This window comes from Pongo pygmaeus, chromosome X, assembly GCF_028885625.2.
Source record: "Pongo pygmaeus isolate AG05252 chromosome X, NHGRI_mPonPyg2-v2.0_pri, whole genome shotgun sequence".
Taxonomy (NCBI): Eukaryota; Metazoa; Chordata; class Mammalia; order Primates; family Hominidae; genus Pongo; species Pongo pygmaeus.
This window is the reverse complement of record NC_072396.2, coordinates 24,367,770-24,505,605: the sequence shown is the minus strand read 5'-3', so window position 1 is coordinate 24,505,605 and position 137,836 is coordinate 24,367,770. Positions and strand designations below refer to the sequence as shown.

The following is a 137,836-nucleotide window of genomic DNA, read 5'->3' as shown; positions in this document are numbered from 1 at the left end:
GAGCAAGACTCCGTCTCAAAAAAAAAAAAAAAAAAAAGATTTGACTGCTGTGCTAGATTTTGGACTTGTATGGAGCCCATCGCCCCTTTGTTTTGGCCAATTTCTCCCATTTGGAATGGCTGTATTTACCCAATGCCTGTACCCCCATTGTATCCAGGAAGTAATTAACTTGCTTTTGATTTTAAAGGCTCATAGGCGGGAGGGACTTGCCTTGTCTCAGATGAAACTTTGGGACTGTGGCCTTTTGAGTTAATGCTGAAATGAGTTAAGACTTTGGGAGACTGTTGGAAAGGCATGATTGGTTTTGAAATGTGAGGACATGAGATTTGGGAGGGGCCAGGGGTAGAATTATGTGGTTTGGCTATTTCCCCACTCAAATCTCATCTTGAATTGTAGCTCCCATAATTCCCACATGTTGTGGGAGGGACCTGGTGGGAGATAATTGAATCATGGGGGCAGTTTCCCTCATACTGTTCTCGTGGTAGTGAGTAAGTCTCACAAATCTGATAATTTGTTTGCTTATTTTTGAGACGGAGTCTCAGTCTGTCGCCAGCCTGGAGTGCAGTGGTGCAATCTCGGCTCACTGCAACCTCCGCCTCTCAGGTTCAAGTGATTCTGCTTCAGCCTCCTGTAGATCTGATGATTTTATAAGAGGTTTCCCCTTTCGCTTGGTTCTCATTCTCTCTCATCTCGTAAGACGTGCCTTTCGCCTTCCACCATGATTGTGAGGCCTCCCCAGCCATGTAGAACTTTGAGTCCATTAAACCTCTTTTTCTTTATAAATTACCCAGTCTTGGATGTGCCTCCATCAGCAGCATGAGAACAGACTAATACATCCAGCAATATGGGGACTGTTCTAGTAACTTATATCCGTATTCAATTATTCAAAAACATTTGGTAGAGGTCTATCTTATGGCCGACTCTGTTCATTGCAGGTCTATTATCCTTTCCTTCTCTCTCTTTTTTTTTTTTTTTTGAGACGGAGTTCACTCTTGTTGCCCAGGCTAGAGTGCAATGGCACGATCTCGGCTCACCGCAACTTCCGCCTCCCGGGTTCAAGAGCTTCTCCTGCCTCAGCCTCCCGAGTAGCTGGGATTACAGGCATGCACCACCATGCCCGGCTAATTTTGTATTTTTAGTAGAGACGGGGTTTCTCCATGTTGGTCAGGCTGGTCTCGAACTCCCGACCTCAGGTGATCTGCCTGCCTCGGCCTCCCAAAGTGCTGGGATTACAGGCGTGAGCCACCGCGCCCGGCCCCTTTCTTCTTCTATGCTAATAGCACCCAGATATTGCTCAGGGCAGCAATGTTCACTGCTCCAGGCACAAAATTAGGACAATCCTGATCCCACTTTCCCAGCTTCTCTTACAGCTAGGAGTGGCCATGTGGTCCAGTTCTAGTTATTGAGATGTATAGAGAAGTCTACTGGGAGCTTTTGAGAAGGATTTTTGCTTTCCTAATAAAAGGGACAGATGTTGTTGATGCCAACAATCATCTACTGCACACTTTATGTTAAATGAGAAAAGTTAAGTATTTGTTAGGAAGGGGGGTCAGTTGTATTTTCTGTTGTTTGGAGCCAAAAGTGTCCCTAACCATGGTGGATTCTGTGCGTGCTGCCCAGGTCTCCCTTCAAGGCTGCCAGATACTTGGAGTGCCGTGGGCTGTTTTCCTCTGTGAGCTACCTCTAGGAATTGCACTCAGCTGTAGTCCGCTGCCTTGCCCAACGTAACCCCGAATCCCTTCCCGGGAGCATCCCAGCAGGAGTATAAAGGCCCAGCCTTCTTTCTTCAATTCCAGACAACTCTGCAGGGCCCTCCCAGCTCCAGAGCTGGAGCCCTTGTGGCTACTGCACCGATTTTCTAACTTCCCCTCTGCCTAATCCTGCTTTATTCCCTTCCCCGGTAGGTGTTGACCTCAAGAGCACACGCTAATAAATTTTGTGTACACAAATCTCTGTCTCAGAGTCTGTTTCCTGGGCAACCCCACCCACAACAGCAGTGACATGTTTATTAATGTAAAAAGATGTTCAAAATATATTGCTAAAGGACACAACAATAGGTTATAAAGTAGTATGCATGGTGTTTTCTTAGTATACAGATTATATATCTGCACAGAAAAAATTTCTGAAAAAGAATGCACTAATACCTTAACAGCAGGACTTCTGTTTCCAACAAATTGTTGGACTAGATGTTCAGAGAAACTCCTTCTGGTTCAGAACATTAAATACCAAAAAAAAAAGTTTTTTTGTTTTGTTTTGTTTTGTTTCGTTCTTGAGACAGAGTCTCACTCTGTTGCCTAGGCTGGAGCACAGTGGCGTAATCTTGGCTCACTGCAACCTCCAGTTCTGGGGTTCAAGTGATTCTCCGGCCTTACCCTCCTGAGTAGCTGGGATTACAGGCACGCACCATCACACCTGGCTAATTTTTATATTTTTAGTAGAGACGAGGTTTCACCATGTTGGCCAGGCTGGTCTCAAACTCCTGACCTCAAGTGATCCATCTGCTTCGGCCAACCGAAGTGCTGGGATTACAGGCATGAGCCACTGCGCCCAGACAGAAAAAGTTTTAGTATTTTAATATGTAGGGTAGTGGCAAGAAACTATGGACATTCCTGGGAGGCCAGAAATGATAGGAAAGCACAAATCCTTGAGAGATGCAGACCATATTTACTCTGGAGCTATCTGCTGGTTCCTATGGTTCTAGCCCCAGGTTTTAATGAGTCATTTCTATGGGGGACAGGAGATAAAGCCTAGAGTCCAAGCACTGTACGAGGTCAGACTGGAGATCCTTGCAGGAAGGCAGGAGAGCCAAAGAGCAACACCCTCAAGAAGTTCAACTGGGGCCGGGCACGGTGGCTCACGCCTGTAATCCCAGCATTTTGGGAGGGCAAGGCGGGCGGATCACTTGAGATCTGGAGTCCAAGACCAGCCTGGCTAATGTGAGGAAATCCCGTCTCTGCTAAAAATACAAAAATTAGGCCAGCTACTTGGCAGGCTGAGGCAAGAGAGTGGCTTGAAGCTGGGAGGCGGAGGTTGCAGTGAGCCAAGCTCACGCCACTGCACTCCAGCCTGGGCGACAGAGCTAGACTCTGTCTCAAAAAAAAAAAAAAAGAAGTTCAACTCGAAAGAGCCCATCCTGCTGATGGAGTGGTGGAAGTCAACTCCCTGAGAATAGCCAAGCACAAGCAAACTCACACCAGCATCGGACAGACCTCAACCTGAATTTCTGTGGCCCCAAATAAACACTATGCCAAGCATAGGGTTCAAAGTGGTCCTTGGTAGAGAAAACCACCAGAAGAAAACCAACAAATTCTTTGGAGGAATGCACTTTACAGACTTAAAAGAATTGCTGTAAAGTTACAAATTCAGGATTAAAAAAAAAATCACTAAACCCACGGGGAAACAAGCCATCATTAGTAAGAATAAGCCAAAATATCAATTTCAGAAAAAAGCACACACAAAAACCTATAGTGAGACTTTCAGATATAGAGTATAAAATAATATTTATAGTGTATAAAGAATTAAAGGGGCCGGGTGCAGTAACTCACGCCTGTAATCTCAGAACTTTGGGAGTCCAAGGTAGGTGGATCACAGGAGGCCAGGAGTTCGAGACCAGCTTGGCCAACATGGTAAAACCCTGTCTCTATTAAAAAGTACAAAAAAATTAGCTGGGCGTGGTGGCACATGCCTGTCATCCCAGCTACTTAGGAGGCTGAGGCAGGAGAATCGCTTGAGCCTGGGAGGCAGAGGTTGCAGTGAGACGAGAGTGCATCACTGCACTGCAGACTGGGTGACACAGCAAGACTCTGTCCCTAAAAAAAAAAAAAATTTAAATTAGAAATTCAAAAGATGTTATAAACAGCAGATAGAACTGAAGAGAAAATAAGAGAATTAGAAGATAGATGTAAATAAATTATCAATATAGGACAAAAAAGACAGAATTATAAAAAATATTAATTAGGGGTTAAGAGAAATGGAGCATAGTGTGAGAAGGTCCAATATATGTACCAACTAGAGTTCCAGAAGGAAGGAAGAAAGATAATAGAGGACAAGGTAATATTAAAAAGATAATGTTTCAGAAATTATGGGCCAGGCATGGTGGCTCACACCTGTAATCCCAGCACTTTGGGAGGCCAAGGCAGGAAGCGTCCAGGAGCTCAAGACTAGCTGGGCAACATGGCAAAACCCTGTCTCTACAAAAATAGAAAAATTAGCAGGGCATGGTGGCACCTACCTGTAGTCCCAGCTACTCCAGAGGCTGAGGTGGGAGGATCACCTCAGCCCAGGGAGGTTGAGGCTGCAATGAGCTATGATTGTGCTACTGCACTCCAACCTGGGTGACAGACTGAGACCCTGTCTCAAAAAAAAAAAGAAATTGTGAAAGACACCCATTTTCAGATGCAGAAACCCAAGAAATTCCAAGCAGGATAATTAAAAATAAATTTACACTTAGACACATAGTAATAAAATGTCAGAATATCAAAGACAAGAAGACATTCCAATAATGGTAGCTGGAAGACAATGAAATAGGTCCTTTGAAGTGGCGAGAGAAATAACTGTCAACCTGGAATTTTACACCCAGCAAATAAACTTTTATGAATGAGGGTATAATAAAGATATTTTCAACCATAAACAGACATCATTAAAATAACTTTTAAAGAATATATCCAGGCCAGGCATGTTGGCTCACGCCTGTAATCCCAGAACTTTGGGAGGCCAAGGCAGGTGGATCACCTGATGTCAGGAGTTCGAGACCAGCCTGACCAACATGGCGAAACCCCGTCTCTACTAAAACTACAAAAAATTAGCCAGACATGGTGGCATGCACCTGTAATCCCAGCTACTTGGGAGGCTGAGACAGGAGAATCGCCTGAACCTGGGAGGCAGAGGTTGCAGTGAGCTGAGATCACACCATTGCACTCTAACCCGGGCAACAAGAGCAAAACTCTGTATCGAAAACAAAAACAACAACAACAACAACAAAAAACAACGCCAGGCCTGGTGGCTCAAGCCTGTAATCCCAGCACTTTGGGAGGCCGAGGTGGGCAGATCACCTGAGGTTGGGAGTTCGAGACCAGCCTGACCAACATGGAGAAACCCCATCTCTACTAAAAATATAAAATTAACCAGGCATGGTGGTGCATGCCTGTAATCCCAGCTACTCGGGAGGCTGAGGCAGGAGAATCGTTTGAACCTGGGAGACAGAGGTTGCGGTGAGCTGAGATCATGCCATTGCACTCCAGCCTGGGCAACAACAGCAAAACTCCGACTCAAAAATAAAAAAAAGAAAGAAAGAATATATCCCAGAAGGATAAACATGATTCTAAGTGGAACCTTTGGGATGAAAGAATAGTGATCATTGCCAAGCATGGCGGCTCACGCCCGTAATCCTAAGACTTTGGGAGGCCAAGGCAGGCAGATCTCCTGAGGTAAGGAGTTCAAGACCAGCCTGGCCAACATGGCAAAACCCCGTCTCTACTAAAAATACAAAAATTAGCCAGCCGTGGTGGCAGGTGCTTGTAATCCTAGCCACTCAGGAGGCTGAGGCAGGAGAATCACTTGAATCTGGGAGGCAGAGGTCGCAGTGAGCTGAGATCACGCCACTGCACTCCAGCCTGGGTGACAGTGAGACTCCATCTCAAAAAAAAAAAAAAAAAAAAAAAAAAAGTGATCAATATTCAACATTGTATTGGAAGTCCTAGCCAGTAAAATAGGCAAGAAAATGAAACAAAGGGCATACAAATCAGAAAAGAAGAAACAAAACCATTTCTAGTAACAACCAGTCTATGTAGAAAAACCCAAAGAGTCTACAAAAAAAGCTACTCAAACCAGTAAGTGGGCTAATCAAGGTCACAGGATATAAAGCCAATACACAAATCAATTGTATTTTTGTATACTCGCAATAAACAATTAGAAATTGAAATTTTAAAGCAGTGCCATTTACAGTAGCACCAGAAATATGAAATCTTTAGGCATAATTCCTATAAAATATGTGCAAGGTGTGTGCACAGAAAACTACAAAACATCAATGAAAAAATCAAAGAAGACCTAAATAAATGATATATTGTGCTCCTAAAGTGGAAGACTCACTGTTAAGATGTCTGCGGCAGGCAGCCTTTAAAATGGTCCCCAGTGATCCCTGCCTTCTGATATTCATGCCCTTGTGTAATCCTCTCCCCATAAGGGTGGGCTGGACCTAGTCACGCGCTTGTAACGAACGGAATAGGCAAAAATGATGAAATGTCACTTCCTCGATTAGGTTGCAAAGAGTCTATGGCTTTTGCCTTGAGCACTCTTTCACTCTCTTGTTCTGAGGAAAGCTAGCTGCCATGTAGTGAGGTGCCTTACAGAGAGGCCCACAAGTCAAGGAAATGAGGGAGGCCTCCAGCCAATAGTCAGCAAGGAACTGAATCTTGCCAACAACCACATGAGTGAGTTTGGAAGCAGAATCTCCCCCAGTTGAGCCTTCATCTCAGCCCTGGCTGACAACTTGATTGCTTGCAACCTTGTGAGAAACCTTGAGACACAGGCACTGAGCTAAGCTGCACCCAGATTCCTGACGCACAGGATCTGTGAGATAATAAATATTTGATGTTGTAGGCTGCTAAATTTTGGGCTAATTGGTAATGCAGTGAGAGATAATACAATGTTGATTCATCCCAAATTGATTAATAGATTCAATGCAACCCTAACCAAAATCCCAGAAAGATTTTTTTGTAGAAATTGTCAAGCTGGCTTTAAAATTTACATGATAAAGCAAAGGAACTAGAATAGTCAAAACAATTTTGAAAAAGAAGAGCAAAGGTAGATAACTCACAGTACCTGATTTCAAGATGTACTATAAAACTAGAGTAATTAAGACAGTGTGGTATTGGCAAAAGGACAGAACCATAGATCTGGAACAGAGTCCAGACATAGACCCACACATATATGGTCAATTGATTTTTTGGCAAGAATGCAAAGGCAATTTTTTTTTTTTGAGACAGAGTTTCTTGCTGCCCAGGCTGGAGTGCAGTGGCGCAATCTTGGCTCACCGCAACCTCCGCCTCCTGGGTTCAAGTGATTCTCCTGCCTCAGCTTCCCGAGTAGCTGGAATTACAGGCATGTGCTACCATGCTCGGCTAATTTTGTATTTTTAGTAGAGATGGGGTTTCTCTATGTTGGTCGGGCTGGTCTCAAACCCCCAACCTCAGGTGATCCGCCTGCCTCTGCCTCCCAAAGTGCTGGGATTACAGGCGTGAGCCACCGTGCCAGGCCCAATAAGGCAATTTTTAAAAAGATAATCTCTTCAACAAATGTTGCTGGAGCCACTGAACATCACAGGCAAGCCAAAGGACCTTCTTGCATACCTCACATCATGTACAAAACTGAACTAAAAATGGATTATGAACCTAAATATAAAATTTAAAACAATAAAACTTTTAGAAGAAGACACAGAAGAAAATCTTTTTGATTTGGTTAGACAAAGACTTCTTATTTCTGACACTGAAAGGACAATTTGTAAAAAACTGATAAGTTGGACTTCACCAAAACTAAGAACTGCTGCTTTTTGAAAGAACATTATTAAGAAAAAGAAGAAAAAAAAAACACATTGCGAGAAAAGTATTTGCAAAACATATCTCTGATAAAGGAATTGTAAGCAGAATACATATAGAATTCTCAAAAGTCATTAATAACACAACTCAGCCAAAAAAATGTGCAAAATATTTAATGACACTTCACCAAATAAAATATACAAATGGGAAATAAGCGTATGAAAAGATGCTTATCATCCTTAGTCATTAAGGAAATGAATATTAAACCGCAGCGAGATACTACTTCATATCTACTAGAATGGCTAAAATATAAAAGATTGACAATATCAAGAGAAATGAAAGTCTACATCCACACAAAGACTGCTCATAAATGCTCAAAATAGTTTTATTTGCAATAGTCAAAAACTGGAAATAATCCAAATGTCCATTGACAGGTGAATGGATAAACAAATTGTGGTATATTGAAACAACGGAATGCAACCTAGATGAACTTTTGATACACGCAACGATATAGATGGGTCTCAAAATAATTATATTGAATGAAAGAAGCCAGGCCCCCCTGTCAAAAAAGCATATGCTAGTTGATTCCACTTATATAGAACTCTCGAAAATGCAAACTATACTGACAGAAAGATGAGTGGTCACTTGGAGATGGGGGCTGGGAAAGACAGAAGGGAGGGACTAAAGAGGCATGAGAAAACGTATGGGGATCATTATCTTGATTGTGGTGATGGTTTCATACGTGAAAACTTATCAAATTGTCCTCATGCAATATGCGTAATATACTGTATGTCAATTCTACCTTAATAAAGCAGTTAACTTTTAAAAAGTATTTTATAATTTTCACATTGCATTGAGAATATTTTTCCCTGGCACAATTTTCCAAGGAAGATGATATCCATAGTCGCGCTTGACTAGGCACTCACAATTTATCAATTATCAGAAACAGAAAAACAGGGATTAAAGGATTAAATTTTTTTTCTCTTTGAAAATTATTATTCTTTTTACTTGCATAATTCAGCTTCTTCAATCAATACACTTCAACATTTGGCTGCAATGTGGAGTGTTTTAGTAAAGGCAGGAAGGAAATAAATGAAAGATAAGAAAACATTACATTTAAAATAACTACCATACTGCTTTCTTCATTATCATTGTTGATCTCTTATCTCAGTCTGACCAAAATACTATTAAATATTGTTAATTTCGCTAGTGTGGAACTTCAAGTCTGGAGCCAAATGATAGAAAAAATGGAGTTCTGTCAGAAAAGAAATGTGACTCTGTAATTTAGCCCCTGATCCAGCTACTTTTTTTTTTTTTTTTGAGACGGAGTCTTGCTCTGTTGCCCAGGCTGGAGTGCAGTGGTGTGATCTCGGCTCACTGCAACCTCCGCCCCTGTGTTCAAGCAATTCTTCTGCCTCAGCCTCCCGAGTAGCTGGGACTACAGGCGCGTGCCACCACGCCCGCCTAATTTTTTGTAGTTTTAGTAGAGACAGGGTTTCACTGTGTTATCCAGGATGGTCTTGATCTCCTGAACTCGTCATCCGCCCGCCTCAGCCTCCCATAGTGCTGGGATTTCAGGCGTATTTCAGGCGTGAGCCACCGTGCCTGGCCTTTTTTTTTTTTTTTTTTTTGAGACCAAGGCTCACTCTGTGTCGCCCTAGGCTGGAATGCAGTGGCACAATCTCAGCTCACTGCAACCTCTGCCTCCCGGGTTCAAGCGACTCTCCTGTTTCAGCCTCCAGAGTAGCTGGGATTACAGGCTCCTGCCATCACAGTCGGCTAATTTTTGTATTTTTAGTAGAGACGGGGTTTCATCATGTTGGCCAGGCTGGTCTCGAACTCCTGAGCTCAAGTCATCCGCCCGCCCCGGCCTCCCAAAGTGCTGGAATTACAGGCGTGAGTCACCACGCCCTGCCCTGATCCAGCTATTTTTCATGTGTAAAGGCAAACATTTTCAGACATTTCGGGAGTCATGTCCCTTTCTAAAAAGATAATTGGAAGCAGTAATATAATGCCGTAAGAAATAATCAGAATGAAGCTCTAGATATGAGAAACATTGGTAAGCAATGAATCCAACAAAAGCAATAAATATACATACCGTTTAATATGATTGTGATAAAAAGCAATTTTGGAAAAAAAGTAAGATATAAAAATTAAAACTCGCGGGCACAGTGGCTCACACCTGTAATCCTAGGACTTTGGGAGGCCGAGGTGGGCAGATCACGAAGTCAGGAGATCGAGACCATCCTGGCTAACACGGTGAAACCCCGTCTCTACTAAAATATATGAAAAATTAGCCAGGCGTGGTGGCGGGCGCCTGTAGTCCCAGCTACTTGGGAGGCTGAGGCAGGAGAATGGTGTGAACTCGGGAGGCGGAGCTTGCAGTGAGCCGAGATCACGCCACTGCACTCCAGCCTGGGCGATAGAGCGAGACTCCGTCTCAAACAAACAAACAAAAAAAGTAAAACCCAGATATTTCAACAACATATTTGATATATGGGTAGGGTTAAAGTGTGTTAAATTTCTTGATGGGCATTGGGGGGGTGGATGTAGATAATTTTTACTTCTCATGATTAATTTAAATAGTAAATAGTTTCAAATATGGAATTAAAATTAGAAATTAAATTAAGGAAAATAACAGTAGAATAAAAATAATATACAAGTCTTACAAATCCTAGAGGAAAAATAGAGATCAATGAAAACTGAATAATCCTAGCAAAAGTCAGAAAAGGAAAAAAGTGAAACACTTTTTTCACTTTTAGGGGCCAGGTACAGTGGCTCACGCCTGTAATCCCAGCACTTTGGGAGGCCGAGGCAGGAGGATAGCTTGAGCTCATGAGTTCAAGACAAGCCTGGGCAACATAGCAAGACCTCGGCTTTACAAAAAATCAAAAAAACTAGCTGGGCATGGTGGTGTTACTTTGGAGGCTGAGGTGGGAGGATCACTGGAGCCCGGGAGATCAGGGCTTCAGTGAGCTGTGATTGCGCCACTGCACTCCAGCCTGGGCAACAGAACAAGACCCTGTCTCAAAAAACAACCCCTGCCCATCACCCGCAAAAAAAAAGAACACACAGGAAGCAGCAAGCACAAAATAATATAAATAAGACCAAAAGTAAGTTGTCACAGTAAGCATAATAGGTTAAATTTCTTCTTTAAAAGACAAAAGACTCTCATATTGACGAAATAAAAACACAGCTATATGCTGTTTATCAAAGACACAAATGACAAGCAAATGTTAAAAATAAAATTTGGGGCTGGGCACGGTGGCTCAGGCCTGTAATCCCAGCACTTTGGAAAGCCGAGGCAGGTGGATCCCCTGAGGTCAGGAGTTTGAGACCAGGCTGGCCAACATGGTGAAACTCCGTCTCTACTAAAAATACAAAAATTAGCCAGGTATGGTGGCGGGAGCCTGTAATCCTAGGTACTTGGGAGGCTGAGGCAGGAGAATCGCTTGAACCTGGGAGGCAGAGGTTGCAGTGAGCCGAGATCGCACCACTGCACTCCAGCCTGGGCGACGGAGCGAGACTCCATCTAAAAAAAAAAAAATTGGGCAAAGCTATACCAAACAAATTCTGATGAAAAGGAAAGAGTTGTGGAAATTTTAATAATAGGCAAAGCAGAATTCATGGCAGCAAACATTTGATAAGACAAAGATGGATATTTTATAATTATATAATACATAGTTGATGAACCTTTTTGTACCCCCAATAGTGGCAAAATACAGACAGAAGAGCAGGTAGAAACACAAAGAACAGTAGAAAAGGCAGAAAAGGTTGTGCCCTGTGAGAGTATTTCCACCCCAATAGGAAGAACAAACTATTCTCCTTTAAGCTTCAAGAATACTGTTTTATAATGATGTGTAATTCACATTTTAACTCACACTAATGTGCTTACTGTCCTAGGACATTGTATTTTAAACAACACCATTTCTAATTGTGAGTTAAGTATATTTTTCTCTAATTAGAGAGCTTTTCCCACGTTAGTGAGTTGGGGAAAGGCTCACTGGGCAAGAATACAGTTTGTCCTGTAAGTACACCTGCTTCAGTCTTATTAGTGTGCCAAGCGAGGCGAGATCAAAAAGGATAGCAAAGTACGTGGGCCAGGCCTCTTTTTCTCCCCATCCCACTCCCATTCCTTTGCAGGAATGATAATGAGGCACTGTGATGTGGTGAAAAAAACCAGTAGACTAGAAGTAACTATTCTAGCCCCAGGCAGGCCTTAATAGTTTTATCGCCCTTGGGCACCTCTTATCAGTCTATATACTTTTATCACCTGCAAAGTGACAGCAGCCAAGAATCTAAAACCAATACCTATCGTGCCTTTTCCCTCTCCTGTTATGATCACATAAACTCAGAATTTTTAAAAAATTACTTTGAGGCCCGGTGCAGTGGCTCACGCCTGTAATCCTAGTACTTTGGGAGGCTGAGGCAGGCGGATTGCCTGAGCTCAGGAGTTTGAGACCAGCCTGGGCAACACGGCGAAACCCTACTAAAATACAAAATACAAAATATAAAATACAAAAAATTAGCCAGGCGTGGTGGCTACCAGGTCCCAGCTACTCGGGAAGCTGAGGCAGGAGAAGTGCTTGAACCTGGGAGGTGGAGGTTGCAGTGAGCCGAGATCATGCCACTGCACTCCAGCTTGGGCGAGACTCTTTCTCCAAAAAAAAAAAAAATTTACTTTGAAATAACTATAGACTTAAAGGAAGTTGCAAAAATAGTCCAAAGTGCCCCATGTGCCCTTCCCTGAGTTTCCCCCAGTGGTGAGATCTTATATAGCCGTAAGTATATCAAAACCAGGAAACTGATATTGGTAAATTACTGTTAACTATACTACAGACATTCAGTCTTCACCATTCTTAACCTTCTCATAATACAAGTTGGGAAATATTCCCTCCTCTTCAATTTTCTGGAATAGTTTCTGTAGAATTGGTGCTAAAACTCATAGAATTTTAAAACTGAAAGACACCCTCGAAATCACCCAGTACTGACTGGAACCTTGATTTGATTATAAAGACAACAGAGACCCCATTTTTTCTCTCCAGGTAGCCAAAATCAATGGTAGATTTCTATACCTTGGAGGATTAAAAAAGGAATAAAATGACTATTCTTAACACAGTGTACAAAGAAGACAGTCTGTTCAGAAATAGCTGAAAAGCCATTTCCTAACAAAGTTGACATTTTCTGTCTTCACTGCACTATAACAACAAGAAACGACAAATGAATTCAAATGTTGAGGAAAGAATGAACCAGAAACAGGGTCTTCTGGTTTTCCCCAGAGGCCTATCCTGAGGCAAGCATTCCACTGTAAGTACAATAATTATTTAGAAGGTGCAAAACCAAAACAAACCAAAAAGAAACTGCCACAGTAGAATGGGGAAGTTACCGGGGAAGTAAGAAAGGCAAGGCAGCCAATAAAGGATGTATTACTAAGTCAGTTACCGCTGTGGGTTCCTGGAACTTACTGGTGCTGGGGACATTCTGAGAACCAGTACAAAACACACACATACACCTCGGTTATTCCACCCAGGGCAGAAAGAGCTGAGATATTTATACATCAACTTCTCTCACGCATTGAGCGAGAGCAACCAGAGGGGCATTCATTCCCTGGCACTTCTGGCCTGCTTGCATAAGCACCAGTGGCAGTGGGCTCCAGCAACAGGAGAATGCCCTAAACAAAGAAGTCCGTGAGCTGGTAAGTTAGAAGTGAAGCTGTGTGCTCGGAAGTGGTAACGGTGAGAGGATAAAGGCAGCCCACCTACACACAGCATGTGTCACAGCAGGGTAGAACTACCTTAACACATGAGAGAAATTATCTTCCGAAGGAGGATTTGTACGATTTTAGGAGGAAAATGTGAATGTTGTGATTTATTTCAAGATTACTTAAATTATAGAATATTTCTGGGGGTGTATTTGTCAAAAATATTCCTTTGAGGTTGTGCCTTCAGAAATAATCTGTGAAGACAAAAGGAGAGTGGCAAGGTACAGTCTTTGCATAGAGTATTTCTATTCACTTTAAATTCATGCAAACTTAAATATCATCATTTTATTCTGTTTACTTTAGCATGTTAAAAGAATTACATTAATTTATTTGTGCTAAATGAGAAGGTACCCTCAACGAGAAAAAAAGGTAACGGGTTGCATGCTGAGAATAACCTATGGATTAATATCTAAAGTTTCTCAAGAGATGATGTAATAATAAAATCCCTGGGACAGATAGTATAATGGCTTTAGTCATAGATTTCCAGAAATGCCAATCCAACGTCTTTTAACACTGGAGGTTTTTTATTCATAGAAATCTGTAATAATTATTGATCCAAAATATGCTTAGGTTGTATTTGATTCTTTCTTAATAGCCTATGATGGAACTGTATAATTTTTGGTATTTATTTTTTTCACTCTGGTCCATAACCACCATATCTTGATATTTTTCCCTTTTAGAAGTTTCTCATAGCTCCGCAAATGTTGGAGAATTTTGAAGAATATAATTTGACAGGTTAATTTGAATGCTAAAGATTGTCATAATTTAATATTACCAGGGAGAAATGAATATTCACTTTTCCAAAAATATAGAAGGAAATGACTTACTCTTGGAGAACCTTAAAAAATAATATGCATGAATATTTTAAACTTAATGTGATTTCTATGAATCATAGCCAATAAAATACTGTAAATTTATAGATTAGGGTTGAAATTTTTGGACTTTGGACGATCTTCACTCTTTCACATCTTCCTGGTCCAGAAATCTGAGCAACTCACCTTACTTACAAAGATTTAATAGTAGAGGTGAAGTAAGTTTTCATGTTTCTAAAACTTCATTAATTGTATAAATAGTATATACATTCACCAGTACATTATGAAAATAAGCTACAAAACAATTGTAACTTAAGCCACACTTAAAATAATTTAGCCAAATACTGTTTATGAAAAGGAAGCCTTGATGTTTGCTTTCAAGCAAATCAACATTTCTTTAAGTTGTAAATATTATTCTACAAATAATTAGCATTGGTTAGGGAGACTGTGTTATTGGTCCACCATAGGAAAAAGTGATAGAGAGTATCAGGTTATAGAATCTTATTATTCTGTGTCCTTTTCATTTTATTTTATTTTATTTTTTTTTTGAGAAAGAGTCTCACTCTTGTCACCCAGGCTGGAGTGCAGTGGCACGATCTTGGCTTACTGCAACTTCTGCTTCCTGGGTTCAACCAATTTTCCTGCCTCAGCCTCCCAAGTAGCTGGGATTACAGGCACCTGCCACCATGCCTGGCTAATTTTTTTTTTTTTTTTTTTTTTTTTTGTATTTTTAGTAGAGACAGGGTTTCACCATGTCGGCCAGGCTGGTCTCGAACCCCTGACCTCAGGTGATCCGTCCGCCTCGGCCTCCCAAAGTGTTGGGATTACAGGCTTGAGACACTGCACCCAGCCTTCTGTGTCCTTTTTAAACTTAAGGTTCTGTTAATTTAGAAATATGTAGTAAAATTTATTCCTCTTCTTTTTAAAAATCCTTGATTGCTGAATTCCTGCAAATTGTTCCTACAAAATTTGTAATCATTGTCAGTGGTGCTTGGTCAATGCACCATTGTTAAAACCAGCCTTGAAAAATAGACAACCTTTTCTATACTAGTGGTTATGTAGTTAATAATTTCTTCAGAAAGGCACTGCTACACTATTTCTATGCTATTATGAGGAGTCCCTTTGTCAGTTAATATGTATTTCACCCACACATTTTTTGAGCTATCTCCTGAGTTGATGACCAAGCTAATAGCATAGAGTAAACCATAACAATTTGTCCCCCAAGAAGATCCTGTCAAGTTGCCTAAAATGATAAATGTCCTTAATAATTACTTCATATTTTTATCCTATTCAGGCATGTAGTAGATATTCAACATATATTTGCTGAATTGGTATTTTTGTTGTTGTCACTGTTTTTAATAATAAAGAATTAGTCTCTTAAGGCCAGGCACGGTGGCTGACGCCTATTATCCCAATACCTTGGGAGGCTGAGGTGGCCCGATCGCTTGAGCTCAGGAGTTCAAGACCAGCCTGGGCAACATGGTGAAACCCTGCCTCTACAAAAAATAGAAACATTAGCAGGGCATGGTGGCACAGCCTGTAGTTCCAGCTACTCGGGAGGCTGAGGTGGGAGGATTGCTTGAGCCTGAGAGGTGGAGGTTGCAGTGAGCCGAGATCATGCCACTGCACTCCAGCCTGAGCGACAGAGTGAGAACTTGTCTCAAAAAAAAAAAAAGGAAGAAGAAGAAGAAAAAGAATGATCCTCTAGATCCAATTTACAGGAAATACAGAGGACAGAGTTACATGTTAGCTACACCAAGGAATTCAATCAGCAAAGTCTAGATCATGGGAAATGTTACAGAATAATGATCCAGTTTAATTAACAAATTGTAATGGGGGAGGAAAAAAGAGATGGATAGGGAACTTACAGATTAAAAAGAAATAAAAACCATACAAAAAAAGAGGCAAAATTAAACTACAGTGTGTTTGGGTGCATGCTTAGGTGAGGAAACTGTAAAAGAATGAGGTGATTACCATAAAAGCCAGGAGAATGGTTACTCTTAAGAGACGAGGTGCGGGGCCAGGTAGAGGGTTTCTGGGGTGGTCAGGTATGATTCTTTCTTCTGACGTGGATGGTAGTTACAAAGGTGTCTTGCCTTACAATAACGCATTCAACTGTAAAATCATTTTATATGATTTTCTATAGATGTGTTATACTTTCAAAAGTTTAATACACAACAAGAAATATATACATATATATGTTTTCAAATTACCAACATGACGTCACAACAGTTGGCAAGAGATGTCTAGTAGCACATCACTCTACAGCATTTCCACCATGTGAGCCGGGCGCAGTGGCTCACACCTGTAATCCCAGCACTTTGGGAGGCCGAGGCAGGAAGATCACAAGGTCAGGAGTTCGAGACCAGCCTGGCTGATATAGTGAAACTCCGTCTCTGCTAAAAATACAAAAATTAGCCGGGCGTGGTGGTGGGTGCCTGTAGTCCTAGCTATTCAGGAGGCTGAGGCAGGAGAATTGCTTGAACCCGAGAGGGGGAGGTTGCAGTGAGCCGAGATCACGCCATTGCACTCCAGCCTGGGCAACAAGAGCGAAAGTCCATCTCAAAAAAAAAAATAGAATCAAGAACTCAGATCATAGAATGTAAAATGTAGAATCATTAGAATGATTCTCCTTAAATAATAATTAAAATAATTAGAAGCAATACTTTTTGAGTAGTTTTACCTGTGATTTTAATATAGCTTACCTAAGTAAACTATACAATTACAAGTTTATACAATTCATTTTTTTTTTTCTTTTTCAGACAGTGTCTGGCTCTGTCGTTCAAGCTGGAGTGCAGTGGCACGATCTCAGCTTACTGCAGCCTCTGCCTCCCAGGCTCAAGCAATCCTCCCACTTCAGCCTCCCAAGTAGCTGGGACTACAGGCATGTGCCACCATGCCCAGCTAATTTTTAAAAAATTTTTTGTAGAGATGGGGTTTTGCCATGTTGCCCAGGCTGGTCTCAAACTCCTGTGCTCAAGTGATCCACCTGTCTCAGCCTCCCAAAGCACTGGGATTACAGGCATGAGCCACTGTGCCTGACTACAATTTAATTTTTAATAATGGCTATACTTACCAACCAGCTCACAAAATTCCTGAAAATTTAACAATGAGCATTAAAAATTTAACAACAGCAAGCTAAGTATGAGCCACTTTAGCACACTCTTGTATTCATCCTAACAATTCCCCGACTTTCTTGTGTTTTTTAAATTTAGTTTTTAAAATCAAATGCATACTTGCAGTTTTAAAAATCAAATAGTTCTCCATTTTCTGATCCTCAGAGGCAACAGTTTCAAATATTTTATCTGATTCTTTTGGTATTGACTTCCATCTCTCAAAATTAGATACTTCTTGATTTTTCAGTTTTGGACATGGCTATAGACTGAATGATTGTGTTCCCACCCCCACCCCAATTCATATGTTGAAATTCTAACCTCCAGTGTGATGGTAGAGATGGGGCCTTTGGAAAGTGATTTAGGTCACTAGGGTAGCGCTCTCATGAATGGGATTAGTGCCTTCATAAGAGACCCCAGAGAGCTCACTTGCCCTTTTCTGTCATGGGAAAAGACAGCCACCTATGAGCCAGGAAGCAAGCCCTCACCAGACTCTGAATCTGCCAGTGCCTTGATTTTGGACTTCTCAGCCTCCAGAACTGTGAGAAGTTTCTGTTGTTTATAAACTGCCCTGTTTATGGTAGTCTGTTATAGCAGCCTAAACAGACTAAGACAGACATCATTTACTGACTTTCCATTATGAGACGTAAGGATTAAATTCTCTCTCATTCCCTACTCAGCTACACACATACACATTTCCTATCCCTCCAGGTTTCACATATGGTTATATTCTAATTTTAGTTAGATCAGTAAAGGAAAATGCTATTTACTGTTCAAATGTGTAATATACTATGATTATTCTTCCTTTCCAACTTTTTGGTTTTTTCCTGAAGCTAATAACTGTTCTGGGTTTTTTTTTTTTTTTTCTCATTTTTTCCCATTTGTTTGGTTTCCTAAGTCCATATCCTCAGACTTTCTCTCACTTGGGTAAATCTTTCATATTCAAACATACCAGGTTTAGGAGTTCATCTACCTAAAAAGTCTCTTCTGGAACCATCTGGTCTGCTCCAATCTGGATTTGTTTCTCTAAGTCTGCTCAATGGCTGCTGTTTGGAGACTTTCTCATCAGGGATTCCCTTTACCTCTCTTACGTTGCATCCCATTTCTTGGATCCCATATTCACCTTCTTTCCTTGCTTATACTTTTGTATTGGTGAAACAACATCCTCTAAAGTGTTTTTTTTTTTTTTTTTTTTTGAGACGGAGTCTCGCTCTGTTGCCCAGGCTGGAGTGCAGTGGCTGGATCTCGGTTCGCTGCATGCTCTGCCTCCCAGGCTCACGCCATTCTCCTGCCTCAGCCTCCCGAGTAGCTGGGACTACAGGCGCCCGCTACTACACCCATAGAATTTTTTGTATTTTTAGTGGAGACGGGGTTTCACTGTGTTAGCCAGGATGGTCTTGATCTCCTGACCTCGTGATCCACCCGCCTCCGCCTCCCAAAGTGCTGGGATTACAGGCGTGAGCCACCGCGCCCGGCCTTAAAGTTTCTTGAGAAATGCATATGGGAGGTAAAAATTCCTGTAATCTTGAATGTCTGAAAATGTCCTTATTCTTCCCTCAAACTCATTTGAGAGTTTGCCTGGTTTTAGAATTCTAGGTAGGAAATTATTTTCCTCAGAATTATAAAGACATTGATTGCTTCAGTGTTGCTGTTGAGAAGTCTGATCTTGATTCTATATGTAAAATCAGTTTCTCCTCTCTGGAAATTTATGGGACCATTTATTTGTCTTTGTCCCCAGTATTTAAAAATATTACAATGAAACCCTGTGGTTTTGATTTACTCCTGGAAAAGTTTGTTAACTTTATTTTATATATTTTTTTGAGACGGGGTCTTGCTCTGTTGCCCAGGCTGGAGTGCAGTGGTGCAATCTCAGCTCACTGCAACCTCCGCCTCCTGAGCTTAAGCAATCCTCCCACCTCAGCCTCCTGAGTTGCTGGGACCACAGGTGTGTGCCACCACATCTGGCTAACTTTCATAATTAAAAATTAAATATAAAATTAAATTAAACATGGTTTTGCCATGTTGCCCAGGCTGGTCTCAAACCTGGGCTCAAGTGATCCACCTGCGTCAGCCTCCCAAAGTGCTGGGATGACAAGTATGAGTCACCGTGCCCGGCCTTGACTTCCTTAACTTTAAATTCAAACCTTTGAGGCTTTAAAATCCAAAACGATTAGAATTTTCATACACACACATACATGTAACCATGCTGTTCTCTTTTCTTTTCTTTTCTTTCTTTTTTTTTTTGATATGGAGTTTCGCTGGTTGACCAGGCTGGAGTGCAATGGCGTGATCTCAGCTCACCGCAACCACCACCTCCCGGGTTCGAGCGATTCTCCTGCCCCAGCCTCCCGAGTAGCTGGGATTACAGGCATGCACCACCATGCCCAGCTAATTTTGTATTTCTAGTAGAGGCGGGGTTTCTCCATGTTTGTCAGGCTGGCCTCGAACTCCCAACCTCAGGTGATCCACCCGCCTTGGCCTTCCAAAGTGCTGGGATTACAAGTGTGAGCCACCGCGCCCAGCCAACCATGCTGTTCTTATTTCATGAATGCAGTATCTTTTCTTATATCTTATTAGTGATCTCTTGTGTTTTTTTTTTGAGGTTTCTATATTTGGATCATTTATTTCCTTCAAGTTTTCTCCTCTGTTTGCTCCTCTGTCTTTCATGCTACAAGCTTTCCTCAGATGTCCAGTGATGGGTGGTTGTCTGTGCTTATTTATTTCTTATTATTTTATTTATTTTTTTGAGATGGAGTCTCATTCTGTCGCCCAGGCTGGAGTGCAGTGGCATGATCTCAGCTCACTGCAACCTCCATCTCCCGGGTTCAAGTGATTCTTGTGCCTCAGCCTCCTGAGTAGCTGGGACTACAGGCGTGTGCCACCACACCTGGCTAATTTTTTGAATTTTTAGTAGAGACGGGGTTTCACCATATTGGCCAGGTTGGTCTTGAACTCCTGACCTCAGGTGATCCACCCACCTCGGCCTCCCAAAGTGCTGGGATTACTGGTGTGAGACACCATGCCTGGCCATCTGTGCTTATTTATGAGTGGGGCGCCAAAAAAACAAGATTGGAGGCTCTGTGTAGTTGGGTGGAACTAGGGGGCTATACACTTCTCTGCCTAGTTGGGCCATTAGTTGTAAGACTCCCTTCATACCAGTATTTTGAAGTCTTTTCCCTTGTTGGCCAGACTCTCCAGAGAAGTCTCTTCTAAATTTCATGGAGGGTATAACCCTAATGGCTAGCATTTTGAGTGCCTGGTGGGAGAAGAAGGCAGGAGTCTCAACATTCAATATGTCAACTTTTGCTTAACCCCTGTTCTCAGGACAGTACCTTGGCCCCTAGCTGTCCCTTATGTTTTCCAGTTCAGAGAACTTTTGTTTTGCTCTCTCCAGACAAAAAAAAAAGTCTCCGGTTTTGGTCTGAGTGAAGGAGAAGCAGTTGCCTGACTGCAAGTGCCTGACTCCTAGGTATTTGCAGTAACAAAATACTCCAAAGTGGATGACTTAACACAATAGAAATTCATTGTCCCACAGTTCTGGAGGCTAGAAGTCCAAGATCAAGGTGTCTGCAGGGCCATGCTCCCCCTGAAACCTGCAGAGGAGACTCTTTCCCTGCCTCTGTGTAGTTTATGGTGGTTTGCTGGCAATCTTTGACATCCCTTGGCTTGCAGCTGCATGACTCCAGTCTCTTCATCATTACATGGTGTTCTACCCATTGGTCTTTGTTTTTACATGGCTGTCTTCTTATAAGGACAACAGTCATATTGGATTAGGGGCCCAACGTATTCTAGTATGACCTCATCTTAATGAATTACATCTGCAACAACCCTATCTCCAAATAAGGTCACATTCTAAAGTACTGGGGGTTAGGACTTCAACATATTTTTTCAGAAGAGGGTTGGGGGGATGAGAGGTGGCGGGGTAGTCACAATTCAACCCATAACAGTGGGGAAGGGATTTGGTGCTGTAACTGCTTCTTAAACAGATTTTCAACCAACTCCTTCTACTTCACCCCTCACTTCCAAAGGTTACCTGCTGTCGCCAATTCCTGAGTCTTCTAGGGGGTTCCCCCTGTGTAAACTGATTTGCTTCTTAGCTTTTTTTCAACACCAGTTTAAAACTCAGTTTTCTCAGATCTGCTATTCAACCAGCACTCATTTGTAAGCTTTCTAACTGACAAAATGTTGCTACTGTTTTCTCTGATTTCTCTTTATCATCAAGGTTTAGGCTCTAAAAAAAAATCTCATTACTGTTATTGAAGTGGGGTTTGAAGGGGGAAAGAGACTTCGATGCTCAAGCCAGCATTTTTAGCCAGAAGTTCTCCTACATGTATCTTCCTTCTCTCTCTCTCAAATGGCACTTTCTTTCTTAATTCTCTCACATTTCAAACCACAACAAAACGTTTAAGGAAAAAATGTTCTCTAATCTCTATATATGTAAATAATGGAGGGATTGAGGGAGAGATGACGATAGGGAGAGAGAGAACCAAATTTGGCAGATTCAAAGCCCATACTCTATCATAGCACTCTGCCTCCATGAAGTATAAACAAACATCAATATCATACCACTCAAAGAGCAAACGGCTGAAAAGCAATATGACAATGCATATAAACAGCTATAAAAATGTTTAAAATCTCTGATGTAAGTAGTGCCACTCTCAAGATTTTAGCCTTAGCCGGGCACGGTGGCTCACGCCTGTAATCCCAGCACTTTGGGAGGCTGAGGCGGGCGGATCACGAGGTCAGGAGATGGAAACCATCCTGGCTAACATGGTGAAATCCCGTCTCTACTAAAAATACAAAAAAATTAGCCGGGCGTGGTGGCGGGCGCCTGTAGTCCCAGCTACTCGGGAAGCTGAGGCAGGAGAATGGCGTGAACCCGGGAGGCGGAGCTTGCAGTGAGCCGAGATCGCGCCACTGCACTCCAGACTGGGCGAGAGCGAGACTCCGTCTCAAAAAAAAAAAAAAGATTTTAGCCTAAGGCTATAATTCAACATAATGAAGTGACAACAAGGACTCTGGCTTATGAGAAATCAGTAGACCAAATATCCTGAAAAAAAACCAACCCATTGTAAAAACCATAGAAATTCTAGATAAAATGCAAAAACACCTTTTAAAAGGCATAACTGAGCTTGTAAGAAGGAAAAATCCTCAGGAGTGAAAAATAAAGAGAAAGCTACACACTAGCATGGTAAATGCTGAAGCCCTGAGCATGTGTGTCAACACCAGGGACCTAAAGTTTGTTTTTTTTTCTTTTAATGCAGTTTCTCTCCTGTTGCCCAGGCTGGAGTGCAATGGCACAATCTCGGCTCACTGCAAACTCTGCCTCCTGGGTTCAAGCGATTCTCCTGCCTCAGGCTCCTGAGTAGCTGGGATTACAGGTGCTCGCCACCACGCCTGGCTAATTTTTGTATTTTAGTAGAGACGGGGTTTCACCATGTTGGTCAGGCTGGTCTCAAACTCCTGACCTCAGGTGACCCACCCGCCTCAGCTTCCCAAAGTGCTGGGATTACAGGCATGAGCCACAACTGTGCCCGGCCGAGTTTTGGATTTTAATGACCTCAGGTGTGTAGAAGACAAGCTCTTGTGCTCAGGGAAGGTAGGGGGTTGAAAATGAGACCTCTACGTAAAGTCAGACCCTCAAAGGACAGTAAGGTAAAAAGCAATGGAAATAGAGAAAGAACATGGGAGGGTCAATCTTCTTCAGTATAACTGAGAAACACAAAATACAAAGAGAACATCTACAAAGTTGTCAGAGAAAAAAAAGAGATTATTTAAAAGGAATAACAATTAGACTGGAGGCAGCAGCCAGAAGACAGTGGAACAAGACTTTGCATTGCTAAGAGAAAACCATAGCCAATGTAGAATTTGATACCTACCTAAATTACATATTTAAGAATAGGGGCAAAATGAGGACATTTTCAGAAAATCAAAAACTGAAAGAGTAATTATTACCAAAAGATGCTCCTTAAAGGAGCTTTTAAGAATATACATCAGGATAAAGAAAAATGATCTCAGAAGGAAAGTCTGAGATTAACAATAATAATATCTAAGTTGGAAGTTAAAAACAAGATAGTGCTAAAATATTAGATATAGCAATAACCTGTAAGACAAAAGGATGGTGATTAGCATTCTTAGTTTGGGAAGAGAGTGGAGCTATTGATTAACTTTAGATTTTAAGTACACGTGCCAAAATTTACACATAATCACTAAGAATAAAAACAGAGTCGGCCAGGCGTGATGGCTCATGCCTGTAATCCTAGCACTTTGGGAGGCTGAGGCAGGAGGATCGCTTGAGGCCAGGAGTTGGAGACCAGCCTGGCCAACATGGTGAAACCCTGCCTCTACTAAAAATATTTTAAAAAATTAGCTGTGCATGGTGGCGCATGCCTGTGATCCCAGCTACTCCGGAGGCTAGGAAGGAGAATTGCTCGAACCCAGGAGGCGGAGGTTGCAGTGAGCTGAGATCGAGCCACTACACTCCAGCCTGGGTGACAAAGCGAGACTCCGTCTCAGAAACAACAACAACAAACCCAGAGTGTACAACTTCCAAAATAGTAGGGGGAAAAATGTAGAATTGAAATCTGAAAGAAAACAGGAACGGCAGGGGAAAGACAAAATGCAGGAGAGATAGCACAAAATAAAATGGTAAAAATAATTCCAAATATGTTAGCAATTAATTAAAATTGCAATAAAGTGTAAATGAATTAAACTCACCAGTTAAAGATGTCCTGGGATTGAATTAAAACAAAAACAATCTAGATATTTGCAGTATCCTAGAGAAAACCTAAAACACAAAGACAGTGTATTTGACATTATATCAGAATGATTAATGTTATCTGTTGTAGCAAATAACTCCTAAGATTATTGGGACTTAACACAACAAAGTTTATTTCTTGCTCACGTCACAGTTCATCAAGTCAGGCTGCTGCTCTGGCTGTCTCTCCTTCAGTGACTTAGGAATCCAGAATCCTTCAATCCTGCTTCTACCACCATGGAGTTCTTTGCCTCCAGCCACAGGAACGAGAGGGAGGAGAGAGGGAGAATAGAAGACCACGTTTATTTTAGGGGCCAAGGCTAGAAGTGGTATACATCACTTCTGCTCACATTCCTCTAGCCAGAAGTCAGTTCACAGGGTCTCAACATAGCTGCAAAAAATGTTGGGAAATGTGTTCTCAGGAAGAGAAAATGAAGTCAGTGAGCATCTAGCCAGTCTCTGACACATGAAAAGGTTGAACATTTTAAAAGATGGAAAGGGATATGCCAGGCAGACACTAACCAGAAGAACGCTAGAGTAGCTCTGTTCACATGAGACAAAATAGTCTTCCAGCCGGGCGCGGTGGCTCACACATGTAATTCCAGCACTCTGGGAGGCTGAGGCAGGTGGATCACCTGAGGTCAGGAGTTCGAGACCAGCCTGGCCAAAATGGTGAAACCCTGCCTCTACTAAAAATATTTTTTAAAATTAGCTGGGCATGGTGGCGCATGCCTGTGATCCCAGCTACTCGGGAGGCTAGCAAGGAGAATCGCTCGAACCCAGGAGGCGGAGGTTGCGGTGAGCTGAGATTGAGCCACTGCACTCCAGCCTGGGTGACAGAGCAAGATTCCATCTCAAAAAAAAAAAAAAAAAAAGTCTTCCGAGCAAAATGCATTATTAGGAATAAAGGGACCAGGAGTGGTGGCTCATGCCTATAATTCCAGCACTTTGGGAAGCTGAGGTGGGAGGATCACTTGAGCCACCTCGTCCAGCCGGATGCACATTTTTTCTTAAGAGTACAAGAAACATTTACGAAAATGGACAATGTACTTGGCTATAAAGCAAGTCTCAACAAGTTTCCCAGAATCAGTATCATACAAATCATACTCTCCGATTATAGTGCAATTAGGCTAAAAATAAATAACAGAAAAATAACCAAAAGAAGACTGTGTATTAAAATGTTCATTCTAATGTTAATTACCTATAGTAGTAAAATATTAGAAACAACTGAAATATCCAATGATATGAGTATGGCTAGATAAATTATGCTTTATCAATTCAATGGGCTATTGTATACCTATTAAACTATTTTTAAGTGGATCATGTTTAAGATATAAGCGAAAAGTGACCGGGCATGGTGTCTCACGTCTGTAATCCCAGCACTTTGGGAGGCCAAGGCAGGTGATCACCTGAGGTCGGGAGTTCGAGATCAGCCTGACCAACATGGAGAAACCCTGTCTCTACTAAAAATACAAAATTAGCCAGGCGGGTGGCGCATGCCTGTAATCCCAGCTGCTCAGGAGGCTGAGGCAAGAGAATCGCTTGAACTCAGTAGGCGGAGGTTGCGGTGAGCTGAGATCGCACCATTGCACTCCAGCCTGGGCAACAAGAGCATAGCTCCGTCTCAAAAAAAAAAAAAGATATAAGTGAAAAGTTTTAATCTATATGTTAGCTATTATTACAACTATGTGAAAAATATGTGTGCATTTAGACAGATTAGAAAGGTATAAGCAAATGAAAACAGTTGTTATATTATGGTGATGGGATTATGTGTAATTCTACTTTTAAAAGGATTTTCTGTGATGTCGTTATATTATTTAATGTGAGTTAAAAGAATCGATAGAAGACATGATCTCTGGGAGCAGAAGCTAGTTGCGCCTTAATATCCACTACCATTTCTTTTATGACAACAGAATTTTAGTTGGGTACATAAATGCCCCAAACAAAAATACATTTCCCAGCCTCTCCTGGAGCTAGGTGTTACGATGAGACAAAGTTATAGCTAATGAAATATGAGAAATGGGAATCCTGAAACATAAAGAGTATGTCCTTCCTTTGTCTTTTCCCTCCATCTTGCTACCTAAAATCTTCCTTTGTTATTACACACACTTATAGAGTCTGATATGCATTTGATCAGATGAGAGACTACATCCCAAATTAATGAATGAAAACATGTGTGACTCATGAGGACAAATAGCTGTTTTTCCATTCAACCAGTGTCCAGTACAAGCTCTGAAAACAAGGGGCTTATCATTCCATTTTTGAATATCAAATGACAACGCATTAATATCAAAGAGTGAACATTTATGTTAAATATATTCCAGTGAGAATCATACACATTTACTCCAATATTCTTTATCATGTAAGAGAATATTTTAGCAGAGAATGAGATCCTTTTATAGGCTGCCATGCCTGAATTAGATCAGCAATCAACCTACACATTTTAAAAGTCAAGTAAAATTAAAAATTGGATCTTTAAAGTTCAATAAATTATTGCACTTTAATTATCGTAGCCTCTCTGTAAAGTTTGATATAATCCAACAGCCTGGATCACAAAAGAAATCAATAATTTATACTCTATTAGGAATAAAAATTTATCAATTGAAAATGAAATTGATAAATATTACTCCAAATAGACTTCATACTTGGAAAATATCCAAAGTAGATTAAAGCAGATGCAACATTCTGTCTCAGGTGCTTCCAATGCTCAATAGTGATTAGTTGTGCCATGTCATGCCTCCTGTAGCAATAAATCCATTATTACTTTTATTATCATTCAGAATAGGTCATTCACAAGCTGTTCTGTAAAAATGAATTTCAACTTTAAAAAAGACACTAGAAGCTGACTCAAAAGGAGGCTTTCATTCTGTGAATTCTAATATTTATGCTAAGTATGGCCTGTTCAGATATTTGTTTAAATGAAGGAAAATCAAAATCGAATAAAAGTCCCAGGGACTAATCTCTTGAACAAAACTGTATACTGCTAGTTCAAGGGCATCTAATAGAAATAATTTGTTTAGATTAAAATTCTGTCAGTAAAAGAATTTGTTCCTATGGCAATTCAAAAAGGCTTAAAATATGTCACACATTTAGTTAAGAGAGCATACTCAGGACTTATTCTATGTTATTTTCCTTTATTACACATACTCATCATTTATAAACAGACAAGCAGATTGTTAAACAACTTTGGTTTTCTGTCAATTAACTGTTCATTATCATGATGGAGAATCACTAGCTGCCAAGTTTTGATACCAGGAAAATGAGTCCTTTTTTCCTTTTCCAGCTGATACTCTGACATAGATTCCTTAGTTTTCACAATGTCAAAAGATGGAGTGGAGATGATAGTTATCCTTTGTACCTGATGGGCCCGTTTTTGGTTCCTAGGCAGAATTATCAATAACAGTAGGAAGTGTTATATATTTGGTTTTTACTACTTTATATTTTAATATTTGACTATATTTATCCTTATCTCAAAATATTTACAGCAATTATTTAAATTACAAAGTAATACATGACTGTTGTAAATTCCTATGATGTAAAAGTATACTGAGGCAGACTTTATATAGCATAGTTCTTAAGTTTAGATAGAAATGACTTCCATTTTGAAAAAACCACCATCAGAGATATGCTGAATCAACAGTGTCAGCATACAGAGAAAATAATTTTTTTTGCCAACCCATGCTGATATGGAGCCAAAACAGCTGGTTTTTATCAGAATTGCCACCAATATTAAGAATTTTTTTAAAAATGTTACCAAGATGAAATTCACTTTATACTATCCATGATAAATGTGTCAAATGTGTTTCAGCCTTGAACTTTAGATTAGGAAAATTTCATTTACGTAAGTACAGCTACTTTACAGACAGTTTGAATATTGTCCAAAACAATGAATTCAGTACAAGTTAAACTTACAGTCACCTCAGAAGTATTTTTTTCTTTAGCCAAATAAACTTTTCTCATTTTTTCAACTTTCATTTGAGCTTGCTTGGATCGACGACCCAGAAATTTAACTTGATTTTGCTGTTTGTAGGGCCGATATAGAGGTTGGACAGTTAAGTATGGACCCCTAGAAAATGTTTGTATTAAAAACAGAAAAATCACACAGAATAAAATATAAATGCAAAGCAAGTTCCAAATTTCATTAAAGCTTTCTCTAGCAAATATATCATAGACCTCAGCAACATTGGAGCAGCATTTCATGTAAGCTTTTAGGTTAAAGTTATCATTTCTGCTTGAGTTTACATAGCATGGTTCTTTATCTGGCACTTATGAAGGTGTACAGGTGATGATATTGACAGCAAAGATGATAAAAATTATAAAACCTGTTATCAATTTAAAATTAGCTTTCCTAGAAAATACTGTGTAGTAGCCATTTGAATCTTATTTTTTTACACCATATACTAACACAAAAAAGTATTACATTTCGTCCAGGCGCAGTGGCTCACGCCCGTAATCCCAGCACTTTGGGAGGCCGAGGCAAGCGGATCACCTGAGGTCAGGAGTTCGAGACCAGCCTGGCCAACATGGTGAAACCCTGTCTCTACTAAAAAAAAAAAAAATACAAAAATTAGCTGGGTGTGGTGGCGGGTGCCTGTAATCCCAGCTACTTGGGAGGCTGAGGCAGGAGAATTGCTTGAACCCAGGAGGCAGAGTTTGCAGTGAGCCAAGATTGTGCCACTGCACTCCAGCCTGGGCGACAGAGCGAGACTCCAGCTCAAAAAAAAAAAAAAAAAAGTATTACATTTCATAATGGTTGGAAAAACAAGCTGTTTTTATCAGTGCTGGGATCAGATGCTATGTCCGTAATCCTCTTGTCCTTACCATTATAAGGCACATAGACTCAACTTTCAATGCCAGCATCTGCATCACTCAGTTTGAAAACTTTCTTTGAAAAGAAAAGTCTGCCGGCGCGGTGGCTCACATCTGTAATCCGAGCACTTTGGGAGGCCAAGGCGGGTGGATCACCTGAGGTCCGGAGTTCGAGACCAGCCTGACCAGCATGGAGAAACTCTGTCTCTACTAAAAATACAAAATCAGCCAGGCGTGGTGGCACATGCCTGTAATCCCAGCTACTCAGGAAGGCTGAGGCAGGAGAATCGCTTGAACCAGGGAGGCAGAGGTTGCAGGGAGCCGAGATTGTGCCATTGTACTCCAGCCTGGGTGACAAGAGCAAAACTCGGTCTCAAGAAAGAAAAAAAAAAAAAGAAAAGAAAAGCCCATGTGCAGGGGAGGTCAAAAGTGCCCGAGAATTAATATGTCCCTTCCTAAGCAACCCTTAACCAATGACTGATGGGTGTTGATGTATCAATACTGTAATTCCCTTGCCCTCTGTGGGATAATTCTGAGTTGCATGTTCTACATTGGCTCTGACATTCCCAGGGGAGATTAAGCTCCAGTTACCCACAGTGGTAACTTGCTTGCTAACACACACTGTTTTGGCTGCCTTCCACTTTTCTACCCTCTCCCTTCAGTTGTTCCTGGGATCACCTCCCAAATCTCTGTCTCAGGGTTTGCTTCTGGGAGATGCTAAACTACAACTGAAAGATGGCTTTATGAAAGTATTTTTTCTCTTCAATTGATTAATAATTTGGCTACTTATTTAGCTCTTAAATTACTTATTCTTGGATACTCAGTAGGATAAATCCAAATAGCAGGGAGATCAGGATTATATATGGTGGCAGAGAAAATTACATCATTTATTTGACCTTGGTGGTAATAGGGTTAAATTCTATATTCAGTGCTCATATGGATGAGTTAGAGAAAATCTATTTCATGACAGACTGTGCCCTAAACCAGGCCATCTGTCTGGCAAATGTATAGCCTTGATCATAAAATATATGGGTTAAATTATGTTATTGGGTCAGAATCACTCATCTCTACTCCTGAAAAAAAATCCCCAGCGTGTTTGCTTGACAGTGGGTCATCAGTGTCTTCTTCATGTACAAAGGGAGTATTTTTCATTTCAATTATAAGAGTGTGAAAATAGATTACCAGTAGGTCCTCTTACATATTATTATCTCTATCTTCTTTTAAGAAAGCAGCTTAATTTGTAAATAAGATGGGCTAAGTGAGGCTTAGTAATGGAAAGAGAAAACGAATATAATTGGAATGGTTATATTCTGTCCATGTTGTTTCAGATCATAATACATCTATTTTGCTACAACATCCATTTCTACAATGTGAACTGGCTCACATGCTATTGGTAAAAAGGGGAATGACGTCACTCTAATTTATATGCAATTTATCTTAGGCAAGGGGAGCCAGAGTAGCAAGAATAGAATTATAACCTTCAGCAAAAAAGGAAAAAGCCCTCAGTTCTGTGCTGCATGGGCAAGGGGAGCCCTTTTGGCTGTATTCATGAAAACAAAAATGAGCACCTGCATCAAGTGCTGTCTTCCCAGAGAGGCACACCCCACCCCCAACTCACTCTCGCTGCCCTCCAGCCTACTCCTCCCCTGCCCCCACTCCGGCCTTGGATGGCTCCTGGTTCTCGGCAGATCGCACTGCCTCTCATGTCCACTTAAAAGGCAGCCATGTGGCCAGGCATGGTGGCTCACACTTGTAATCCCAGCACTTTGGGAGGCTGAGGTGGGCAGGTCACAAGGTCAGGAGTTTGAGACCAGCCTGGCCAATATGGTGAAACTCAGTCTCTACTAAAAATACAAAAATTAGCCGGGCACGGTGGCAGGCACCTGTAGTCCCAGCTACTCAGGAGGCTGAGGCAGGAGAATCGCTTGAACCCGGGAGGCGGAGGTTGCAGTGAGCCTAGATTGCGCCATTGCACTCCAGCCTGGGCAACAGAGTGAGACTCCGTCTCAAAAAAAAAAAAAAAAAAAAAAGGCAACCACGCTGGCCTGGGGTCCCACTTCCATGTGCACTGTCTCCATGCCCACTAACTGCTCTAATGAAAGAGTTGCGAGCATCTCCACTCTATGGTTGTTCTTTTTTTATATTTTCTGTGGCAGCCTCCAGCTACACTGAGCTGCCTGTCTGGTGGTACAAGTTAACTCCCCAAGTAGCAATTGTCCTTTTTGTTAGTGCTCTGTTTACAAAATTGCATACGTTTTGAGCAATCTGCCCCAACCCTATTTTTCCCATATATCCTATTATCTTTAGTGAGCTATCTGGCAGAATGTGAACATTTTCAGATATGCCCCTAGTATTGTAACCCCAGTGAAGAATCTGTTTTACCTAATTTCAGAAACAATCCGTAGCTGGTGCTTATGGATCTCTTGCGTTACTGGTCTCTGTAACAGAAACTTCATTTCATTTCGTAGACGGTTTGAGATCACTCCAGACTCTGAATAATGAACTATGTCATACATTAGCATTGTCCTGGGAATATTTTCAAGATTTAATTTGCGCCAGCTGTTATTTCTGCCGCCAGAAAATGCAGGGGCCTCATCGAAAAAACTGCGATACTGTAGGGAAAAAACAAGAATGATTAAGTTGGCCAGGTGCGGTGGCTCATACCTATAATCCCAGAACTTTGGGAGGCTGAGGTGGGTGGATCACCTGAGGTCAGGAGTTCGTAGACCAGCCTGACCAACATGGTGAAAACCCATCTCTACTAAAAATACAAAAATCAGCCAGGCGTGGTGGCGTGTGCCTGTGGTTCCAGCTACTCGGGAGGCTCAGGCAGGAGAATTGCTTGAACCCGGGAGGCGGAGGTTGCTGTGAGCCAAGATCTCGCCACTGCACTCCAGCCTGGGTGACAGAGTGACTCCATCTCAAAAAAAAAAAAAAAAAGAAAAGAAAAGAAAAAGAGAAAAAAACAATTAAGACTGATTAGTTGGCCAGGTGTGGCTCACACCTGTAAGCCCAGCACTTTGGGAGCCTGAGGCAGGTGGGTCACTTGAGGTTGGGAGTTCGAGACCAGCCTGGCCAACATGGTGAAACCTGATAGCATTAGAAGATATACCTAATGTAAATGACAAGTTAATGGGTGCAGCACACCAACATGGCACATGTATACATATGTAACAAACCTGCACGTTGTGCACATGTACCCTAGAACTTAAAGTATAATAATAAAAAAAATACAAAAATTAGCTGGGCGTGGTGGTGCACACCTGTAGTCCCAGCTACTTGGGAGGCTGAGGCAGGAGGATCACCTGAGCCCAAGAGGCAGAGGTTGCAGTGAGCCGAGACTGCACACCACTGCACTCCAGCCGGGGCGACAGAGTGAGACTCTGTCTCAAAAAAAAAATTGATTGGTTGTGGGCGCTCTAAAATGTTTTTAGACACATTTCTCATGGTTCCACTCAAATGTCACTTCATCCAAAAGGCATTCTTTGACCCCACCTCTGAATTTTATTGGGATCTCTCTTCTATGACTCATTACTGACTACTCAATGTTTTAGTTATCTCTGTATGACTTAGCTCCCTTATTGGAAGGCAGGAGCTATGCTACACATTATCATGCACACAGTATCATACTCACTAAATATTTATTTAATGCATCAACATTTTTATGGCAAATATAACTCAGATAAGTTAAACTCAGATGGGCCTAAAAATTAATGATAATAGCTATGTGTTCTGCATACCTGGTAGAGCTTGTTCATGACATGCTTGGGTTGAGAGGACTTTTTTTTTTTTTGAGACAGAGTCTCGTTCTGTCACCCAGGCTGGAGGACAGTGACATGATCATGGCTAGCAGCCTCAACCTCCCGGGCTCCAGTAATCCTCCTGAGTAGCTGGGACTACAGGTACATGCCACCATGTCTGGCTAATTTTTTTTTTTTTTTTTTTGAGATGGAGTTTCACTCCTGTTGCCCAGGCTGCAGTGCAGTGACACGATCTCAGCTCACTGCAACCTCTGCCTCCCGGGTTCAAGTGATTCTCCTGCCTCAGCTTCCCGAGTAGCTGGGATTACAGGTGCATGCCACCGTGCCTGGCTAATTTTTTTTGTATTTTTAGTAGAGATGGGGTTTCACCATGTTGGCCAAGCTGGTCTCGAACTCCTGACCTCAGGTAATCCACTCACCTCGGCCTCCCAAAGTGCTGAGATTACAGGCGTGAGCCATCACGCCTGGCCAATTTTTTAATTTTTGTAGAGATAGGGTCTCACTATGTTGCCCAGGCTGTTGAGAGTACTTTTGCACAAACCTTTTTGGAAATATGAGTTCATCTCTAGTATGAAGTAGAGATTTTCACTATTTTCATTTGGAGTATTTGTAGAAATCCCACTTTTCTTTTTTTCCAATTTAAAATGATATTAAATTAGGAATTAAAAATACAAATATATATCATCAATTTAACATTATAATTGTGCATTTAAGAGCCAGGGATAGGGCAGGAGGAACTACGGTGCTAGGAAACAGAATAACAAGAAGGCCTTTAGGGTATATTACACAGTCACATTCATGCTTTCAAACACACACACACAGATACACATACACATACACTCTCAACACACACCCTCACACTCACATATACACATACACACTCACACACATACACACACACAGGCAATCCTACCTTTGCACCATTCATCTTTTTTTTTTTTCCTTTTTCTGGAGAATGGGGTCTCACTATGTTGCCCAGGCAGGTCTCAAACTCCTGGGCTCAAGCAATCCTCTGGCCTCTGCCTCACCAAGTGTTGGGATTACAGACATGAGCCACTGCACCCGGCCTTTTCTGACTTTTTTTTTTGAGATGGAGTCTTGCTTTATCGCCCAGGCTGGAGTGCAGTGGCGCAATCTCGGCTCACTGCAACCTCCACCTCCTGGGCTCAAGCAATTCTCCTGCCTCAGCCTCCCAAGTAGCTGGGATTATAGGCGTGTGCCACCAGGCCCGGCTAATTTTTGTATTTTTAGTAGAGACAGGGTTTCATCATGTTGGCCAGGATGGTCTCGAACTTCTGACCTCAAGTGATCCACCCACCTCGGCCTCCCAAAGTGCTGGGATTACAGGCATGAGCCACCACGCCCGGCCTCCTGTTGCTAGCTCTTCAGCTCAAAGATCACAATATAAATGACAGATGATCATCATGATTAGTGACAAATCATGTCATACCTTCCAAAGTCAATCAGTGACTGGTCACTGTGAATCCGTTATTCATTTCACACACAAACAGCAAAGTATATAGTTGTGTTGCATTTTTGTCTCCCAATGATAAACCCATGTGACATTTTACAAAAATGGAAAATCAAAAGAGGGAATTGGCCGTCAAAGAAACAAAAAGTGGTACCACTTGAAGTGAAATTGGAATCAATCGTACATGGAGTTCTAGAAGAAACAGGTGACTGTGGGAATGCTGACACTGCCATCATTCAAGACGTTGCAGATCTACAGCTAGAGGAACTTGGTGAGGATGAACTTATCAACATAAATGAGGAAAGTGGCTGTGATAAAAAGATGAAGCTTTCCCAGTGGAAGTGATGCTGGCCAAAAAAAACTTCATACTGAAGGAACTCTGAGATATTTTGCAACATTTAAAGTGCAAAGAATAAAATGTTGGCAGCTGATCCAAATTTTAAAAGGAATATGACAATACATCAAGACATAGAAAAGATGCTTATAAGTTATACTAGAAGAAGAAGAAGACAAGCACTGTTTAAAGTACTCTTGGTAAATTATGTTTTCACAGCTTTATTGAGGTTCACATACCATACAATTCACCATTTAAAGTGTACAATTCAATAGTTTCCAGTATATTCACAGTTGGTAAGATATTTTATGAAGAAACAAAACACTTTGTCTATGTTTCTAATGTTTTAAATTATAGTGTACTAAAAGTGTCCTAAATGTGTTGGGTTTTTTTCTTTCATTTTCCTATGTATTTATAACAGACAGCAAAAGAGTTTTTAATGTTTTGACAAAGAAGCTTGTTTTGTTTTGTTTTCAGAGATGGGGTCTCACTATGTTGCCCGGGCTACCCTCAAACTCCTGGGCTTAAGTGATCCTCTTGCCTCAGCCTCCCGAGTAGCTGGGACTACAGACAAAAAGTTTGAAAAGTCACAGGACAATCACAATTTTCCCCACAGATTATTAAGTTTGCTTTGCATGGTTTCAATTTGCTGGTCATTTTTATGGTCCTGCACTGCCATGCAAAGTAAGGCTGTGTATTTTTTTTCCTGAGTGAAGTAGTAAAATGGGTAAATATCATAGATCTGTCAATCATCTGCTCTGCCACTTATCAGATCTGTCTGTGACCTCAGGCAAGTTTTTTTGAGGCTTGTTAAACTTCATTTTTCTCATTTGTAAAAAAGGTCACATAATTTACAAACTTGAAGATGAAAGAAGATAACACGCATGTAAAGAGCTAAAGACAGTGCCACACCCGTATAAGGACTCAAACGTCAACAATGATCTTATCTCTCTCTTCCAATATGTCTATCTGGGGACTCCTCTCTATGACATTAATCCTTGACGTGTTCACAATCTGAAAGTATGTGGTCTTTGTCCTTAGCAAAGATAGTTAGCATTTCCTGGTTCACTTCCCTAAACTCACAGGCTAAGTCTCTAAAAGAAAGAAAACATAATTGGGAGTCTCTAAGGCACTGCATTAATTTCATGTTTCACACTGAAGCAAATGAGTGAATAGTTAAGGCTGTATACAGACATACCTCAGAGATATTGTGGGTCCAGTTGCAGACCACGGTAATAAAGTGAATATCACAAATAGGGTCATGCTAATTTTTTGGTTTCCCAGTGCATATAAAAGTTATGTTTACATTATACTGTAGTTTGTTAAGTGTGCAACAGCATTGTTTCAAAAAAAATGTACATACTTTAATTTAAAAATACTTTGTTATGGCTGGGCACAATGGCTCATGCCTGTAATGCCAGAACTTATGGAGGAAGAGCTGACAGGATCACTTGTGCCCAGAAGTTCGAGACCAGCCTGGGAAACATAGCAAGACCCCATCTCCACAAAAAGAAAAAAAATACTTTATTGCTAAAAAAAATGTTAATGATCATCTGAGCCTTCAGTGAGTCCTATTCTTTTTGCTGGTGGAGAGTCTTGCCTTGATGTGGATGGCTGCTGACTGATCAGGGTACTGGTTGCTGAAGGCTGGGGTGGCTGTGGATTTTTTTTTTTTTTTTTTTTGAGACAGGGTCTCACTCTGTTGCCCAGGCTGGAGTGCAATCATGGCTAAAGCAATCCTCCCACCTCAGCCTCCTGAGTAGCTGGGACCATAGGGGCATACCACCACACCTGGCTAATTTTGGTGGGGGGGTAATTTTTGTAGAGACAGGGTCTCCCTATATTGCCCAGGCTGGTCTCAAACTCCATCTTCAAGAGATCCTCCCATCTCAGCCTCCCAAAGTACTGGGATTACAGCCATGAGCCACCGTGCCCAGCTCATGAATGTTCTCAATAGCATCTAGAATGGTGAATCGTTTCTGGATTTTTAAAATTTACTTTACCCAGATCCATCAGGGGAATCATTGTCTATGGCAGCTATAGCCTTATGAAACATATTTCTTTTTTTTTTTTTTGAGACAGAGTCTTGCCCTGTCGCCCAGGCTGGAGTGCAGCGGCGCAATCTTGGCTCACTGCAAGCTCCGCCTCCTGGGTTCATGCCATTCTCCTGCCTCAGCCTCCCAAGTAGCTGGGAGTACAGGCGCCCACCACCACGCCCGGCTAATTTTTGTATTTTTTAGTAGAGACAGGGTTTCACAGTGTTAGCCAGGATGGTCTCGATCTCCTGACCTTGTGATCCACCCGCCTCGGCCTCCCAAAGTGCTGGGATTACAGGCCTGAGCCACTCCGCCTGGGCAGATTTAGCATAATTCTTAAGGGCTCTAAAATTTTCAGAATGGTAAATGAGAACTGGCTTTAAGTTAAAGTTACTAGCTGCATTAGACCCTAACAAGAGACTCAGCCTGTCCTTTGAAGCCAGGCATTGACTTCTCCTCTCTAGCTGTGAAAGCCCTAGAGGGCATCTTCTAACAGTATAAGGCCGTTTTGTCTACATTGAAAATCTGTTGTTTAGTGCAGCCACCTTCAACAATTATCTTAGTGAGATCTTCTGGATAACTTGCTGCAGCTTCTCCATCAGCACTTGCTGCTTCACCTTGCACTTTTATGTTATAAAGACGGCTTCTTTCCCTAAACTTCACGAACCAACCTCTGCTAGCTTCCAAAGTTTCTTCTGCAGCTTCCTCACCTCTCTGATCCTTCATAGAATTGAAGAGAGTTAAGGCCTTGCTCTGGATTAGGCTTTGGTTTAAGGGAATATTGTGGCTGGTTTTTCTTTTTTTTCTTTTTTTCCTTTTTTTTTTTTGAGACGGAGTCTCACTCTGTTGCCCAGACTGGAGTGCAGTGGCACAATCTCGGCTCACTGCAAGCTCCGCCTCCTGGGTTCACGCCATTCTCCCACCTCAGCCTCCCTAGTAGCTGAGACTATAGGTGCCCGCCACCATGCCCGGCTAATTTTTTGTATTTTTAGTAGAGATGGGGTTTCACCATGTTAGCCAGGATGGTCTCGATCTCCTGACCTCGTGATCCGCCCACCTCGGCCTCCCAAAGTGCTGGGATTACAGGCGTGAGTGGCTGGTTTAATTTTCTATCCAGACCACTAACACTTTCTCCATATCAGCAATAAGGCTATTTTGCTTTCTTATCATTTGTGTGTTCGCTGGAGTAGCTCTTTTAATTTCCTTCAAAAATTTTTCCTTTGCATTCACAACACGTTTAACTCTTTGGTGCAAAGGTCTAGCTTTTGGCCTATCTCAGCTTTTGACATGCCTTCCTCACTAAGCTTCGTCATTTCTAGCTTTTGATTTAAAGTGAGAGGCGCATGATTCTTTCACTCAAACACTTAGAGGCCACTATAGGATTATTAATTGGCCTAATTTCAATATTGTTGTGTCTCAGAAAATAGAGAGACCAGAGGGGAACGAGAGAGATAATGGAATGGCTGGTTGGTGGAGCAGTCAGAACACATACATTTATTGGTTAAGTTTGCCATCTTATATGGGCTCAGTTTGTGGTGCTCCAAAACAATTACAATAGTAACATCAAAGATCACTGATCACAGTTCACCATAACAGATATAATAATAATGAAAAGATTTGAAATATTGCAAGAATGACCAAAACGTGACACAGAGACACAAAGCAAGCACATGCTATTGGAAAAATGGCACTGATAGATTTGCTTGATGCAGGTTTGCCACAAACCTTCCATTTGTGAAAACACAACATCGGCCAGGCGTGGTGGCTCATGCTTGTAATCCCAGTACTTTGGGAGGCCGAGATGGGCAGATCACCTAAGGTCAGGAGTTTGAGACCAGCCTGGCCAATATGGTGAAACCCCGTCTCTACTAAAAATACAAAAAAATTAGCTGGGCGCGGTGGCGCATGCCTGTAATCCCAGCTACTCGGGAGGCTGAGGCAGGAGAATTGCTTGAACCCAAAAGGCAGAGGTTGCAGTGAGCTGGGATTGCACCATTGCACTCCAGCCTGGGCGACAAGAGCGAAACTCTGTCTCAAAAAAAAAAAGTATGTAACTCAATGGTTTTTAGTATATTCACAATGTTGTACAACTATCACCACTGCCTATGAATATTTCAGAATATTTCCATCACCCCAAAAGAACCCCCAAATTCCTTAGCTATCACCCTCCCTACATACAAAAAGCTATATATCACGATTTCCTTTATATGAAATATCCGGATTAGGCAAATCCATAGAGACAGAATGCAGACTGGTGGTTTATGGGGCTGGAATGATGCAGGAATGGAGAGTGACTGCTTACTGGATGCAGGGTTTCCTTTCGGGGTAATGAAAAGGTTCTGGAACTAGATGGTGGTGATGCTTGCACAACCCTGTGAATGTACTTAATGCCCCTGAATTGTACACTTTAAAATGGTCAATTTTATGATGAGAACACATGGACACATAGAGGGGAACAACACACACTGGGGCTTACCAGAGGGTGGAAGGTGGGAGGAGGGACAGGATCAGGAAACATAACTAATGGGCACTAGGCCTAATACTTGGGTGACAAAATAATCTGAACAACAAACCCCCCTGACACGAGTTTACCTATATACAACAACAAACCTCCACATGTACCCCTGAACTTAAAATAAAAGTTAAATTAAAAAAAATTTTTAAAAGGAAGTTCTAGTGCTTGGGTATCTGAAAATAAGTTTCATTCTATAGAATACATTTGAAAAATAAAATAAAATATAATAAAATAGTAAATTTTATATTGTGTTATATTTTACCATAATAAAAAAGTATGATTCTATCTTCTTAGATGACAGAGTTAGGAAGACTTGCTTGGTTTGTTTGTTTTTCTAAATCTAAATTCCTTACTTGTACATAATCTTGCATGGTGACAACATCCATTATATCAGTTACTTTGGACTTCGGGAAAATACGTTCATCTTCCATAATGATACGGTGAAATTTCCTTTCCCCCATTAGTTTGCAAGCATCAACCACTGCCTGTAAAGAGAATAGAAAACAGACTTTAAAAATAGTAGAACAGCATTAATTATCAGCACGCCCTTTACATATTTCTTCTGACAAATACATCAAATATTGTTCCTTTCTTCTAGCAGCTTGCTATTCAATAGAAAGGCTGCATTTGCAAAGAGATTATATAGGGATTATTAAACCACTTAAAATTTCCATAGCCTTATCTACATAGCTTTTTTTTTTTTTTTTGAAACGGAGTCTTGCTCTGTCACCTAGGCTGGAGAACAGTGGCACCATCTCGGCTCACTGCAACCTCCACCTCCCGTGTTCAAGCGATTCTCCTGCCTCAGCCTCCTGAGTAGCTGGGACTACAGGCGCATGCCACCACACCTGGCTAATTTTTTGTATTTTTAGTAGAGACCAGGTTTCGCCGTGTTAGCCAGGATGGTCTCGATCTACTGATCTTGTGATCCGCTCACCTCGGCCTCCCAAATTGCTGGGATTATAGGCGTGAGCCACCGCGCCAGACCATCTACATAGTTTTTAAATGCAGCTAGAGGAATTGCTGAGTCCAGAATCCTCAGAGAACATAGTTTTAAAACAACTGGGTTTTCCCCTTAAAAGACTTTTAATTCTTTTATTTTAAAAAGCAAAACAAACCTGTAATATCATTTGTGCGGTCAATGCAGAGAAAACTTATCTGGTGATTCAATGAGTTACCGTTGGAACTGCAATGAAATGTGTCACTGGTACCACCTCTCTTTTATGTGTTAATACACTGCCGGTAAGTGGAAACGTGTATGTTTCAGACTGTTTAAGCCTCCCTCCCTTCAGACTTCATTCTCAGCAGCTAAAAAGTGGCAAATAGAGGGGTTTTCTTTTCTCTCCCAAATGTCAACATTTTATGCTCAAGGAAAGCACCTGAGAGGTCAGAGACAGAAGAATCACAGAATATATGGAAGCTCAAATCCTGTTGGGCCCTACTTATACCATACCCTTCCACATATAAGTATCCTGTGCTAAGAGCTATACATAGACTGTGAGTAGAGACTTAAGTACTCTGCACCCCCCCAATAGTATGTGCTGACTCTTCTAACACATATTTATGTTACAGATCTGTACTTCTGGCCACAAAGGGTATGTTTACATGAAGGGAAGGACAGCACAAAAGAAAATTCAGGGCGGGCGCGGTGGCTCACGCCTGTAATTCCAGCACTTTGGGAGGCTGAGGCAGGTGGATCACCTGAGGTCAGGAGTTCGAGACCAGCCTGGCCAACATGGTGAAACCCCGTCTCTACTAAAAATACAAAAATTAGCCAGGCGTGGTGGCAGGTGCCTGTAATCTCAGCTACTCGGGAGGCTGAGGCAGGAGAATCGCTTGAACCCGGGAGGCGGAGGTTGCAGTGAGCCGAGATCGTGCCACTGTACTCCAGCCTAGGGGACACAGCAAGACTCCGTCTCAAAAAAAGAAAAGAAAAGAAAAGAAAATTCAAACACTTCTTGATTCCAGATAAATTTCTTTTTTCCTTTGTATGTCAGAATGCAGTATTTGTGAAAGTATGGGAACTCTGTGTTATAATGTTGATACAAGGCCTAAAAGAGTGGTTGAGGCCAGGCACGGTGGTTCACACCTGTAATCGCAGCACTTTGGAAGGCCGAGGCTGGCGGATCACCTGAGGTCAGGAGTTCGAGATCAGCCTGGCAAACATGGCAAAACCCTTTTTCTACTAAAAATACAAAAATTAGCCTAGCATGGTGGCATGTGCCTGTAAACCCAGCTACTCGGGAGGCTGAGGCAGGAGAATCGCTTGAACCTGAGAGGTGGAGGTTGCAGTGAGCTGAGATCATGCCACTGCACTCTGCACTCCAGTCTGGGTGACAGAGTGAGATCTGTCTCAAAAAAAAAAAAAAAGAAAAGAAAGAGTGGTTGAGACAGGATCAAAACTGAGAATCACTGTTCTTTTTTCTTAACACACAACAGCAAGCTATAATGCATTTTCTATTCCAATTCTCACTTTTCTTATTCAGACTATTCCTTTATTTATTTTTTTAAATTCCAAAGCTTAGAATATCACAGACACATGTAGAAAATGAAAAAGGAAGAAAACATTCAAGTGGCTGAATGGTTGAAGTTTTATTCCTAACGTATAGAACTGAAGAGACAAACAGTTTAGTGAAAATGTGATATGGAGCTTTCCTTTAGGTAGATCATTTTTGCTTTATATTTCATTAATTTCTTTTTTTTTTTCAGCATGCTATTTTATTGATGTAACAACATTTTCAATAAAGTTGGTAAATTATCACTATATTACTGTCTTATAGCAACATAGTAAGAGCTCTAGAGATCATATAAGTATAAAATGTGAATTTAAAAAAACAATGAATATGTAGGATTTTTATTAGGGCAAGCATTTCCATAACCATAAATATTTCTTTTTTTTTATTATTACACTTTAAGTTTTAGGGTACATGTGCACAACGTGCAGGTTAGTTACATATGTATACATGTGCCATGTTGGTGTGCTGCACCCATCAACTCATCATTTAACATTAGGTATATCTCCTAATGCTATCCCTCCCCCCTCCCCCAACCCCACAACAAATTTCTTTATATATTACACAACTAAAGAAAAGATAGGCCGGGTGTAGTAGCTCACACCTGTAATCCCAGCACTCTGGGAGGCCAAAGTGGGTGGATCACCCAAGGTCAGGGGTTTGATTCCAGCCTGGCCAACATGGTGAAACCCCGTCTCTACTAAAAAATACAAAAATTAGCTAGGCAGGATGGTGAGCACCTGTAATCCCAGCTACTTGGGAGGCTGAGGCAGGAGAATCGCTTGAACCCGGGAGGTGGAGGTTGAACTGAGCCGAGATTGTGCCACTGCACTCCGGCCTGGGGACAGAGTGAGACTCCATCTCATAAATAAATAAATAAATAAATAAATAAATAAATAAATAAAATAAAGATAGTATTGGCAAATCTCTCCATTATGTTTTCTTGCAATTAATTTCCAACATTTTATGGTTCTAATTAACCAGCCCCACAGTGACACTAAAGGTAAAAACAAGTAATTGTACACTGAACAGGTATGAAGACCATATAATTTCTGCTTCAGGAATTTCTATAGGCATAACTATAATTTACTTTAGCTCAAGTTACTAAAAAAGGGTTTTTAAAATTTTTATTATTATTTTTTGAGACGGAGTCTTGCTCTGTCACCCAGGCTGGAGTGCAGTGGTGCCATTTCGGCAGACTGCAACCTCCGCCTTCTGGGTTCGAGCGATTCTCCTGCCTCAGCCTCCTGAGTAGCTGGGACTACAGGCGTGCACCACCATGCCCAGCTAATTTTTGTTTTCAGTAGAGACGGGGTTTCACCATGTTGGCCAGGCTGGTCTCGAACTCCTGACCTTCTGTTCCACCTGCCTTGGCCTCCCAAAGTGTTGGGGTTACGCCCAGCTAATTTTTGTATTTTCAGTAGAGACGGGGTTTCACCATGTTGGCCAGGCTGGTCTCGAACTCCTGACCTTCTGTTCCGCCCACCTTGGCCTCCCAAAGTGTTGGGATTACAGGCATGAGCCACAGTACAAAAGGTATTTATTTAGGGTTTTTTTTTTCTGAGACAGTCTCCCTCTATCACCCAGGCTGGAGTGCAGTGGTGCCATCTTGACTCACTGCAACTTCTGCCTCCCGGGTTCAAGCAATTCTCCTGCCTCAGCCTCCTGAGTAGCTGGGACTACAGGTGCGTGCCACCATGCCTGGCTAACTTTTTTTTTGTATTTTTAGTAGAGACAGTTTCGCCATTTTGGCCACGCTGGTCCTGAAATGATCTCAAGTGATCCGCCCACCTTAGCCTCCCAAAAAAGGTATTTATTGACAGGTCCTCCCTACACTGCCCTACTCAGCCACCACCACCGATCTCTCCAAGACCCAGTTTCCTTATGTGTGCAGTGCCTCAGCTGTGTGCCTCATCTGTGTCTGGCCCATTCTGGTCCCTCAGCCAAAGAAAAACATGCCTGGCAGCATAGGGCAAGCTCTCTGCCCACCTGTGAGAGGGGTTTGAGAAATGTTTGCTGTCCAATGGCCAAGATGTTCTTTCTCAGACATCTGCAGTGTATGGCCAAAGTCAAGAAAGTCCTTCTCCATAGGAAGCAATGGGAAAGAAGAGCCTAGAGCCAGGAGAAAAGCAAGGGCAAAAACTAGGCAAAGATTCCAGGATACCAGCCAATCAGGGTAGGATTCAAGAGGCAGGTTCTGTTCTTAGTGGGTGACTCAAAGTGTCAAAGCGGGCCATCTCTAAATCTGGCACTTATCCTGATACTCAGCATCTCTGTGGCCAGAAGCCCCCATAGCTCTGCAGCTATTTGCTGGCCTAGATCCACACTTGGGCTTGTAAAGCTACTGTAGTATCTCAAGACATTTTCCCGTTTCTACTGGGAACTGTCACTCATGGAAGAGGTAATAACTGGTATCCACACATTGGAACAGTTTCTTGGTTTGGAACAATTCAATTACATACGGGCTCAGAATAAACAAAACCAACATAACTGCATGGTTGTTTTAACCTCAAAATGTACATAGTACAGTGGAAACACAGAGAAGTGTTCAAGTCTCAGTTATGCTCCTGGCAAGTCTTTCCAACTTCTAGCTTCCTAATAGGGAAAATGGGAATAATGTGTCCCTAACCAGAGTTATTGCAGGGCCATCTAAGAGAATGTGTATGCTGCTGTTTAGCATAGTTCCTAACTCTCAGGAGTGGTTAAGAACTGGGACTTTGGAGGCAGGCTACTAGGTCTTGATCTCAGTTCCTTCATTTTCTAGGTGTGAGACCTTAGGCAAGTTAGTCTTTTTTGTTTGTTTGTTTTTGTTTTTGTTTTTGCTTTTTTTGAGACAGACTCTCACTCTGCCACTCAGGCTGGAGTGCAGTGGTGCAATCTCGGCTCACTGCAACCTCCGCCTCCTGGGTTCAAGCGATCCTCCTGCCTTAGCCTCCCAAGTAGCTGGGATTACAGGCACATGCCACTGCACTTGGCTAATTTTTGTATTTTTAGTAGAGATGGGTTTCACCATGTTGGCCAGGCTGGTCTCGAACTCCTGACCTCAAGTGATCCACCTGCCTTGGCCTCCCAAAGTGTTAGGATTACAAGCGTCAGCCACAGCACCCGGCCCTCAGTCTTTTTTAAAATGAGGATAATAACAGAAAATACACTGTAGTGTTTATGATAATTAAATATAGTCATGTGCATAAAATGTTTAAGATCATATTTGATATAAAGTGCTCAGTAGGCTCAGCACTTTGGGAGGCAGAAGTGGGCAGATCGCTTGAGGCCAGGAGTTCGAGATCAGCCTGGCCAACATAGCAAAACCTCCTCTCTACTAAAAAAAATACAAAAATTAGCCAGGCGTGGTGGCACACGTCTGTAATCCCAGCTACTCAGCTGGCTGAGACATGAGAATTGCTTGAGCCTGGGAGGGGGAGGTTGCAGTGAGCCGAGATTGCAAGATGGTGCCACTGCACTCCAGCTTTGGCAACAGATTAAGACCTTGTCTAAAAAACAACAACAACAACAACAAAAAAGCAAAAAAACCCACAAAAAACAAAAACAAACAAACAAAAAACACAAAGAGACAAAGAGCAACAGAGTTGAGTAAGCTTAGAGTGAGAAATATTCCATATTTACAAGTTTTCTATCAACCACGAATCCAAGTGTTACCAGAGTTTGTTTTGAAGCTGAACTAAAGGGAAAAAGGAACCTTAAACTGTTCTCTTCAAGTTGGGTGTGTTCTGATCATTTAAAACCCATTATGATGTTTAGTGAAAAATTCAAGGTCAATAGTATGACCACATTTTTATAATAAGAACAAAATTTAAAAATCTCTATGTGTATATTTTCACGGGAAACATGAAGGATACACAGCAAACCATTAACAATGACTACCCCAGGAGAGTGAAAGTTGTAGCACAGAAGATAAAGGCACGGAGGCATATTTTTCTATCTGTGGGCTAATTTAAACAAAAATTTGTTATTATACAGCATTATGATGAGTTTTAATGCATAAGCAGTGATTTCCAATCACTGCCTCTAAGGTTCTCATTTGCTCAAGCCTGTGTACAGCAAGGGGGTGGCAGGAGTAGACCCAGGAGGATTTCAGTTCTTGAAAAAGCCTCATTATATAATCCTAGGAAAGAAACAATTGATGATATTTTATAGGGGTAACTACAAGCTTATTCTATACATAAATGTGGCATAAATTTATCCTTCAAATAGGATAAACACATACTTCCACATTTGAAGTCGATCTATATAAATATTAATGTTCTCGAAACACCATATTCCATAATGAAAACATGTAGCTCATTTTCTAGTTTTTTTTTTTTTTTTTTTTTTTTTTTGGAGGGAGTTTTGCTCTTGTTGCCCAGGCTGGAGTGCAATGATGCGATCTCGGCTCACTGCAACCTCTGCCTCCCAGGTTCAAGCGATTCTCTTGCCTCAGCCTCCCAAGTAGCTGGGATTACAGGCGCCCACCACCACACCCGGCTAATTTTGTATTTTAGGTAGAGACGGGGTTTCACCATGTTGGCCAGGCTGGTCTCGAACTCCTGACCTCAGGTTATTCTCCCGCCTCGGCCTCCCAAAGTGCTGGGATTACAGGCATGAGCCACCGCGCCTGGCCTCATTTGATAATTTTCTGAAATAAAGTTAAATTTTCTCTGATACTACCTGAGAACATGGAGAAAAGTGGTCCCTTTTCCTTTTCTAAAACTCTTCAGTCAATGCCGCACATGCAGGATCTGATCAGAAACTGCCAGGCTGTGTGGTCTTCTCTCCTGCATACATGCTAGAACTCATGATTTAAGATGGGCCACAGTTTTTGTGTACAACATTTCCAGAAGGGGGATCTTGCCAGGGTTACAGAAAAATAACCTTTGATGTGTGGTTTATAAATGGCTAAATATGAGAATGTCCATCTTTTTAAAACTTAAATATAGTCATGTATAAGGGTCCAAGGAGTAAAACCTGTACTGTAGAGCCTTGCTATTAAAAGTGTGGTTTATATCACAAGCCTGTCCGGATTCGCCACCTGCTGACTGTAGAGCCCTTGGGCCTTGAGTAAATGGTAGCCAGGCAGTGGTCACTGTGGGCCTTGGGAGAGACTCAGTGCTATGCTTGCTTCAGGTCCGACCCAGTGCAGTCCCAGTGGTGGTGGTGGCCACAAGGGTGCTTGTTTTACCCCTCCCCCAGCTCCAGGCTGCTCAGTACAGAAAGAGAGAGATTCCATTTATTGGGGAAAAAGTAGGGAAAGAGAACAAAAGTCTCTGTCTGGTAATCCAGGGAATTCTTCCGGATTCTAGCCAAGAACAACAAGGCAGTACCTCTACAAGTCTGCAAGAGCCACAGTGTTACTGGGCTTGGGGTGCCCCCTAATGCAGATATGGCTGCAGTGACCAAAGATTTAGATCACAACACCTGAGTCCCTTTGAATACTTGGAAAGCCTTTTCACGAAGGACAGGTTACAAACAAGCCCAGACTGTAAAGACTACAATAAATACTACAATACCTAACTCTTCAACGCCCAGACATTGGCAAACGTCCATAAGCATCAAGACCATTCGGGAAAACATGACCTCACCAAAGAAACTAAATAAGGCACCAGTGATCAATCCTAGAGAGACAGAGGTATGTAACTTTTCAGACAGAGAATTCAAAATAGCTGTTTTTGTGTTCATGTTCTGATGTAAAAAAACAAAAAACAAACAAACAAAATAGCTGTTTTGAGAAAGCTCAACAAAATTCAAGATAACACAGAGAAGGAATTCAGAAACCTATCAGATAAATTTAACAAAGAGACTGAAATAATTAAAAATAATCGAGCAGAAATTCTGGAGCTGAAAAATGCAGTGGACACACTGAAGAATGCATCAGAGTCTCCTAACAGAGGAACTGATCATGCAGAAGAATTAGTGAACCTGAAGATAGGCTATTTGAAAATACACAATTAGAGCAGACAAAAGAAAAAAAAATAAAAAAGAATGACTCATGCCTACAAGATCTAGAAAATAGCCTCAAAAGGGTGAATCTAAGAATTATTGGCCCTAAAAAGGAGGTAGAGAGATAGATCAGTGTAGAAAGTTTATTCAAAGGGATAATAGCAGAGAACTCCCCAAATTCAGAGAAAGATATCAATATCCAAGTAAAGAAGGTTACAGAACACCAAGCAGATTTAACCCAAAGACTACCTCAAGGCATTTAATAATCAAACTCCCAAAGGTCAAGGATAAAGAAAGAATCCTAAAATCAGCAAGAGAAAAGAAACAAACAACATACAAAGGAGTTCCAATACGTCTGGCAGCAGACTTCTCATTGGAAGCCTTACAGGCTGAGAGAGTGATGTAACATATTTAAAGTGCTGAAGGAAAAATAAAAACTTTTATCCTAGAATAGTATATGCAGTGAAAATATCCTTCAAAGATGAAGGAGAAATAAAGACTTTCTCAGACAAAAGCTTAGGAATTTTGTCAATAACAGACTTGTCCTACAAGAAATGCTAAAGGGAATTCTTCAATCTGAAAGAAAAGGTCATTAATAAACAACAAGAAATCTGAAAGTACAAAATTCACTGGTAATAGTAAGTACACAGAAAAACAGAGTATTATAACATTGCAATTGTGGTGTGTAAACTACTCATATCTTGAATAGAAAGACTAGAAGATGAACTGATCAAAAATAATAACATTAACTTTTCAAGACATAGACAATACAATAAGATATTAATAGAAACAACAAAAAGTTAAAAAGTGGGGAGATGAAGTTAAAGTGCAGAGTTTTTATTTGGTTTCTCTTTGCTTGTTTGTTATTTTTTTTGTCTGTTGATGCAATCTGTGTTAATCTGTCACCAGTTTAAAATAATGGGTTATAAGATATTGTTTGCAAGCCTCATGGTAACCTCAAATCCCAAAACATACAACAGATACACAAAAAATAAAAAGCAAGAAATTAAAACATACCACCAGAGAAAATCACCTTCACTAAAAGGAAGGCAGGAAGGAAGGAAAGAAGAGAAGACCACAAAACAACCAGAACAAATAAAAAAATGGCAAAACTAAGTCTGTACTTCTCAGTAATAACATTCATGTAAATGGACTAAACTCTCCAATCAAAAGATATAGAGTGGCTGAATGAATTTAAAAAAAAGTGTAGTTTTGAGGTCAGGAGATTGAGACCATCCTGGCTAACACGGTGAAACCCCATCTCTACTAAAAATACAAAAAAAATTAGCCGAGCGTGGTGGCGGGAGCCTGTAGTCCCAGCTACTCGGGAGGCTGAGGCAGGAGAATGGTGTGAACCTGGGAGGTGGAGCTTGCAGTGAGCCAAGATCGTGCCACTGCACTCCAGCCTGGGCGACAGAGCGAGACTCCGTCTCAAAAAAATAAAATAAAGTAAAATAAAATAAAATAAAATAAAATAAAAAAGTGTGGTTTATGGACCAGCAGCAGCAGCAGCATTTTAACAAGATTCCCAGGTGATTCCTATACTGTAGACACAGTTTGTGGTGAATATTCATGAAACTTAAAAGTATGATGAGAGTGCCAGGCGTGGTGGCTCACGCCTATAATCCCAGCACTTTGGGATGCCGAGGCGGGCAAATCACCTGAGGTCAGGAGTTCAAGACCAGCCTGGCCAACATGGTGAAACCCCGTCTCTACTAAAAATACAAAAATTGGCCAGGTATGGTGGCTCATGCCTGTAATCCCAGCTACCTGGGAGGCTGAGGCAGGAGAATCACTTGAACCTGGGAGGCAGAGGTTGTGGTGAGCTGAGATCGCACCAGTGCACTCCAGCCTGGGCAACAAGAGCGAAACTCTGTCTCAAAATAAATAAAGAAATAAATAAGTATGATGAGAATTCATGTGAAAAAAGGATAAATATTTTGAAAGTTCATTTTCTTTCTTTTTTTTTTTTTTTTTGAGATAGAGTCTCACTCTGTTGCCCAGGCTGGGGTGCAGTGGTGCGATCTCAGCTCTTCGCAACCTCTGCCTCCAGGGTTCAAGCAATTCTCCTGCCTCAGCCTCCTGAGTATCTGGGATTACAGGCATGCACCACTACGCTTGGCTAATTTTTGTATTTTTAGTAGAGACGGGGTTTCACCATGTTGACCAGGCTGGTCTTGAACTCCTGACCTCAGGTGATTCGCCCGCCTTGGCCTCTCAAAGTGCTGGGATTACAGGCATGAGCCACCGTGCCCGGCTGAAAGTTCATTTTCAATAGCATAGTCCAGACCATTTTTTTTCTAAATGTGCTACCAGAATCAAAGAAACAATAACATTCCATTAAAACAAATAAAATGGCATTAAATTAAATGTTCTGCATAATTTAAGAGCCCTGACCAATTTTAGTCCTTTTTTTTTTTGACACAGTCTCACTGTGTCGCCCAGGCTGGAGTGCAGTGGTACGATCTTGGCTCACTGCAGCCTCTACCTCCTGGGTTCAAGTGATTCTCCTGCCTCAACCTCCCGAGTAGCTGGGATTACAGGCATGTGCCACCATACCTGGCTAATTTTTGTATCTTTAGTAGAGACGGGGTTTCACCATGTTGGCCAGGCTGGTCTCAAACTCTTGACCTCAGGTGATCTGCCCGCCTCGGCCTCCCAAAGTGCTGGCATTACAGGCATGAGTCACTGCGCCTGGCCTAGTCTATTATTAACAAATCAAAATTTTAATACAAAAAAATGGATGGATATTTTCTAGAGCCTTAATTAAGTAATTCACTCCAAATGTTTTTTTTTTTTTTAGCTAGTAAGTGGAGACACTTTGAAACATGGTGCTTAAAAAAAAACACACTACCTACCTGGTGGGCTGTTTCATGGTGAAATAACTTATTCTGTACAATTTGAATGCAATTCAGATACTACAAAGATGTTAAGAAGCTAAGTTAACATAAAATGTACATCATGAAACGTCACCTTACTTGACGGCATTAATACATTTTTTCCACTAAAATACTTGTAACCATGGCCATCAGTATGAAGAAAAATTTTAAACACGATGAAAGGTGGAAACGTTTCACCTCTAAATCTGAAATAAAGATAAAAATTTAGTTATTTGGCATCAGGTTTTGGGCTCAGTTGCTTTTCCCCCTTATACTTAAGATAGTTCATATAGTTTCTTGAATACAGGGTAAAGGCTATGTCAGAGCATATAAAGAACTGGTAATGAAATGGATCACATAGGATGTAAGACCCACACTTTGGTGTACTCACAACTATTCTCATACCTGTGTAAGACTGAATACAGAATGGGAGATGAGAGCTACTCTCATGGCAACTTTTAGCCACAGAGTCATGCCTCGGTTTCTTCACATAACAAATGTAAATAAGGATAACACATTTACTTTGTAATTAAGTTCTGAGAAGTTATGAGAATTAAAAAAATCCATATCTAAGATTTCCTCATATTAACTAAGTACTTCTTGAAATAAATCAGCATAGGTACATTACCTGAATCTAATTTTACACTGCATAGTAGGATCCTTAATAAGCTTAGCCTCTAAGGGGGCCACTTTCTTCAGTATTTCATGTGTCACACAGAATTCCTGAAATAGAGGACAGTGCTGTAAAAGGAAAGCAGTATCCCACCCAGACACAATTTATCGACTATAACAGTGGCAACGTGGTAAAGTGAACAGTACGCTGGACTTGAAGTTCTGAAGGGGTGGGTTTTTGTTTTGGCACCTCCACTTACCATCTGTGTAGCCTTGAGCCAGTTACTTAATCATTTTGGCCTTCAACTTTGGGTATCTGTCCCTTTTAGAAATCAAAGGCACTATTATTTCCCTACGACAGCACTTTTCACAATATATTATAATTACTTATCAACTTGTCTGTGCCTCCTACTAGACTGTAAGCTTCATGAAGGTAGGGATGGTGGCTTTTCTCTTTACCACTATATTCCTAGCATCTAATACAGTGCCTGGAACACAGCAGATGCTTAAGAAGTATTTGTTGAATGAATCACTGTAAGATGAGGATGATAATAGTAATAAGTTACTAGCTTTTAAGCGCCTTTTATGTACCATATACTACTATGTTAGGTGCCTTATATACATTAGCTCATTTAATCCTTACATCAGCAACACTATGAGAATTTTTTGTTTGTTTTGAGACGGAGTCTCGCTCTGTCGCCCAGGCTGGAGTGCAGTGGCGCGATCTCGGCTCACTGCAACCTCCGCCTCCCAGGTTCAAGAGATTCTCCTGCCTCAGCCTCCCGAGTAGCTGGGACTACAGGCACCTGCCACCACGCCCAGCTAATTTTGTATTTTTTTAGTAGAGACGGGGTTTCACCATATTGGCCAGGCTGGCCTCAAACTCCTGACCTTGTGAGCCACACGCCTCAGCCTCCCAAAGTGTTGGGATTACAGGTGTGAGCCACCACTCAGGCTGCAGTGCAATGGCGTGATCTTGGCTCACCGCAACCTCCACCTCCCGGGTTCAAGTGATTCTCCTGCCTCAGCCTCCTGAGTAGCTGGGATTACAGGCATGCTCCACCATGCCTGGCTAATTTTGTATTTTTAATAGAGATGGGGTTTCTTCATATTGGTCAGGCTGGTCTCGAGCTCCCGACTTCAGGTGATCTGCCTGCCTCAGCCTCCCAAAGTGCTGGGATTACAGGCGTGAGCCACTGTACCTGGCCCATTATGAGAATATTATCATGCCTATTTTACAGATGAGAAGGCTGAGGCTCAGGGAATTTTTGTAATTTATAAAAAGGCATACAGGTAGTAAATGCGGAAGCCAGGATTCATTTAGTTCTGTTTGACTCTAAAGTCCCAACTCTTTCCCCCAAACAACCCCAACCAACCCCTTTATGCCTATGATAATCACATAAAAATGCACACTAAAGGGCTTTTAGGCTAGGCACTGTGGCTCACGCCTATAATCCTGGCACTTTGGGAGGCCAAAGCGGGAGGATCACCTGAGGTCAAGAGTTCAAGACCAACCTGGTCAACATGGTGAAACCCCCATGTCTACTAAAAATACAAAAATTAGCCAGGCATGATGGCGGGTGCCTGTAGTCCAAGCTATTTGGGAGGCTGAAGCAGGAGAATCGCTTGAACCTGGGAGGCAGAGGTTGCAGTGAGCCGAGATCGTGCCACTGCACTCCAGCCTGGGTGACAGAGCGAGACTCTGTCTCAAAATAAATAAATAAATAGCTTTTAAAAGGACAAAACATTATTAATTTAAGGTATTAACTTAAAGTATTACTATAACAGATAAAAAAGAATTTCCTTCTGTTACAAAAGTCTAAAAATACTGTGAAACCAGCATTATAAAATTAAATACAAGTTCCATATTCAAAGACAATGGATAATAGACCTGAAATGCCAGGAGTTTACCTGGGTGGGTTTTCTCTGAAGTATTCAGACGGAGTCTTGCTCTATTGCACAGGCTAGAGTGCAGTGGCTCAAACTCGGCTCACTATAACCTCCATCTCCCCGGTTCAAGGTAGCTGGGATTACAGGCACACACCACCACGCCCGGCTAATTTTTTTGTATTTTTAGTAGAGACAGGGTTTCACCATGTTGGCCGGACTGGTCTCGAACTCCTGACCTCAGGCAATCCACCCGCCTCGGCCTCCTAAAGATCCCAGCTCACGCTGGGATTACAGGCGTGAGCCACTGTGCCCAGCCGTATTCTGCTTTTACTGACATCAGAAATAGGTCTGTGGGTCAGATGGTGAACGGTGTATACATTGCTCAGACTTTATTATTTTTTTCAGAGCTGCTAAAATTCCCTTAAGAGTATCACTAATTGGCCGGGTGTGGTGGCTCACGCCTGTAATCCCAGCACTTTGGGAGGCCAAGGCAGGTGGATCACCTGAGGTCAGGAGTTTGAGACCAGCCTGGCTAACATGGTGAAACCCTGTCTCTACTAAAAAAAAAAAAAAAAAAAAAAAATTAGCTGGGCATGGCGGCACGCACCTGTAGTCCCAGCTACTAGGGAGGCGGAGGCAGGATAATCGCTTGAACCTGGGTGGTGGAGGTTGCAGTGAGCCAAGATCATGCCACTGCACTCCAGCCTGGGCAACAGAGTGAGACTTCATCTCAAAAAAGAAAAGAAAAAAAAAGAGTATCACTAATAATAGACTACTGGATTTATAGGTTGTTTTATTAGAATATTTGGTACTATTCCAAGGAAGGCTCCGCTAGGGTTGCCAGAGTTGCTTTCTGGAGGAGGGGGGATATGCATCTTTTTTTTTGGTTTTGTTTTTCACTCAAGTAGGATCATGCTCTTCATACTGTCTGGTGCTTGCTTTTTTAACTGATGAGCTATCTTCGTTTTCTTTCTATTGCAGAATCATGTTAAAGCTGCAAAGTTTAACACTATAAAAGCAGCAACACTTACTTAACCAGCATCCTATCGATAGATATTATACAGTTTACTTCCTTTGCTGTTACAAACAATGGTGCAATCAAATTGTATATGTACTGTAGAATAGATTCTTAGAAGTAAAATTGCTGGATAAAAGGTAAGGGAACTTTTAATTCAGAGCTTTTTGAAGGGGGACAGAGTCTCACTCTGTCACCCAGGCTGGAATGTAGTGGCGCGATCTCTGCTCACCATAACCTCCACCTCCTGGGTTTGAGCAATTCTCCTGCCTCAGCCTCCCAAGCAGCTGTGACTACAGGCGCATGCCACCACGCCTGGCTATTTTTTTGTATTTTAGTAGAGACAGGGTTTCTCAATGTTGGCCAGACTGGTCTCGAACTCCTGGCCCTCCCTGCCTTGGCCTCCCAAAGTGCTGGGATTACAGGCATGAGACGCTGCACCTTGCAGATTCGGAGCTTTTTATTGTTGGAAGAGAACTGTCTCACATTTTCAAATCAGGAATCAAATTTAAAAACAAAACAAAACAAAACAAGCAGTATATTAATTTCAGAAAAAAATAATAGTCATCCACATTTAAAAAAATCCAGAAATACTCATTTAGGGCTAACAGAAGAAACAATTCCAGAACTCCATGTGATATTATTAGATCCAAATAGAAGAGATAAAGAAAGGGCCAGGCGTGGTGGCTCACGCCTGTAACCCCAGCACTTTGGGAGGCCAAGGCAGGCAGATCACGAGGTCAGGAGATCGAGATCATCCTGGCTAACATGGTGAAACCCCATCGCTACTAAAAATACAAAAAATTAGCCAGGCATGGTGGCAGGCGCCTGTAGTCCCAGCTACTTGGGAGGCTGAAGCAGAAGAATCACTTGAACCTGGGAGGCAGAGGTTGCAGTGAGCCGAGATTGTGCCACTGCACTCCAGCCTGGGTGAAAGAGCGAGACTCCCTCTCAAAAAAAAAAAAAAAGAGGAGATAAAGAAGGTTATCTATTCAATCTTTAATTAATAGATCTTTCAGCTTGATAATTAAATCTATCAGAGAAAAAAAAAAAAAGCAAAATACATACCGCTGCACAAATTGCGTGTTTTAGGAGTTGAAATATCATTTTGTTTGTATGAGATAACCAAGCCCTCTGTATTATTTGAGCCGAAATGTCTTTAAGCATTCTGAGAGAAAAAAAAGAGGTTAATATTTATAGTTTTCATTTTCCTAAAACCTTAGAGAACTATCAATTTATGCTTCCTCCTCCTGTACCTCCCCATCCCCCACTCTAAGACTGACCTAATGAGGAACCTTTGGATGTGGTAATTGGAAGTGGTCATTTGCAAAATCCACTCAGAATGAGGATATGAAATACTTGAGGAGATTTCCCTTGAGATTAAAAAAAAAGTCCTGGCTAAAACTTTATCATCAAAAGGCATATAAAATATAAATATATCATTAAGAGGCATGTATATTATAAATAAAAAGTGTGAGGAGACAAGCTTACTTCCCAAAAACATTCACGACCTAAAATGAAACGTCCAACTAGTTCAAGTGCTATGAAAATGGAATGGGGAATAGTCAAAGTTACAGGAGGCCCAGTTCTCTTCTGGGGGTGGATGACTATGCCCTAGAAAAAGAAACTTCCTTCTCGGATCTTTGCTTGAACCAGGCTCATCCAGGTCATGTCAGAATTATTCTACTTTTGATCATATCCCAGCACTGGTAGATTGTAGGGGTCTCCTCCTTCATACCTTCTTACCCCATCATTAACCCTTACAGCACTATGTACAAAGACGGGTACTCCTGCATAATGCTACCCATTGGCTGGCAAAATGCAGGCTACAAGATATAAAGAAGAAAAGGCTAGGCCAGACACAGTGACTCACGCCTGTAATCCCAGCACTTTGGGAGGCCGAGGTGGGCGGGATCACCTGAGGCCAGGAGATCGAGACCAGCCTGGCCAATATGGTGAAACCCCGTCTCTACTGAAAATATAAAAATTAGCCAGGCGTGGTGGTGCATGCCTGTAATCCCAGCTACTCGGAAGGCTGAGGCAGAAGAATCGCTTGAACCCGGGAGACAGAGGTTGCAGCGAACCGAGATCGCCCCACTGCACTCCAGCCTGGGTGGCAGAGTGAGACTCTGTCTCAAAAAAAAAAAAAAAAAAAAAGAGAAAGGAAAAAGCCTGAAGTATGGAAACAAACCTTTGAATCCTATCTGATGCCATTTATTAGCTGATAACTTTCTGCAAGCCACTTACCTTATCCCGGTTGCTACTACTTCATTTATAAAATGTAAAAATTGTTTCACAAGGTTGTGTAAGGATCAAGTAGATGTGTGTTAATATGCTTTGTAAATTAGAAAACGCAATTATAATTATTCAATTTGAAAATAATTTTAAAACACAAAATCTTTGATTTACAAAACAAGAAGCATTTGAAGTTATCTGAATAAGTACTGTTTGGAAACTGTACAGTTGTGGAAGATAACATAAGGCAAAACACAGGTACTTACGATAGTAATGATCTTGCATTTGGTGCATTTGCGAAATGTACTCTGCGAACTTTTTGTAAGGATTTTGTACCTGATTTCAGAATACCTTTACCTGGTACATTTGAGGAACGATTCATTTTCCCTCCAATGAAGTCATCTGAAAGTACATAAATTAACCTTTTGAGGTCATAATTTATACTATTACACTGTTTGGACAAGACTCAAGTGCCATATGATTGTTGTACTAATTCTCAATCCTTTAAAAAGGAAAGTATTGTGGATCTCTTAAAGTTGCTTATAGTTTACATTCTTTGTGTACTAAAAATATTATATGGTATATGGAAAAGACAAGTAAATCTATCCATAGCCTTCTAACTGGTCTGTCTCCAGTCTTTTTCTTCTCTTATTCATCTTCCACACTACACCTGGAGTTAACTTTTTAACTCAATAATTCAATCTCCTCACTCTCCAGCTGTCTACCAACAAGCTCATTGAGGGCAGGAGGCATCTTGTTAACTACGGAGTCCTCAGTGCCTAGCACAGTGGTGAGTTTTTACATGTTTGTCTAAAAACGTTTTGTCCCAGTTTTATCATCAAATAGCAGTGAGACTTTGGGCAAGTCACTTAACCTCTCAGTGGTTCAGTTCCCTCCTTGGTAAAATGAGAGGGTATACACTAAATTTCTGATTCCACCTCCAACTTTCTATTCTTTAAAGCAACCAATTTGGATGCAGTAACACTCCAATTTGGATGCAGCTCCCAAATTCTTACTCACTACTTGGTCTCTGTTACTAAACCAGAGGCTCTTTATCATTTCTTTTGGTGCCATGGACCCCTATGGACAGATCTCTTCTAAGAATTGGTTTTAAAACGCATAACATAAAATACAAAGGATTACAAAGTGCTCCAATTATATTGAAATCATCAAAATATTTTTTAAAACAAAAGTATAGTAAATGTGTCTTCTTAATGCATTAAATGAGCTCTAATAACTACTGTATTTTTGAAGTAGTAATGAGCATAAATATTTCAAGATCCCTGACATGACTGCAATGTAACATGAAAATATCTGTGCTTTCCGTTGATGACAAAGTCATCAATGCTAATACTACTGTGGCTTGTTATCTACACTATAATTGAAAGAAACAAAGTTCAGTTAGAGGTTAGTGAAAATGAAGTTGTCATTTTTTTCCCCCATACAAGTTCACATACCCCCTGAATTAAGAACTTCTGCCCTAATTTATCAATATGTTTCACACTTTTATGTATGTGTGATGTTACACTGCTGATGCAGAGAGCCTTCTCAGTCTATTCAGTATTTCTCCTTGGGGATGCCTTGGAATATACAATCCTCTTAAGAAAGAGAAAAGCAGCCTTTAACATCTGGGAGCTGGCTGGCAGTCATAGCTGGGCCTTGGTGTTACCACTGCTTCCTAACAACACCCGATCGAGAGCAAAGCTCCTGCTTCCTTGAACTCGCCCCAAAATCACCGAACCAAAGCCCAAATCCTATAATAAATCTCTGTTACTGAAATATGTCACTGTGTTCCTACATGTGCGTTCTCCTTGCAGCAATGAGAAACCCAATTTCTTCAGCTACAGGTGTGCCCCTAGTGGTCTTTGGCTGGAGGGCAGTGGCACATCACTGTACAAATTCTAAATTTTTCCAGATGCTCGCCTGGATGGGGCTTACACTTTTTATAGGATTAGGGCAGAAATACAGAATGAAATAGGAAATACATCCTCATTATGAGACAGTGCAACAATAGTTTTGGCTAGAACACAGATTTCAAAGGCAGACTAATGGGTTTGGATCCTAGCTTCCCACTTTCCGTGTGGTCTTGTACAAATTCTACGTGCCTCAGTTTCTTCATCTATGTATTGGGAATAATAATCATGCCCACCTACTTCCGTCGTTGGAAAGATTAGATGAATGTGAATAAAGAACTTAGATCAGGGCTGCGCGTATCAAAGTGCTGTATCAGTGCTTGTTTACTCTTGTTAATAAGATAATTATTGCCATTATCATTTACTTCTACAAGTATTGAGGGACAAACATTTGATTCCCAGAGAGGAGGCTTACCGCTTGTTTCTTAACGGCAAAAAATAAGGTCAGAGCCTTTTCCGATTAAAGGACACAGCATATTAGTTTAAATTTAAAACCTGAGAAACCTCCAGTCCACGGTTAAAACCTTTCGTAAGGTAAATCCAGGCCGCCAACCGGCGGCTTCCGGCTGCGAGGCTTTCGAAGCCGCCCGAGGCCCTCCAAGCGCCCCCTCCCGGCAGCCTCTGCTCACAGAAATCCCGGTACACGCCGCGGGGCGCCCAGTCGCCGCTGCAAAGACAGTTTCTCAGCGCCGCGCGACGCCAGGCACCTCCCTCCTCGCGCCTCCGCGTACCGCCCACACAGAGCCGGCGCTTTCTTGCCGCCTAGCAACCGCCTGCGGAGGGGCGGAGCCTCCTGGAGGGCGGGGTTTGCGTTCACCCGCTGCCCGGGCGCGACGCGCTGCGGCTCAGCGACGCGGCTTCTAGAACGGGGTGATTGAACTAAACCTTCGCCGCACCGAGTCTGCAGTACGGCCGTCACCCGCATCGCTGCCTGCTTGCGGTTGGAGAAATCAAGGCCCTACCGGGCCTCCGTAGTCACCTCTCTATAGTGGGCGTGGCCGAGGCCGGGGTGACCCTCCCGGAGCCACGGCTGCCAGCGACATGTTCAAGGTGAGAGCGTGGAGTCGGGTCACAGCTGTCACCGCCCCCTCCCGGCCGCCCGAGCCCTCCCCGCGCTCTCTTGGGGCCTCTCTGCAGGCCAGGCCCGGTTCACCCCGAGGCTTTTCCCGCCACTGGGCCGGCTGCGTCCCGGCCCCGCGGTCCGTTCACTGGTCTACTGGGGATGAGCGGCTGCCGGGCGGAGGCGGGAGACCCCCGGGTGGGTGAGGGCGGCCCTTTGGGTTGTGCTTTCGTGAATTAAACACTTTGAAAATTTAAAGTGCCTTCCCCCAAAGTATCCATCCCCTCGGCTAGTACTCTCTTGGGATCGTGGGTAGGGTGAGGCCAGCTCAGGGCACTGTGGGGTTCGCGGCCTTAGTTGCCTGGCAGGGTCAGGTTTCAGAACCTGATGTGTGGACGGGGGAGGGTCATTTTAGGAGAAGCTGGGCAGGGTATGGGGGAGGCTGGGGTGGGATGGCTGGGTGACGAGGGAAGCTGGAGCTTTGCTCCACTCCTCAGGGAACATTATTTAATACGGACCAGTGGACCCCCTTCCCTGCGTTTTGTGAACTCGTGTCCTTTGGAAAAAAAATCGACTTTTACAATGAAGACTTAATTTCGAAAATCTGCACTTTAGCATAAAGCCATTATTCTACTTTTTAAAAAGTAAATTATATGTGTTTTGTCATAAAAAATCACAGGCTACCAGAAATTAATCTACAAAATTGAGTCTTCAAGAAGCATAGTACTCATAAAATAGTGCTAATGAAATCTCAGAATTGTACTATTCATTTAAAAGTTTTATTGAGCTCTGCAATGTGCTTTGGGTACGTTAATAAAGGCTGTAAAATCAGAACATGCATTCTGCCTTCTAGTCCTGGCATTGCCACTTTCTAGCTGTGTGACCTTGGGCAAGTCACTTACCTTCTCTGTGCCTATCTTCCTTTGGTGAAATTGGGGTAATAACATCTATCTCATAGGGTTGTTATAAGGAATAAGTTCGTATGTGTAAAGCACTTGGAAAAGGCCTAGTATTTGCTCTTACTCTGTTTTCAGGCCGCTCACAGTTTAGTCAGGAAGACAGATCCTATAATCAACGTTCATTTGATAAATTTGTGTGTTAAACACCTGTTATGTGCTAGGAGCTCAGCTCCATTTCAGGGTTACAACAAGGAAAGATATGCTGTGGCCAGTTTAACTATATGTGTACCAACAATGTAGTAAAGTAGTAAAAAGAAGAGCAGGATCCACTTGGCTTAACCAGGGGTCCCTAACCTGCGGCCCTCAGCTCCTCAAAGGATCTGCACATAGATTTCAGAGGATCCCTGAACTTTGATGGGGAAAAAAATAACTATTTTTAGCAGTCTCCAATTGGAATTGAGCACTTCCTTTAGTTACGCATATGGGTAATTTCTCTGTTATCTATTGTTGGGTAACAAATCACTGCAAACCAGTGCCTTAAAACGAGAATTGTTTCTCAAAATCTGTGGGTTGGCTGGGCAGTTCTCCTGGTGGCTTGACTGAAAGTTGGCTTCACTGCCATGTCTGGGGGCTTGGTGCCCCTCCATGTGCCTAGGTTGGACTTCCTCACTTGGTTGCTGACTTCCAAGAGGGCAAGTCCCAAGGCACAAACACAGCATCATGTTTGCTGATGTCAAAACAAGTCACGTAACCAAGTCCAGAGTTGATATGGTGGGGAACTACACAAGGTCAGAGATACGAGTTGGTGCACTTCGCTGGGGGCCATTCATTTTACAAGCTCCTACTGTAACAAATCACAGTAGTACTAGCAGTACCTGTTACCAGTAGAAGTCACATTACCAGCACAAGTCACAGACATTTTCATATTACATTACAGTTGTTGCAGATGTCAAAGTATCATTTATGCTCATTACTACTTCAGAACTATGGTAGTTATAAGACTCACTGCTAGATCTTTTTGTTTAGTGGGCTAGTAAAGAAGCACATACTGCTTATATCAGATATTTGAGTTTAAAAAATAAGATTATTTCAATATAGTTGGCACTTTTTTGTACACAATTAGAAGCATTATTTTGAGAAGGAGTCTATAGGACTCACTGACGGTCAAAGAGGTCCATGGCAGAAAAAAAGGTAAAGAACCCCTGGGGACTTCAGAGAAGGCTTCACAGACGGGACACTTAAATTTAGTTTTGAGACAGGTAGGAGTTCTTCAGGTAAATGAGCTGGGGAACATCAGTGGTATTCCATTGGGGGCAGTGCTGGAAGCTCAGTTTTGATGTGTCAAGGGAAAGATACAGTGAGCTGAGATTATTATTATTATTATTATTCTTGTTATCATTATTATTTTTTTCAGACAAGAGTCTGGCCCCGTTGCCCGGGCTGGAGTGCAGTGGTACAATCTTGGCTCACTGCAGCCTCCGCCTCCTGGGTTCAAGTGATTCTCCTGGCTCAGCCTCTGAGTAGCTAGGATTACAGGCGCCCGCCACCACGCCCAGCTAATTTTTTGTATTTTTAGTAAATACAGAGTTTCACCATGTGTTGGCCAGGCTGGTCTCGGAACTCCTGACCTCGTGATTCGCCCGCCTTGACCTCCCAAAGTGCTGGGATTACAGGTGTGACCCACCGCACCCGACTGAACTGAGATTATTTCAGGTGAACACGTACTTTGGGTAGAAAAGATCACAACAAACCCTGGAGGACACCAAAATGTAGGAATAGGCAGAGGAAAGGGGGAGGCCAGACTTGAGAAGTAGAAGTAGGAGCAGAAAAGAGTGATGTTTAGAAAATCGAGGGAGAAAAGTTTTAAGGAGAAATGGCTATGTTAGGATGCTTTCAGCTGGGAAGACCCAATTGCTTAAATAGTAAGGAAAATTCTCTCACAAAGTCCAGAGGAAGAATGGATTCCAGGCGCTGATTCAGTTGGTCAGCAGTGTCAGGCCAGGCGCGGTGGCTCACGCCTGTAATCCCAGCACTTTGGGAGGCCGAGGCGGGCAGATCACGAGGTCAGGAGATTGAGACCATCCTGGCTAACATGGTGAAACCCTGTCTCTACTAAAAATACAAAAAATTAGCCGGGTGTGGTGGCAGGCGCCTGTAGTCCCAGCTACTCTGGAGGCTGAGGCAGGAGAATGGCGAGAACCCGGGAGGCGGAGCTTGCAGTGAGCTGAGATCGCACCACTGAACTCCAGCCTGGGAGACAGCAAGACTCCGTCCCCCCACAAAAAAAAAACCAGTGTCATCAAGGACCCATCTCTTCTTGGCTTTCCACAGTCAGGTTGGTTTCCTTTAGGGTTGCAAGATGACTACTAGTAACATACACACTTTCTCATTCTCTAGAGCAAGAGGAGGAGAGAGAAAAAACTCCCACACTTGGTTCTTCAGTCTGATTGGACCAACTTAGGTCAGTTGTCTGATGCTGTAACAGTTGTCAGAGGAATGCCATGATGTGATTGGCTTAGACTAAACAGGATCAACCCAGGGTGGTGTCACTTAATCACAGGGGAGAGGAATGCATTCATGAACACAATGGAGTTCTTTTAGGAAGGAAGAGGGAGAGTAGAGACTGGATATGCAACCAACAATGTCCATGACAGAGATATAAGCTAGATGAGATATGAGTTAGTTACATATCATGAGTCGTGTTCATTGATTTGGGCACTTTGGAAAGCTTTCATGATCCTTATACTTTAAGTTTACTGATGGAAGTGAAGGGTAGATTAACCTGGGTTGGTGACTGAGGGCCAAGTAAATGGACACTATGATGGTTGATAAGCTTGACTGTCAAGAGAAGGAGAGAGAATTTGGTAACTAGAGGGAAATGTTCAGTCAAGATTCTAGAGAGAATACCTCAGCTGTGCAAGGGAGAGATATTCCCATCTGAGAGATGGAAGGAAAAGAAAGGTGCGAGGGATTGTAGACCAGTGGTTCTCCATAGAATGGTACGACTCTACAGAATGGTATGTTTTGGAAACTTGTGGGGTTGTTCTTTTTTTCTTTTTTAACTTTGCAAAAATTATAACTGAAAATGGGGTTGTTCTTTATGTCTTTAGTTGTGTTGAACATTTACATACTGAAATATAATTCACATAAATCTTTCCTTTTTATTCACCTTTATGCTACCATCAGAGTATACTGATTTACTTTTTGGACTTATGCATGTAACTTAGTGATGAATTTTATTTCAGGATACCAAAAGAGTGTCACAAAATATTTGTCATAAAATGGTGATGTTAGGTCTAGTAGTTGAGAACCAGTGCTTGTCAAACTTTAATGGGCATGTGACTCTTGTTAAAATGGATTCCAATTCAGTAGGTCTGGGACGCGGCCTCAAATTCTCCATTTTTTTTTTTTTTTTTTTTTTTTTGAGATGGTGTCTCGCTCTATCACGCAGGCTTGAGTACAGTGGTGCAGTTTCTGCTCACTGCAACCTCTGTCTCCCAGGTTCGAGCAATTCCCCTGCCTCAGCCTCCTGAGTAGCTGGGATTGACAGGTACACGCCACCATGCCCGGCTAATTTTTTGTATTTTTAGTAGAGACGGGGCTTCACCATGCTGGCCTGGCTGGTCTCAAACTCTGACCTTGTGATCCGCCCGCCTCAGTCTCCCAAAGTGCTGGGATTACAGGCGTGAGCTGCCGCACCCGGCCAGATTCTTCATTTTTTAACTAGCTCCGGGTTCTATAGTTTTCGTTGGTCCCCTTTGAATAGCAAGAATCGAGGCAAATCAGTAGATGAATGGTTCTTGTGTTTTCGAGATGGATGGTCTTATGAACATGGTGGGATTTGGGAGAGGCACTGACCAAGGAACAAAAAGATAGGCCAGACCCTTTGAGGGCTCTGCTGAGAGCACTCCTCCTGCATGTTTGTGCAGAGTGGGGATGGAGTAAACGGTAGGATTGATCGGGATTTGGGAGTTAACAGCTTGGGTTAACTAGAACTGGAGGGCAAAGGAGTTAATAGTATAGGTGTTGGTAGTAAAAGTACAATGATAGTAAAAGTGCAATGTGTCTGACTAGTTATGTGCATATTAAGTACACATTGTACTTAAAATATATACTGCAATGTTTTGATATATTTATTCATCTTCAGGTCACTAGGGGGCATTGGTGGATTAAAAAACACATTTAAAAAGCTGCCCAGTATTTGCATTCCATTGTAGGAAGCAGCTTTTCCTTGTGCTGCTGCAGGAAGTTTGAATATTGCTTTTACATATACCCAGATTCACGTTATTAGATTTCCTTCATTACACAGATTTTATCCTAGTCCAACTATGGGCTGGGCATCATGCTGGACCCTGGTGGGTACAAGTGAAAAGACCCAGTTCTTATCTAGGAGAGAAGTCCCAAATCTGGCCACACATCAGAATTATTCAAGGAGACAGTTTCCAAGCCCCTGCCCATGATTCTGACTGACTTTTTAGGTGAAGTCCAGGAACCGCTAGTTTTTAAAAAGCCCCCCAAGGTGATTATGAAACTTTCATTTCAGAAGCTCACAATGCAGTTACCAGCACAGACATTAAAGGTCCGTTAACGATGCAGTGGGTCTCAACCTTGACTGCATGTTAGAGCAACCTGGGGAGCTTTTAAAAGTCCCGATGCCCAGTCTAGAACCTATACCAATGACATCAAGAATCTCTAGGGGTAGGATTAGGCATCTAGTTTTTGGAGCAAGCAGCCAGCCTTGAGATCTACTGACTTAGAGGGAAGAGCAACAGCAGGGGGCATCAGAAGGCTTTATAGAGAAGCACATGCTTATGCTGACCTTTGGAGCTAGGCAGACAAGGTTGAAAGGGCCTTCCAAACAGAAGAAAAGCACGTGCAAGGACACAGAAGTGTGATAGAGTTCAGAACAGTGTTAAGACCTTGGGCTTCACTGTGTTCCTTGTGAGAGACACTAAAGTTTTCTGTAGCTGCTTCCTCATTTGTGAAACAAGGATGAGATGCTTACCAACCTCAAATTATTGTGTGAATTAAATTCATTCCTACCCAAAGCTTAGAACAGTGCTTGGCCCAAAGTAAGGGCTGAAGAAATGTGAGCTGTTACTTTTAGTTGGCATCTTGTAAGATGGCATCTTCTAACTACCTGTGTTATGGTGGTGCACGGTCTTGGGGCTCTCCAAAAGTATTTTTTATTTCAAAACTTGGTAGTCAATTGGATGTGGTAGATGAGGGAGAAGGATAAATTAAGGATTCTGCGCAGGCTTTTGACTTTTAACTGTGGGAACTATTCATTGAGGTGGGAAAGTGGAAGAAGGTTGAATTTGGTTTGAGGGGGAGGTGATGGTTTGGTTTTGAACAGGTTGGGCTTGCTGAAATATCTGGGCATTGGGAGGGGGAAATCAGTTGATGTAGAACCCCAGGGTATGGACTTTTCCTGCCACAGACGTGGGCTGGAAATTGGGAAATCATCAGCTGCTAACTGAAGCCTCCAGGGCAAGAAGGTGGCCTAGTGAAAACTGGTCTGTGTCACTTCCTTCCTCAAGGGCAAATAACATGACCTGTACTCAGAGCTCACCACACCAAGGAGCCTGAGTGAACATGTCCATGACTATAAGGTGTTATTACCTCACACATTCTTTGTGGCTTAGTGTAATACTTGCATTGCCTGTCTTCCTGAAATTAATTTTCTTATCATGTTACTAGTATGTTACTAGAACTGCGGGGAGAATTACAATGCTAAATGGAAAAGGAAAATCATCTGTAAATTGGAAGAGTAATGTAACTTTTATACTTGAGCATTATTTTAAAAGCCACATATTTGGAAAGATAATGAAGGTTTTTTTTCCCTAACAGTTTAAGCATCTTCAAGGGAATTCTTCTTGAGGAATTACAGTAACTACATTTTTACTCACATAAATACATTTTTTATGTGCAGAATCAGTTGGTTGTTTCTTTTTCCTTTCTTAACTTTCAAAGAAGTTAGACAGTGGATCACAGAGACGAAGAAAAAACTGCTCTGTAGCTCTGGATGCAATCTTTTCAGCCTCAGGTTCTAGTTGTGTTTCTGGCTGAGCGACCTTGTTTCTGGCTGAGCGACCTTGTTGAGATTTCTTTTTTTTTGAGCCGGAGTCTTGCCCTGTCACCCAGGCTGGAGTGCAGTGGTGCAGTCTTGGCTCTCCGCACCCTCCGCCTCCTGGGTTCAAGCCGGTCTCCTCCCTTAGCCTCCCAAGTAGCTGGGACTACAGGCATGCGCCAGCACGCCTGGCTAATTTTTGTATTTTTATTAGAGATGGAGTTTCACCATGTTGGCCAGACTGGTCTTGAATTCCTGACCTTAAGTGATCTGCCCTCCTCGGCCTCCCAAAGTTTTGGGATTGCAGGCATGAGCCACCATGCCCGGCCAGTTGAGATTTCTTAATCTCTCAGCATCCACTGATCATGATCCTGTGGGGATAGTAGTATGTCCCTCTGTATCTCACAGGATTGTTCGGAGATTCAATTGAGATAATATGTGAAAAGAACCGTGAACTACAAAGCACTATATCAATGTAAGGTGTTTTCTGTTCCTCTTGTATCACATTTGTCCACTGAAGTGATCTATGCTTGCAGGTTAGCACTCTGGACTTAACAACTGTAAAAAGTGAATTAATTTGGGTTATTTCACTTCTCATTTGGAAATGAATTCTTCTCAGGACACTGTAGCATTCTTCTATCTACTTCTGAAATGCAGATAGCCTCACAGTTGTAGCTAACACTGGAAGAGGAGAAAGAAGAAGTAAAACAATACATTAAAAGAATGGAGAGATTAGAAACACAGTGGAGGAGAAAAGTAGATAATGTACCAGATATTTATGATAAATGAATTGATTACCCCATGAGGCCTGTTGATATTTGTAGACTTTTATGACGTAAAGGTTTAATTTATAATCTATATATATATGTGTTCCACACCCATGTCCTTTCTAGGCTAGCCTGGAACTTCTTAGAGGCTAGGAAATGAACTTTCATATTTGTTTGTATTGTACATTTAAAATTAGATATATAAATGCAAGTTATTAGGTGTGTAACAAATCTCAATAGCAAAGATATCTGTTTCAAAAAGTTTAGACTTATTTTTAATATGACAAGAAAGTACTAAAAGATCTTTAAAATAAAGGAATTGAAAGCGTGTATCAGTTGATTTTCCCCAATAATGCTTAAGTGGAATTTTACAGTTCATACAGCATGAAACTTTATATATTTTCAGGGACAAAAAAATCCTAGTCTAAAGATATATTTTAGAATTTGGAAGTTATTTATTTTTCACTTTTGCTGGGTTTTTCCTAATTTTTGCATAGCCTCATGCCAGTTTTGTTAGAAAATTTAATCAGTGCCAATTTCTTAATGTGGTAGGTTTTTAAACTTATTTTCAGTGTTCACTAAAACTTGGAGAAGCAGGAATGTAGGGCAAGGGTCGTAGAGTTTTCAGTATGCTGAAAGCCTATAACTTTGATTGTTAAGCTATATTTTCCTGATACAGCTTTATGCATTATGGATAGTATAATTGAATTTTAAGTGAATATTATTTTAAAGGCACTTTAAGTACAGTTATCCTTTGTCTTCCTATTTCTGGCTGTTTGAAGCAATGAAGTGTGTTTTATTGAAAGCCCACACTGGCTCCCGCTTAAGGACTTCTTTGTTTGGTTCCATGAGGATGAGGAGCCCCCTCTGTGCGAGCTGGAGATAGATCTACAAGTGCATGTTCATTGCCTTAGTGTGGAGGAATTCCCAGTAGTTTCTTTTTTCAGATATTCCTGAAAAGAAGTCTATTTCTTCTTCTGAACAGTCTTTTAAAATAGGATATATGAAACTAACTAATAAAGGTTCTTTTTTCTTTTCCCCCATTCCACAAACTTCAGTGCTTGTGAACTAGCCTGTTTTTCTTTGTGCTTGCTGAAAATGAGTCTCCTCTCCTATTAGAGGTGCTGATTCATGTGACATGGGTTAGACTGGTGAGTGAGTAAGTAAGCAAAAAGTGATTATGAGGGCTCCAAGAAGTTTCCTACATTGTCTGTTGATGGTTTACCTCACTTGGCAGATAGAACTGAGCCTGTTTGTGGAGTCACACCATTTGGGAGTCCTGTTAAAGTTGCTGGGTATAGTCCAAACATTTACCTTCCTTGTTTTTGTTCCTTATTTTTGCACAGATTTTCATTATGAGGTCAGATGGTCATCAACCGAATTGGGTCTTGTACGTGATTTTTTTTTTTTCAAAAAAGGCTTACAGTTTTCCTTAAAGAAGAAAAACTCCCATGAATAACTGAGATGAAGTCGAAGGCAGTTTTCATTAGTGAGTTTAGAGTTCTCTGTGCACATGGTGGTCTGTTAAGATATGAAACCTGGGTCTAGGCCCGACGTGGTGGCTCACACCTGTAATCCCAGCAATTTGGGAGGCTGAGGCAGGAGAATTCCTTGAGTCCAGGAGTTTGAGACCAGCCTGGGCAACATGGCGAAACCCCGCCCGTCTCTACAAAAAATGCAAAAATTAGCCAGGTGTGGTGGCGCCTGCCTGTAGTGCCAGCTACTCGAGAGGCTGAGATGGGAGGATCACTTGAGCCCAGGAGGTTGAGGCTGCGTTGAGCTGTGATTGTGCCACTGCATTCCAGCCTGAGTGACAGAATGAGACCCTATCTCAAAAAAAAAAAAAAAAAAAAAGAGATATGAAACCTGTGTCTAGATAGATTTTTTTTTTTTTTTGAGACAGAATCATGCTCTGTCGCCCAGGCTGGAGTGCAGTGGCACAATCTTAGCTCACTGCAACCTCCACCTCCCAGGCTCAAGCGATCCTCCTGCCTCAACCTCCTGGGTAGCTGGGACTATGGGCACGTGCCACCATGCCCAGATAATTTTTTGTATTTTTTGTAGAGAGGGGGTTTCACCTTTAGCCTGTTGCCCAGGCTGGTCTTGAACTCCTGGGCTCAAAGGATCCGCCCACCTCGGCCTCCCAAAGTGCTGGGATTACAGGCATGAGCCAGCATGCCCTGCCCAGATAGATTTTACTTTGACAGAATAGCTCTCCTATTAAATGATGTACATTTTATTAGTTGCTTGAAAACACAGATGCATTTGAAAAGCTAAACTTGAAGTAAATGTTCCCCTATGATTTTTTCCTCCCTATATTTCCTTAATTCAGAAAAGATTGAGTGGATCCCAGGATGCCATTCTAATAGAGAAAAAAGCATATATATATATATATACATATATATATATATATAGGAGTCTTAAGTAGCAGTAAATTTCTGTCTGGATGAGGAAGTTCAAAATAAATTCTGGACTTGATAAATTACATATTATCTGTGTTCCAAGTCTTTAAAACCAGTATAGCCCAACTGGATGACTCAAAACCTGCCTAAATGAACAATTATCTCACTCTTTGGACCTGAGGTTTTCTTCCTGTTTATCACACAAGTTTATTATTTTTCTACATGAATTTTATAAAATCTAATCGTTATTTTTAAAGAGTAGAAAATTAAACAATTGCAGATGAGACATTTTGTTTGCTTTGCTGACCTAATTTTGTGGTGAATTGTACCCTCCAAAGATAAAACAGAACTTGGTTTTCTGTGAGAAAAAGATAATATTAGTCTTGAAAACAGCCTCATTTTTTTCTCTGCTTATCTCTTTAGATTGTAGTCTGTTTACAGTGGATGAGAAAGAACTAGGAAATACCAATTACTGTAGTATAGAACTAAAGAATTAAAAATTTCTCATAAAATAGTTCTATGTTTGTCATATTAGGAAGAGTTTTTTTAATGTTGTTTGAAGTCTAAACTTTACTGGGCATGGTGGTTCACACCTGTAATCCCAGCGCTTTGGGAGGCCAAGGCAGGAGAGTTGCTTGAGGCCAGGAGTTCGAGACCAGCCTGGGAAACATAGTGAGACTCCATCTCTACCAAAAAAAAAAATAGCTGAGTGTGCTCCATCACATCCATAGTCCTAGGTACTTGGGAGGCTGAAGCAGAAGGATTAGGTGAGCCCAGGAGTTCAAGGCCACAGTGAGCTATGATTGTACCACCGCACTCCAGCCTGAGTGACAAAGGGAGATAAATTCTTGGCTTTATATCCTCCTTTGCTGTGAAACAGATCGAAATGATTGTGGGTTTTATTGTTACTGTTAAAGTATGAGTGCTCCCAAATTTTACATTCAAATGAATGCATCAAAACAGTCGTTTTGAGAGGATAGATTTAATTATACTGTCATTATATTTATTCCAAAAATTCTATCACTGATCAAAACATTTTTACTCTTCCTCATTTGGAATTATCTTCAAACTTTGTGACAAACTCTTTATAATATCTTCAGGAGCTAGCCATTTTTGTTCTTTGCATGTTACAAAACAAATCAATGGTTTTTTTTGTAAAAAGTTCAGGAAATACAGATAAGAATTACCTTTAATATCACCACCTATAGACAACGACTGTTAACATCTTTTTTTTTTTTTTTTTTTTTTGAGACGGAGTCTTACTCTGTTGCCCAGGCTGGAGTGCAATGGCACGATCTCAGCTCACTGCAACCTCCGCCTTCTGGGTTCAAGCAATTCTCCTGCCTCAGCCTCCTGAGTAGCTGGGATTACAGGCACACGCCACCACGTCCGGCTAATTTTTGTGTTTTTAGTAGAGACAGGGTTTCACTGTGTTGGTCATGCTGGTCTCGAACTCCTGACCTCGTGGTCTGCCCACCTCAGCCTCCCAAAGTGCTGATATTACAGGCGTGAGCCACCACGCCCGGCCCTAACATCTTTTTAGACTCCATTCTGGACATATTCAAATATACCCTTGGTATGACATTTTCAAAAAACTCAGTGGAATCATACTACAAGTCCCTTTCCTCTTTAAAAAAAAAAAAAAAAAATGGCATTTTCTTTTCTTCTTCGTCTTTTTTTTTTTTTTTTTAGTAGAATGAGATAATCTTATTATTGACCAAGTTTACATAAAGCTTGATTCTTTACTGCCACCACCACCACAACAGAAAGAAAAGCTTATGTTGGACACTATGTTTAATTAGGAGATGTAGAAAAGATTCCAGTAGAGATTGTTTTAATGAAGACTAATATTGTAATTTTTTTTTCTGTTTTACTTTAAGTCCTGGGATACATGTGCGGAACGTGAAGGTTTGTTACATAGGTACACATGTGCCACGTTGCTTTGCTGCACCTATCAACCTGTCATCTAGGTTTTAAGCCCCGCATGCATTAGGTGTTTGTCCTAATGATCTCCCTCCCCTTGCCCCCCACCCCCTGATAGGCCCCAGTGTGTGATGTTCCATTCCATGTGTTATCATTGTTCAATCCCACTTATGAGTGAGCACATGTGATGTTTAGTTTTCTATTCCTGTGTTAGTTTGCTGAGAATGATGGTTTCCAGCTTCATCCGTGTCCCTGCAAAGAACTCATTCTCTTTTATGGCTGCATAGTGTTCCATGGTGTGTATGTGCCACATTTTCTTTATCCAGTCTAGCATTGATGGGCATTTGGGTTGCTTCCAGGTCTTTGCTATTGTAAATAGTGCTGCAATAAACACAGGTGTACAGATGCCATTTTCTAATCTTTGTGTGTGTGTGTGTGTGTGTGTGTGTGTGTGTGTGGAGATAATTAATCTTTTTTTTTTTTGAGGCGGAGTCTCACTCTGTCACCCAGGCTCGAATGCAGTGGCGTGATCTTGGCCCACTGCAGCCTTTTGCCTCCTGAGTTCAAGTGATTCTCCTGCCTCAGCCTCCTGAGTAGCTGGGGCTACAGGTGCCCACTAGCATGCCCAGATAATTACTATATTTTTAGTAGAGACAGGGTTTCACACTATGTTGGCCAGGCTTGTCTCGAACTCCTGACCTCAAGTGATCTGCCCGCCTCAGCCTCCCAAAGTGCTGGGATTACAGGCCCAAGCCACTGCATCCGGCCCATTTTCTATTCTTTACCACTCTTATTTAAAATATATCGAGACTGATTTTCTTTACTTTTTTTTTTTTAAGACGGAGTTTCACTCTTGTTGCCTAAGCTGGAGGGCAGTGGCATGATCTCGGCTCATTGCAACCTCCACCTCCAGGGTTCAAGCAATTCTCCTGCCTCAGCTTCCTGAGTAGCTTGGATTACAGGCGCACGCCACCATGCCTGGCTAATTTTTTGTATTTTTAGTAGAAACAGGGTTTCACCATGTTAGCCAGGCTGCTCTTGAACTCCTGACCTCAGGTGATCTAAACAACTTGGCTTTCCAAAGTGCTGGGATTACAGGCATGAGCCACTGCGCCTGGCCGAGACTGATTTTCTTTTAGGTTTAAAATGTGATCTGAAGGCATTTAGAAATGGAAGCCGTATGATTACATATTAAAAGTAAATTTTGGTTGGGTGTGGTGGCTCATGTCTGTAATCCCAGCACTTTGGGAGGCCTGAGGTCAGGAGTTTGAGACCAGCCTGGCCAACATGGCAAAACCCCGTCTCTACTAAAAATACAAAAATTAGCCAGGCGTGGTGGTGTGGGCCTGTAATCCCAGCTACTTGGGAGGCTGAGGTAGGAGAATTGCTTAAACCCGGGAGGCGGAGGTTGCAGTGAGCCGAGATCACACCACTGCACTCCAGCCTGGGTGACAGGGCGAGACTCTGTCTCAAAAAATAATAATAATAAAATAAATTTAAAAAAATAAATTTCACTTATGAAATTTATATAAATAGTTGTAGTAAATTCTGACTCCATATATGATTTATCAAGGTAACTGCTTTGAAAAGAAAACATCTATTTTAAAGAAATGTTATAAGTAATACTGAAATACTTTTCCTTGTAAAAAGTCAAAATAGTACAGTTGGTCAGGTTGCTATTGTCCGCCTCCCCCCAGCCCCCTTCCCAGAGAAAGCCTCTGTTCTGTTTGGTGTGTGGCCCTCCATATTAGAAAGGATTGCTGGCCGGGCGTGGTGGCTCACGCCTATAATCCCAACACTTTGGAAGGCCAAGGCAGGCAGATCACCTGAGGTCAGGAGTTCGAGACCAGCCTGGCCAACATGGAGAAACTCCATCTCTACTGAAAATACAAAAAAAAATAGCTGGGCGTGGTGGCAGGCACCTATTATTCCAGCTACTCAGGAGGCTGAGGCTGGAGAATCACTTGAACCCAGGAGGTGGAGATTGCAGTGAGCTGAGATTGTGGCACTGCACTCCAGCCTGGGTGGCAAGAGTGAAACTCTGTCTCAAAAAATAAAAAATATAAAAATAAAAGGTTGCTGTATAAAATATAGATACTGTCCTGAATGCTCCTTATGGAGGAGAGTATTCTGTATTCTTTTGACGTTTCAAGAATTGTGGACTCATTTTATTTCTCTTGATTTTTATTTTTATTTATTTATTTATTTATTTTTGAGACAGAGTCTTCCTCTGTCGCCCAGGCTGGAGTGCAGTGGCGTGATCTCGGCTCATTGCAAGCTCCGCCTCCCGGGTTCACGCCATTCTCCTGCCTCAGCCTCCCCAGTAGCTGGGAGTACAGGTTCCCACCACCACACCTGGCTAATTTTTTTTTTTTTTTTTTTTTGTATTTTTAGTAGAGACGGGGTTTCACCATGTTAGCCAAGATGGTCTCGATCTCCTGACCTCGTGATCTGCCCACCTCGGCCTCCCAAAGTGCTGGGATTACAGGCGTGAGCCACTGCGGCTGGCCTTTCTCTTGATTTTTCATTCAATTTACAGCACATTACTAAGGACAACAATGTAGCCTGATTTTGACAAAAATTTTTTATTGTCTTCATCATTTTGTTTTATTCTAAGTTCTTTCACATAGTTCTTTTTTTTAATGTTAGTTACTTAGAATAAGAATAATCTCAAAAGTATTGTCAGTGTTCATAGTTTTTTTTGGTAAAAACCCCATTTCAGATTTTTACCTCATAAATAATTAAAATCAGATTAAAATAGTTTTGTTTTGAGTGAAAAATGCTTTCAGAATGGAAATTATTGCAGAAAAGGTTGACTGAGGCCAGGCGCGGTGGCTCACGCCTGTAATCCCAGCACTTTTTTTTTTTTTTTTGAGACAGAGTCCCGCTCTGTTGCCCAGGTTGGAGTGCAGTGGTAGGATCTCGGCTCACTGCAAGCTCCGCCTCCCAGGTTCACGCCATTCTCCTGCCTCTGCCTCCCGAGTAGCTGGGACTACAGGCACCCGCCACCATGCCCTGCTAATTTTTTGTATTTTTAGTAGAGATGGGGTTTCACCGTGTTATCTAGGATGGTCTCAATTTCCTGACCTCGTGAACTGCCCACCTTGGCCAATCCCAGCACTGTGAGAGGCCAAGGCAGGTGGATCACCTGAGGTAAGGAGTTTGAGACCACCAGCCTAGCCAACATGGTGAAACCCTGTCTCTACTAAAATTACAAAAAAAAGTAGCTGGGCATGGTGGCGGGCACCTGTAATGCCAGCTACTTGGGAGGCTGAGGCAGGAGAATTGCTTGAACCCGAGAGACGGAGGTTGCAGTGAGTGGAGATCACGCCACTGCACTCCAGGCTGGGCAACAGTGCAAGACTCCGTCTCAAAAAAAATAATAATAATAATTAGCTGGGTGTGGTGGTGGCTGCCTGTAATCCCAGTTACTCGAGAGGCTGAGGCAGGAGAATCGTTTGAACCCCAGGGGCACGGAGGTTGCCTTGGGCCGAGATCGCGCTACTTCACTCCAGCTTGGGTGAAAGAGCAAAACTCTGTCTCAAAAAAAAAAAATTTTATTTTCATTCTTTATCATTAAAGAGTTGCTTTTATGTTGTCCTTTGTGTGGCTTGCAGGATCATTAAATAAGGTAGAGAATCTCAGAAAAACAGGTTTTGGAGAAAGATAGTTGAAAACATAATGTCATACATTTTAAATATATAAATGTAAACTATATATATAAATACATAAACTATTATATATACTTAAACTATATAAACTTTTAAAGTATATATAGTATGTATAAGTCTATAAGTATATATAGACATACAGTTTGTATGTATATATAAACTTGGTAGAAGGGTAAGATACTGTAAGTGTATATATACTTACATAGAGAGAGTTTAAATTATTTACATGGAAAATATAAAAGAAATAATATATTCCATCACTTCAAAAAAAAAAGGTCACCTTTGGATATAGCCTGTTTGAAGTAGCAGTTGAAAAGCCTGGTAACATGTCCATCAGGGAGTTAGAAACACAGGAAACCCACAAGCCTGAGGCTTAGGGAGAGGCCCAGGCTAGGGATACTGATTAGAGCACCAGTAGCATATGAATGGGAGTTAAAGACAGATTTTGGCCAGGTGCGGTGGCTCACGCCTATAATCCCAGCACTTTGGGAGGCTGAGGCAGGTGGATCACTTGAGCCCAGGAGTTTGAGACCAGCCTGGTCCACATGGTGAAACCCTGTCTCTACTAAAAACACAAAAATTAGCTGGGCGTGGTGGCGGACGCCTGTAATCCCAGCTACTTGGGAGGCTAAAGCATGAGAATCCCTTGAACCCGGGAGGCAGAGATTGTAGTGAGCTGAGATCAGGCCACTGGACTCCAGTCTGAGTGACAGAGCGAGACTCTGTCTGAAAGGAAAAAAAAAAAAAAAGGAAAGAATTAGATTTTAATGAAATTGCCCTGGAGTGAGAAGAGGAGAGAGTTAAAGACTACTCCATGACTCATCAACCTTGAAGAGCTATGCAGAGGAAGAGAAGGCCCAAAAGGGGAGGAGAGAGTACCTAGAAAGCTTCTAGAATGGGGGTAGGGTAGAATCCTGTAAGCCAAAGAAAGGGTTTGAAGATGTAGAGTAGTCACCAGTTTCAGGGTGTAACCAAGATGCCAGATGTCCAGTGGGGTTTAGCAACTGGGAGGCTATTGGTGGCCTTGGGAAGAAAGGTTTTAGGTGCATTTAGTAGTAAAGGGAGGAAGAGATAAAATTGAGAAAGCAAACAGAATCTGCCTTTTTGACTTTGTGCTTAAATGTGGATGCTCCTCAGCTTGTGGTGGGGTTGCATTCTGATAAACCCATCATAAGTTGAAAATATCATTAAGTCAAAAATGCATTTAACACACCTGCCTACCAAACATCATAATTTAGCCTACCCTCCCTTAAATGTACTCAGAACACTTCCAGTAGCCCACAGTTGGGCAGAATCATCTAACACAAAGCCTATTTTATAATAAACTATTGAATGTTTCATGTACATTATTGAATACTGTACTGAAAGTGAAAAGCAGAATGGTTATATGGGTACTCAAAGTGCGGTTTCTATGGGATGCGTATCACTTCTGCACCATGTAAGGTTGAACCATTTGTAAGTCTGAGACCATTTGTATAACATGCATATAGGAAAGTAAATGGGGCATAAGTGAATTTTTACAAACTAAACATACTAGCACTCTAGAAGCTCTTCTCGTGGCCCTTCTAGTCACTACCCAGCTTGCTAAGGGTATCCACTATTCTACCTTCTAACCATAGTCTACTTTTAAAATAAATTTGTCAATGGAGGTTGGTAGAAGGGTAAGGTAGTAGTTAGAGAGGGAATTAGGGGTGGAGGGTATTTGTTGTGTTTTGTTTAAGATGGGAGAGATTTTCTTGAATGTAAATAAATGTCATGATTTCTCTAGTGGGTGGCCAGTTACTCTGTTTCTTTTTATGTTTAGGACAGTTTTCATTTTATACTTTCAAATGTTTTTAAAAGTATGTTTGAGTGCTTATACAAACTTAAGTTGAATAACTGTTCTCTAAGCATATGTTTGTGGAATAGTGGTTTTCAAAACTTTGCTTATCTTGGGAATAGATTCTTGGGCCCCTCTTAGATTCGGAGTCAGACACTCTGGGGGAAGCTGTTAGAATCTATGCTTTTAAAAAACTCCCCAGGTGGGCCAGGCGCGGTGGCTCACGCCTGTAATCCGAGCACTTTGGGAGGCTGAGGTGGGCAGATCATGAGGTCAGGAGATTGAGACCATCCTGGCTAACACAGTGAAACCCTGTCTCTACTAAAAATACAAAAAATTAGCTGGGCGTGGTGGCCGGTGCCTGTAGTCCCAGCTACTCAGGAGGCTGAGGCAGGAGAATGGCATGAACCCAGGAGGCGGAGGTTGCAGTGAGCTGAGATCGTGCCACTGCACTCCAGCCTGGGCGACAGAGCGAGACTCTGTCTCAAAAAAAAAAAAAAAAAAAAACAACTCCCCAGGTGATTCTGAAACCTCTTGTGTACACAGGCCTGCAAAGGCCTTCTATCATGAAGCTGGCATATATTATAAATGGAAGTCTAATAAGATAATAGTTCTGTAATTGTGGGAGAAAAGAGTCACCCTTTTTTTAAATGGGAGAGACTATTCACTAGATTCTCTATAGAGATGAAAAAGAAAGCAAGTTGTTAGGTATTTGAGCCCCACCATTCATGAGAGTCTGAATAATTCTGAGGGTGTCTTATTTAGCTTAAGGTTTTTATTTTGTCTTTAAGGCAGTTTTACTGGAACATAATCACAACATGATCCCAGAGCTATGGAATCCTGGGCAGTCAGTGTACTTTTATTTGCAAAGCAAGAACAGTTTAGCCTTCTGGGCACCCATTATGATTTGTTTGTTTACGACCTCACCAGATTCATGTCTTGGTAAACTGTGTCTAAGAATCTACCTTTAAAGCTGAGGGAGCTGACTGATAAACTCAATCTTTTTATTTTATTTTATTTATTTATTTATTTTTGGCTGTTCAATAGTTTATTCAGATTTTCTGTTTCTTTTTTGAGTTAGTTTTGGTTCTACATTTGTTTTGAAGAAATTGCCTGTTTTATTTATTTTCTTTTTTTTTTTTTTTGAGGCAGAGTCTTGCTCAGACACTCAGGCCGGAATGCAGTGACGTGATTATAGCTCACTGCATCCTTGACCTCCTGGGCTCAAGTAATCCTCCCACCTCAGCCTCCCAAGTAGCTGAGACCATAGGCATGCCCCAAACACCTGGCTAATTTTTTTTTTTTTTTTGTAGAGATGGAGTCTTGTTATGTTGCCCAGGCTGGTCTGGCTGGTCTTAAATTCCTGGCCTCAAGTGATCCTCCCACTTCAGCCTCCTAATAAACTCAATCTTATGCCTGAATCTTTTTTTTTTTTTTTTGAGATGAAGTCTCACTTTGTTGCCCAAGCTGGAGTGCAGTGGTATAATTTCGGCTCACTGCAACCTCCACCTTCCAGGTTCAAACGATTCTCTTACCTCAGCCTCCCGAGTAGCTGGGGCTACAGGCATGTGCCACCATGCCTGGCTAATTTTTGTATTTTTAGTAGAGATGGAGTTTCACTGTGTTGGCCAGGCTGGTCTTGGAACTCCTGACCTTGTGATCCACCCACCTCGGCCTCCCAAAGTGGTGGGATTACAGGCATGAGCCACTGTGCTGGGCCCTGAATCTTTTTTTGAATGTTAATTTATTTTTTAAATTGTGGCCTGAGTCTTTGATTAAATTCATAAGCTTCCTGGAAGCTCTGTAAGAGCAGGGACCATGTCTGCTTATGTGTTGTATCTGTTTAGCACCATGCCTGACATGATGTGGGTGTGCAGTAAATATTTGTTTTTGAAATAAAACCCTGGTTGACCTCTTCTAATTGTTATATATAACCTTGCTTGCCTGACCAGATTTGTTTTGCCAACATCAGTCCTTGGCAAGCTTCAGTAGAGACAGAGTAAGAACCAAATAAATGTTTTTAAGATAATGACAGCCTACCCCTTTACACTTCTTGTTAGGGCCTCATCTAACCCAACACCAATACTGGTTGCTCTGTTTCCATTGACAAGCCCCTTGCGGGCTGTGTGAAGCAAAAGTTTTGAGACATAGAGAGTCCAAGGTCCAAGATAGAGTGTACCTTGATACTTTGCTGGGGAGTAGGATCAGACCAGAAAGAAAGAAGAGTTAGCCACAAGAGTGAGAAAACTCAATGACACTCCCTCTGAGGTTTGCAAAGCTAAGGGCCACCAGTTTACCTTTAAGCCAAATTTTCGTTTTCTCTGTTGACTATGGGTCTTACAGCTGTATTCAAAACCTCAGAGAAGCCAACACATTAGAGTCCTTACTTTGAGACCCCCAACTAGCTGAATTCCAAGAAAGGCATTCAGTAACTGAAGGGTACACTCCCGAGGGGTTGATCTAAAGAAATGCCACCTTTGATCTAGCCTGTAACTTAGCACTAATTGGAGATTCAGCTCTTAACAGAGCTTGCTTGACTTTGATTGAGCAAGCCTAACTCATATAATGCGAAGTAGACCATATCTAATCAGTTCTTGGCAGGTGCATATGTACTCATTTTCTGAGCCAACTCATCTGCCCTGACCAGGGAGTGTACCTGGCAACAAGGCTTCTCAAGGACTATCACTTGGGACAGGGAGTGCTCAGGGCATGGGTACATGCAGTCTAGAGATTCCAGCCCTGCATCAGAAAAAGTCTGGGGGAGGCCGAGCACAATGGCTCACGCCTGTAATCCCAGCACTTTGGGAGGCCGAGGCGGACGGATCACAAGGTGAAGAGATCAAGACCATCCTGGCCAACATGGTGAAACCCCGTCTCTGCTAAAAATACAAAAATTAGCCGCATGTGGTGGCGCATGCCTGTAGTCCCAGCTACTTGGGAGGCTGAGGCAAGAGAATCGCTTGAACCCGGGAGGGGGAGGTTGCAGTGAGCCAAGATCATGCCACTGCACTCCAGCCTGGCAACAGAGGGAGACTCCATCGCAAAAAAAAAAAAAAAGGGGGGGAAAGAAAAAGTCTGGGGGAGATTTCACTTCTTGGGAGGTATATTCAGTCTGATTATACCATAATGGGTCAGGACTCCTCATGGAGAGAGAATACCTTTGTGTTCATGTCTCACAAAGCAACCCATCCAGAGTACGAACAGGAGGAAAGTTGATAAAGCTAGAGATTTTTTTTTATTATGTCCCAGACCCTGAAAGTTGATTGTGTTTCTTCAAAGAACTGATTGTTCTTCCTTGGGGAGACAAAAGATTGAAGAAGGTTCATCTCCTCTTTGTGCCCTTACACCGTCCTGGGGTGATTCTACCCATCTTAGCCTTTCCCGTCTTAAATCCTGATTTTGAATAGGTTGGCCCGAATACTCAATATGAGCCCTAACAAATTATGATAACTACTTGGCAGGCACACAGTGTCGAAGATGGCCATTTGTGATGACATCTGGTCTGGCCAGCTTCCTTTTTACTGTTAAGAGGGAAAGGTGGTGAGCATGCTGAGGCAGGGTGGGGTCATCTCGCACCAGGAGGAGCCCCTTTTGATGCCAGAAAGGAAGATGAATCAGCCAAGATGTTGAGTGCATCAGCTTCAGCCATGTCTGCCTGGGGACCTTTTACCAAGGCTCCTCCCATGGGTTTCCATCACACAGATCTATACCAGTTCCTTACCATGGTTAGGTGTGTGGCTGGCTCCTTAGGAATGAGCTTGGCATGGATTAGGTATGCTAGAGCTGATGGATTTTTTAAAAAGTCTAATTTACATAGAGTGAAATACATAGACTTTTAAGTTGTACAGTCTTAGTTGTACAATTTGAGCTTTGACAAATGTATACACCTTGAATAACCCATACCCCAATCAAGATATAGATTATTTCACCCCAGAAAGTTCGCTTGTGCCGCTTCTCAGTAAGTCCACTTCCTTCCAACTCCCACCTCCCCTGCCTAGTAGTGATTGTTCTGGTTTCTTTCACTCTGTGTGAGGCCATGGGTTTTAAAACATACAGATTTTCTTCAAGTCTGGATGGTGAGAGATGTCAGAAAGTAATACTTACTCAAGTAAATCAGAGGTTCTCAGTGGGAGAGTTGCTCCCCAGGAGACATTTGGCAGTGTCTGGAGATGTTTTTGACTGTCGGGACTGGGAGGAGGTGCTACTGGCATCTAGTGTGTAGAGGCTAGGGATGCTGCCAAACTTCCTGCAGTACACAGGACAGCCCCACGACAAAGAAGGACCCAACCCAAATGTCAGTAGTGCTGAGTTTGAGAAATCCTCGAGTAAATCATGTGTTCTCTGCAAACTAAGAATTATGGTCCTGGGGAGTGTTCATTTGTAGGTCTCCCAGGTCTCCTGGGGTGAGGTTTGCTTTTTCTTTGTTTTGTTTGCTTGTCTGTTGAGAGCCTGCTGGAAGCTGAAAAGGCCACTGCAGGAGCCAGCTTTCTTTGGTGCTACCACGCTTGTGGCCACAGTTCTTGCTGTGGGATGGGTATCAGGGTAGGCTTAGGGAGAAAAACTAATAGGAGAAGAGGAAGAAGAAGAAAACAGTTTAGGCAGTAAAGGGAGACAGGCCTAGAATAATATTAAAACTAGAAAAACAAGCAAGATAAGAGGGGAAGGTAAAGTAGAAATTAATAATTAAGAATCCAATAAAATGTTAAAGGAAATGAGTTGAGATTTAAAATCAAAGATAGGCTGAGCGTGTTGGCTCACACCTGTAATCTCAGCACTTTGGGAGGCCAAGGCGGGAGGATTGCTTGAACTCAGGAGTTCGAGACCAGCTTGAGTAACATGATGAGAACCTGTCTCTACTATATATGTGTGTGTGTGTGTGTGTGTGTGTATGTGTATATATATATATATATATATATATATATATATATATATATACAAATATTGCAAATATATATATATATTTGCCCAGGCTGGAGTGCAGTGGCACGATCTCGGCTCACTGCAACCCCTGCCTCCCAGTTTCAAGCAATTCTCCTGCCTCAGCCTCCCGAGTAGCTGGGATTACAGGCGTCTGCCACCACGCCTGGCTAATTTTTGTGTTTTTTATAGAGACTGGATTTCATCATGTTGGCCAGGCTGGTCTCGAACTGCCGACCTCAGGTGATCCGCCCACCTCGGCCTCCCAAAGTGCTGGGATTATAGACGTGAGCCACCGCACCCGGCCTTACTGTGCTTTATGAGAAATAAATACACCCCTGAAGTGCTGAGGAAGTCCAGACCCAAAAAACATGTTCTCATGGACTTAAAATTTCAGGTCAACTTTTTCTTAATTTGCAAAAGACAACAGTTTCTAAGTTTGCCTACTTTAGCTTTTCAAGTAAAATAAAAGATACGTAGATAGATGACTAGACCTCTAGCTGTCTGTCTGTCTCTGGAACATGTCCGAAACCAACTCATCATTTTTCCCTCAGACTTGGCCCTCTTTTTCTACTTCCTCTCTCAGGAATGCTGTGTCACCACCCAACTAGAAAAACCCATCGGAAACCCCAAGGTCACTTAAAATCTGCTCTTTTCCTGATTTTCAAGAATACAATACATCGTTATTAACTCTAGTCACTATGTTGTACAACAGATCTCTTGAACTACTCCTCCTAACTGAAACTTTGTACTTTTGACCAATATCTCCCCAACTCCCCCCAGCCCCTGCCCTGGTAGCCACCATTGTGCTCTCTACTTCCATTAGTTCAACCTTTTTAGATTCCACAAAAATTAATTTGTGAGGTAGTGCATATGTTAATTAGCTCAATTTAGCCATTCCACAATGTATACATATTTCAAAACAGCATGTTGTATGCAATAAATATATACGATTCTTGTCAGTTTAAAAATTAAAATAAATGAAAATAAAAAAGAAACCAAGGTCATCGTCACTCCTCCTTTCCCATTGGTCACTAAGTCCTGCTAATTCTGCCTATTAAACTATCTCAATTCTACTTTCTCCTCTTTCTCCTCTCCTGTGCAATCTTTCCTTGGGCCCTCATTTCTTTCCTGCATTGTTTTAGCAGCACCATAACTGGTCAGCTGGCCCTTTAATGACTTAAACCGCCACACTGAGAAATAATGGTCTTTCTAAATGGCAAACTCGATTCTGTATTCCATCCTTATTTGAGATCTTTTGGTATTTATTACCTAGGACTTTTATGTGAGCCACACAAGTCCCATTATGATCTGGCTACAACCAACTTCTGTGACTCATCTCTCTGTCCCCTCCCACAAAACTCGAACTCCCTACGCTTCTCCCATGCTGTTTCCCAGCTTCGTGGCTTCACACATGCTGATTCGTCTGTCTGTAATGTCCTATACTTGTCTTTCTGTAGGACTGCCTAAGAGCAGGGAGAATTCATGCTTTTGAAACGGGGAATTTCCCTTGTCCCTCTTACAGGGCATGTGATGGGGGTGTGGCTCACTTCTTAGGTGCCCCATTGCTCAAAACCCCTAGGGAAAGCAGGCAGATGGGCAGGTCGTGGGGAGTGTGGGCTCCAACCCCATGGCAGTGTCTAGGGGTGGATGTTTACAGCTTCTGAAGCCCCAGTGGGCGTGTGTTACGTGTGCTCTTTTAGTTTTGCTGTCAGTAGGCAACTTGTGTTCATCAGCTCAGTTAGACCCTCTGCCTTATCGCAAGGACAGAGGGCTTTCTGTATCCTAGGGTTCTTGCCTGAGTATACCAGAAAAATCGGATCACACGTGGGCTTGGAGAATGAGTGCAAGGTTTTACTGAATGGTGGAAGTAGCACTCAGCAGATGGAAACGGAGCCAGAAGGGGTATGGAGTGGGAAGGTGGTTTTCCCCTGGAGTCAGGCCGCTTAGCAGCCGGGCTCTCCTCCGACCGCCCTCAGCCAAACTCCGCGTTGTCCTGCCATTCTGCTGTTGGTGGCCTGCCGGAGTCTGTCACTGTGTTCTTCTGCTGGTATGTTGTTCCTCGCCTCTGCTTCTCTTGACGTCCAGCCGCTTGTGTGCCTGCCCGCTAGGGTCTCGGGGTTTTTATAGGCACAATATGGGGGTGTGGTGGGCCAGGGTGGTCTTGGGAAATGCGACATTTGGGCACAAAACCAGAAATGCCTGTCCTCACCTAGGTTGGTGGGCACAGGCCCAGGGGTGGAGCCCTAGCCAGGGACCACGCCCTTCTCTACCCAGCATTTCCATGCCTGCCCCTCCCATATCACTTTTCTTTTATTTATTTACTTTTTGAGACAGGGTCTCGCTCTGTTGCCCAGGCTGGAGTGCAGTGGCCGTATCTTGGCTCACTGCAATCTCCACCTCCTGGGTTCAAGCGATTCTTGTGCCTCAGCCTCCCTTATTTTTTAATCTGTCCCAGGCCAAGTGCAGTGGCTCACGCCTATAATCCCAGCACTTTGGGAAGCCGAGGTGGATGGATCGTTTGAATCCAGGAGTTTGAGACCAGCCTGGGCAACATGGCAAAACCCTGTCTCTACAAAAATTACAAAAATGAGCTGGACATGGTGGTGCATGCCTGTAGTCCCAGCTATTTGGGAGACAAGACAGGAGGAGTGCTTGAACCTGGGATGGGAAGGTTGCAGTGAGCAGAAATCCTGCTGCTGCACTCCAGCCTAGGCAACAGTGTGAGACCCTGTGTTAAAAAAAAAAAAAAAAAAATGTTGTCCATTTATTTACATCTATCAAGTTCTTCCTACCAGAATGGAAGCCCTTTCAGGGTGAGGATATGTCTTACTCCATATTCCTATTTCTATAGCTGTGCCAAACACACAAGGCATGCTCAATAATTGTTTATTTCCTGCTCAAATGAGACAAAAGGAAATGGATGGAGGAGAGGTGGAAAATAAATGAGTGATTGATTTCTCTCTAACTATTTAGGCATGATTTAGCATCTTGGAAATCATATTACTGAGATTTGCAGTGCCTGTAATGTGAAAGACGAGGCTATTCTGTAATACAAAACGTAATGCAAGCTAAAATATAACAAAAATGTCTGTTGAAACGTATGCCTGCAAATTCCCATATTTCAGAAACAAATAAAGAGCTGAAAGCCATTAAGAAAAAAAGAGTGGTTGTTACTTTAACTGGTTTAAAAATAATTGATACATCTTGAAGTATTAAGTGTGCATCTTGAGGTCTTAATTTCAAGACAGTTTTGCTACAGATTTCTTTTGCTTCCACGATACAGATTAGCCAGCTAGTGCTGACATTAGTTCGTGTGGTTTGTGCCCATCACAATTATTAGGCAGAACCAGCAGCACCAGGATACAACCTAAGGAGATCAACGTCCCTCCTAGAAAACTGCCACGACCTTTGCAGAAGGGGTCTGATTTTTTTTTTTTTTTTTTTTTTTTTGAGATGGAGTCTTGCACTGTCACCCAGGCTGGAGTGCAGTGGCACAATCTTGGTTCACTGCAACCTCCACCTCCCAGGTGCAGGCGATTCTCCTGCCTCAGCCTTCTGTGTAGCTGGAATTACAGGTGCCCACCACCACGCCCAGCTAATTTTTTTTTTTTTTTTTTGTATTTTTAGTAGAGACGGGATTTCACTATGTTGGCCAGGCTGGTCTTGAATGCCTGATCTGGTGACCCACCCGCCTCTGCCTTCCAAAGTGCTGGGATTACAGGCGTGAGCCACCGCGCCCAGCACATTTTTTATATTCACAATTTAAATTAATAAACCCATAACTCTCCCCTCCTCTCAGCCCATCTTTTTTTTTTTTTTTTTTTTTTTTAGTGGAGCGATTATTTTGTGTGTGTGAAACAGAGTCTCACTGTATTGCCCAGGCTGGAGTGTAGTGGCATGATCATGGCTCACTGAAGCCTCAAACTCAAGAGTTCTCCCACCTCAGTCTCCTGAGTAGCTGGGACTACAGGCACACACCACCATGCCTGGCTGATTTTTTTAAAAAATATATTTTGTAGGGCAGGCGCACTGGCTCACACCTGTAATCCCAGCACTTTGGGAGGCCGAAGCAGGCGGATTACCTGAAGTCGGGAGTTCGAGACCAGCCTGGCCAACATGGCAAAACCCCATCTCTACTAAAAATACAAAAATTAGCCGGGTGTGGTGGCAGACACCTGTAATCCCAGCTACTTGGGAGGCTGAGGTAGAAGAATCGCTTGAACCTGGGTGGTGGAGGTTGCAGTGAGCTGAGATCACGCCACTACACCGCAGCGTGGGTAACAGCAAGACCCCATCTTGAAAACCTAAAAATAAATAAAAATAAAATAAAGCACAGTAAGCCTTTCAGGGTGGGGAGTGGCTGAGGTTATAAATATGCTCACGTTCTGCACATTCGGTCTGTAACATAGAGAGGTTTAAGATTGCTTCTGCGTTTCAGGTAATTCAGAGGTCCGTGGGGCCAGCCAGCCTGAGCTTGCTCACCTTCAAAGTCTATGCAGCACCAAAAAAGGACTCACCTCCCAAAAATTCCGTGAAGGTTGATGAGGTAACATGTTGTTCATGTTGTGATGTATTTTGAGTGTCTGATTTAGTTACTGTAGGATAATTTTTTACAAATTGTATATCAGGAAGATGTGACTGTTTAAAAGACATTTATTTATTTATTTATTTTGAGATGGAGTTTCACTCTTGTTGCCCAGGCTGGAGTGCAATGGTGCGATCTCGGCTCACTGCAACCTCCTCCTCCTGGTTCAAGCCATTCTCCTGCCTCAGCCTCCCAAGTAGCTGGGATTACAGGCATGTGCCACCATGCCTGGCTAATTTTGTATTTTTAGTAGAGACGAGGTTTCACCATGTTGGCCAGGCTAGTCTCGAACTCCCGACCTCAGGTGATCCACCCGCCTCGGCCTCCCAAATTGCTGGGATTACAAGCGTGAGCCACCACGCCCAGCGAGAAGACATTTAAACGGAGAAAATATATTTCCTTATAGTTTGTTTAATTTGTGGGAAATATTAAACTATGGCTTTTTCAACAGATAAACTTTAATGATACTTAGGTAAGGGCACAATTAAGGAATACTTTATAAATGTTTACTGGGGAATCCACTGTGTCCCAATAGGTTATAAGCACAACTCACTTTTCTAAGTGGTCTGCCTGATTCTTGGCTTATCTTGATTCTTATCGAGCCAAGAAGATATTCACATTTTTTCCTCTCTAAGAAATTAGAGATCTGGATCCTTTCTGTTTCTTGTCTGGAGGAGCCGCTTATAAGTATATACTTAATAAATACTAAATTTAAAAAAAAAAAACAAGAAATCTTCTCCCTACTGTTTACATTCCTTTTTGGTCTGTACTTCCCACTAATTATTTTGGATATTCGGTTTCTGTTGCCTTTGAATAAAGTGAGGTAAGGATCTACCTTCAGTCCTGGGTAGGGTTACTAGATTGGTGTTTACATAAAGCTAATTAGCTTATCTTTTGCCCTTTACTCTCTTCTCAGGCTTTGACACAGTGGCATTTTTGAGGGTAAAGAAGGCAGCCAGCAGTGGCTGTAAGAAGTTCTCTGGGTGGGGAATAAACCTGCTGTCCTGCTTTGATTAACATCAGACCAGTCATTTGAACTGAATGACATGCCCTTTGGTTACTCTCAAGCTTTTTTAACCCCTTCACCCACCCTTTAGAGTAATAAAATCCTTTTTCCAAGCTCAATCTAAGGTGGAATACCAAATACCAGTATATAAAATGGATAAAGAGGACCTGCTTTGTTTGTAGTCAATGGGTGGGGAGAAGGTAGGACACCTCATAGCCCTGCCCTTTTGGCCTTGGCCTCGTTGATTAAGGAAATAAGGTGCAGAGATAGTTTGAGATAAAGTTCAGGTTGCTTGTAACCCTTAGAGTCACTGGAATTCATGAAGTATTATTATTATTGTTATTATTTTTGAGATGGAGTCTCGCTCTTGCTCAGGCTTGAGTGCACTGGCACAATCTTGGCTTACTGCTACCTCCACCTCCCAGGTTCAAGAGATTCTCCTGCCTCAGCCTCCCGAGTAGCTGGGATTACAGGCGCCCACCATGACACCTGGCTAAGTTTTGTATTTTTAGTAGAGACTGGGTTTCGCTATGTTGGCCAGGCTGGTCTCGAACTCCTGACCTTAAGTGATCCGCCTGCCCTGGCTTCTCAAAGTGCTAGGATTACAAGCGTGAACCACCACACCCGACCACAGAGTCACTGTAATTCATGAATTACTAGAAATATTATATTAAATACTTACAAATTTGATAAATGTATCCTGTAGACAGTACATCTTTTAAATCTTTGTTTTGTTTTAATGTGCGCAGCTTTCACTCTACTCAGTTCCTGAGGGTCAGTCGAAGTATGTGGAGGAGGCAAGGAGCCAGCTTGAAGAAAGCATCTCACAGCTCCGACACTATTGTGAGCCATACACAACCTGGTGTCAGGTACAACTGTTCTGAAAATGGAGTGAACGCATTTCTGTTTAGAGTCCATAGAGAAAAGTCTGTATTGGCTGCATGTTTTTGGAAAAAGGCATGATAAAGGGCCCTGAGATGGTTGACAGAGGCTGGGAAGGGAAGTGGGGGTCTAGGGGGAAGGTGGGGATGGCTAATGGGTGCAAAAAAAAAATAGCAAGAATGAATAAAACCTATTTGATAGCACAACAGGATGACTGTAGTCAACAATAATTTGATTTTACATTTCAAAATAACTTAAAGAGTGTAATTGGATTGTTTTTAACACTAAGGATAAATGCTTGAGCAGATGGATTCCGCATTCTCCATATTGTGCCTATTTCACATTGCATGCCTGTGTCAACACATCTCATGTACCCCCATAAATGTATATACCTACTACGTACCCACAAAAAATTTTTAAATAAAAGGCCCCAAGTTAAAAGTGCCTGACTTACAGATGTTCTTCAGTGCCATCTGAGGAGGGGGTGCAGAGGTGCCCTAGCTTCCTGGTGACAGCTGTTGCCACAGCTACAGAGAGAATTTCCCTCTCCCTGGGCAGTGCGTAGCACCTTGACTAGAGAGCAGAGGGGCTAGGAACTACCTTATTGCTTGCAGTTATGAAAACATTGTTGTCTACCAGGGGAGGCTTGTGGGCTGGAACTCTAAACAAAGGGAAAAGATGCAATGTAAACGCTTACATAAAAATTGCGAAGTTTTTCTCCCCCCAGTATACAAATCAGTGCCACTTAAACCAGGAGGGGATATGGCATTTTGAATGCTATACTAAAATAAGGTAGATACTAAAATAGGGTAGAATTCCATACTGGATTACTGAACTATTTGTCCTAGTGACCAAAGAACTACATATACAGATTGGTTTCTGTCCCTGCCTGGGTTTTAGGTCAGGCATTTGTCATTACGTAAATGAAAAGTATTTCTGTGATTTTTAACATCAGTAACCAACGTTTACAATCTATAGAATGCTTTTGTAGGCTTTGATACATATGTTTGCTGTATTTGATCTTGATTTTGAAAATTGAGGACAAATTAATAAAAACTAATAGATGTAGATATGTGGGAAATTGTCTAGATTTACCTTGCTTGAGATTTATAAATTTAGTCTTTTTGGTTTTTTTTTTTTTTGAGAGGGAGTCTTGCTGTGTCGCCCAGGCAGGAGTGCAGTAGCGTGCTCTCAGCTCACTGCAACCTCTACCTCCCGGGTTCAAGCAGTTCTCCCGCCTCAGCCTCCCGAGTAGCTGGGATTATAGGCACGAGCTACCATGACTGGCTCATTTTTGTATTTTTCGTAGAGACGGGGTTTCACCGTGTTGGCCAGGTTGACCTCGAACTCCTGATCTCAAGTGATCTGTCTGCCTTGGCCTCCCAAAGTGCTGGGATTACAGGCGTGAGCCACCATGCCTGGCCTAAATTCCATTTTGATCCAGAGCTTGTTTAAAAATTTTTAATTTCCATTGCCTATGCTGCTGTTGAACTTTTGTTCACCAATTTAGAAAGAAAATAGTAAAGCATGGACTCTATCAACAATATAAATTAGGCCATTATACTTAAGTATCATAACCATATTATTGAGTTAAGTAATACCTAAAGACTTTAAACATAATGTGTTGTAAAATGATTAGACTTTATTCTCTTGTTCTAGAAGATTTTTAAGCTTCTGGTAGTTAAGACAAAGTCAGCAAATTTGTGTGGATATTTTTGTATCATGTAGGCATGACTACTGTTACTTGTAGTCTGTCTGGTTTTTTTTTTTTTTGGCAATAAAAAAAAAATTTGTACCTTTGTACCTTTTAGCGTAAGATTGCTTTTTGTTTTTTACCTTTTCTTCCGTGCATGATACTCAGTGCAGCAAAATACCTCTCTGGATGATGGATTAGTTATCTATATGTTTATTTCCACTACTAGTAAATATAAGAACTTTCTTGTAATTATAATAGTTTTTGTAATTATAATGGTTTTATTTTCCTGGGTAGAACAAAGCCTTTATGAATAGAAATATTTCTAATTCCTGGTTCCTTTTTCAGACCAGCAATTTCTAGCCCTTTTCTTGAAGAACCAATTAAATTTTGTTTTTTTGTTTTTTGTTTTTTTGTTTTTTGTTTTTTTTGAGACAGAGTCTCGCTCTGTTGCCAGGCTGGAGTGCAGTGGTGCAGTCTCAGCTCACTGCAACCTCTGCCTCCCGGGTTCAAGTGATTCTCCTGCCTCAGCTTCCCAAGTAGCTGGGACTACAGGCGTGTGCTGCCACACCCAGCTAATTTTTGTATTTTTAGTAGAGACGGGGTTTCACCATGTTGGCCAGGATGGTCTTGATCTCTTGACCTTGTGATCCTCCCACCTTGGCTTCCCAAGGTGCTGGGATTACAGGCGTGACCCACCATGCCCGGCCTTAATTTTTTTTTAATAGTAAAAATGTTAAGCTAGCAAAAGAAGTGGGCAATCATTCTAGATATTGATCTGAAGTTTTCTTTTCTTTTCTGTTTTTTTTTTTTTTTCTTTTTTGGTAGAGACAAGGTTTCACCATGTTGCCCAGGCTGATCTCGAACTCCTGGGCTCAAGAGATCTGCCCACCTCAGCCTCCCAAGTAGCTCAGACTACATACACATACCACCATGCCCAACTAATATTTTTATTTTTTTATTTTTTATTTTTTTGAGACAGAGTCTCGCTCTGTCCCCCAGGCTGGAGTGCAGCGGCACGATCTCGGCTCGCTGCAAGCTCCGCCTCTCAGGTTCACGCCATTCTCCTGCCTCAGCCTCCCGAGTAACTGGGACTACAGGTGCCTGCCACCACACCCGGCTAATTTTTTTGTATTTCTAGTAGAGACCAGGTTTCACTGTGTTAGCCAGGATGGTCTCGATCTCCTGACTTTGTGGTCCGCCCGCCTTGGCCTCCCAAAGTGCTGGGATTACAGGCATGAGCCACCGCGCTCAGCCTAATATTTTTATTTTTTTGTAGAGATGGGGTCTCTGCTGTGTTGCCCAAGCTGGTTCTCAAATTCCTGACCTCACGAGATACTCCTGTCTTAGCCTCCCAAAGTGTTGGGATTACAGGCGTGAAATAATGGATTTTAATGAAGTGATACTCAGTTCTTTAGATCTTCTGCCTAATTCGGCATTTATTATTTCAGGTCATTTAAAAGAATGAGGATAGCTTGTTCTGACTTGAACTGAATTACACAAAACAAATCCTTTTCCAGTCTGGGCGCAGTGGCTCACGCCTGTAATCCCGGCAGTTTGGGAGGCCAAGGCAGGTGGATCACCTGAGGTCAGGAGTTTGAGACCAGCCTGGCCAACATCGCGAAACCCTGTCCCTACCAAAAATACAAAAATTAGTTGGGCGTGGTGGTGGGCACCTGTAATCCCAGCTACTCGGGAGGCTGAGGCAGGAGTATCACTTGAATCCAGGAGGCAGAGGTTGCAGTGAGCCGAGGTCGTGCCACTGCACTCCAGCCTGGGCGACAAGAGCGAAACTCTATCTCAAAAAAAAAAATTAATTCATAAAAATAAAAATAAAAAAAATCCTTTTCCAAATGGCAACTAGTTTTGATACCTTCTGATACCCATGTGCCTCTTCTTGTCTTCACTGTAGACTTCTTGAAGGTGGGTACCTTCTAGCAGGTCCCTTGTTTCCTTTAGGATCATGTGATGTTCATGTACAAAGCCTTTTTTTTTTTTGAGACACACCCAGGCTGGAGTGCAGTGGCGCCATCTCGGCTCACTGCAACCTCCGCCTCCTGGATTCAAGTGATTCTTCTGCCTCAGCCTCCCTAGTAGCTGGGACTACAGGCGCGTGCCACCACGCCCAGCTAATTTTTTTATTTTTAGTAGAGACAGGGTTTCACCATGTTTGTCAGGCTGGTCTCCAACTCCTGACCTCAGGTGATCTGCCCCACTCGGCCTCCCAAAGTGCTGGGATTACAGGAGTGAGCCATCATGCCTGGCCACAAAGCCTTTTTATTGTTTTTAAGAGAATGTTGACACCTCATTTGCTTTGGGCTATAGCCTTTTCTCATTAAAGCTGGTCATTCTTGCTTCAAATGGGCAGTTTCCAGATGTAGGCTCTAATTAATGGCAGATCAGGAAATAGTTAATATGAAAGACAGATTTAATCTCATGGAGAAAAGCTTGCCACTTAAGTATCAAGGGGATTGATTTTTAGTTTATTTTTTCCTTTTTAATGGAAGAGTGAAATGGCTGGATTGTTGAAACCACTCTGTTTGGAATCTGCTTCCTGTGGCAGTAGTAAGCCATTCTGCTGAGTAATTTGCAGTGAAGGGAGGATTATAATAGGAAAAACAAACAAAAAGACCCAGACAGACAGTGTATCCCTTTGTTCAAAAAGCGTTAATAACATGATAATTTATTCAGTAAAAACAAGTATATTTATTCTGTTAACTTTCTAATCAGCAGATCCTGTGAATAGTTTCATTCAGTTTCTTTTTACCTTTTTAGGAAACGTACTCCCAAACTAAGCCCAAGATGCAAAGTTTGGTTCAATGGGGGTTAGGTAAGTCGATTTTAAATTAGGCATAATCAGCTACTTCATTAACATTGAACTCTTTAATCAGAGTTCCATGAATGAGCTCCAAGAAATCTGTGGATTCCTTAAAATTATATGCAGAATTTTAGAGCTATGTGGATTTTTCTGGGAAGAGGAGCTGTTGTTTTCATCAGATTTCAGGCAACTAGTGTCCCCAAATAGTCAGGTAAGTCTCTTCAAGATCGTTAGGATTCTTGGGCTAGCAAGTACAGATACACTGCTTTAAAAAAAAAAAATCTCATTTCCAGGTGCAGTGTAATACACCATACTAATTCATCAATAGATTTTCTGAATCGGAATAGCTCATTTGCATTGCAATTAATACATGCTCTAGAAGTTTTGAAGCAGGAAGGAGCTGAGCTGGTACTCCTGTGAAAGGTCTTACTGCATAATTGATAGTGTTCTTACATTTTTTTTCATTTGGTTTTATTTTCCTTGATTATTTTTCAGTTGTGGGCCACTTATCACATACACTCACAAACTGGATTCACAGTCCATGTTCTGACTAATCTTAATCAGAAACTGGTAAATTAATAAAGATACTGATCATATTTCATTCCCCTTATTGGGCATCTCGGAAACAAAATCTTGTTTTTACAAGGGTTTGTTTCCATGATAGAACAAAATAAACATGAGCACAGTTTATTTCTTTGCTAAGATCATCATGGTGTATTGATGTCCTGATATTTCTGAGACTGTCAGATAAATTTATTGTTTGAAGACAGACATAATAATGGCTGCCTACTGGTTTTTTTTTTTTTTTTTTTTTTTTTGAGACAAAATCTCACTCTGTCACCCAGGCTAGAGTGCAGTGGCACAATCTCAGCTCACTGATACCTTTGTCTCTCAGGTTCAAGCGATTCTCCCACCTCAGCTTCCCGAGTAGCTGGGATTACAAGCGTGCGCCACCACATCCAGCTAGTTTTTGTATTTTTAGTAGAGACAGGGTTTCACTTTGTTAGCCGGGCTGGTCTCAAACTCCTGACCTCAAGTGATCTGCCCACCTCGGCCCAAAATATTGGGATTACAGGCGTGAGCCACCGTACCCGGCCCCCTACTGGTTCTTTAAATTATTAAGGCATGTTAGTAAGTAACATCTTAATTTTATTAATTTCATAAACACTTATTTAAGACTTACATGTCAGGTACTATTCTAAGTGCTTTACAAATACCAATTTATTGGGGGTGGAGTGAGGATGGTTAATGAGTATAAAAATATAGTTAGAATGAATAAGACCTAGTATTTGATAGCACAGTAGGGTGACTGCAGTCAATAATACTTTATTGTACATTTTATTTTTTATTATTTTATTTATTTTTTATTTTTTTGAGACAGATTCTCGCTTTGTTGCCCAGGCTGGAGTGCAGTGGCGCTATCTTGGCTCACTGCAACCTCCGCCTCCCAGGTTCAAGCAATTCTCCTGTCTCAGCCTCCCGAGTAGCTGGGACTACAGGCACACGCCACCACGCCCAGCCTATTTTTTGTATTTTTAGTAGAGACGGGTTTCACCATATTGGTCAGGCTGATATCGAACTCCTGACCTCAGGCGATCCACCGACCTCGGCCCCCCAAAGTGCTGGGATTACAGGTGTGAGCCGCCGCGCCTGGCTTATTGTACTTTTTAAATAACTAAAAAAGCTATACTCTTTTAGGTATTGTAAATAAACTGAAAGAGTATAATTGGGATGCTTGCAACACAAAGAAAAATGATAAATACTTGAGGTAAAGTATCCTTCATTTACCCTGATGTGATTATTATGCATTGTATGCCTGAACCAAAATACCTCATTTACCCCGTAAATATATACACCTACTATGTACCCACAAAAATTTGATATATATATATAAGTTCTCATAACTAGCTGACAGATACCTTATTATCTTCATTTTTATCCGAGGAAACTAGAGAACTCCTGATATAGTCTTTTATCTGTCCATGTGTGGCTGAGAGGTCTCTTGTTTAAATTTTTCTGAGACAGGATCTTGCTCTGTCATCCAGGCTGGAATGCAGTGGCGTGATCATAGCTCACTGCAGCCTCGACCTCCTGGGCTCAAGCAATCCTCCCAGCTCAGCCTCCCGAGTAGCTAGGATTACAGGCATGTGCCATCACATTTTTTCCATTTTTTGTAGAGACAGGGTCGCACTTTGTTGCCCAGACTCTGTACAGTCTTAAAACATATCTTCTTTCCCCTTTCTTTGTGATTTACCCACTTTGGCCCAGCTCACCAGAGCCATCTGGGTGTCCCTCTGTCAACTGCTCTGTGTACACATCTAGAATTGAGCAACACTGGGCTAGTAGGCAAAAATAAAGGGAAGTAAAAAATTGCCTCAAATGACCCAGACTAGAGGATGGAAAGTAAAAACTAGGCTAAAGGCAAAATAAGTAACAGGCCAGACAGTAATTAATGCAAACATAATACAAGTCCTATAGTAGTATTTAAAATGATCACATTTCCCAAAGAACTCAGGAAAAGGAAAACTGGCATGTATCTGGTATTACTTAGGGGACAGAATTACTGAGTTTTCCAGTTTATTAGTTCAGTTCTGTATATATTTTTTAAGTCACCATTCTGCCAGGCCCTGAAAATTGAGATTGGTTAAGACAGTGGTCACAACCACTGAGATGGATGTAATATATTATTCAGTACTAGTGCAAATACAGAGATAATCACAGACCATTATTGAAGGTACAGAGGAAGGAGATTAGTTTAATCGAAATCAAGGAGGTGGGAGCAGTCAGGGAAGGACTTCTGAAGTGAATCTTGAAGGAGCAGTGTTAGCCACTCCAAAATGAGGTGGGACTGCTGGAAGCAGGCATTGCACACTGGGCACAGCATGATCAGGCTTAGAGGTGTGACTTGGTATTGGATGTTTCAGGAACCCTAAGTAGATAGGGAGTGCTGAAGATGAGATTGAGAAGGAGACATGAGGGCTTTGTGTAAGTCATGACCTAGCTAAAATTCATTTGTTAATTCATCCAGTATTTTTTTTTTTTTTGAGACGGAGTCTTGCTGTGTTGCACAGGCTGGAGTGCAGTGGCGCGGTCTCGCCTCACTGCAAGCTCCACCTCCTGGGTTCACGCCATTCTCCTGGCTCAGCCTACCGAGTAGCTGGGACTACTGGCGCCTGCCACCGCGCCTGGCTAATTTTTTTTTTTTTTTGGTATTTTTAGTAGAGACAGGGTTTCACCATGTTAGCCAGGATGGAATTCATCCAGTATTTATCAACTCCTGGCAGTGTGATTTTTGTTTTTTTGTTTTTTTGTTTTTTGAGACAGAGTCTCGCTCTATTGCCCAGGCTGGAGTGCAATGGTGTGATCTCGGCTCACTGCAACCTCTCCCTCCCAGGTTCAAGCGATTCTCCTGCCTCAGCCTCCTGGGTAGCTAGGATTACAGGCATATGCCACCACGCCTGGCTAATTTTTGTATTTTTGGTAGAGACGGGGTTTCTCCATGTTGGTCAAGCTGGTCTCGAACTCCTGACCTTGTGATCTGCCCGCATCGGCCTCCCAAAGTGCTGGGATTACAGGCGTGAGCCACTGCGCCTGGCCTGTTTTTGTTTTTGTTTGGAGACAGGGTCTCACTTAGTCACCTAGGCTGGAGTGTAGTGGCATGATCATAGCTCACTGCAGCCTTGACTTCCTGGACTCAAGCAATCCTCCCACCTCAGCCTCCCAAGTAGCTGGAACCACAGACATGCATCACCACACCCGGCTATTTTTTTTTTAAGTTTTTGTAGAGACAGGGTTTCGCCATGTTGCCCAGGCTGTTCTTGAACTCCTGGACTCAAGCAGTCCTCCCACCTTGGCCTCCCAAAGTGCTGGGATTACAGGCGTGAACCACCACACCCAACCATCATTCTTAATAAATATCTATTGAATGAACATCCATTATTATCACTGAGGGAAGATAACACAGATGTGTAAGCAATCTATCATTAAGGAGCTTACATTCTCCTTGGGGAGACACCAGATACACACCTGAATAATTAAACACAGGGTACTATAGGATTAGGTACCAAGTGATGGTACAGAGAATAAATATGATGGAACTTCAGAGGAGGGAGAGAGGTATGGACTGATGAGCTTAGGAAAGGCTTTTGTGTGGAAGTAGGACTCAACTTGGCTTTTATGAGGTGGGATTGGCTCAATGGAGAGGAGACGAGGCATTATGTGAATGAAGTCAGAAGGCATGTTCAGGCATGATGAATAGGTTCACATGTTGTATTTATTTTTATTCTATCACCATCAACGGCGATCAACAGTGGCTATTTCCTGAGTGAAATTATAAGTTTCCTTTATTATCCAAATTTATTCTGTTCTTCAGTTCGAATAATGAGTTCAGATGGCAAAGGATACGTTCGAATAATGAGTTCAGATGGCAAAGGATACTTATTTTTCTGAGTCTAATGTATTTGATTTCTTTTTTTTTTCTTTTGAGAAGGAGTCTCGCTCTGTCGTCCAGGCTGGAGTGCAGTGGCGCGATCTTGGCTCACTGCAACCTCCACCTCTCAGGTTCAAATGATTCTCCTGCCTCAGCCTCCTGAGTAGCTGGGATTACAGGCGCGTGCCACCAGGCCCAGCTAATTTTTTTGTATTTTTAGTAGAGATGGGGTTTTACCATGTTGGTCAGGCTGGTCTCGAACTCCTGACCTCGTGATCCGCCCGCCTCAGCCTCCCAAAGTGCTGGGATTACAGGAGTGAGCCACTGCACCCGGCCTTCCTTTTTTTTTTTTTTTTTTTTTTAAGAGGCTGTGTCTTGCTCTGTGGCTCAGGCTGTCAGGCTGGAGTGCAGTGGCGCAATCCTAGCTCACTGCAGCCTTGAACTCCTGGGCTCAAATGATTCTTCTGCCTTAGCCTTGAAAAGTGCTGAGTTTATAGGAATGAGCCACCACACACAGCTTGTGTTTGGTTCCTGAGTTTCAGAGAGCAAGCAGCAAAGCTTCAGATAGCAATAGATCTAGCCAAAGATTTATCCAAATCTATTCTGTTTTTGTGTTCCCATAACAAGAGTTTGAATAGCGAAGGATCCCTGTATTTGTATTCCTCCCTGTGCAAATTGCTGATTCAGATCTGTTGCTTTCAGGAATATGAAAGTAATTTAACATTTACTTCATTGTCAGTAGGTTGTTGGACCAAAGGTACTTGAAAATTGGACACTTGCAGCCGGGCGCAGTGGCTCACACCTGTAATCCCAGCACTTTGGGAGGCTGAGGCGGGTAGATCACCTGAGGTCAGGAGTTCGAGACCAGCCTGGCCAACATGGTGAAACCCCATCTCTACTAAAAATACCCCATGGGCGTGGTGGCAGGCGCTTGTAATCCCAGCTACTTGGGAGGCTGAGGCAGGAGAATTGCTTGAACCCGGGAGGCAGAGGTTGCAGTGAGCCGAGATCATGCCATTGCACACCAGCCTGGGCGACAAGAGCAAAACTGCATCTCAAAAAAAAAAAAAGAAAGAAAAGAAAATTGGACACTTGCTATGTGAATAGTAAATCTTGTTTATATGTCATATAAAAAGAATATGTTGAAGAGAAGTATAGTAGCAGGATGCAGAGAATATGTGGTTTGAAAAGCACTTGATACTATATATACATATTATATACTGTATAAGACTTTTTTGGTTTTTTAATGAGAAATTTATGGAACTGCTTCCTGGTCTAATTCTATTGTAGACAGCTATGACTATCTCCAAAATGCACCTCCTGGATTTTTTCCGAGACTTGGTGTTATTGGTTTTGCTGGCCTTATTGGACTCCTTTTGGCTAGAGGTAGGTGCAATTTTGTGGGTTTAACAGTCAGCTCATAAAGCAGAGATAGAATATGTGTTTCATTCTTTCCCTTCATTTACCAGGTTTCAGAATAACGAGTTGGTTCCTAAATATGGCTTTCTTAATGTATAATTGATATGGTTATCATATTTGATTTTAAACATAAATAGAAATTGTATACTCTTGGTAAAAAAAAAAAAGAAGTTATCCTTTATAGGCATGTTTACTTGATCAAATCTCTGTTGTTCTTTGGTACAGAAAGAGTGAAATTTTAAAGTCTTTCACACCTGAGAAATCAACTGTTTCTAAACGTTTCACTATTAAGATCAAGCTATATTAATCACAGTAAATAGAGCAGTGATTTAATAGAGATTTTATTACCTTCTTGATTTGTCATGCCTTCAGTCAGTGATGACAAAAACTTTAAAAATGCTTTAAATGCTAACAAATGTCAACTTAAAAATATTACTATACTGCTAGATTATAAAATATCTGTAGGAAATAAAGGCTGATAAAATACTTTGCTATGATGAGATGAATTTGTTATGAACTACTTGAAGTTTCACTAGTTGGAAACTAAATGTTTATGATATAAAATTCTGACATTACCATCATTCCTAATGAAGAAAGTTTATGAACCCTGTAATCAGACCCCCATAAAAGGGAACCATAGAGACTAGTTTGGTCCCTGTATTAGTTTGTTTTGCATTGCTATAAAGGAATATCTGAGGCTGGGTAATTATAAAGAAAAGAGATGCCGGACGCAGTGGCTCATGCCTGTAATCCCAGCACTTTGGGAGGCCAAGGCAGGTGGATCACAAGGTCAGGAGATCGAGACCATCCTGGCTAACATGGTGAAACCCCATCTCTACTAAAAATGCAAAAAATTAGTCGGGCGTGGTGGCAGGTGTCTGTAGTCCCAGCTACTCGGGAGGCTGAGGCAGGAGAATGGTGTGAACCTGGGAGGTGGGGCTTGCAGTGAGCCGAGTTCAAGCCACTGCACTTCAGCCTGGGCGACAGTGCGAGACTCTGTCTCAAAAGAAAAAAAAAAAAAAGAGGTTTATTTGGCTCATGGTTCTGCAAGCTGTACAAGAAGCGTGGCATCAGCATCTATTTCTGTCGAGGGTTTCAGAAAGCTTCCAATCGTGGTGGAAGGCAAAGGGGGAGCAGGCGCGTCACATGGTGAGAGAGGGAGCTAGAGAGATGCCAGGCTCTTTTAAACAACCAGCCCTCGTGTGAACTAATAGAGTGAGAAATTACTCATTACCACAGGGAGGGGACCAAGCCATTCATGAGGGATCCACCCCCATGACCCAAACACCTCCCAGCGTGGGGGTTCACATTTCAACATGAGATTTAAAGGGGACAATCATTCAAACTGTATCAGTCCTGTTCCTCCAATTTTAAAAATCTTCCCTCTACATGCAATAGCTGTTACTTTAGTTTAGTTTAGTTTAGTTTAGTTTAAGTTTAGTTTGGTTTAGGTTTAGGTTTAGTTTAGTTTAGTCTAGTCTAGTCTAGTCTAGTCTAGTCCAGTCCAGTCCAGTCCAGTCCAGTCCAGTCCAGTCCAGTCTAGTTTGAGATAGAGTCTCGCTCTGTCGCCCAGGCTGGAGTGCAGTGGCACAATCTCGGCTCACTGCACCCTCCGCCTCTTGGGTTCAAGTGATTCTCCTGCCTCAGCCTCCCAAATAGCTGGGATTATAGATGTGCACCACCATGCCCAACTAAATTTTGTATTTTTAGTAGAGATGGGGTTTCACCATATTGGCCAGGCTGGTCTCCAGCTCCTGACCTCAAGTGATCGGCCTGCCTCGGTGTCCCAAAGTGCTGGGATTACAGGTGTGAGCCACTACACCTGGCCTTATTTTATATTTTTTAATTGATTTCTTTTTTGAGACAGGGTCTCACTCTATCACCCAGGCTGGAGTGAAGTGGTGCGATAATAGCTCACTGCAGCCTGGACCTCCTGGGCTCAAGTGATCCTCTCACCTTAGCCTTTCAAGTAGCTGGGATTACAGGCGCCCGCCACCATGCCCAGGTAATTTTTGTATTTTTAGTAGAGATGGAGTTTCGCTATGTTGCCCAGGCTGGTCTTGAACTCCTGAACTCAAGTCATCCACTTCCCTTGGTGTCCCCCAAAGTGCTGGGATTATAGGCATGAGCTGCCACGCCCGGCTAATGGCTGTTATTTTTGAATCTGGAGGGTAGATACTGCCCTGGTGGCACTACCAGCTCACCTGTGGAAGCAACTCATGTCACAGTCTTTGTGCCCTCCTCCCATCTCATGCAGAATATGTCAGAATTAAATTTCCAGCTTATTTTTTGTAATCAGCTTATGAACCAACATTTTTCCCTAAACTTCTTTCACCTCATTTCTTGCAAAGCTGTTCAGAAGAGCATTCGGTCTTATTTAGATAGCATTTGAGATTGATGAACATCCCAAGGCCAGGGTGTTGGGATTTCAGCTATTGTTAGGGAGATAGGTATGTAGAAGTGAGTGAGAGCAGCTTCCCCCTCCCTCTCCTGGTTAGAGCATGTGGGAAAGTCTTCCAGGTCCAAAGAAAGCACTTTTTCTGTGCTGTGGGTACGTTCCTACAGTGCTGAGAGTTTGTCCCTGGAACATCCACTAGGGTGACCATCCTAAGGAGGATTGGAGATGGTGCTCTCCTGGTCAGAGCAGCAGCATGAGGACATCTGCTACAGTGGGTCCTAGTCCTCTGATTTTGTTTGTTCGTTCTATCTCTTTTCTTCCTTTTCCTGGGGAGAGCTTGGTAGTATTAAAATAATTTGACACCTTAATTCTTTTTCACAAATATTCACACAGGCATGCACACACACATGTGCAATAGCAGGTCTCTTCTCCTGAGCGTTGGGTATAGAAAGGCCTGAGGTGAGCAGCATCAGAGGGGTTCACCAAGCAGGATGAGTGGGGTGGTAGGGATGTCTGTGGGTAGCCAGAATGGTTTGCAGGCCCCTCCAGGTGGATGGGCCCCTTTGAGGGCAGCAGCAGAATGGGTGGGTGCACAAGGTCCCTCTTGATAGGGGTTTCTTTTTTTGTTTTTTTTTTTTGAGAAAGTCTTGCTCTGTCACCCAGACTGGAGTGCAGTGGCACCATCTCAGGCTCACTGCAACCCTGCCTCCTGGGTTCAGGTGATTCTCCTGCCTCAGCCTCCCGAGTAGCTGGGACTACAGGCGTGCACCACCATGCCCAGCTAATTTTTGTATTTTTAGTAGACACGAGGTTTCACCATGTTGCCCAAGCTGGTCTCGAACTCCTGATCTCAAGTGATCCTCCCACCTTGGCCTCCCAAAGTGCTGGGATCATAGTTGTGAGCCACTGTGCCTGGCCTGGTGGGGTTTCTTGAGCGTATCTTCTAAGGTAGTCTGCTTCAGTTGTTGAGGATTGCCACGACTGCGGTCGTGACAAGAGGCTCTCAGAGAGGTGAATGGATGTCCATTCAGAGGAAGTGGGCCCAGCCAGACCACTCCAAGATGACACGTGGTTGTTGACACTATTGTTGCCTTCTGGTGGCTCTCCCCAGCATTGGCACCAGTGGTTCCCCCCGCCCCTGGCAGTGCTGATAGTGACAACCCGTACCACTGGCCTCTTGGGAGATGTGGACATGGAGGTAGGGGCAGGGCAGTATGATTACACCTCCTTCCTGAAGTTCTGGGGTCCCCAGCTCATTGTGTGAACCAGCAGGAGCTGGAGGCCCGAGAGCTGCCACTTCTTGGCTCTCCCTGGAGAACTGAGAAATGACTGAGTGGCAGGTTGGCTGCTCTTTCCCTGGTCCTCACTTGGGTGAGCTGCTTCAAGTGGATGGGGGCAGGGGAGGGGCCATATGCAGGGGTATCACAGGCTTTTCTCTTCTAGGATAATTATACCCTTTCAATTCATGCAGTAGGATCAGGAGAGAAACAGTAAATCATTAATAGTCTAGGTTGATAACATTTGTATTCTCTTCAGCAATCCTAGTCCCGTCTTTGGGGATTTCTCTGTTTAAAGTTTTAAAGGCAATGAACAGCACTTACATGATTAGAACTGTTTAAGGATTAATGTACACATTCTGGTGGGGTACAGTGGCTCACACCTGTAATCCCAGCACTTCGGAAGGCCAAGGCGGATGTATCACCCGAGGTCAGGAGTTCAAGATCAGCCTGGCCAACATGGTGAAACCCCATCTCTACTAAAAATACAAACATTAGCCAGGCGTGGTGGCGGGCACCTGTAATCCCAGCTGCTTGGGAGGCGAAAGCAGGAGAATCACTTGAACCCGTGAGGCAGAGGTTGCAGCAAGCCGAGATCACACCACTGCACTCCAGCCTGAGCAACAGAGCGAGACCCCATCTCAAAACAAACAAACAAACAAATCAGCTGGGTATGGTGGCTAACACCTGTAATCCCAGCACTTTGGGAGGCTGAGGTGGGTGGATCACCTAAGGTCAGGAGTTCGAGACCAGACTGACCAACGTAGTGAAACCCTGTGTGTACTAAAAATACAAAATTATTTGGGCATGGTGGTGCATGCCTGTAATCCCAGATTCTTGGGAGGCTGAGGCAGGAGAATCACTTGAACCCAGGAGGTGGAGATTGCAGTGAGTCGAGATCGCACCATTGCACTCCAGCCTGGGCAGCAAGAGCGAAACTCCATCTCAAAAAAAAAAAAAAAAAATCAGTAACACACACATTCTGCTAGCATCTATATGGGTCCCATGGCAAAAAACACTATGCGTCTTAGTGGAGTCAAGGCCATGTGTATTCTCTAGTTTCATCCTCTACTGGTTTTTTTTAACCTCATTCTCAGGTTTCTCCAAGCTCTGTGTCCTGCTGTCTCTTCTGTCCATTTCCCTTGCTCCACAGCTCTATATCCTCCTACAATCTGGCCTGAGACTTCAACACAGTTCTTGTTTTGGGACTGGTCTTCTTCACACTTTCTTGGGTTTAAGCCCCCTTTTCCTGGGTTCCATGTCATCTTCTCCTTGGTTTACTCTGCCGTGCTGTTGAACTACATGCTTAAGTCACTTTCAAAAAAGCGTATGTTGGAGGTAAACTTCCCAAGACCTTCCATGTCTGAAAATCACTTTCTGCCCTCATACCATGTGATAGTTTGGTTGGGCACCGAATTTGTTTGCCATCAAAACTTTCAAAGCCATGTATTCTAGCATCTGGCATTGCAGATGTGAGAGTCAGTAGCCAGTCTGGATATTTGCTGCTTCTGAACAGGTGATACATTTTTTTTTTCTTCCTGGAAGCTTTGAAGATCTTCTGTGAATCTTTAGTGTTCTGAATTTCTTTGGTGCTGTGACTAGATAGAGGTCTTTTTTTTGAGACAGAGTCTCACTCTCTCACCCAGGCTGGAGTGCAGTGTCACAATCTCCACTCACTGCAACCTCCTCCACCTCTGGGCTCAAGTGAGTCTCATGCCTCAGTCTCCCAATTAGCTGGGATTACAGGCATGCACCACCACGCCTGGCTAATTTTTGTGGTTTTAGTAGAGATAGGGTTTCACCATGTTGACCAGGCTGGTCTTGAACTCCTGACCTCCAGTGATCCACCCGCCTCAGCTTCCCAAAGTGCTGGGATTACAGGCATGAGCCACCATGCCCGGCCTTAGATATAGGTGTTTTCATTCTTGCCCAAACAATATGGCAGCTTGCAGCATCCAGCTGAAGGAAAATATCTTCTTTTCCTCCCTCTCTCCCTCCTTCTCCCTTGCCTTCCCTCCCCTTCCTCCCTCCCTCCCCTTCCCTCCTTCTCCCTCCCCTTCCCTCCCGCCCCTCCCTCCTTCTCCCTTCCCTTCCCTCCTTCTTCCTTCCCTTCTCGTCCCGTCCCTTTCTCTTCTCTTCTCTTCTCTTCTCTTCTCTTTTTTCTTTTCTTTCTGAGAGATGGTCTCACTCTGTCACCCAGGTTGTAGTGCAGTGGCATGATCAAGGCTCACTGCAGTTTTGACCTCCCCAGGCTCAAGCAATCCTCCCATCTCAGCCTCCTGAGTAGCTGCGACTATAGGCATGCACCACCACGCCTGACTAATTTTTGTATTTTTTGTGGAGACCGGGTGTCACCATGTTGCCCAGGCTGGTCTCAAACTCCTGAGCTCAAGCAGTCTTCCTTCTTCAGCCTCCCAAAGCGCTAGGATTACAGGCATGAGCCACTGCGCCCAGCCTATCTTGTGTATCTTTGAAAATTTACTCTCATTCTTTTTCCTTCCTCAACTCATTAATTAGCAATTGAGTTATTTAAAAGGACCCTACGTGTCTCTTATATTTTCTTGATTATTTTATTTTGTTCCTTTTGAATTTTTTTTGCTTTGGTCATTTCCAAGAGCTCCTTCCTGTTCTTTGAATGTTCTTTTTTTTCATAGAATTATTTTTTTCTTTTAATGTAGTAGCTTTTAAAATTTATTTGATGATACTTAGTAATAGGTTTAGTTTTGTTTTGAAGTTCTTCTGTTTCCTGTGGGGCCTTTTTTTTTTTCTTTGTGCTTATCTTGGTCTTTCTCCTTTATGTTTCAGGCTTTCCACAAATGACTGGTGATTCTTGGTTACCCAGTTATGTTTCAAAGTGAGGCAGCTGAAATGCTAATAAGAACTCTTTCACCTGTAATCCCAGCACTTTGGGAGGCTGAGGCAGGCGGATCACCTGAGGTCAGGAGTTCAAGACCAGCCTGGCCAACATGGCAAAACCCCATCTCTACTAAAAATACAAAAAATAGCCGGGTGTGGTGGAGGATGTCTGTAATCCCAGCTACTCAGGAGGCTGTGGCTGGAGAATCGCTTGAACCCAGGAGGTGGAGGTTGCAGTGAGCTGAGATCACGCCATTGCACTCCAATCTGAGCAACAGAGCAAAACTCCGTCTTGGAAGAAAAAAAAAAAAAAAGAACTCCCTGTCCATATGTGGGGCCCACTGACAGGCAGGTTCTACCTTGGGGGAGCTGGGCAGGAAGCGACCATATACAAGGGTGCACCCAGGGCCAGTGTGAGGAGGGCTTTTCTCTCAGGCACTGACATACTCACCCCTCCCAGCTCTCTTGGTTCTCAGCAGGAAATCCATGGTGTTTCTTTGGTGATACCCTGCCCCCACTGTTTTAACTCTTTTTTTTTTTTTTGAGACAGGATCTTGCTTTATCACCCAGTGTGTTAGGCCATTCTTGCATTGCTATAACCTAACACTGGGTAATTTATAAAGAAAAGAGATTTAGTTGGCTCACAGTTCTGCAGGCTGTACAGGAAGCATGGCACCAGCATCTCCTCGGCTTCTGGTGAGGCCTTGGGCTGCTTGCAATCATGGTGGAAGGCAAAGGGGGAGCTGGTGTCTCACATGGCAAGAGTGCGAGCAAGAGAAAGAGGTGGGGGAGGTGTCACACATTTTTAAACAACCAGATCTCAAGAGAGCTCACTGTTGCACAAGGACAGCACCAAGGGAATGGTGTTAAACCATCTGTGAGAAATCCACCTTCACGATCCAGTCACGTCCCACCAGGCCCCACCTCCAACATTGGGGATTACAATTTAACATGAGATTCAGAGAGAACAACATCCAAATTATCACTCAGGCTGGAGTGCAGTGGCATAGACACGGGTCACAGTAGCCTTGAACTCCTGGGCTCAAGCAATCCTCCAGCCTCAGCCTCCTGAGTAGCTAGGACCACAGGCACACGCCACCACACCTTACTAATTTTTAAATTTTTTGTAGAGATGTGGTCTCCCTAAGTTGCCCAGGCTGGTCTCAAACTCCTAGGCTCAATCAGTCCTCCCACCTCAGCCTCCCAAAGTGCTGGGATTACAGGTGTGAGCCACTGCATCAGGCTCACTTTTTTTTTTTTTTTTTTTTTAAAGGAGTAGAGATGGGGGGCTGGGCATACTGGCTCATGCCTGTAATCCCAGCACTTTGGGAGGCTGAGGCAGGTGGATTGCTTGAGCTCAGGAGTTCAAGACCAGCCTGGGCAACATGAGGAAACCCTGTGTCTACAAAAACTACAAAAAAAAAAAAATTAGCCAGGCATGATGGCTTGCACCTCTAGTCTCACGTACTTGAGGGGCTGAGGCAGGAAGATAGTTTGAACCTGGGAGGTCGAGGCTGCAGTGAGCCATGATTGTGCCACTGCACTCCAGCCTGGGAGACTGAGTGAGGCCCTCTCTCAACAGAAAAAAAAGAAATGGAGACGGAGTCTCGCTATGTTACTCCAGCTGGTCTCAATTCCTGGCCTCAAGCAATCCTTATGCCTCGACCTCCCCAAGTGCTAGGATTACAGGTGTGAGCCACCACACCCAGTAACCCTGGTTTACTGGGTTTTTTAACATTTTGACCTGGTGTGACTTCCTGGCCAGTGGTAGTTTTGTACTGGGATGGCATAGGGGAAGGAAAGGCCGTGCTGGTCCATGCATCGGACTTGCGTTTGTCCTGTCCCCTTGTCTCGCTCCCTGGTTGCCATCTCCACTCCCCACAGTACCTGCCGTCTCTGGATCTGGAATCTCCCTGGGGCTGCCTGGGACAGATCTGCTCCCTCTGAGGCCGCACTCCTCCTCAAGATTTCAAGATTTCAAGATTTCAAGGCAGTGTGTCCTCTTATTTCCGTTCACTCTCCATTTTCTGAAAATTGATTGACACTTCCTGTCTGCTAGTGGCCCTTCCACACATTTTCTCTTCATTGTGGGTTTATTAATGTTTTTTCTTACTGTTTTTTTAACGGGGTTGCAGAAAGGGGAGAAGAAAAACGCTTGTGTTTAGTATTTAAATAGGAAGCCAGATTGCTATAAAAGAACATAAACCCTAGAAACCAAAATACTCATTTGTTTGTTTTTAAAACAATCTTTTTTTTCTGCTCTCTTAGGGAAAAAAAGGTGTTCTCTTGAAAACACTTGGTGTTGAGTGAAAGAAGCCAGTCACAAAGGACCATATATTTACTGCATGATTCCATTTATATGAAATATCCAGAGGGCCGGGTGCAGCAGCTTACACCTGTAATCCCAGCACTTTGGGAGGCCGTGGCGGGTGGATCACCTGAGGTCAAGAGTTCGAGACCAGCCTGGCCAACATGGCAAAACCCCATGCCTACTAAAAATACAAAATTAGCCAGGCATGGTGGCGTGTGCCTGTAACCCCAGCTACTCGAGAGGCTGAGGCAGGAGAATTGCCTGAACCCGAGAGGCAGAGGTTGCAGTGAGCCAAGATTGCTCCATTGTACTCCAGCCTGGGTGACAAGAGCAAAACTCTGTCTCAAAAAAAAAAAAAAAAAAGAAATATCCAGAGTAGGCAAACACATAGAGATAGAAAGTAGATCAGTGGTTGCCTAGGGCTGGACGGTACAGGGGAGTTGAGGAGTGACTGCTAATGGGTTTCTTTTGGTGATTATGAAAAAGCTCTAAAATTAATTGTAATGATGGTTACATACCTCTGTCAATATACTAAAAGCCATTGAACTGTACTTTAAATGGGTGAACATGAATTTTATCTCAATAAAGCTGTGCAAAAGCATTTTGGTGCACGTGACTTTATTTGGCACATTCTTTCAGTTTAGGGTTTAGGACCAAAGAAATCTTATTCAGTGGTGGGTTATTTTGGTTTTGTTGTTTGGGTTTCCTTTTTTTTTTTTTTTTTTTTTTTTTTTTTTGAGATGGAGTCTCGCTCTGTCGCCCAGGCTGGAGTGCAGTGGCACAATATCGGCTCACTGCAAGCTCCGCCTCCCGGGTTCAGGCCATTCTCCTGCCTCAGCCTCCTGAGTAGCTGGGACTACAGGCGCCCGCCACCACACCCGGCTAATTTTTTGTATTTTTAGTAGAGACAGGGTTTCACTGTGTTAGCCAGGATGTTCTCGATCTCCTGACCTCGTGATCCACCCACCTTGGCCTCCCAAAGTGCTGGGATTACAGGCGTGAGCCACCAAGCCTGGCCGTTGTTTGGGTTTCTTAAGAGACACGGTCTTGCTCTGTCACCCAGGCTGGAGTTTAGAGGTGTGATCGTAGCTCATTGTAACCTCGAACTCCTGGGATCAAGGAATCCTCCCACCTCAGCCTCCCAAGTAGCTAGGACTATAGGCACACGCTACCATGCCTGGCTAATTTTTTTATTTTAATTTTTGTAGAGACAGGATCTGACTATGTTGCCCAGGCTGGTGTCAAACTCCTGGCCTCAAGTGATTCTCCCGCCTTGGCCTCCCAAAGCTTTTGGATTACAGGCTTGAGCCACTGTGCCTGGCCTTGTTCCATATTAAATGGATAAGGTAAATTGTGATGGAGAGGATAATGAATCATCTGATGGCATGTACAACCTTTTATTTATTAGGTTCAAAAATAAAGAAACTAGTGTATCCGCCTGGTTTCATGGGATTAGCTGCCTCCCTCTATTATCCACAACAAGCCATCGTGTTTGCCCAGGTAAGAGAGACTCTGTAATCCATGATGTCCCTCATTCTTGTTTGTGTGTGTATGAATCTGATGCTTAATTTTATTTTATTTTGCAGTTCTTATAACACCAGACTAAAATTTGTTTGTACATATAGATGAATACAGCAAATTTAAATGATTTTTCTCCACTCTATGCCTCAGTTCTGGCCCTCCTTCCGGTAATGCCAGTGTTCACAGAATTTGAACACCAATTTGCATGATTGTTTGAATATTCATCAGCAAAAATTTAGTATACATTTTTTGTATACTTACATGGAAGTCTAGAGACTCAAATTCCAAAGCTGATAATTATGGGTCACTCAGTTTATGCATGTCCGGTCACAACCTGCTCTCGTTGGTATTGTAGACACAGACTGCTCTGACTTCCACTCCTTCCTAGTACTGGTGCCCTTGCTTTCCTTGCTGGGGACTTTGGGGACTGTAATCCCCTCTGCTGGGAGTGCCCTTTTCGGGGCTTTCAACTGGCTGCTCCTTTCTTATCCTTGAAGCCTCAGTCTTATGGTACCCTGGCAGGCAGGTTGATCACAGTGGCAGGCAACATGGATAAAGCTGTACCACCGATTCTTAAAATGTGTTACCAGACCAGAAGCAGCAGCAGCACCTGAGAACTTGTTAGAAATGCAAACTCTCAGGCCCCACCCCAGACTGACTGAATCAGAAGCTCTGGGAGTAAGGGCCAGCAGTCTGTGTTTTAGCAAGCCCTCCGGTGGTTTGTTATTAATGCCTATGGTGTTTGAGAACCACTGATGGAGACCAGTAGGTAGCCTGAAAAGGGTGATAACTGGAGTGAGTGGGACTCTAGAGATGGTGTCCCTCAGAAACTGGCAAGAACAAGGCAGGCTCTAGGTTTTGAGGTCCTGGGCAGATTGTGGACACAGGGACTTTAGTTGCTGGAACTACCACATCATGTGGAAACTTAGTTCCAGGAGCAGACAGCAGTGCAGTCACCCAAATTGGACTCTGAGCCAGACTGACCTGAGACTGAGCTCCCTTGGTTGTTCATGACAGAATTGAGTCCAGAGTCCTCGACTGGGCTACAGTTGTATGTGAGAGTCCAGTGGCCCCAGCTTGGGGAGCTTGATGGCTTTGATGACAAATACCAGTACTTTCCAGCATTTGCTCAACATTGTTTGTAACAGTCTTGTAGGCAGATAGTTAATGCTTCTGTCCCTGCTCCAGCCCCAAGTCAGAAACAGTGAGTAACATCTTCCAGCCCTAGATATAAAAATAATTAAACATTATTTCAGCCTGTTATGGTTTAAGCAGTAAATGGCTAGAGTGGAGAGGGTGAACTCAGTTGCTGGTTGAGAAGCATATGTGGCTGTACCCAGAGTCGGAGTCTTTTTTTTTTTTTAATTTCTTTCTTTTTTAACTTTTAGCTTTAGGGGTACATGTGCAGGTTTGTTATTGTAAATTGTGTGTCATGAGGGTTTAGTGTACAGATTATTTTGTTACCCAGGTAATAAGCGTAGTACCTGATGGGTAGTTTTTTGATCCTCGCCCTCTTCTCACCCTCCACCCTCAAGTAGGCCTCGGTCTCTGTTCCCTTCTTTGTGTCCCTGTGTTGTCAAGGTTTAGTTCCCAATTACAAGTAAGAACATGTGGTATTTGGTTTTCTGTTCCTATGTTAGTTCACTTAAGATAATGGCCCCCAGCTCCATCCCTGTCCCTGCAAAGGACATGAGCTCATTCTTTTTGGCTGCATAGTATTCTATGTATATAATATGTGTATAAGTACCACATTTTCTTTATCAAGTCTACCATTGGCTGGGCGTGGTGGCCTACGCCTGTAATCCCAGCACTTTGGGAGGCCGAGGTAGGTGGATCACCTGAGGCCAGGAGTTCGAGACCAGCCTGACCAACATGGTGAAACCCTGTCTCTACTAAATACAAAAAATTAGCTGGGTGTGGTGGTGCATGCCTGTAATCCCAGCTACTTGGGAGGCTGAGGCAGGAAAATTGCTTGAACCCAGGAGGCAGAGGTTGCAATGAGCCAAGATTGCGCCATTCCACTCCAGCCTGGGCAACAAGAGCAAAAACTCCATCTCAAAAAAAAAAAAAATCTACCATTGATGGGCATTTAGGCTGATTCCATGTTTTGCTATTATGCATAGTGCTATGATGAACATATGCATGCATATATCTTTGTAGTAAAATGATTTATATTCCATTATTATTCCCAATAATAGGGTTTGCTGGATCAGATGGTAAGATCTTTTCTATTTTGTTTTAAGGTCAGTGGGGAGAGATTATATGACTGGGGTTTACGAGGATATATAGTCATAGAAGATTTGTGGAAGGAGAACTTTCAAAAGGTGAGGAGCATCTTTTTCATTATCTTCCTTTTGGTTTAAATATGTGGTTTCTCTAGGGTTTTGTAAAATATTTGATAACCCTGTTGATTTATTGCTTTTTCTGTTTGCTTCTAGTTATGTCTCCAGCTCAGATTTTTCAGGTGACCTTTCTTGGTAGAGCAGTAGAACTTCTGAGCATTTGGTTATTATCAGCAGGGCCAAATAAGTGGTGACCATAAAATGCAATGCATTCCACCGTGGTCTTAGACCATATTTTCCATTATATTGTATTCCTAGTTTCCCCTAAGTGTAGCGTATTATTTAAAAGTTTTATTGAAACTGAATTCAAAGGGACTGTACTATGCTCCCAGGAAAAAGACATAATTGAGAGCCTCTTCCTCTTGGTTTTTCACTTATCATAAGTTCTGTTCTTTCCTTAGCACTGCCGTTTCTGTTTATCCCCCAGGCTTCTCAGCTCAGCTGAGGGTGTGAACCATCGTATGTTGGGGACTAGCTACCAGCTAAAGGCCACGTTCTCTGTGCTGTCTAGTACATGAGCAGCAGAGGGAAGAAGTTGTGTAATTGTAAGAACTTGTCACCTTTCATCTCTTTTAGTGGCCACATAGCTAATTAAATGTTGCCTATGTTCACTTGGAACATTCCCTTCCTCCCACTGATAAGGAAGAATGAGTAGAGAATAAGGTATCATGTCTCTACTAAGCACTCAGAGGCACAGCCAGCTAAGGAAGAATTAGACTTCTTATATTAATATACCTTCTACATCACAGATTGAAGGAAGTTCATTTTTCAATGAAAACACTTTTAAAAAAATATAAATAACTGAGCTTCAAATCATTGACAAGTTAAAAAAATACATATAAATAACTATCTCAGAATTAAAATCCAGAATTTTGAACTGGGATTTGGAAGTAACAGAATAAATTATAAGCCCTCTTTATTATTTACATAAATAATCTTCTAGTGAAATCTTAAGACTCATTTTTTGGCCAGGTGCAGTGACTCACGCCCAGCACGTTGGGAGGCCAAGGTGGGAGGATCACTTGAGCCCAGGAGTTTGAGACCAGCCTAGGCAACATAGTGAGACCCTGTCTCTCCAAAAAATAAAAAAATTAGCTGGGCATGGTGGCGTACATTGGGAGGCTGAGGTGGGAGGATTGCTTGAGCCCAGAAGGTAAGGGCTAAATAGAGTGAGCCATGATTGCGCCACTGCACTCCAGCTTGAGCAACACAGTGAGGCCCTGTCTCAAAAAAAAAAAAAAAAAAAAAGAAAAAGAAAAAGAAAAAACCCCACTAATTTTTATATTGGTGGTTTCTAAAGGAATTAGTCCCTCTCGAGCCTATTTAAACTAGCTCTTGAATAGGAAATTCTATACCAATATCAAGAGTCTTTTGGCAATCCCTTTTAAAGAGGAAACATTCATAGGTGTTTTTTTTATTGTTTTTTTGTTTTATTTCTCTGATATTTTCTATGGAAGCTTCCTTTCCTTTTTAAAACATTCCTTAACAAATGCGGCCAGGCGCGGTGGCTCATGCCTATAATCCCGCACTTTGGGAGGCCGAGGCGGGTGGAGCACGTGAGGTCGGGAGTTCGAGATCAGCCTGGCCAACATGATGAAACCCTGTCTCTACTAAAAAAATACAAAAATTAGCCGGGCATGGTGATGCACGTCTGTAATCCCAGCTACTCGGGAGGCTAAGGCAGGAGAATTGCTTGAACCCGGGAGGCAGAGGTTGCAGTGAGCCAAGATTGCGCCACTGCACTCTAGCCTGGGCAACAGAGCGAGACTTCATCTCAAAAAAAACGAAAAACAAAAACAAACAAACAAAAAAACAAATGCACACTAAATTTTATATGGGAAAGGAAGTAAAATATCAAGAAATCTCTACACAGCCCTAGACAGAAATGTGGAAAGTGAGACTAAAAGCCTCAACTGCGAGCCTTCTTTGTGGTGTGACTGCAGACTGAAGCACACCAAAGCCAGAGGGAGTCCCCCAGGCTCCCCGGAGTGCTCACTGTGGTGTCTGTGCAGACACACACGCACACCAAAGCTAAAGTGGGGGCTGCGGGAGCCTCTGGCTTGGAAACAGCATTCTCTGACTGTGCTAAGAATTCAGCCCAGTGCAGAAGCAGCTGGACTGTGGTTAGAATACCAGTTAAGCAGGCCAGCATTTTCTGGTAATTTGAAAACATTAGATATTAAAGCTACCCAAATTTATATGCAGATCTTTTTAGAGTGATGTCATAAAGATTTTTAATTAGCTCATGGTTGGTTTGCATTTCTCTCTCTCTGTATAAACCCTTGCCGCCTTCAGAGTCATTGAGAACTTAAGGCTTTCTCCTGTTTGTTACTCTCCAAGCATAATTTTACTGACAGCTGTCTGTTCTCGATAGAAGGTAATAAAATCAGGGCCAGGCACAGTGGCTCATGCCTGTAATCCCAGCACTTTGGGAGGCTGAGGCAGGCAAATCGCTTTGAGCCTAGGTGTTCGAGACCAGCTTGGGCAATATGGCAAAACCCTGTCTCTACAAAAACTACCAAAAAAAAACCATAATTAACCAGGTGTGGTGGCATGCACCTGTAGTCCCATCTACTTGGGAGGCTGAGGCAGGAGAATCTCATGAGCCCAGGAGGTGGAGTTTGTGGTGAGCCATGTTCACCCCACTGCACTCCAGCCTGGTGAATGGGGGTGAAACCCTGTATCAAAAACAAACAAACAAAAAAACAAACAAAAAAAACGGTCGGGCTCGGTGGCTCATGCCTGTAATCCCAGAATTTTGGGAGGCTGAGGTGGGCGGATCACAAGGTCAGGAGATCGAGACCATCCTGGCTAACACAGTGAAACCCCGTCTCTACTAAAAATACAAAAAATTAATGTTGACTGCATTTAAATATTTATTACAAGTTTTAAAGGAAAAATAGAAGGCCCTATTAATTCAAAATTCAATATTCTTAGATTTCAGGAATTACTTGATATAATGAAGTGGCATTGTTTTTTGTTGATCTTGCTTCACCCCCCACTTTAGATTTCATGGGCTTCAGGGGGGTTTTTGTTTTTTATTTTTTGGTTTATTTATTTGTTTTTGAGATGGAATCTTGCTCTGTTGCCCAGGCTGGAGTGCAGTGGCACGATCTCGGCTTACTGCAACCTCCACCTCCTGGGTTCAAGCCATTCTCCTGTCTCAGCCTCACGAGTAGCTGGGATTACAGGTACATAGCACCACGCCTGGCTAATTTTCAATAGAGACGGGGTTTAGTATTTTTAGTAGAGACAGGGTTTCACCATGTTGTCCAGGATGGTCTTGATCTCCTGACCTCGTGATCTGCCCACCTCGGCCGCCCAAAGTGCTGGGATTACAGGCGTGAGCCACCGTGCCCAGCCAATTGTTTGTATTCTAATCATGTAACAGATGTACTGGCTTTTGGTTGTACATAGTCAGAGAAACTGTGGACATTATGTTTAAAACAGGGTGCTGGCCAGGTGTGGTGGCTCACGCCTGTAATCCCAGCACTTTGGGATGTGGAGACGGGTGGATCACTTGAGCCCAGAAGTTTGAGACCAGCCTGGACAACATGGCACAACCCCGTCTCTACTGAAAACACAAAAATTAGCCAGGCGTGGTGGCACACACCTCTAATCCCACCTACTTGGGAGGCGGAGGCACAAGAATCACTTGAACCTGGGAGGCGGAGGTTACAGTGAGCCGAGATCGTGCCACTGCACTCCAGCCTGGGCGAAAGAGCGAGACTCGGTCTCTAAATACATACATACATACATAAAACAGGGCACTGAAAATTTTTAAATTAGGAATGATGGCACAATTCTTAACGGTATTATTTCCCATGGGGGTATATTACTCTGAAATATCCCAAACAAGTCTGTGGCATTTTTCTGCTCTGCCACATCCCTTTTCCCTCTTACGAAATGATTCTAAATGTTTGTGCTGCGTCTTCTACCAATAAAGTAGTGTTTCAGTCTGTCATCATTGGTTACTTAAGAGGAATTTATCTGCTTCAGTTAAAATGAACTTTTTGTCAGAACTGTGAAGCAAAGATAGGTGTGTCCAGAAATATTGTCATCTTGGTACAGTCTAGGGCTTTCTTTTAAGTTACAAGAATATATAACATATGTATACAGTTTAAAATCCAACACTATAATGACCATGTACGTACCAACCAATTATCTACCTTTAAAAATAGGAAATTACCGCCGGGCGCGGTGGCTCACCCCTGTAATCACAGCACTTTGGGAGGCCGAGGCAGGTGGATGACGAGGTCAGGAGTTCAAGACCAGCCTGGCCAAGATGGTGAAAACCCGTCTCTACTAAAAATACCAAAAACTTAGCCAGGCGTGGTGGCAGGTGCCTGTAATCCCAGCTACTCGGGAGTCTGAGGCAGAGAATTGCTTGAACCCGGGAGGCGGAGGTTACAGTGAGCCAAGATCGCGCCACTGCACTCCAGCCTGGCCGACAGAACAAGACTCCATCTCAAAAAAAAAAAAAAAAGGAAATTACCAATGCCTTTCAAGTCTTCCATGGGTCCCCTCACCCCCAAGTCTCCCCAGAGGGAACCATTTTCTGGAATTTTATTTCATTCCCTTGTTTTTCTTTAAACTTTTCTTCCAGTTTAACCATATATGTATGTATCCTGAAATACTATAGTTGAGCCTGCCTGTTTTTGCCTTTATAAAAATATACCAAATTTAAGTCTAAATATACATATTTTATATATGTAAGTATATCTAGATGAGTCTTACTACATATTATTTTGCAACTTGTTTTGTTCCCTTAACATTTTGTTTATGGGTTATGTATGGCAGTAGTGCATTCATCTTCACTGCTGTAGACTATTTTCTTTGTGTTGTTGTTGTTGTTTTAATAGACGGAGTCTCACTCTGTTGCTCAGGCTGGAGTGTAGTGGTGCAGTCATGACTCACTGCAACTTCCGCCTGCTGGGTTCGAGCAATTCTCCTGCCTCAGCCTCCGGAGTAGCTAGGACTACAGGCATGCGCCACCATCCCTGGCTAATTTTTGTATTTTTAGTAGAGACAGGGTTTCACCATGTTGGTCGGGCTGGTCTCAAACTCCTGACCTCAGGTAATCCGCCCTCCTCAGCCTCCCAAAGTGTTGGGATTACAGGCATGAGCCACTGCGCCTGGTCATATTTTCTTTATGGGAAAATACCCATGTTGGTGGCTCCTTGGGTGGGTTTCAGTATATTACTATTACAACACAGCATGGCTTCATAATTTGTAAAGAATTTTTCTAGACCAGGGTTCCTGATTCATAGGGTCTGCATATCTTCAGTTTTACTAGATGATGCCAAGTAATTGTTTCCATTTTTGCCAGTCTGATGGCTTTAAAAGAGTTTTTCATTGTGGAGTATATGTGTATGTGGCTTTACTTTATTTCCCAATTTTCATTTTAAGAAAATTTCAAAACTACAGATCAGGTGCAGGACTAGTACAATGAATATACCCTTCACTTAGATTCACTAACATTTGCTGCATTTGCATAATCTATCTTTTCACCTATGCATGGTGTTCATACACACGAGTATATTTTATTTTCCTGAACCATTTGAGAATTAATTGTAGATATCATTGCATTTTCCATCTGTATCTAATGCAGCATGTATTTCCAAAGAACGTGGACATTGATTTATATAATCACAATACCGTTATTATACTCAGGAAAGTTGACATTTCATTATTTACACAAATGTTATCTAATATATAGCCCATGTTCAAATTTCCCTAGTTGCCCCAATAATGTACTTGCCTTAAACAACTTTTGATTTTTTTTTTTTTTCGAGATGGAGTGTCACTGTGTCGCCCAGGCTGGAGTGCAGTGGCGTGATGTTGGCTCACTGCAACCTCTGCCTCCTGGGTTCAAGCAATTTTCCTGCCTCAGCCTCGCGAGTAGCTGGGACTGCAGGCGCACACCACCGCCCCTGCCTAATTTTTGTATTTTTAGTAGAGATGAAGTTTCACCATATTGGACAAGCTGGTCTCAAACTCCTGACCTCAGGCAATCCACCTGCCTCGGCCTCCCAAAGTGCTGAGATTACAGGTGTGAGCCACCATGCCCGACTTTTTTTTTTTTTTTTTTTTAAGTCTCTCTTAATCTACAGGCTCCCCTTCCATCTTTTGGAGTTGACTTCCTTACAGTTTATCTGTTAAAACAATCTGGCACATTTCACCTATAGAGTTTCCAATGGTTTGGGTTTTGCTGATTACACATTTATGCCATAGTTTAACGTGTTCTCTGTACTCCCTGCACATTGGCAGCTGGATCCACGGGCTACTTGAACCAGATCCTGTTTGATCCTTTTAGCAATGCTCTAGATCCACGTAGGCACATAAGTCTGGTTTTTGCTTTGTTTTTATTGGTTTTAGCAGCTGTAGATGCTCAATGCCTAGACCCATTGAATCTTTGGGGGATAGAAATGGTGATATTGGCCGGGCGCAGTGGCTCACACCTGTAATCCCAACACTTTGGGAGGCCGAGGAGGGTAGATCACTTGAGATCAGGAGTTCGAGACCTGCCTGGCCAACATGGTGAAACCCCAGCTCTACTAAAAATACAAAAAAATTAGCCGCACATGGTCAGGAGATCGAGACCACCCTGGCTAACACGGTGAAACCCTGTCTCTACTAAAAATACAAAAAAATTAGCCAGGCGTGGTGGCAGGCGCCTGTAGTCCCAGATATTCAGGAGGCTGAGGCAGGAGAATGGCGTGAACCCAGGAGGCGGAGCTTGCAGTGAGCCGAGATCCTACCACTGCACTCCAGCCTGAGCGACAGAGCAAGACTCCATCTCAAAAAAAAAAAAAATTAGCCGCGCATGGTGGCACGTGCCTGTAGTCCCAGCTACTCAGGAGACTCAGTCAGGAGAATTGCTTGAAGCTGCAAGGCAGAGGTTGCAGTGAGCCAAGATCATGCCACTTCACTCCAGCCTGGGTGACAGAACAAGACTCTGGCTCAAAAAAAAAAAAAAAAAAGAAAAAGAAAATGGTGATATTTTACTTCTGTTGTTTCATTTTTCTCAAATTAGCTGAAATATTTTGATAAAGAACCCCTTCTCTTATCTACTAGTTACCCAGTTATAGTTTATATAGGAAAAACAAGATAATTACTTGATTTTTTTTCTCTTATTTATCCAGTTTCAAAATAATGAATTCATTCCCTTTCCTCAGAAGATCACCTGTTAGTTTTTCTTTAAAAATATCGGCCAGGCACGGTGGCTCACGCCTGTAATCCCAGCACTTTGGCAGGCCGAGGCGTGTGGATCACCTGAGGTCAGGAGTTCGAGACCAGCCTGGCCAACATGGTGAAACCCCGTCTCTACTAAAAATAAAAAATTCGCCAGGTGTGGTGGCATGCGCCTGTAGTCCCAGCTACTCAGGAGGCTGAGACTGGAGAATCACCTGAACCTGGGAGGTGGAGGTTGCAGTGAGCCACGATCGCGTCACTGCACTCCAGCCTGGGCGACAGAGTGAGATTTCATCTCAAAAAAATAGGGCCAGACACGGTGGCTCACCCCTGTAATCTCAGCACTTTGGGGGGCTGAAGTGGGCAGATCACGAGGTCAGGAGATCGAGACCATCCTGGCTAACACGGTGAAACCCCGTCTCTACTAAAAATACAAAAAAATTGGGCGTGGTGGCACATGCCTGTAGTTCCAGCTACTCGGGAAGCTGAGGCAGGAGAATCGCTTGAACCCAGGAGGCGGAGGTTGCAGTGAGCCAAGATCCCGCCGTTGTACTCCAGCCTGGGCAACAAGAGTGAAACTCCATCTCAAAAATATATATATATAAATAAATAAATATATATATATATTTGTTAATATAGAGATGGAGATATATATATATATCATTATAGGCTGGGCACAATGGCTCACACCTGTAATCCCAGCACTTTGGGAGGCTGAGACAGGAGGATCACTTGAGTCTAGGAGTTTGAGGCTGCAGCGAGTGCTATGTTCGTACCACTCCACTCCAGCCTGGGTGACAGAGCGAGACCCTGTTTCTTTTCTTTTTTCTTTTCTTTTTTTTGAGACAGAGTCTCGCACTGTCACCCAGGCTGGAGTGCAGTGGCATGATTTCGGCTCACTGCTAGCTCCGCCTCCCGGGTTCACGCCATTCTCCTGCCTCAACCTCCCGAGTAGCTGGGACTACAGGCACCCATCACCACGCCCAGCTAATTTTTTGTATTTTTAGTAGAGTCGGGGTTTCACCGTGTTAGCCAGGATGATCTCGATCTCCTGACCTCGTGATCCACCCGCCTCGGCCTCCCAAAGTGCTGGGATTACAGGTGTGAGCCACCGTGCCTGGCCGAGACCCTGTTTCTTAAAATAATAAATAAATTAAAAATCATTATGGGTTATAGATTTAAACATATTTGATAGTTTTGAATGCTTTGTAATTCTTGGTCTTATTAAAGTTCAAACTGTCCCATTTTGCTAGTGGAAGTTGGCTCTGAGTCCTCTTGACATGACCCAAGTAGTCTGCGATAGTTACCTCACTATCTAGCATGTGAAGATGTTCCCAGGATTTCCCACCGTGGTTTTCATTTACATTGCCCTGATCACTAATGAGGTTGAGCATCTTTTCACAGGTTTATTGGCTTCTTCTTGAAATGCCTGTTCATGTCTTTTGGTCACTTTTTATATGGGTCATTTGTCCCTTATTGATTTATAAGGGTTCTTTATTTTTTTCCTAGATATTAATAGTTTTGGCCAGATGTTTGCAGATGTCTTTTCTCAATATGGCTTGTCTTTTCAGTTTTGGTGTCTTGATGATCAGAAGTTCTTCATGTAGTTGATTTATTGACCTTTTCCATTATGGTTTTCACTCTTTGACTCTAGGAGCTTAATAAAAGCATGAAATATTTACTGATTGTCCATTGCTAATCCGAAACCCTTTCAGAATAGTCCTAACCCAAGGTCTCAGTATCAGAGATGAAGGCCAATTGTGGGTATCAGGAGGTCAGTTGTGGGTGTCAGTCCTCAGGGTCACAGATGGCTCTTTTAGAGTTGTCTTTTTTTTTTTTTTTTCCTAGATGGAGTCTTGCTCTGTAGCCCAGGCTGGAGTGCAGTGGTACAGTGGTGTGATCGCGTTCACTGCAACCTCCACCTCCTGGGTTCAAGCAATTCTCCTACCTCAGGCTCCTGAGTAGCTGGGATTATAGGCATGTGCCACCACGCCTGGCTAATTTTTGTACTTTTAGTAGAGACAGGGTTTCACCATCTTGGCCAGGCTGGTCCTGAACTCCTGACCTCAAGTGATCCACCCGCCTCAGCCTCCCAAAGTGCTGGGACTACAGGCGTGAGCCACTGCACCCGACTAGAGTTGTTTTTTTTTTTTTTTTTTTTGAGATGGAGTCTTGCTCTGTCGCCCAGGCTGGAGTGTAATGGCGCCATCTTGGTTCACTACAACCTCTGCCTTCTGGGTTCAAGCGATTCTTCCGCCTCAGCCTCCCAAGTAGCTGGGATTACAGTCATTCACTACTATGCCTGGCTAATTTTTTTTTTTGTATTTCTAGTAGAGACGGGGTTTCGCCATGTTGGCCAGGCTGGTCTCAAACTCCTGGCCTCAGGTGATCCCCCTGCTTCGGCCTCCCAAAGTGGTGGGATTACAGGCATGAGCCACCGCACCCAGCTTAGAGTTGTCTTATAATTAGCTAAACACAGCAGTATGTCTCAGTAAATATCATATTTTAGTTTTTCACTAGCTTTTTTTTTAATGCAACAAATTACTATCACAGAATTGTAGAATGACTGCTGAAGGCCAACACTAATTATTTAAAAGGCAGGAAATTAATAAAGAAGCATAAACCTGTTACCAACATGAAAACTGAGCAGAACTTCTAAAGCTGAGCTGTTAATAGTTTTATTCAGGCCCTTGCTGGCTCAGCAGGAAAATGAAAGGGAAGCAGCAGCCACCAGCCTGAGTAAACATGCCCTGCTTTTTCTTCCTCCATTAGAAATTCCTTGGCTCTCTAAACATGGCAAAGTTTGACTGAAAGTAAGTCATGTAGTTTTAAAATGTTCATCTTTGAAGTAAGCCAATCACAGAAGGACAAATACTGCATGATTCTACTTGTATGAGGTATTTAAAATAGTCAAACTCATGGAGGCAGAGAATAGAATGGCGATTGCCAGGGATTGGGGGAGGGAGAGATAGGGAGTTGGTAATCAACAAAGTTTTAGTCAAGCAAAGAGAATAAGTTCTAGAGACTGCTTGCACGCCACTGTGCCTATAGATAACAGTACCCTATTGTACGCTTAAAAATCTGCCAAGAGGGCAGATGTCATGTTAAGTATTCTTACCACTGTATTTTTTTTAAATGACAGCTTGATGGGTTTTCCATAAAGTTATGAATTTGTGCTCTTTGTAATTTTTTGCTGTCTAAAATTCTAAGAACTAAAGGTATTAGGAAATGATTTTGAAATGATTTTTTCTTTCTTTTTAAAAACACCATTATTTAGCAAAACGAAAAGTTAGAAATCCTGAATAATAATGGTCATCTCCTCCTTAGAAAGGAATGCACTCTTGGTATCAGTGGGCAGGATACAGCGTTGTCCAGTGGACTAAGGGGAGCGGGAGCACCAGACTCCTACCCCACCTCTGCCTCTTACTAGCCCTGAAACCTTGGGAAGTTACTCCAGCACTGTGGGAACTGGCATAGTACCTCCTGGAGCTGTTTTGAGGATTAAATAAGGTTATCTATGTGAGGAACATATGAAATGGCTGGACTCTAGCCACATGATAGTCATCAACCACCACTCATGTGATACTGCACGTTTTCGCTTCTGCCTGAGAAGATAATGTCCACTGATAGAAAATGGAACCATACCCTGTAGTCAGGAGTCCTTATGTCGTTGTTTTAGTTTTCCATTGCTGCCAAAATAAATGACTGCAAATTTACAGGCTGAAAGTAGTGCAAATGATTATCTTAGTTCTGTAGGTCAGAAGTCCAATTCTAAATCAAGGTGTCAGCAGGGTTGTGTTCCTTTCTAGAGGCCGTAGGGGAGAATTTCTTTCCTGCTCATTTAGATTGTTGACAGAACTCAGTTCCTCGAGGCTGTAGGACCAAGGTCTGTTTTGCTGGCTGAGGGCTGTTTCCAGCTTCCTTCCTCTATTGTCGAAGCCTGTAGCAAGTCCTTTGCAGATCCCCCTTCTGACCTCTTCTTCTGCCTCCCTCTTAGACTACAGGCACTCATATGCTTGAATCAAGCCCACTCAGATAATCCAAGATCATCTCCCTATTTTAAGGGCAACTGGTTAGTAAACTTAATTCCAATGCAACCTTAATTTCCCTTTGCCGTGTAAGGTAACAGTCACAGGTTCCAGAAATAGAAGACATCTTTGAGGGGCCATTATTCTGCCTACCTCACCAAGTGAACTAGAATTGTGTTGGGGTCTTTAACAGGTCATTTATCCTTACCTTTTATTTTCTTCATCCAAAAAATAAAGTGGCCTGCCATATAGGATAAATAATGTTTATTGAGCACTTACTTGCTGTGAGCTTCGCCCTTGGCGCTAAGCTCTTTGCTCAGGAAGAGTCTTTGAGGTGGGTTCTACTATTATCCCCATTTATAAGTGAGGAAACTGCATTTTGGAGAAGTTAAGTAATTGTTGAAAATAATTTAACTGGTGAGGGAGTCAGACATTTCAGCAGGCTGCTGTACCTCAAAGGTTTGGCTGGCTGGCAATCACCCTTCACATGGCAGGCATGCTAATTAGAAATCAGTGTCTTGATTTTCTTTAAAAGTTTTGGTTTTGCTAGCAGAAATTGTCATTTGTGCCCAGGCACGGTGGCTCATGCTTGTAATCCCAGCACTTCGTAGGCCGAGGCAGGCAAATCACCTGTGATCAGGAGCTTGAGACCAGCCTGGCCAACATGGTGAAACCCTGTCTTCACTAAAAATACAATAATTAGCTGGGTGTAGTAGTGGGCGCCTGTAATCCCAGCTACTCGGGAGGCTGAGGCAGGAGAATCATTTGAACCCGGGAGGCGGAGGTTACGTGAGCTGAGATTGCGCCACTGCACTCCAGCCTGGGTGACAGAGGGAAACTCCGTCTAAAAAAAAAAGAAAAAAAAGAAATTGTCATTTGTGTTCATGGACGTGGTGAGAAAATAAAAACTGAAATCAGATATGTATTAAAATGGTTGAGTTACAAAATATTCTAGATAAAACTTTGTCTGAAAATGCAAAAAAAATTGATTTCTGGCTTGTGCTAAATCACGAACTGTTTTTTTGAAGTCAGAATGTTGTTTTGTCTGAGATCCTGGAGTTCTCTGCCAAGAGCGATCTGATTTGTGATAGGGTGGTGGATGGGCTCAATATTTTTTTAATGAGATATTGGACTGTGCTGTTTTGTTATACTATAAGTGATATGTAACCAAACAAGAAAATTTTCCTAGCAACAAAGTTGTTTTCCTGAATCAGAAGAATGCTTTTGTGTGCTCATTTTCTTATTGTCCAAAAGATAAAAAAGCTTGTGAATTTAGCATCTTATTTTTTTGAGATTGAGGTACTGGCAAGTATAGATAGTAGAATATATAAGAATATCATTGGAAGTATTTGGCAAGCAGTATGTTAATTCAGACCTAAACTGTATTTAGGTAGAGAACTAACTTGTTTTTTTGTTTGTTTGTTTGTTTTTGAGACGGAGTTTCGCTCTTGTTGCCCAGGCTGGAGTGCAATGGTGCGATCTCGGCTCACCACATCCTCCACCTCCTGGGTTCAAGCGATTCTCCTGCTTCAGCCTCCCGAGTAGCTGGGATTACAGGCATGCGCCACCATGCCCTGCTAATTTTGTATTTTTAGTAGAGATGGGGTTTCTCCCTGTTGTTCAGGCTGGTCTCGAACTCCTGACCTCAGGTGATCCACCCACCTTGGCCTCCCAAAATGCTGGGATTACAGGCGTGAGCCACCGCGCCCTGCCGAGAACCACCTTGTTTTTATGCCAGACCCAATTGTTGGACATGATTATCTCACTGGCCCTCATAAGCCTTTTTTTTCTCTCTTCTTGTTCTTCATTAGTCTGGTGAGGGACCCAGACATTTCAGTAGGCTGCTATACCTCAAAGGTTTGGCTGGCAATCAGCCTTTACATGGCAGTCATACTAATTAGAAATCAATGTTGTGATTTTTTTAAAGTTTTAATTTTGCTAACAGAAATTGTTATTCATGTTCATGGATGTGTTAAGAAAATAGAAACCCAAAGTTTTTTATATTCATCAGATCTCTAAGTTCTACCCCATTCCATTTGTTTGTTTGTTTTGAGACAGGGTCTCACTCTGTTGCCCAAACTGTAGTGCAGTGGTGCAGTCACAGCTCACTGCAGCCTCAACCTCCCTGGCTTAAGTGATCCTCCCACCTCTGCCTCCTGAGTAGGTGGGACCACAGGCATGTGTCATCCCACCTGGCTAATTTTTGTATTTTTTTAGAGACAGGATTTCAGCATGTTGCCCAGGCTGATCTTGAACTCCTGGGCTCAAGTGATCTACCCGCCTCGGCCTCCTGAAGTGCTGGGATTACTGGTGTGAGCCACTGCCCCTGGCTTTCCATTTGTTTATGCAACAAATATTTGAATAGTGTGTGCTAGGAGGCCCTAGGGATATTGTGCCCTCATGAAGCTTACAGATTAATGAAAGACTCAAACATGAAAGAAATAATTACACAATCAGGAAGTACATGAGTGCTATGAAAGGGAATAGAAGGTTCTGCTAAATTGAAGGACAGGGTACAAAGAAAGCCTTGATGTAAAGGATGAATAACATTTAGCTAGGCAAAAATTGGGATTGACTGGTCTCGGTCAATGGGGTATATTTTGCAAAGATCTTGTCCCAGTAGGTAGTTTGGCAATTTCGAGCAACAGCAAAAAGGCCTCTGGGGTGTAGGTGGGTGTGTGTTCACGTATGGGTATGTGTGTTCGCTTGTGTGCATGCATGTCAGGAGGCGGGGTGGGGAGTGGCTCTGGAGGAGGAGAAGGGCACAGATTCTCAGTCCTGTAGCACTCTTGTTCAGAGCATCAAGTAGACCTGAGAATTGTATGTTGATCATTGGTCCGCCAAGCAGTTCGTATGGCCTTGTTTCCCAGAACTCCATCATCAAGTGGATGTGGTGACCATATACTTTATCATCAAAAACAGGATACTCTTTTTTTTTTTTTTTTTAAACTTCTTTTTCTATGTTGCCCAAGCTGGTCTTGAATTCTTAGGTGCAATGGATCCTCCCGCCTCGGCCTCCCAAAGTGCTGGGATTACAGGCGTGAGCCAACATGCCCGGCAAACCAGGATACTCTGGAGAGTGAAAGGGGACACTATTAATTATGCTGGGACAACGGGTATAAAACAGTACTTATAGACCAGTTCTCAGCCACTCCAGGGAGCCCCAAAGTTGCCTAGAAACCGTGCTCTGAAATGACAGGGTTAGTCACGTGTTCCTGCTTTCTCACCTTTTCCTCTTCCTTCACCCATGAATAACTCTGAAAGAGGGGCACCAGGAGAAACTGCTCCAAGTCTATACAACAGAATCTTAGCCCCCATGGCCCGCCCAGCTGCAGCCTCCGGTTTTTCAGACTGCCATCTGATCTCTGACTATTAATGTGTTTTCAGAATTAAAGTCTAAAAAACATATAGAAAAGAAAGTAAGGCCTTAAAAGTTTAGCACGTGAACTTTTCCCACTAGAAGCTTTTCCTACACTGCTTCCTATGGATTACATGACCTAATTATATGTTCCTGGACGGCCACTGGGCAGAATGGGTGTGGTCTAACTTCTTTCAGAGTAAACATGTTTTGTGGATTGGCCCCTATGGTGGATAATGGTGAATAATGCATGGAGTAAATACCTACAGGAAGCCTTCCCATAGGTGTAAAACCTTTACTTCAGGAAATAAAAGAGGAAGATAAATATATCTTTTATCTTTTTAAAAGATATATTTAAAAATATCTTTTTAAAAGATTTTTTAAATAGAATCAACTGTTTGGCTGAATCTGCATAATGAAGATTAATGGAGCTTTATTTCCTGCTCTCTCTGCCCAAGTCACTCTACAGCAGGGCCCTCAGAGAGCCCTAGTAACTTCTTCAATTTACTGACAGATGGATCACTTTGCAGTATAATAATATTTAATGGTCGGCAACTGTGAGAATGTGGGATCTCATTGTCCTCCTCAGCCTTTCTTCAACAACCCCCCAAGTCCTCAATAAAATGGTTTGACCCTGTCCCCCATAATAATTTTTAATGTTCATGTTCAGCCAAATACTCAGGACACTAAGGAGTTGCACTATTTCTTTTCAAACTGCATTCAAGCTCTTTCTTTTGTTTTAAAAGCCAGGAAATGTGAAGAATTCACCTGGAACGAAGTAGAAAACTCCATGCTCTGCCATGTGAATCAGGTAGAGAACAAGAAATCTCTGTCATTATTGTCAGCATTGTAGTGCCAGCTGAAATGACTTGTTTTTAATTAATTTAATTTAATTAATTATAACAGTTTCAATTTGATGTGAAAACATAAGGGTCATATTTTCCTCCATCTTTTAATTTCTGGGCTTAAATGCTTATTTATTTGTGTTTGTTCCACTGATGTTACCTGGGTTTTTTAGACAAGCTAGAACCAGACAGTTGGGATTTGTCTACAAATGTATTTCAAACAATTGAAAAGTGTCATTATTCCTTAGGTTTTTTTCAAACAACACTTTATTATAGTAAGTACACTTGTATTTATCTAATACTCAGTGAACACTGGAATGCATGACTGTTACAGAGAGGCTCAAAACACTAGTTATATTGTTTGTGTATATATGAAAAATTGTATAATAGCACTTGTGATTTCCTGGTAATTAGAAGACTGTAATTGAATTTGGAAACAACCTAGATATTCAACTACAGGAAAATGGCTTAATTATGGTCTATCTATAAAGAAGAATATTATTATTCTGTTTCTACAGTATTTAATTGCATGGGAACATGTGCACAATTATTGTTAAATGAAAAAAAGGTAGTGTGATATGTTTATAGAGGGGATGAAGCCAGGAGATACGACAGAAAGTGTGTATCTTTCAGTGGCATGATGATTTTTATATTTTTTTCTTCTTTATAACTTTCTGTATTTCAAAAATTTTCTGCAATGAATATGCATTTTATAATCAGAAAATTTTTTGAAAATTGGTGTTACATTTATTGTAAATCATGGCCCCTACTTAAAATTTATGAAAACCCTGAGTTTGAAGGGTCTTTTTTCCTCAAGCTTTCTTTATATTTTTGGAGACCCAGAGAGTCACATAAACTGAGAATTTGAGAGTGGTTATCTGGCCCAACCCCCAGCCTCAAGCAGACTCCCCTGAAACCCTGTATGTTCCTTCTTTTATACCAGCACTGATGGGAAACTCACCCTATGGGGCAGCCATCCTGGGACAATTCTGAGTTTTTGGAAGCTGTTTCCTCTGCTAAGCAAAAATATGTCTCCTTAGTGGTCACAGAAAACAAATCCAGTTCCTCTTTCACTGCATAGCCGTTCATACAGTAACCCAAAATCAGTATGTTCTCAGATACAAACTATTACCCGGGGAGCTTGGTTAAAGGGAAAGGCCACCCCAGAATCAGTATCTCTGGTGAATGGGGCCAGATATGCATGGGATGTGCCATTAGAAGGATGACTAGAGGGTGAGCAGCCACAGAGTGACCCATGTCCTCTAGAGACTTGACTTTTAATATGGTTATATTTCTCTCTTTTTTTAAATCCCTGTCAGCCAGAATGGTTATATTTCTGTACAGGGACAATGAAAAAGACATAGAATAAAGGGAAATTAGGTAAATATCCATTTCAATTTTCAAAGATACTCTGCACCAGAGTTCAGCTTGCTGAAATACACAACCTTGATTTCATTCTTTATTGTTTTTAGATCTTTATTGGAGGAGGTGTAGCTTTTAATTATAAAAGTGATTTGTGTTGGTTGTAAAAAAATGTTTTTAGCTGACTGTTTTAAAAGCTTGTCTTGCCCGGGCGCGGTGGCTCACGCCTGTAATCCCAGCACTTTGGGAGGCTGAGGTGGGCAGATCACAAGGTCGAGAGATCGAGACCACCCTGGCCAACATGGTGAAACCTCGTCTCTACTAAAAATATTTTTTAAAAAGCCGGGCATGGTGGTAGGCACCTGTAATCCCAGCTACTTGGGAAGCTGAGGCAGGAGAATCGCTTGAACCCGGGAGGCGGAGGTTGCAGTGAGCCGAGATCGTGCCATTGCACTCCAGCCTGGGCAAAAAGAGTGAAACTCCATCTCAAAAAAACAAAAAAAAAAAGCTTGTCTTATCCTTTATTCTTTTCTTTTTCTTTCTTTCTTTTTTTTTTTTTTTTTTTTTTTTTTGAGATGGAGTTTCACTCTTGTTGCCCAGGCTGGAGTGCAGTGGAGCAATCTTGCTCACTGCAGCCTCTGAGGCCTCCCAGGTTCAAGTGATTCTCCTGCCTCAGCCTCCCAGGTAGCTGGGATTACAGGCATGCACCACCATGCCCAGCTAATTTTGTATTTTTTAGTAGAGACAGGGTTTTACCATATTGGTCAGGCTGGTCTCAAACTCCTGACCTCAGGTGATCCACCTGCCTCAGCCTCCCAAAGTGCTGGGATTACAGGTGTGAGCCACCACATCTGGCCCCTTTATTCTTTTTTCCAGAGGTAATTTTTGTTAATAGTTTGGTATATCATTCCAGACTTTTAAAGATAGATAGATAGATAGATAGATAGATAGATAGATAGATAGATAGATAGGCCGGGTGCAGTGGCTCACACCTGTACTCCTAGCACTTTGGGAGGCTGAGGTAGGTGGATTACATGAGTCTGGCAGTTCGAGAACAGCCTGGGCAATATGGCGAAACCCTGTCTCTACAAAAAATTTAAAAAATTAGCTGAGTGTGATGATGAACACCTGTAGTCCCAGTTACTTGGAGGCTGAGGTGGGAGGATCTCCTGAGCCTGGGAGAAAGAGGTTGCAGTGAGCCATGATCACTCCACTGCACTCCAGCCTGGGCAACAGAGTGATACCCTGTCTCAAAAACAAATATATATATTTATTTATTTATATTTAAAATTTATTTATACATTAAATAAATTTATTTATACATTTATAATATATTCATGCATACATGCATGTTTTTAGTTTTTTGACAGAATGGGATCATATTCCTCATATTGTTCTGCAAGTTCACAGAAAACTTTCTTTTTACTGTTATTTATCTGGGGGGATGGGATCTTGCTATGTTACCCAGGCTGGACTTCAACTCCTGGGTTTAGGTGATCCTCCCACTTCACCCTTCTGAGTAGCTGCACAGAAAACTTACTGAAGGCATATAATTGTAATTATATTATCATACATAAAGAAATTAGGCTGGGGCTGGGTATGGTGGCTCACGCCTGTGGTCCCAGCACTTTGGGAAGCTGAGGTGGGCGGATCATGAGGTTAGGAGTTTGAGACCAGCCTGGCCAATATGGTGAAACCCTGTCTCTACTAAAAATACAAAAATTAGCCAGACATGGTGGCATGCGCCTGTAGTCCCAGCTACTCGGGAGGCCGAGGCAGGGGAATCGCTTGAATCCGGAAGGCGGAGGTTGCAGTGAGCTGAGATCACGCCATTGTACTCCAGCCTGGGTGACAGAGTGAGACTCTGTCTCAAAAAAAAAAAAAGAAAAGAAAAAAAGGAAATTAAGGCCGGGCATGGTGGCTCATGCCTGTAGTTCAAACTACACAGGAGGCTAAGGCAGGAGAATTGCTTGAACCCAGGAGGTAGAGGTTGCAGTGAGCCAAGATCGTGCCACTGCACACTCCCAGCCTGGGCAACAGAGAGAGACTCCATCTCAAAAAAAAAAAAAAAAAAAAGGAAAGAAAGAAAGAAATTGCACTAACTCCTTAACATCATCTAATATCCAGTTCAATGTACACATTTTCCTGGTTGTTTCATGAATAACTTTTTACAGTTGGTTCGTTTGAACCAGGATCCAAACAAGATCTGCCTGTTGTGTTTGACTGATAGGTCTCTTAGAACTGTAATAGTTTCCACTCCCTCATTGTCCCTTGCTATTTATTTGTTGAAAAACCTGGCTTATTTGTCCTTTAGAATTCCTGTGTTCTACAAGGATTGAGCTGGGAGGGGAAAAAAAGAATTTCTCATGTTCTGGCTGTGGCCGAATGTATCCATTTAGTGTCATTCTGTTTATCTCTTGGTTTCTTTCTTCTCTATATATCCCATAAACTTATAGTTGGATCCGAAGGCTTAATTAGACTTAGGTTCAATTTTTTTTGCTAAGAATGCCATAGACAGTACTATATTAAGCTATGTTGATGAATGAATGAACTTGTTTTACATAACATATTGTGTAAGTATTTCCCTGTCAGTACTTAATAGATCTACCCATTCCTTCTCTAGTTGCTTAATGATTTCCTGGTATGGACTACCATGATCTACTTAATCCTTACCAACATAGGTTGTTTCCAGTTTTTAGTTTTTAACAATGCAATAAATCTATCAAATTCCTAGGGAAGACAAAAGCAGATTAATAAACTGAGATAGAAAAATAAGCTAGTAGTTTACATGTTTAAGAATTTTTGGTTGTATATTAAAAGATCAAGTGAATAGTCACTGGCCTCTAAAATATTTAGAAATATCTAATTGCGCCAGGCACAGTGGCTCATACCTATAATCCCAGCACTTTGGGAGGCTGAGGCGGGTGGATCACCTCAGGTCAGGAGTTCGAGACCATCCTGCCCAACATGGTGAAACCACATCTCTACTAAAAATATAAAAAATTAGCCGGGCGTGGTGGCGCCTGCCTGTAATCCCAGCTACTCAGGAGGCTGAGGCAGGAGAATTGCTTGAACCCGGGAGATGGAGGTTGCGGTGAACCGAGAGGGCGCCACTGCACTCCAGCCTGGGCAACAAGAGTGAAACTGTCTCAAAAAAAAAAAAGAAAATCTCTAATTGCTGAGTATATTCATTACAAATTATGAAAAAAAGCCAGGCGTGGTGGCTCACAGCTGTAATCCCAGCACTTTGGGAAGCTGAGGCGGGCAGATCACTTGAGGTCAGGAGTTCGAGACCAGCCTGGCCAACATGGTGAAACCCTGTCTCTACCAAAAATATAAAAAATTAGCTGGGTGTGGTGGCGGGCACCTGTAATCCCAGCTACTTGGGAGGCTGAGGCAGGAGAATCGCTTGAACCCGGGAGGGAGAGGTTATAGTGAGCCAAGATCACGCCACTGCACTCCAGCTTGGGTGACAGAGCAAGACTCCATCTCAAAAAAAAAAAAAATTATGAAAAAAGCAATCTGGAGAAGACTCAGTTTGTCTTTGACATGTCTTTGACTATATGTGTATTTTATTCCAGAAAAGTATGATGGGGGTGATGTGAGGAAAATTACACATCAAACTGAGGGTGATGTAATCATGCTTTCCAGCAGATAGATGGAAATGTAGTTGTTTAATCTTCAGATGTGATGTGTACTGTGCCATTTAGACATTTATTTTTTATTTATTCATCCATCCATTTGGTTAATTACACTCAGATACACAGCCAGTTGAGGATCTGAATGTAGTATATGTAATGTTGATGGAACACAAAATCTTTTTTTTTTTTTTGAAACAGAGTTTTGCTCTGTTGCCCAGGCTGGAGTGCAGTGGCTCAATCTCGGTTCACTGCGTCCTCTGCCTCCTGGGTTCAAGCAATTCTCCTGCCTCAGCCTCCCGATTAGCTGGGATTACAGGCGCCCACCACCATGCCCAGCTAATTTTTTGTATTTTTAGTAGAGATGCGGTTTCACCATGTTAGCCAGGCTGGTCTCATACTCCTGACCACAGATGATCCACCTGCCTCGGCCTCCTAAAGTGCTGGGATTACAGGCGTGAGCCACCACACTCGGCCTTCTTTCTGATTCTTAGTGTAACTATCTTTAAAATGGGAATAATTACAGTTTTCTCTGGCTCTTGTTTATTATGATCATATAATGGTGATGTAAATATTTTCTACGGTTTCTCTATTTATTTATTTTGAGATGGAGTTTCATTCTTGTCGCCCAGGCTGGAGTGCAATGGCATGATCTCAGCTCACTGCAGCCTCCGTCTCCTGGGTTCAAGTGATTCTCCTGCCTCAGCCTCCTGCATAGCTGGGATTACAGGCACCTGCCACCATGTCCAGCCAATCTTTTTGTATTTTTAGTAGAGACGGGGTTTCACCATGTTGGGCAGGCTGGTCTCGAACTTCTGACCTCAGGTGATCCACCCGCCTCGGCTTCCCAAAGTGCTGGGATTACAGGCATGGGCCACCGCGCCCAGCCTGGTTTCTCTATTTAAATCTGAAGAATTTTCATAATGCAAAATTTTTTCTGGCACAGTTACTTATGTTTTTCTTTCCTTTCTTTTAGTTATAGGTAAACATTGGAAACTCCATAGAATAAATCAGTATTTCTACAGAAAAATGGCATAGAAGTCAGTATTGAATGTATTAAATTGGCTTTCTTCTTCAGGAAAAACTAGACCAGACCTCTGTTATCTTCTGTGATATCATCCTACAAGCAAACTAATCTGGAATCCCTTCACCTAGAGATAATGTACAAGCCTTAGAACTTCTCGTTCTCATGTTGCTATTTATGTACCTAATTAAAACCCAAGTTAAAAAAAAATCCGATATCATTGAGTGATGGTCTAAGTGTGTATGGTGTGTATGTATGCATGGTTTGTGTGTGTGGTGCATGTTTGTGTGTGTGTGTGGTATGGATGGTGTATGTGAGTTAAAGACAACAGGTAACTCTTAGGGAAGTATCAGCTCGCAGCCTGCTGAGTCTGGGCCCCACAACACATAGTATAGAAGAGTAGCTCTGGAGTCCGAGAGATGCTTCAATAACCAGCACAAGGAACAAAACTTGTAAGTAATACAGTTTCCCTGACGATGATTAGAAGACATATAAAAGGAAACAGTAACAGTGACCCCTTGTTGTGGCTGTCATCTCCTAGTTTGTACAGAACTTGCAATTCTTGAATGCCAGTGGGAGATTCAGAATGAAGAAGTCTCTGTCCTCTGCCAGTGGATGAATGGGGATGTGGTGTGTGTTTGGGTTCTCTGTATGTGTATGGCTTGTATTCTCCTCCTCTGTGGCCCTGAATGCACAGCTCATTGAACTCTGTATTCCCACTGCACGAGCCTCTTCTGACTTGTCAGCCAGCCAGCCAGTAAGGATGGCAGGGGAACAGAATGTCAAAGAGAATTTAGAATTTCCAGATTTCACTTAGATTTGGGAACTCTAAGTCTTCCTTGTATACTTGTATCATCAATTGAATTCCTAACCATTGACCTTCCAGAACTGATAGCAGTCAGTAAGATAGCAATACACAGATGGATATGCACATATTCATGTTATATATATTTAAGAGAGCCAAAATGGCAGGAACAGTGGGAGCATTGTTACCAGATTAATGAGCTGAAGCAAATTTGTCCCTAGAATATTCTCCATAGTCACCCAGAAGTCTTTTATTTCCTTTTATGCCAAAGTACTTTTGTGTTACTATACCACTCACTCAAATATATGAAAGCCATGCCTATATAGCATTATAAATATGCTATTATTTCAGGCTTTCTCCATTTGGCTTGGCCTCCCACATCACCTCTGGAAAGTAGCGATTCCATGAGTTTCTTCCTTGCAATTGCCTGATCTGGAGAAGATTAAGAAGAAATGGCCTACACGTCAGCATGCTCAGGTCATTAATCAATAATTTGAGTGCCTCCTATCTAAGATATTACCTCCCATATTTAGTTTTTTACTCAGTATTGAAACATTGCTTTAAAACATTTTAGGCCCGGTGCAGTGGCTCACGCCTGTAATCTTAACACTTTGGGAGGCCGAGGCAGGTGAATCACTTAAGGCCGGGAGTTTGAGACCAGCCTGGACAACATGGTGAAACCCTGTCTCTACTAAAAATACAAAAATTAGCCAGGCGTGGTGGTGCACACCTGTAGTCCCAGCTACTCGGGTGTCTGTGGCACAAAAATTGCCTGAACCCAGGAGGCAGAGTTTGCAGTGAGCCAAGATCAATCCACTGCACTCCAGCCTAGGCAACAGAGTGAGACTTTGTCTCAAAAAAAAAAAAAAACAAAAAGAAGGCCAGGCGCAGTGGCTCACGCCTGTAACTTTGGGAGGCCAAGGCGGGCAGATTGCTTGAAGTCAGGAGTTCAAGACCAGCCTGGCCAACATAGTGACTATGTTGTCTCTACTAAAAATACAAAAATTTGCTGGGCATGATAGCGGGTGCCTGTAATCCCAGCTACTCAGGAGGCTGAGGCAGGAGAATAGCTTGAACCCAGGAGGAGGAGCTTGCATTGAGCCAAGATCACACTGCTGCACTCCAGCCTGGGCGAAAGAGCAAGACCCTGTCTTAAAAAAAAAAAAGAAAAAGAAAAAGAAAAAGATCAAAATGTAGGCAAAATGCCTGTGTTCACATATACAGATGGAAAAATGTGACTTGCTCGAGGTTAAATAGCAAATCAATGACAGGTAAAATTAGGCCATGCAGTGAATATTACTTATCTTTCTTAGTCTAAAGATATAATTCAGAATCTTTGAATTCAGAAAAAGTAATAGATAGGGGTTATATTTTCCTCATCTTATCTCTTTTTTTTTTTTTTTCCCACCCGGGCTGGAGTGCAGTGGCATGCACGGTCACAGCTGCTGCAACCTTGACCTCCTAGGCTCAAGCAGTTCTCCTGCCTCAGTCTGCCGAGTAGCTGGGACTACAGGCATGCACCCCCACACCCAGCTAATTTTTAATTTTTTTGTAGAGACAAGGTTTTGCTATGTTGTCCAGGCTGGTCCCGAACTCCCCAGCTCAAGTGATCCACCCACCTTGGCCTCTCAAAGTGCTGGGACTACGGACGCACCTTGGCCTCTCAAAGTGCTGGGACTATGGACGTGAGCCACCGCGCCCGTCGGCCTTGTCTTTTTTTTTTTTTTTTTTTTGGAGACGGAGTTTCGCTCTGTTGCCCAGGCTGGAGTGCAGTGGCACGATCTCAGCTCACTGCAACCTCTGCCTCCTGGGTTCAAGCAGTTCTCCTGCGTCAGCCTCCCAAGTAGCTGGGATTACAGGTGCCTGCTACCACACCCGGCTAATTTTTGTATTTTTTAGTAGAGACGGGGTTTCACCACGTTGGCCAGGCTGGTCCCGAGCTCCCGCCTCGGCCTCCCAAAGTGCCGGGATTACAGGTGTGAGCCACTGCACCCGGCCTCCACCTTGCCTTATCTTAATGAATGCTCTTTGCACTCATCATTTTGGCAAGTCTTTTGTTTTGTTTCTTTTTTTTCTTTGAGGCAAGGTCTTACTCTCTTGCCCAGGCTGGAGTGCAGTGGCGCGATCACAGCTCACTGCAGCCTTGACCTCCCTGGGTTCAGGTGCTCCTCCCACCTTAGCCTCCTGCGTAGCTGGGACCACAGGCATATGCCACCATGCCCCGCTAGTTTTTGTATTTTTTGTAGAGATAAGGTTTGCCATGTTGCCCAGGCTGGTCTCAAATTCCTGAGCTCAGGTGATCCACCCACCTCAGCCTCCCAAAGTTCTGGGATTACAGGCATGAGCTACCGTGCCCAGCCCAAGTTTTGACTTTTTAATTCAATTTACCAACCCAGTCTAATGCAGAAACCACTGTCAGGGGACCGGTAGTACATTTGTGGGACTAAACTCTCCTTATGGCTTGATTTTCATTTAAAGTAAGTATTTGAAATCATGGTTTCATTCACCAGAGGTTGAAAGAAACTTGCTTCAGGTTTTGGTTTTCACCCTGTAAACCTTCTGTCTGATGTTTTGTTTCCCTTCTGATATGTTCAACTTTCAAGTCAGTACAGGTTGAGTATCCCTTATCCAAAATGCTTAGGACCAGAAATATTTTGGATTTTGGAATTTTTTTAGATTTCGGAATATTTGCATATACATAATGAGATATCTTGGGGATGGGATCCAAGTCTAAAAACATGAAATTCATTTGTTTCATTTGCACCTTATACACTTAGGGTGAAGGTAGTTTTATAGAATATTTTTAATACTTTTGTGCATTAAATTTTGTGTGTGTGTGTGTGTATATATATAGAGAGAGAGAGAGTTTTTGTTTTGTTTTTGAGAGAGTCTCACTCTGTTGCCCAGGCTGGAGTAAAGTGGCATGCTCTTGGCTCACTGCAACCTCCACCTCCTGGGTTCAAGCAATTGTTGTGTCTCAGCCTCCCTAGTAGTTGGGATTAAAGGCATGTGCCACCACACCCAGCTAATTTTTTGTATTTTTAGTAGAGATGAAGTTTCAGTATATTCACCAGGCTGGTCCCAAACTCCTGGCCTCAAGTGATGGCCCACCTCGGCCACCCAAAGTGCTGGGATTACAGGCATGAGCTACCGCTCCTGGCCAGTTTTCACTATATATATATATATATATATATATATTTTTTTTTTTTTTTTTTTTTTTTTTTTGAGACAGAGTCTCACTCTGTCACCCAGAATGGAGTGCAGTGGCGTGATCTCGGCTCACTGCAAGCTCCACCTCCCGGGTTCATGCCATTCTCCTGCCTCAGCCTCCGGAGTAGCTGGAACTACAGGCGCCCGCCACCACGCCCGGCTAATTTTTTGTATTTTTAGTAGAGACGGGATTTCACTGTGTTAGGATGTTCTCGATGTCCTGACCTTGTGATCCGCCCATCTCAGCCTCCCAAAGTGCTGGGATTACATGCGTGAGCCACTGCGCCCAGCCAGTTTTCACTATATTTTGACTGTAACCTGTCACACAACGTAAGATATGGAATTTTCCACTTGTGGCATCATGTCTGTGTTCAAAAAATGTTTGGATTTTGGAGTGTTTTGGATTTCAGATTTTTGTACTAGGGATGCTCAAGCTGTAATTAACCAGCACATAACACTAAGGGTATACAGTTAGGTCAAACTCTAGATGTGACCAAAGTTCAGGCTTATTTATGTTTATGAAGTTATAGCCAAGGAAATGCCTGGGTGGAAGAAAAGTTTGTTTTTACAAGCAAGTGTTTTACTTTTCATTCACTTAGCAGTGCAGAATGAGTCATCTGTGTTTCACATGTAGGGGCCTTTATCTTAACTGACTATAGAGTTTTGTTGCTGGTCTTTAGCTGTGACTCTGGAAGACAGAAGAATACCCAAGGAAGTAACTCTTTTTCCTGCCCGCCTACAACCTGTGAAATAATCTTAAGACTCAGGCCAGGCGCAGTGGCTCATGCCTGTAATCCCAGCGCTTAGGGAGGCCAAGGCAAACGGGTCACGAGGTCAAGAGTTCCAGATCAGCCTGGCCAATACGGTGAAACCCCGTCTCTACTAAAAATACAAAAATTAGCCAGGCGTGGTGGTGCGCGCCTGTACTCCCAGCTACTCAGGAGGCTGAGGCAGAAGAATCGCTTTAACCCGGGAGGCGGAGGTTGCAGTGAGCCGAGATCATGCCACTGCACTCCAGCCTGGGCGACAGAGTGAGACTCCATCTCAAAAAAAAAAAAAAAAAAAGTCTTAAGACTCAGTATCCCTATAGTCAGTCTGTAAATTCTCTCCTCTCAGGTATGCCTGGTGAGACTCACTGTTCAATGCCGATTTGTTGATAGGTGTAGAGAACACATAGAACAACAAGGGAAAGGCAAAGAAGGAGAAAAATAGAGGATTCAAAGACTGCTCTCCACACTCAAAGTCATGGTGAGCCCTTCAAATGCTTAGATGACATAATACTGGGATTTTGTTAGGAGGAACCCCAAATTTGTGTATGGTCAGAGGGTGATTTTAAATGCATTGTTTACTACAGAAAAAGCATCAGCTTTTTAATATCAGCTGTTTAATTTATCTCCCATATCCCTTCTAAA

The 137,836-nt window shown here is 42.5% G+C and overlaps 2 protein-coding genes across 9 annotated transcripts; one reads left to right on the top strand and one right to left on the bottom strand.

Moving 5' to 3' along the window:
• Positions 1-27,089: 27,089 nt before the first annotated feature.
• CXHXorf58 (chromosome X CXorf58 homolog) lies at positions 27,090-58,958 on the bottom strand. 3 transcript variants are annotated; one of them, XM_054472592.2, is made up of 9 exons: positions 58,308-58,958; positions 56,246-56,381; positions 54,813-54,912; positions 50,856-50,950; positions 50,322-50,433; positions 39,255-39,386; positions 31,167-31,396; positions 27,888-28,041; positions 27,090-27,355 (listed from the first exon to the last, which is right to left on the bottom strand). In XM_054472592.2, the coding sequence occupies exons 2-9, from the start codon at positions 56,359-56,361 to the stop codon at positions 27,296-27,298; spliced, it is 999 nt and encodes a 332-aa protein (XP_054328567.1). In that variant the 5' UTR covers positions 56,362-56,381; positions 58,308-58,958; the 3' UTR covers positions 27,090-27,295. The 3 variants fall into 3 exon arrangements, with proteins under 3 accessions (XP_054328567.1, XP_054328568.1, XP_054328570.1); XM_054472593.2 differs by having other exon boundaries at positions 27,894-28,041; XM_054472595.1 differs by having other exon boundaries at positions 27,107-27,355; positions 56,337-56,381; positions 58,308-58,553.
• On the top strand, positions 58,681-132,619 carry APOO (apolipoprotein O). Of its 6 annotated transcripts, none has more exons than XM_054472599.2 (9): positions 58,681-58,942; positions 85,862-85,969; positions 87,764-87,883; positions 92,365-92,419; positions 98,127-98,222; positions 108,506-108,597; positions 110,862-110,942; positions 126,287-126,351; positions 132,464-132,619. In XM_054472599.2, exons 1-8 carry the CDS (start codon positions 58,934-58,936, stop codon positions 126,320-126,322), a joined length of 597 nt encoding a protein of 198 aa, XP_054328574.1. In that variant the 5' UTR covers positions 58,681-58,933; the 3' UTR covers positions 126,323-126,351; positions 132,464-132,619. The 6 variants fall into 6 exon arrangements, with proteins under 6 accessions (XP_054328574.1, XP_054328575.1, XP_063516985.1 ...); XM_054472600.2 differs by having other exon boundaries at positions 132,362-132,619; XM_054472597.2 differs by lacking the exon at positions 58,681-58,942 and adding an exon at positions 83,267-83,470.
• Positions 132,620-137,836: the final 5,217 nt, after the last annotated feature.

Bases quoted from the DNA above. Each gene is read 5' to 3' on its own strand.
- CXHXorf58 (XM_054472592.2), bottom strand. From the start codon at position 56,361: ATGAATCGTTCCTCAAATGTACCAGGTAAAGGTATTCTGAAATCAGGT. The intron at 50,434-50,855 runs GTAATGTACCTA...TCTTTATTTCAG, and splicing joins CAGTGTAAAATTAGATTCAG to ATTTAGAGGTGAAACGTTTC. The intron at 31,397-39,254 runs GTAAGGAATTTA...TTTTCCCTACAG, and splicing joins CCATGCAAGATTATGTACAA to TATCGCAGTTTTTTCGATGA.
- APOO (XM_054472597.2), top strand. From the start codon at position 83,282: ATGGTGGAAGTAGCACTCAGCAGATGGAAACGGAGCCAGAAGGGGTAT. The intron at 87,884-92,364 runs GTACAACTGTTC...TTACCTTTTTAG, and splicing joins CATACACAACCTGGTGTCAG to GAAACGTACTCCCAAACTAA. The intron at 108,598-110,861 runs GTAAGAGAGACT...TTTTGTTTTAAG, and splicing joins AAGCCATCGTGTTTGCCCAG to GTCAGTGGGGAGAGATTATA.